Genomic DNA, 144,179 nt, shown 5'->3' on the forward strand with positions numbered 1-144,179 from the left:
TATTATGGAAATAAATACTTGAAATAAGCTTAAAAGCACCATTGTTGTCTTTGAGATAATGAACTTAAGGATATCCATCCCTATTAGGACCAAATTTTCTAACCTTAAATGTCCATCAATTGCATAATACTCTGAAATTAAATTAAAGCATTTTATAGTAGAAAAGAATTGCTCATGAGAAAGTTTTAAAAAAATCACTGAGCATTAATTAATTAACAAAGATTGCGTTGAAGTCTATGGGGAAAAGCATTTTTTGAAAATCAAAATTCAAGTAATAAGAATATCTTGAAATACTGCGGTGGAAAGATGCATTGAAAAATTAGAAAAAGAATGACAATTCAAAATAATTTTCTGCCGGGATAAGTTTATTTTAATTGATTTTTTTTTATTAATTAAAACAGAAGAAGGAGATAACTTACCAAAATTTAATGCTATTAGTATTCTAAAATGTGATTTATGTCAAAATAGACGGAGGAGTATTCCACACCTATACATCTGTTATGTACTGTAAATCACTTTTTATTCGCGAGAACTTTATTTTCGCGTAATTACGCGAGACAGTGTGCACGCGAAAATTTAATTCTCGTGTATAATAGTATTCCTTAAGATTATATAGAGCAATAACCACAATTCGTGAAAATTTTGTCTCGCTAATCAAGAGTCGATGACTATCTCGCGAAAATAAGGTGTCGCGAAAATTAAGTGATCTACAGTATTCAATTTCATTGAATCTGTTGCTATTAGGGATTGAATACCTTGAATCATACTCCTTTACTATGAGCAGCAAATAGAGTCTATAATCGAATGAATAACACAGCTAGGTTAATAGAGGTGGTATTTTTAAGTTTGCCGTGCATCTTGGTAGGGTAACAGATTTTGTTTTCATATTTTATCACACATGTATGAATATGTGCTCCAGGCTTAAATACATTCAGAGCAAGACATTTTAAACTGCTGTTTCAATTAAGTCCCCCACCCCCAATATTTGAAAAAGAAATGCAATACTTCCTGCTCGATTCTTTCAGCATTGTGTGATGCTGCTTAGAACATTCAATCGTGCAGTTTTGAGATTATCCAGCTGATATACCACAGTGTCTTCATTGTTAGCACCCCCTTTTTTCTAGAATTAATCTTGGAGTACCAATTTAGAATTCTGCCCCACTGCACTATCGTTTCTTTTCCTCTCAGGTCTGAATTAATCTTGTCTTGGAAATAAATAGTGGTGTGTTTCAGGGTTTTACATATATATATAATTGTGTGACCTGCTGTTAATTGGGGGATTGGGGTTAGCGGTCATTGGGTCCTTTGTAAAGATGGGGGAGGGGGGGTTAGAGAGGAAAGAAAATTGGTAGGTATATTTGCTCCTATAAGTAGTTGTGTAACATTGTGGTTAGCATATTGTTAGCCTCGAAGGGAAATAATACTCACCCAGGATATTTTATTGCTAGGGGTTCGAATTCAACCCAAGAATTTCACATATATTTTTTTAATATTAAATACAAAAGTTTTTTGCTAGGAGAATTTTACGCAGAAATGTCTGATTTGTCACCATTTCGTAAAATCCAGTAGGAACTTTAAATATTAAATTTCCAAGAGACTGGGACTTCCATTATTTTTGAAGCTATAGGCATTCAGCATGCCTTGTACAACAATCTTTTTTCTCTGTGGACAGTGTATTTGAGCTATGAATTGGGATTATTGGTTTAAAAGTAAATTGTCAGAATTGGAACACCTCTGCATCTGAGGGAGGTATCGCTTGAAAACTGTACAAGTCAAAACTCTGAAAATTCTCTCATCAGTCATTCACAAATATAATGTAAATCTCTAATCAAACACTACTTTATTCCATGAAAAATAAGATATCATAAAATAAGAGTGATGTTTAATACTTAAAAAAAAACAACATAATAATACAGGGATTACCAGTATCGCAAATGTTAAAAGATTTAGAAAAAAGTAAATATACCAGTTATTCAATATGTAATCAGGCATATACATAATCTTTATCAATGAATGTTTTAAAATTATCAGTGAAATACTGTAGGAATCAAGATGCTCAGTGTGTGTGCCACAAATTGCACTAATAATAAATAAATTACTAAGTACAACCATCAAATAGACGTGAAATACCTTAAAAGGGAAAAAAATAAACATGTTGACAGATAACAATTTCAGACGAAACAACCTCCAAAGTTTCACATACACATGGGTTGTTACATAAAAAATACTTTAATATGACATTTATAACTACATATATACATGATGTAACGGTTCATATTGCACAATACACAACCTGTTGCAGCAGTCCTCTCAATGAACATCAAATATCATATGTTATAGAAAATAAAATGTTTATGTAATAAAAGTAGGCAGTGTACAATGGTTATACATGTAGTACATGTATTGCTCTGAATTCTCTCTCTCTCTCTCTCTACATATATGTAATATGTTATAAAGAAAGTAAACAAAATCATAATTAAATGATCAAGTGGAAATTACACAATGCAGTATGCTACTCTTATGCATGTTTTACAATTTACGCACTGATGTATAATATTGTATCCATGTGACAGTGTTTTTTTCTGTTTGCTGCATTCTGTACAGCTTTGAAATCTTTCTGTTTTCCTGAATTATATTTCTCACCACTGATCCAAGAAGTCAAACCCAGTCATTGGTATAGAGGAGTCATTTAATGCCTGGAAAATAAAGTCACACAGTAAAGATATAATGCAGCATTAAATGTACCTAATATGTAATAGAATGCAGCATTAACTGAACCTTATACGTAATAGAATGCAGCATTAACTGAACCTTATATGTAATAGAATGCAGTATTAACTGAACCTTATATGTAATAGAATGCAGCATTAACTGAACCTTATATGTAATAGAATGCAGCATTAACTGAACCTTATATGTAATAGAATGCAGCATTAACTGAACCTTATATGTAATAGAATGCAGTATTAACTGAACCTTATATGTAATAGAATGCAGCATTAACTGAACCTTATATGTAATAGAATGCAGCATTAACTGAACCTTATACGTAACAGAATGCAGTATTAAATGTATGTAATATGTAAAAGAATGTAGCATGAATGTACCCAATATAAGACCGAATGCAGCATTAAATGTATCACTTTATATCCTTTATATATGAATAGTAGGGTAAACTAACTAACATTAGACTGAGATGCATATAAATATTTGTAGATTGAGTCGATGATACAACTCAGCACAAACAAAAAAATGTACCAATTCTTTTCCTTATTAATTAAAATGATATAAAACACCAAAACCCTCTTAAATTTTTAAGGTAAAAAAGTTGACCATCATACCAATTACCGGTAATACCTTTAAACCAAAATAAAAGTATGTTTACCTCTTCTTTTAAACCTCTGTCTGTAGAATCCAAAATGTTTATCAAAGGGATAGAGGGAAAAATAATGACTTAAATTGGAGAATTTTTTTAAAATATCCACTAAACTGATTGAATAACCAGCAAAATCGGCCTTACCTCTGAGGGTGTGTTGTCTACTGGTTTGAGTTCAGCAGTCCTATACCCATCCTCCTCAGTAAAAGAGGGCTGTGGTAAAGTCATTTCCTCTCTCTCCATAATTTGTCTGATTGGTTCCTTTAGCAGGGGTTTGTGGGCAGGGGAGGAGTTGGAGCTGCTGGAACTGTCCTCTTCCTGGTTAATTAGTGCCACACCCACTGCCATGGCAGGGTTGTCAAAGGCATTCAGTTCCACATCATTGAATTCCCTTGAGTTGGACATAGATTTAGGCAAAGATTCTTTTCTCTTATTTACTAGGAATTCACAGTCCTGCTGATTTTTTCTGGAGAATGAGGAAGACAGATGTAACTTTGAATTTTTACTTTCTGACTTTGCTGGTGATGTTTTCTTAGGTGAGTCTTGAAGGGTACCATTAGGTTGCTTTTCAGGAGGAGGGCCAGAGAGGTCCCCATTGCTGCCTTTGAAGGCATAGTTAATGGCCTCAGGGCTCTGACTTCTTCTCTCAGAGTCTTTCATGCCCTCTAGTGTGTTGATATCTGTACGTCTTATTGAATTCCTTTCTTTCAGCTTTTCTGGGAATGTACTATTCCACAAGCTTTCATTCGTATATTTGAATTGCCTCTCAGTTGGTTTTACAGATGAATTTGACTCTTGCTTTTTTGATTTGGCTGTTTTTGAAGGTTTTGCCAACTCTTCAGGTTCCAAGTCTGCTAAAGTTAAATCCTCTTGACTCTGAAACACATTAAAGTATATATAATTTTAAAAAAGCCATTATTTAGTTTTATTTAGGATTACCTATTAGTTTTAAAGGGTTTCATAATAATACTATATTGATTAATATTGGTTAATTACAATTAAATACCCACATCATCAAGGTCAAGATCAACTTCCAGCTTGACAAATTAACAATAAAAATACGGAGGGAAAACATAACCTCATGACTGTTTGCTAATGCAGCACATTCAGAAATTTGTCTGTACTTATCATTGCAGGAGCCAGTACAGATAAATTGATAATATTTGACACTTAACAAAAATTTTTGCCTCATTATCAATACTAATTTTCTACCCGCGGATTAAACAGAAATTGGGATTCCGCAGAATTATGACCCCGTGGAAAAATTACGTCTACAGTAATTTTTTGATGCAAGAATTTTTAGTTTTTTACTAATAGAAATTTCAAGTAATTTAAATCTTGAAGTAAGGGATTGTGTCAAAACCAGAAGTGCTATTGATTAAGTACCCATCTGTGGATAAAGCATAGTTTTATCTCATGGGTATTATTATCCACATATATGAGAAATAAAATTGATTTGGTTATTGCCTAGATCATGAATGGACAACTAATTAAAGCTGATCAGGTGCAGAACAAATTACACAAAAATACTACCTTAGATCGCCATGAAAAAGGTGCAGAATGCTCATCTTGCCATGTCCAAAACTGAGGAGAAGATAAATAAGAATACAATTAAGAATGTAGATAAATAGTTTAATGTGCACTTAAGTTTTTTAAAAGCTTTATTTCTGTGTTCTTTTAAAATACAAATACATTTTAATAGATTTATCAAATATTTGCACAGAAAGATTTTACACCCACGCTGCAATAATGTAGCCCTTTCCATTTTTTGGGGGGTGGGGTGGGTGGGGGAAGGGCTACTTCTCCTTAAGATCTCTGTAATGGTGCAAATGTGAGAGTGATTCATTCCCGCACAGATTTTGGCTTAAATTATCAGTAAATGGCTATTTAATTAGCATTTCTTACCTGAACTCCAAAAATGAAGTTATGCAAAACATAAATCAATCCAAACATACACAGAACAATCCATATATCGGCTATTTTTCGTGTATGCCAACATCACAACTTGAATTTGTCCCCCATGTTTACCGACCTTGATTGATTTTATTTTGGGACTGCCAATGAGACTAGGGATCAGTAGGGAGCAGATGTCTGTAGGAATTACCTTATTTTAGGCATAAATATCGCCGTTTACAAAAGAATGTCACATGGAATAGTTTCATTTATCAATGTTTAGTGATGCCATACAGCACAATCATTTAGTTATTCTGTATATCTACTTCACAAAGCAATTTTAATTTTTGAGAACTGTCATGGCTTTTGATGAGAGTGACTGGTAAACATTAGCAGAATTATTTATCTGGTTTTCATGTTTAACGGTATATTCTATTGACAGTGAATAAAAATTTTGCCTTCTTAGAAGTAAGTTGACAGTAAAAACTATTTATTTTGATTGCAGTCGCTCATTTAAAAAAAAAAAATATTCTCACAATTACGGAGATGCTGTGGAATTTTAGCCCTCTCCAGAAAATGTCCGATTAAAAAATCAGGAGGCCTACATTATTGCAGCTAAAACCCACTCACTTTCCCATCTCACTTGTACTAACATAAACAGTCATGAACACTAAAGTTATCACAAAAATGATGTGATCCTCATCTTTTAAAAGCTAAAATACCAAATCATTCGGTTAGACTTGACTTTACCAGTCTCCAGATCAGCAAGTTCCTCATTGGACTATGGCGTAACATTTACATCACTCAACTGATAAGGGTTAAATTTCCACACTATTCCACTGATTAGGGTTACCTGGTAGTCTTGCACCCACCTGAGATATTAGGGTTACTGTAGATTCCTTATTTTTCGCGAGTACTTTTTATTGCGAATGGACTATTCAACGTCAAATCGTGATAATAATATTTCGCAAATGGTCGATTGATTAAGAGATTTAACACTGATTTCAGCACAATAAAAATAAATGGGAATAATTTTATTTCGCATGTGGTGCTTCTCGCAAAATTACGCGATGATTAATTCCACAAGTATATTTAAGATTTTAAAGTAGTCCTTGCATTAGTATTCGACTGATTAGGGTTAGTCTCCCATCCATCCGACAGATTAAGGTTAGTCCTCGCACATTATTTGACTGATTAGGGTTAGTCTAGCATCTTCCCAAGAGATTTCGTCTAAATGTCTTAGTTCTTGCATACCATCTGCTAGATTAGGGTTAGTGACTCGTTCTGTTAGATAATTTGAGAAATTCTGTTGTTTTTGTTATTTTTCCAAGATCATAATTCAGCTTCAATGGTATTTCGTTCATTTGTTTGCATGGAAGAAGTACTAATAAACATATAAACAATATTCATTAATTTTTTCGGAGAGCGAGGTTAAAAACTTCGTTTAAAAACGAAGTTTTGAACTAAACTTTTAACTGTAGAATTCAAATTTGGGATCAAAAGGCTCAAAAACCTCGTATTAGTTATTTTTGATCACTCACGCTATCTCATATATATACTGAAGTTGCCTTCGGCGAAACTACATTTTAGTGCGTTTTTCTGAGGACCGTTAAAGTAAAGTCATTCGAATCATTTGGTATGCTAAACTAAGATAAATGATAAAACCTTGGATTATTGATACTTAATCCTAGAACACTAATATTATATTTATACAACTATTGAACTAAAACACATCAGGATATAGCAAGCTGCAGTTTTCAGAAAGATCATTTAGTTTAATATAGAGTTAAGACATACATCATTGTTCTCATCAACTATTATTTTCTCTCCAGACGATATTGCCAATCGTGGAAAACTCTGTGGGTAATCTTCTGTCTTGTCAACATCTTGGTACACTCTCCTGACGTCTGGTTTGACAAAGTAATCGTCTAGTGTGGTTTCTTTTTCCATCAGGTTCATTGCTCTCCATCTATCCCCAAGCAGTTCCTCCACCAGCAAAACATCACTCACGACCCGCTTTGTCAGGGGATTAATAGAGGAAAAATAATCCACTGTTGCCGAGTCCATTTTTCTCTTTTTAAAACTTTATTAAAGCAGTTTGACAGACAATGGGAAAAGACCCCGGAAATAAAAAACGATGATAGTTCGTACGAGAACTAGTTCGATTTAGGTAAATGATTTTTTTTTTTTTAAATTTCGGAAAGTTTCCAATAAAAGTTTATTTGTTAAGTTTAAAAGTTTATGTTCTTTATATTCTCTGCATGAAAAAATTTAAAGGAATGTGATTGAGCTTAAAAAGATTAAATACATTAAAGTTAAGAAACTTCTGTGGTCGATTTAACAAAAAGTTAAGTTTCACTTTCCTATTTACTGATTTGGATGGGAAATGAATCCCCTTTTCCCAGTTTCATCAAAAAACACACTTTTTCCATTAAATACAGATGAGAATGATACAACAACTACTAAGAATTTGGATGGTCAGTGTTTCAATTTTTTTTAGTGCTAAACATGTAGAAGTTTTCATTTGTTTACCAGTTTACATGTCATTTCAAATTGTTTACATCTTCTCAACTTAGAATATGATATGATAATCAATCCTACCAATATAATGCATTTAATATGAGAAAATTAATATGTTTTTCATTGTACATGTAGCCTGAGTTAGACTCTAATGTGAATTACCGGTACCTTTTTTTAAAAAAAATTTCAGTGAACTTGGACTGGTTGCAGAACAAGAGTTTTCCAAGCAGACAGTTTGATGTCACGATATTACAAGGACCAAAGGAAAAGGAGAGTGTGTCAAACCAGTAAGAAAACGATTTAGACCCGTTTCTTTGATTTATATTGCCTATGTTTTATATCAAGACTTATAAATACTTAAGCAACTTTTTCATTTAGGGTGCATTTACTCCAGCATGCTAGAGGATTGAGGTTCACGGCAAGATACTTTTGACTTGGCGCCTCTAGCATCCATTATAGAAATTCTCTTTGTAGCTGCAGAACTGATGTGTTGTGATTTTTTTATTTTTGTCGTTGACCATAAAGCTACAGATACCATAAGCAAATAATGTGCAAGTTTATGGCACAAGAGTTTCTGTGCATGATTTGGGAGAATATTTCTCCACTTTCCAGCATTGGTCCAACAACTGTCTTTTGCTCCCTAATTCTACACACACTTTTTACTAAACTATATATTTTATCCACCTCCCAAAGCTTTTATATTTGTCAAGAGAGTTTATAAGTCTGTTGACAAATTAAGCACGTAGACAGTTATATCATAACAAAAATTAATTTACATGATTGTATAACTTCTTATATTAAAGAAAACTTTGATATTACATTCTTCATAATCATGATATTGGACTTAGACATTCTGTGACAAATATGTTGATTCATTTTATTACAGAGACATCCTTGAATCCTCTGAGGAGACACCAGATGAGTCAAACACTAAAGGTTCACAATTTTCTCTTTTTTCTCCTGTATTTATACAACTCCTACAGTTACATATAGATTACCAATCAGTCTCTATTTATTAGCAGGATTTTAAAAAATTAAACCGGAAAGGAATAATGTGATTTCAGTATTTCGTATTACCTAGCTGCAGAACTGTAGCTCTCAGAAAAAATATATATTGATAGACCAGCTGTAGACCGGAGAGCTACAGTGCCACCCATTGAAAAAACTGTATATTTATTGTGCGCTCGGTTCTGGATTAATTCTTCCAAATTCTTACCTCAGTTGCAAAAAAGCTAGATTTCAATATAGTCCTTACTCCTTTATCAATTACTTTCGTAGTTTACATCTGTATACGAAGCGCGTCGGACCGAATTATCTTGCAAACCAAAATGGCAGTATAAATAGACGAAATTTTCGATGATCACAATTTCAGGGCCAGGAGGGCTATTAACCAGAAGTCTCTGTCGAGACTGTAGCTCTACTGGTTTGTACTGATCAAAAACCGATGCACAGAATTATGTATCTTAGTGTAGTCTACTTGACGTGTGATAAGTTATATTGAAATCAGACCAAAACTGTAGAAGGAGTAGCATTTTAAAGGAATTCCACAGAAAATTCTACTCTTAGTAACCATGGCAACACCGTTCATTGAAATCAAAAACCGATGCACTATTATATGTAAATTAGTGTAGTTTACTTGTGTGCCAAGTGATAATGAAATCAGACCAAAACTGTAGAAGGAGTAGCGTTTTAAAGGAATTTCACAGAAAATTCTATTTTTAGTAACCATGGCAACATCGTTCATCGAAATCAAAAACCGATGCACTATTTTATGTATCTTAGTGTAGTCTACTTGTGTGCCAAGTGATATTGAAATGAGACTAAAACTGTAGAAGGAGTAGCATCTTAAAGGAATTTCTCAGAAAATTCTATTTTTAGTAACCATGGCAACATCGTTCATCGAAACCAAAAACCGATGCATTATTTTATGTATCTTAGTGTAGTCTACTTGTGTGCCTAGTAATATTGAAATCAGACCAAAACTTTAGAAGGAGTAGCATTTTAAAGGAATTTCTCAGGAAATTCTATTTTTAGTAACCATGGCAACACCGTTCATCGAAATCAAAAACCGATGCACTATTTTATATATCTTAGTGTAGTCTACTTGTGTGCCAAGTTATATTGAAATCAGACTAAAATTGTAGGAGGAGTAGCGTTTTGAAAAATTGTTTACAGACAGACGGACAGACAGACAGACAGACAGACAGACAGACGGACGGATGCCGGACGCATTACTATTGCATAAGCTCTTCTGGTCTCTGACCAGTAAAGCTAAAAACAAATATAAGGAATGTTTTGTTGTGGAAACAGTGAAAGAATATGTTAGAAACACACGGTTAGTAATATTTTGAGATGACAGTTTTAAAAACACGGAGAAATAAATCGAGAAACAGCACACTTTTCTGTGCGCAATAAATTTACAGTTTTTTCAATAGGTGGCACTGTAGCTCTCCGGTCTATCAATATATATTTTTTTGGAGAGCTACAGTTCCACAGCTACTAATTACCATGATTCAAATTCTTATGTGAAAGGAATAGATTATTTTTTGAAGATGGAGTAATGCTCATATTCTTTAGAAACCTAAAACAATTAATTTCAAATGGTTTGGTACAAAGAATTAAGACTCTAAAAGTTAAAAACACATTACAGTAAAATGCATTTAATCATTTTAATATAGTATATAAATACACTTATGAGGAATCCTTGCAAGCATGTGATGAAGTGATTATCCTTCCCTATATAGCTGTAAATCGTATTATGAACTTTTCAATTATATAGAAATAATGATTAAATTTCATAATGTTTATCCCTGGCATTATATATTATGTATATTGGTACTATAAGTGTGTTTACTGTATATACATCACATTAACATGTTTAATGTGAACTGAACTGTGTAGCTTATAATTTTATATTTTTTCCATACAGTGTCAAAAAAGAGAAAGAAGAAAAAACATAAACATAAAAACAAAAAGAAAAAATATCACAAAGGGGACATTTCAAGATCACCTAGTCCTCGTGCAGAAGTCAAGACAAAGTAAGATATTTTTCTCTCTAAATTTTGCACCACAGTCTTATCCATGACATCATTAACTATTGAGTATGGCATTAATTTTACATTTTGCGTTAAGTAGAATTTTTTATTTAAAGGGTTCCAGAGATTCAGGGAAACAAAGTATTTATTGAAGAGCTGCCTTATCTTGAACCAGAGGATGCCTTCAGGATTGATCGTAAATCTAATGTCCATAACTGGAAGTATGAATCTCTGTACAAAGGACATATTGCTGCTTTTCCCCAGCGTTTCCAAGCAAGTCTAGGAGGAGACTCCCAGTCTAGAGATACACAAAACAAAAATAAGCACAAAACAATGAGGTATTACAGCAGAGAAAATCGGAAACTCTTGGCACAAGCTCCACTGTGTCATCTTGTACCGTCCAGAAATACTGGGAGTTTCCAATCTGATGTCATACCCATCCCTCTGGAGGATGTATCAGAGAGAGCTGAGGAGAATCGGAGTGAGGATATAAGAGAGAGACTGATGGACACAGCCACCTCACATTACATACAGGGGGTGGGGGTAGAAGCAGTGGACAGTAATGTCAGTGTAACAGAGGTAGAGGAGAGACTGAACAAGAGGACAGCTGAGTTTAATCGTAGAACACGGGAGGAACCTCACAACACAGACTTATGGCTGGAATTTGTGGAGTACCAGGACTCCTTACTAAGGCTGCCAGAATTGGAGGGCTCTTTCAAAATGTCTAAGTCTGCTGTCCTGGAAAAGAAGATTGCCATCTTGAAAAAAGCCATGGAATTGAATCAGAGTAACATTGTTTTGAAACTAAAGTATTTACAGTTGTGCCAGGAAATTTTGGAACCCAATGAAATAAACAAAGAAATGGAGGACCTGCTGTTTCACAACCCAACAAATATTTCCTTGTGGAAGCAGTACCTTATGTTCAACCAAAGCAGGCTGTCTAATTTTTCTGTGTCTAGAATGTGCAAGCTATATCAGAAGTGCATCACAACACTTGTTAAATACCAGGAGGGAAAATTAAAGACCCATACTTTACCTGTAAACCTGTCAGAAGAGATACTTGGTATGCTTTCTCTTGATTATCTGTACATTATACAATATATATATTTTTAGGTCACCTGAGTAAACTCAGGTGACCTATTGCTATCTGTTTTCGTCCGTCGTCGTGCGTCGTGTGTTAACATTTGAACATTTTCAGCTTCTTCTCTGCAACCACTGAACCAATTTCAACCAAATTTGGCACAAAGCATCTATGGATGAAGGGGAACAAAAATTGTGAATTTATCCCTGCCCCCCCTGGGCCTATGGGGCCAAAACCACTAAAATTAATGCAATCTTTAAAAATCTTCTTCTTTTTGGACATCAAGCAGTCAAACTGTTTGCATGATTGTAATCAGCATTGAGTCCTCTACCAAAATTGTGAAATTCATGGCCCTTTTATAATTGTAGTGAAAATGCATTATTTCTTTGAAAATCTCTCTGCTCCTGGGTATTAAATAAACCAACTAAGTGCATAGTTATGATGAGCAAGAGTGCCTCTACCAAAATTGTGAAAAAAGTCGGGGCTCTATTGATTATATAGTGAAATGCATGAATTCTTTGAACATCTTATCCTTTGCTCCTGGTTAATATGCTAATGATCTAATTACATATTTAAGGCCAGGATTTATTTTATTTTCAGTTTTACAAACCCTCCGCTCAAGGTTTTGAATTTTCAGAAAATTTTTTTTCAAATTTACGAACTCGCACTTCCGGTTTTACGATGAAACGGGGGGTAAATAAAGCTAGATCTGAGAAGATAGCTTGGTTTAGTGTAAAATTCATCGATAAGAGTGCCATTCAAAATGTTTCACCCGTTCAAAGGACAAATAAAATGCTGACGACTTTGTTGCACAATGACATGCTGGTGAGATAATTATGTATTCGTTTCAAAAGTGACTGTAAATTATTTTCCTCCCCCACTGGCCCCAGGTTTTAAACTGCCCGTGGTAGCTATTGCATATTGCCAGGGACATTGTTTAGGTCTCTGTTATAGCTTACTATGGGAGAAATGGGACAAATTGTTAAGTCCATTTGAGGAAGAAATAAACAATAACATGAAGAAGTAAAAAAATTCAACTATTAAAAGGCAAGAATATACAAATATATACACGCATGTAGTATCATTTGTATCAGACAGAAAATTATTTTACACTTAATTGAAAAAAATGTTGACCCTACTCCCCAATACTTCCTGTCTGTTTTATGATAGGAATTATAATTTTAGGCATCAAGTAAATTTTAGAACAATGTCTACACATTCACCTAACACATATTTAAAAAATGAAGATATATTGAAAGACTTTTAAAGAATTGATTTTTAAAAATATATTTTGATCAACATCACAAAATTTATATAACTGGCCCAAACTGGCAGATGATGGAATAAGCAATTAAATGTTCTACTTTCCTATTTGTAAGCATTATGTGTCCAGTGGTAAGGAGCCTATTAGGATAGCATAAAAAAAGAATGTACAAATGTTAATAATTGATTTATCAAAAAAAAAATTTTAGGTATCCTCATGTTCATAACTAAACCTAAACATAAAAAAAAAATGCTGGCCTTTTGAAGAAAGGGGCCTCTTGCAAAATAGATAATTTCACAGGGGTACCAGGGGGGTACTTTGACTAAAAATAAATTAATGCTTTGAAATCTGCCCTTTGATAAGCAATGGTGCCTCTTTCAAAATTTGTGAATTTCATGGCTTTTGGATTAAAACATGAACCAAATACAATTGCTGGAAAGTTGTTACATGATACTCAGGTGACCTATAAGGCCCGTGGGCCTCTTGTTTTATAAACTAATCTGTCAACATTTCTATAGCATATACTATAAAGATTAAACTTTTTGTTGTATGATTCTTAAGTAACTTTTATAATTGCATGTGCATAAGCTAATTAAGATGTAAAAAAGACATATTTTTCTTTCACAGGTATCTTTGTTCAGTTATGTACATTTTTGAAGCAAGCAGGACACAAGGAGAAAGCTGTAGCCTCATTTCAAGCTCTGATCGAACTTAATTTATGCTGCCCAGAGCGCCTAAGATCAGCTGACCTGAGTGAGAAAGCCATTATTTTGGAGAGCTTCTGGGACATTGGGGTGCCCCGATTTGGGGAGGAGGGGGCCAAAGGTTGGAATTACTGGATGGTTAACAAAGACTTACTGCCAACTGAAAGTGAAAGTAATGAGAAAGGTATTGATTTTTAGGTTTGCGAACGTAAAAGGGCGAATATAGCATAAGGCGAAAATAACCCTGTGTACAGTATTCAAGGATCTCACTAAATAAAACATCAACCTTTGTTGTCTAGGTGTCAATTTAATATATACAATTCAATTATACTTTTTAAATATACAGAAGGTAAAGTATGCTTAGCTTTGTCAATGAATAAATATTGAAAAACAAAATGTATTAACATATTGACATACATATATCATAATCTGGCCAGCCCAAGATCAACTGTTTTATTCTCCTCATGACAAGAGAATTTGTAACTTTGACCAAGACTTTCCCTGAAAAATTGACATGGTAATGTGTTTAAAACTGAGAAAATTCAGATGAATTATTGACATAAAAGGGTTTCATAGAATATATCTCTCAATTTTGCTATTCTAAGAATCAAAGTACATTTTAAAGTACATTCAGTTCTTTTTTTTGGCTTTCCTTAGATCCTTCATTAGCTGATGAAGAGGAGGCTATTTTACAGAGCAAAAAAGAAAAATGGGAGACCTGGTTACACTTAGAAACCCTCAGAGAATCAGCTCATTGGTTGCCATGGAAACCAGACCTTTCTGCAGGGGAGACTATGGATGATTGTGAGGATATAGACAGACTTGTCCTCTTTGAGGATATTTCACCATTTGTCTTCTGTTTGCCAGAAAATCTGAAGTTTAATATTCTGATTCAATTTCTTATTTTCCTTGGATTTGAAAATAGTCAATTCATAGAAAATGTCCAGGATGCTGAGAGACTATCTGTAATATTTAACATATTTGGAATGAAAGACTTCCAAAACTCCAGAACACTAACAGAGCAGAGATTTTTACATAAATTTATTGGCAATATTATACAACAAGGACTGTTTAGATGTAATGGAGTACCTCATAGAGAACTTACACTTCTCTGGTTAAGATATCACACACAAAATGAAAATTGGGAAAAGGTTGATTGTAAGAAATTTAAGAAAATGGCAAGAAATGTGTTAAAGGATCCCTTAAACAGAAATAGTAAAGCAGTCTGGATGGAGTATAGCCTTTCACTCTCTAGTCTTGGAGGTAAAAAAGATGCCGAGGAGGTGCTGGAGATGGCTATTCCAATGTTGTGTGTGAATACAGATGATGACAAGGAATACATTCCAGCATTCTACAGAAGTCTTGTTGAACTTTTCCTAAATTTTCCAACAGATACTGATTTGTTTCAGTTTAGCAAGAATACAATCAGGATGGTTCCAGAGTCAGTAAACAGAAGTGTTCACACATTGATTTGTTTATGTGAAAATCGACATAGTGATTTAAAAAATGTTGACAGCACTTGTGCAGTAAAGAAACTAAAAAGCAGAAGAAAAATGGAGGAGTTATTAGAAATGCTCTTACAGGACTACAAGATGGACCCCAAACGAAGCAAAGAGGAATGGTTTTATCTTCTGGAATTCACTCATTGTTGTGCATTGTTTGAATATGTTGTCTCTGATCTTAACCTGGACAGTGCATTGTGTGTTTTAAACAAAGTGCTATCTCTAGTGTTCAGCTTATCGAATTCTCAAACAGAGAATGACAGCAGTGTGAATAAGAACTTTGAATTGTGTTTTGAGCAGATTTTTAGATGCAAGGTCAAGGTTATTCATCATCACATTTCTGTCCACCATTCCTCATTAAGTCCACTTCGAGCTACAGTGGAGGCTGCACTTGAGATCTTCCCGGACCATGTGTACTTTCTGAATGTGTTTACAGAGTTGGAGAAGGGATGTATGGTATTTGGGAGGCTAGATAGATTCTATGGACATCACCTTGGGAGAGTTAAGTCCCCTGACTTGACAGTGTTTGCTGTGGCCTCTTTGATACAGAGGAAAGTTCTCAGGAAAGACCATGTCAATGAAGGTAAAAATAATACCGTTGGTAGGAATCATGCATGAGGCTCAATTTTATCTGTCTACAGGTATTTATTGTGCAATGTGTATCATGACACAGGGACTAAAATACCAGTATTTGGTACAAAATTATTAATTCCAGATATTACTCATCTATTATGTTTATTTGATCAAACTTTTAAACAAAAATCACAAATTCCATATATTAATTTTTGCATTATTATCATGTTAAAATTTTGTGAAAATAAACTGACAGTGTGTTTAATAATAATAAGCAAAAAATTTTAAGGACAGGCTAAAATTTCCACTTATAGGGTATAAAAAAATGTTGAAAAAAGTTAAACTACTGCAAACATCCTTTATATTACAATACATATAATATACTTAACAATGTAAAAAGTAAAATTTTATTTTCGTAGTTTATTTATAATAAAAATTATGGAATTTCTTTTGAAATTGTAGTGAAAATTCCATGTAAAGTTATCCCAATTTTATCAGGATATTTTTGGGAAAAATATATGTGATTGATATATGACAATAAGAAATTTTAGGCAATTTTAAACCATCTCCATAAAATAAGGCCTTGCAAATCATGAATTTGTACTATTTGTTAAAATTTTTTGAAAATTATTCTCCCTTTATTTTTATTTTGTTAAAAATAAAATTTAAATCTTATTTTATTATCTGAAGAATTTATATTTATAAAATGAATTTGAAGAGGTATTTCTGAACATTTCAGATTCTGGTACATCTATTTCACATGCTGGCAGTGGTGTGATGAACAAGATAAGGAGTTATTTGGAGAGATCCCTAGATCTTCCAGAATTACAGCATTGTTCAGTTCTATGGAGTCTCTATTTATATTGTGAGGTCAGCAACTATAACTATCATTTCATCAATTCTAGAACACACTGTTATACTCTGACTGTATTCTTTATTAACAAATATCTTGCACTTGTAAGATATATTACTGTTCTCATGTGATTACTTATATAAATAGTTACACATCAGAGATGTGCAAGAAATAAGTAAACATCCAGTAGACATGGTAGTATGTAAAAATTATTATTTTGTAAATCATTATGATTAAACTCTGGTAAAAGCTAAAGATAATTCATAAAAATAGATATTGTTGTCTGCCATATTAGAGTTCTCAAGACTGTCATTCTCCAGCCCCTATATAAACCCTAGCTTTGACCAGAGTTATCTTATTTCATTGACTCTACTTGAAAGCATGAACATGTAACTTCCCTATGAGATGGGAAGAATAATTTGGCATATGTCTATTTCTGAGTCATTTTCAGCTTTTTACACTTTTTAGCTCAAGTGAGCTTTTCTGATCACATTTTGTCCGTCGTCCGTCCGTCCGTCTGTCTGTCTGTAAACTTTTCACATTTTCGACTTCTTCTTAAGAACCACTGGGCCAATTTTGACCAAACTTGATACAAAGCATCCTTGGGTGAAGGGAAATGTAAATTGTGAAAATGAAGGGCCAAGTCCCCTCACAAGGGGAGATAATCAAGAAAAGACAAAAATAGGGTGGGGTCATTAAAAAAATCTTCTTCTCAAGAACCACTGGGCCAGAGAAGCTGAAACGTATGTGGAAGCATCCTTAGGTAGTGCAGATTCTAAATTGTTAAAATCATGACCCCCGGGGATAGGGCGGGGCCACAATGGGGAATCAAAGTTTTACATAGAAATATATAGGAAAAATCTTTAAAAATCTTCTTCTCAAGAACCACTGGGCCAGAAAAGCTGAAACTGATATGGAAGCATTCTTGGTTAGTGTAATGCAAAATTGTTCAATATATACCCCCGGTTGATTGGGCGGGGCCACAATTTAATCAAAGTTTTACATAGAAATATGTAGGAAAAATCTTTAAAAATCTTCTTCTCAAGAATCACTGGGCCAGAAAAGCTGAAATTTACATGGAAGCATCCTGGGGTAGTGCAGATTCTAAATTGTTCAAATCATGACCCCCGGGGATAGGGTGGGGCCACAATGGGGAATCAAAGTTTTACATAGAAATATATGGGAAAAATCTTTGAAAATCTTCTACTTAAGAACCACTGGGCCAGAAAAGCTGAAACTTATGTGGAAAACCCAGGGTAGTGTAGATTCTAAATTGTTAAAGTCATGAAAATGTGCGGGGCCATAATGGGGAATCAAATTTTTACATAGAAATATATAGGAAAAATCTTTGAAAATCTTCTTCTCAAGAACCACTGAGCCAGAAAAGCTGAAACTTATGTGTAAGCATCCCGGGGTAGTGTAGATTCTAAATTGTTCTAATCATGACCCCCAGGGGTAGGACGGGGCCACAATGGGGAATCAAAGTTTTACAATGTTGAATCAAAGCATCCTGTGGTAGTATAGATTTCAAATCGTTTAAATTATGATCAGTGGGGTAAGGTGGGGTCACAATATGTGTTACAAGGGGGAAATCTGGTGAAGAACAGAATGGTCAAAACTTGACTTCTCAGGTGAGCAGTGTGGCCCATGGGCCTCTTGTTATTCTCTTTACATGACAGGCAAGATTTGGTGAGGGTGACAGGGCCAGTGGAATATATTATAGATCTCTACAGCAATGTCCTTGGGTCAAGGTATGATGAAGTATCTGAATAATATTTTCATATTTAAAAGACAAAACTTTTTTCTCTTTTTAGGTCACCTGAGTAAACTCAGGTGACCTATTGCTGTCTGTTTTTGTCCGTCGTCATGCATCGTTCATCGTGTGTTAACATTTGACCATTTTCAGCTTCTTCTCTGCAACCACTCAACCAATTTCCACCAAATTTTACACAAAGCATCTATGGGTGTATGGGAACAAAAATAATGAATATCATGGTCCCTGCCCCCCTGGGGCCTGGGGGTTGGGGCCAAAACCACTAAAATTAGTGCAATATTTAAAAATCTTCTTCTTTACTCCTGGACATCAAGCAGTTAAACTGTTAGCCTGAATATAATGACCATTGAGTCCTCTACCAAAATTGTGAAATTGATTATTTAATGAAAATGCATTATTTCTTTAAAAATCTTCTTCTCTACTGCTGGGTAATAAATAAAGAAACTAAGGACATAGTTATGATGAGGAAGAATGCCTTTTGCAAAATTGTGAATTTTATGGCCCCAGGGTCAGGGGTTCTAGTGCTAGGGCGGGGCTCTATTGATTATAATATATTGAAAATGCATTATTTCTTTAAAAATCTTCTTCTCCGCTGCTGGATATTCAACAAATTAAGTATATAGTAATGATGAGCAAGAATGCCTCTTTCAAAATTGTGAAGTTTATGGCCCCAGGGTCAGGGGTTCTGGTGTTAGGATGGGGCTCTATTGATTATATAGAGAAAATGCAGAATTTGTTTGAAAATCATCTCTGCTTCTGGGTATTCAACAAACTAACTAAGTATATAGTTATAATGAGCAAGAATGCCTCTTCCAAAATTGTGAATTTTATGGCCCCAGGGTCAGGGTTCTGGTGTTAGGATGGGGCTCTATTGATTATATAGTGAAAATACATTAATTATTTGAAAATCTTCTTCTCTGCTCCTGAGTATTAAATAAACTAGGTACACCTGTATATTGTTATGATGAACAAGAATGCCTCTTCCAAAATTGTGAATTTTTTTGGCCCCAGGGTCAGGGGTTCTGGTCCTAGGGTGGGGCTCAATTGATTAATCATTATATAGTGAAAATACATTATTTCTTTAAAAATCTTCTTCTCGGTTCCTGGGTATTAAATAAACTAAGTACATAGTCATGATGAGGAAGAATGCCTTTGTGAATTTATGTCCCCAGGGTCAGGGGTTCTGTTGTTAGAGCGGGGTTCTATTGGTTATATAGAGAAAATGCAGAAATTGTTTGAAAATCTTCTTCTCTGCTTCTGGGTATTAAGCAGATAAACTACCTATATAGCTATGATGAGCAAGGGCCATTCTTCCTGAATTGTGAATTTCAACACCCCTGGGTCAGTGGTACTTATATACTGAAAATGAATTAATTGATTGAAATCTTCTCCTTTGTATTAATCAAATATTTTTGATGAGCAAGGGTGCCTTTTCCAAAATTGTGAAATGTGTGGACCAAAGGTCAGGGGTTCATGTGTGGTAGTGGCACTATACTAATTATTGCTTAATATTACTGATTAGTCGAAATACATATTTTTTTTCCCTACTCTGTCTATGGGTATTAAGTTACCAAAACTTAACTTGCTAAGTGTATAGTTACGATTGTCAATGGGGGGTCTTTCAAAATTGTGAATGCCATGATGTCCAGTTTAAAACATGAACCAAACTCAATCGTTGTAAAGTTGTTGCATGATGCTCAGGTGACCTATAAGGCCCATGGGCCTCTTGTCTTTTATATACTATCAAAATAAAATGAAGAAAAAAACTGAATTTCATTATCTTCAATAAAAATGTGTTATAAATGGTTAAAATAAATTATTGATTGATTGTATATTGTTCAACGTCCCTCTCAAGAATTTTTCACTCATATGGAGATGCCACCACTTGCCGGTGGAGAACTGCAAATTTTTGTCCTATGCTCGGCACTTAGGGCCATTGAGCAGGGAGGGATCTTTTTCATGCCAGCACCTACTGCCACACATGACCTCGGTTTATACTGTCTGATCCAAAGGACCTGGTTAAAATAAATAAGGGCCTAAATACATTCAAGTAGCATATTTCAATGATGGTATTTTACCATTTAGCTCATTATTCATTTAGTATGGGTGGATGGTGTGCTTTTCTGACTTATCTGTGACAATAACTGCTCAAGCATGAACCCTACCCAACAGTATGTTTAGAAACACTGTAAAGGTGATTCTTAATATTGTTCAGCTTATTGAAAAAATTATATGAAACTGTAATTTTAAGGTTAGGGATATTTAAAGTTATTTTCAGCAATATAATTTCACTACTTTGGCAAGAAAAATATGGTTCTATTTCATTTCCATTAATAAATTGTACTGACCGGTTAATTAGATTAAGGCTAAACTTACAATTCCCAAGTCAATGTTTATTTATCTTGTTTATATCAATGTACTTTTTGTAGGGTCTATATTTGGATGGTGTAAGAATTTTCCAAAACTCTAAACTAGAGGAAATTACAGATTTGATGCTGGAGAAAGAAATTCGTCTACAGATCCCACTTGAAGAAATTGATATTTTACAGAGCTGAATCTTTATATTACTAACATATGAATTGAAACAAACGGTTGTTATTCTAAACCAGTAAAAACAACTACAATGCTCACAAACAGCAACATTTTTTTAATAAAGTTTATTCCAATTATAACTATTCCCACTTTAAGAAATTCAAGAGGAGGTAAATTTTTATGTGGGAATACTAGATGGAATACTTGTGCTTATAATGAAAAGAAAAATAAATATAGGATCACCCATGATTTGTGGTTGGGTGTTGTCATTATCGCAATTCATGGTCAAAATGTATCTTCTCCTAGTGAACTCCAGACTGTGGCTTAAGACAATGTCTTTTATGTGGGGTTGTAACAAAGTTTCTGTTACATAGGATGCATTGACTGATTTTGACCCCAAGTTTGATGATTCTATCTGGTCCAATAATTTTTCCATAATGAGCCAGATGAGTTTTGCCATAGCATCTTTAATTAGGTCACAGTACACGCAGTAACCCGTTTTCAATGTGTCACAATTATAATCTATCCAAGGTGTATCAGCTGAAATAGTTTAATTAGGGCCCCAATGAGCCTGACGCACAAAACAAGTTGACAGAAACACATGAACATGCACCTTACCATAAAACATGGGGCAAACTTAATATAAAGGTGGAAGGGGCTAGAGCTAAGAATTTTGGTCCAGGGTGTGTGACTTTCCTTCCATAACATAATTTCAATTTCTATTTGACATTATTTCAATTTCTATTTGTTTTCTCTGTGATAGCTCTTTGAAAGGTAGGTGATTAAAAAGGGAATCCAAATTATAATTAAAATAGTTACAGACAAAATCTTTAAAAGACTGAGCCAGTAAAGCCAAAACTGCCACAAAGTTTATTATACTACATCTATAAGTACACTGTTTTTAAGGAGGCCACCCCACCTCCCAGTCCTCTTAAATTGTTAAGTGCACTTGATTATAACATTTTACGCTGTTCCACATATGTTCACCAAATTAAGCTTTATCAACCACCTTAAAGATCGGGCTCTGAACACTTATGTCAAATGAGAAATGTTTTTTTTTGGACTTGGAGAAAATTTTGTCCCATAAAGATGTGCATACCAAATTATTTTTAAACATTACATGTATATAGGTTCTGCAGAAAAATGTGCTGAAAGACGATAAGTAGTGAAGAGAAAACAAAGTTGTGCATGTTCAATTACCCTGGAAATTTTCATTGAAAATGTCATTTAATTTTTTTAAACTGTGCGATTCAATGTATATAAATATATTATTTATTGTGTAATTTAGTTAATGTACCTTCCATTGAAGGGAAGATTACGTATACTCCATCTGCTTATTAGGAAAAAAACACAAAACTTGTTTTCTCCCAAAATTCAAATATCAATGCTAAAATGTGTGCCTCTCTAAGTTATATATGGTATTTGTTAAGTTCAACAGCCACATAAGTTGGTGAAAATTGCAACCAGAAGTCTCTGTCAAGACTGAAGCTCTACTGGTTTGAACTTATAGCAAAGGAAGAGAAAAGTACTTAAGCAGCTGGGATTTGAAACTTTACAACAGCAATAAATAGAATAATGATTGTTGATAAAGTCTCTTTATGTTCTTAGTGTAGTCTACTTGTGTGCCAAGTTATATTGAAATCAGACCAAAACTGTAGGAGGCGTAGCATTTTGAAACAATTTTACAGATATTTCTATTTTTAGTAACCACGGCAACACCGTTCATCGAAATCAAAAACCGATACACAGATTTATGTATCTTAGTGTAGTCTACTTGTGTGCCAAGTTATACTGAAATCAGACCAAAACTGTAAGAGGAGTAGCATTTTGAACCATGGCAACACCGTTCATCGAAATCAAAAACCGATACACAGATTTATGTATCTTAGTGTATTCTACTTGTGTGCCAAGTTATACTGAAATCAGACCAAAACTGTAAGAGGAGTAGCATTTTGAAAGAATTTCACAGAAATTTCTATTTTTAGTAACCACGGCAACACCGTTCATCAAAATCAAAAACCGATACACAGAATTATGTATCTTAGTGTATTCTACTTGTGTGCCAAGTTATACTGAAATCAGACCAAAACTGTAGGAGGAGTAGCATTTTGAAAGAATTTCACAGAAATTTCTATTTTTAGAAACCACGGCAACACCGTTCAACGAAATCAAAAACCGATACACAGAATTATGTATCTTAGTGTAGTCTACTTGTGTGCCAAGTTATATTGAAATTAGACCAAAACTGTAGGAGGAGTAGCATTTTGAAAAATTGTTTACAGACAGACGGACAGCTAGACAGACAGACAGACAGACGGACAGATGGACGGACGCCGGACGCATTACTATCGCATAAGCTCTTCTGGTCTCTGACCAGTAGAGCTAAAAATGCCACTTAATTGCTCAAAACATTTTTAACAAGAGGCCCATGGTCCATATAGCTCACCTGAGCACATGGACTAGGTAAAACACACATTGGCAGAGTATTGAAAGGTTTATCAACTGGATTGGTTTCAGCTCAAGGTCCTGTTCCGCCATAAGGTTACTAGTATATACCACAATTTTTTTCTCCTATACAGAAGGGTAAATTACACCTCTATTTATTACAGTGTATTTCTTTCCACAGAAATTAATAGAATTTAGAAATTTTAATTGTAATATATAAAACTCTTGAAAATGTTTCCAGAGACTTTGCAGTAAGAAAACGTACTACATTTTCAAAACATTTTAGCTCACCTGAGCCCAAAGGTTCAATAGCTGTTCAAGCAATTTTTTCTGATCAAAACTTGTCTGTTATCATCATTGTTGTCCTCGTAAACTGTTCACATATTCATCTTATTCTTAAGAATCATTTGGGAATTTCAACTAAACTTGCCACAAAGCATCCTTAGGTGAAGGGGACTCAGGTTTAATCAAATGTAGGACCACACCTCTTCCAAGGGGAGGTGATTATGAAATAGTGAAAAATTAATGACAAATTTTTAAAATCTTCTCAAGAACCACTGGACCAGGAAAAATGAAACACATGAAATAATCTGCAGGTAGTGTAGATTCAAGTAACTTGGGTGGGAGGCGAGGGACCACAGTGAGAGATCAATTTTTTTTTTTTAACAAAGTAATATAAAAGAAAACCTTATTTTCAAGACCGGCAAAATTATACATGTATGCTATATTGATATGGTGGCATTCTCAAGTAATATAAGGCATGATATTAATTATAATGAAATAAAATTTTAACATCAGAGATAAAAATTAAGGATAGGATGACTTTATTAAATATTTTATTTAAAATGAATACAGCACAATCATAACATTTTTTAAAGTAGATATACGGTAAAAGCACAAATATCATAAATTTCCTTTATTTCGCTTTAACAATATTACGAAATTAAATCCCACACGAAATTTTATATGACTATATATTGAATAATACTTTCAAAACACAAGTAAATGCACTGTTTTTGATAACATTTTTGAAAATTACATATTACACAAGCATTTATCAAATAACTTTCATGTATATGCTTTCAATTAATTTTATGTACATAACAAGTTAATAAGTGAAAATAATCTTATTCTATACATTTAATGAACATTTTGAGAAAGTTGAACAAAATTCGAAACCCAGCAAACACAATAAATTATGCTTTGTAACAAAGCATTTTTCATTAAATCACAATCATTTTAAAACATGTGAAAAGCAAACTCAACCCATTTAACATCAAATGCAACATGTATGAATTTGGTTAATTGCATCAATGTTATTATAGCATTAAATTCACAAAAACACAAAAACAACTCTACATGTGTATATGGAAAATCTAATTACATTTCATACAATAAAAGAAGACATTTAAAAATAGTCTGACAAAATAATGTAACAACTATATTTCTCTTATGATTTGTTAATTCAAACATCACACATAAATGATATCTTTAAAATAGCTACTAGGCCTATAAATGTCAATCAAATAGAATTACAAAACGTCATAGATATAAGGGTGCATGGTGCTTCTTTAAAAATCACACCCATTATACATGTATGAACTCAAAATAAGACTGAAAAATCAACTACAATCTTCTACTGAATACTGAATTTCAACTTTATATAGAGCATTAGCTCAATATGTACAACAAATTTGATACACTTCTTATAAACCTAATACAATACTTAAATCAACGAATGTTGTGTGTTTAATTAAATGGTTTCATCAACTTTGTCAATCATTGCAGTGGCCAGCTCAATTGCCTTTTCTGCATTTTCTCTTGTATACGAACTCCATGGTTTATGTCTATTGTCAGGATATCTCATCCTGCGAACACTGCCGGTAAGGTCTTGTAATTCTCTAGCTAAACGTCTGAGCTCTCCTGGACAGTCATGATGCAAAATGTTCAAGTTTTCAGAGTTTGAAACCTTAGTTGAATCATCAAAATACTGCCATGCTGTGAGGCTTTTTTCTGCTGCCTAAATAAAAGGTGGACTGAAATATTATTCAAGTATACCCTTCTACATTTTATAGTAAATACTTATAATGTGGAAAATTTCAGGAATGTATATTTATTTTATTAAATTAAACACTTAATAATTCCATTTTTCAAAAGAACCAATTACAAGATTTGTAACACCTTGAGGCTGAAATAACAGTGCATGATTCTTAAAAAAAGTGGCAAAACAAACTTTTGTCAACAAATATAAAAAAAACAACTTGAGTCATGTTCTAATGAGTAAAATGAATAACTTTCACCACACAGTTTTTAATTGTTTATTCAAATTTTCACAAAAATGGGATTTGAAGTGAAAAATATTTGTATAGATAAATAAGGATGGTTTCAGAGAGACAGAATTTAAACACCACACAAGGTTTACAAATTCTTTATATTCTAGAAATTTACTATTTGCATCATTTTTAATTAAATTAATCCAAAAAATATATACCTATCCAGGCATCCATTTTTTTTGTTTGTATCATCTGTCCTTAAGTTGTAAACTAAAGACATACAAAAGTTCACCAACAATTCATGAGAATTAATGCAGCAATAGATTTATTTTGCTGACGGATTTCTGCCAGAAACAGCTGTCATCAGATTCTCAGGATGACCATCTCTGGTCAAAACTGGTCATAAAACAAATTTACTGCTGAATTTTCACGAAATATTGATCTTCTGTCTAAGGTCTTTAATTAAAGAAATATTTAACAATAAATTATAAAAGATATCTATTAATATAACATGTACCATTTATCATTTTTTAAAGTTAAACAAAGATCCCCTAATAAACTGAATACTATATGCTATTTAAAAAAAAGAAACACTCACCTGATGGCATATATAACAAATCCAATTGTAGTGACTATCAGTTGTTAATGACTCAATAGCAAATCTCATGTCATGCTTTGCCTGCTCCAACCATCGATTTGCTTCAGAGGGATTTGACTCCTTTTGAGGTGGTTTATTTTTTATATCTTGATCTCTGTTTATGCATTTGTCAAAATCATTAAAAATGTCTGGCTGTGGTGGTTTTGGAACATTGACTTCGATTGAATTTCTGTGTTCCTCTTCTTCTTCCAGATTCTGAATATGTGTACGAATAAACTGAAATACCCGAGTTGCTCTCTCAACATCATCTGGATTTTTATCTGGATGCCACTGGAACATCAATCTTCTGCAAATTTTTATCCTCTCCTCCATTGGAAAACTTGTACTGTATGCTATTCTTAGAGTACTCTCAATTTCTCTGAAAATGTCATCAAGTGCTCTGTTATCCATCTGAAGTCTAGGTGTACTCTGCTTGCATGTATCTGAAAAAATCGACCTATTAAACCTAAAAAGTTCATATGCTCTGAACATCTCTGTCTTGTTTGGAGCAATTTCTACCATGTATTCTGAATATATATCCTCTGTAGAATGGTCTTGGTCATCAGTGGACTGCATTTTCTCCTTTACTATAGCATACTTGAACTCTCTGTTTCCCCTGGAGTCTACTCCAACTAACACTGCCACATAGTCTCCTTGGTGGAATGTTAGCCCTTTGTTATCAAGAATAGTAATCCACTTTTCTGGAACAAATGTCCCCGTTACTGGCAATTGGTTGTTTGGTGCTGCATATCTTTCTTCTAGGGCTGGAATATCACTTCTAGTTAAAATTGGTTTGATTGTATTCCGATCTTTTATACATAGACACATAGTTACAATCAACGAGGATGTATTAAAAAAATGTGTATTTGCGCACAATCGAATGATTCTTGCAATTTCATAACAATTCCATTGCAGCCACTTTAAAATGTCGTCATGCTTGCTATATCGTGCATACAGAATACAGTGAAATGGTTTACTGTCTTGGTTGTAATCCAGGTGAGTAAACTTTGGCCTTTTACAAATTACTTCACTTTTATGGATGTACAATGTCTCTAAGTTTTCCACAAACAGGACACGAACTCTCTGAAGCTTTTGTCGCATAACATTTATTTCTTCATCTGTTGGTATTTCTTTTTTTTCTAATCTCCTCTCTTTGCAGATCAGCCTGACAATACCATTAGTAAATTCTGGGCTATTCAAAAACGAAATTACTTCTCCGGAAATATCAGGTTCAATTTCAATTAAATTAGTTAAATCTGCTTCTCTCTTTACTATCTTTGATAGAAACAATGGACGAAACTTCTCTGGTAACAATTTCAAACATCTTGATGTTTTTTCTCTGTCAATGCCTTTCAGAGAGACCAAAAAATCAAAATGCACAGTTGTCTTTTTAAGTGCTTTTTCAATATCCTCTGAATCAGAAAAGATAAGTCTATTTGATTCAACAAGTTTCTTCTCTGAAGAGAGTAAGTAAAGTCTTTTTAAATCTAGATGTGCAATTCTTTTACCTTTAGCATCAGATGATATATACAAGAAAAAATTTTCCATTGCAATAAATGCTATGCGAAGTTCATTGACATGAAGATCATTGTTTCCTTCAACAAATATGCGTTCCAAAACATCAGCATATGTCTTGTATGAAATTTCAACTGAGGATCCCAGTTTTTTAAACAAAGCATGATATCCATGTAAATCTTCAGGCAATGACATAGTGTAAGGTGCCAAAGTATCATTTCTGGTGAGTGAGAGTGTAAATATTTCACATTTGAAAAGCTTGGGATATCTGGAGACAAAAACTAAAGGTATGTTTCTAAGATCCTGCAAACTTGTAGATGCTTTAATTTGTTATTCAAGTACTTGTAAAACTTCTTCATCAAACACAACACATTACCAACACCCATGCTTTTTAGCTGTGGTTCTGACTGTTTTGATAAATTCAGACAAACTTTTTTAATGTGCTCTATAACAGTTTCTACTCTGGGCTCTTGAATCCCCAAGTGTACAAGAATATGCCGTTTATCTCCAAACAAGATACTTTTAGGAGCTGCATACTCTGGAATAATGAAACATTCAGTCCAAACTAAAGCCTCTAAATCAGGAGTGACTGATCCATGAAAGGAAATTAAAGCATCTTTTTTGTCATTTGCAGGTAAAGCAATATCACTGTAGAAATTGTGAACTTTGTATGGATACACAAATTTTACCTTGCCAACATTCTGCAAAAATGTGTTTTGATGAAGATTTTCATTGATCAAAAGATGTTTCACAAGAACTTCAGACCTTATTTTTATTTTGTTTTGATCTAAAAGATTTAGGTTGCTTTCATCTTCTAACTTTCTTGCAAATCTCATAAAAAGAGGGGGTGTCATCTCTGAAATCATCCCAGCTAAAACCATGAATTGTTTCCATTCAGTGTTGCAAAATGGCAATGGTGGAAATTTTTCTTCCTCTCCTTCTAACATTATTTGCATGACACTGTTAAAAGGACTGTAAAAGCTGGAAGCTGTCTCTGACTGTCCATTTTGCAAGGGAACAAATTTCAATTCTTTCAAAGCTCTGATTAATTTTTCCTGATCTTCTGTATATTTGCCAGATGATTTCAATATCTCATCTCTGATAAAAGCAAGATGAACGACTCTGTCATCTCTTGGAATGTTGTCAAAATTTGGAAGTATATGAACTCTGTAAGACTCACAAATTGAATGTTCTGTAACATTAAATAGCTTATACATCTCTTCAAGTCTCTCATTGTGCCGCAAAAGAATTATGCTTGTCCTTTCTGCCCACTCATTCATTCCTTCCGAGGGAAGTTTACTTGGAAGAACCAGGATATGCCTAATTTGAAGAAGGTTTATCTTCATGTCATGTATTGTCCTGAATAAAGGAAGAGCTCGAAGCATATCCACACATCTCTGTCTATCTATGGAGGTTAACAAAGTCTTAAGACCACCAGCAAAATACTCCATTATTTTGTCACAATCACTTGCTTGCAATGTATCTGTCTCAGAAATGGATTGCTTGTGAAAGTGTAGGCATTCCAAAACATCAGTTATCCGTTCCCTGGAAGCTATAAGTTTTCTTACTGGACACGATCCTTTTATATAGAGACTTTCAAGCAATGGCAAATTCAGCTTCTTGAGTGCTGCCTGTAAATCTGGCTGGAAGGAATCCAACTCAATTATACGTTTTGCATTTTCAAGTGGATAAAGGGTTTGCACAGTTTCTATAAATGTTCCTTGTACTCTCGAAATAGATGTTTGTGTTGTAGGAATTAGAGACCATGGCAAAACTTGATGCAGTAATCGAACTATGTCTATTTGATCATGATCAGTTTGTAAAGATTCGTGAAGAAAATTCCACACACTTTTTATCCATTTTCCATTTGGTATGGTGGGTTGCATTGGATTCCACTTAACATCTTTATGCCTGTATTTATCGTAATTTAAATCATCTGGAAGAAGGTCAACAAATGACTTGATATCCAGAGCAATGACGCATCCACTGTTTCCACCCGAAAACAGTCCGTGTAATTCATGATGCAACATTTTGCTGAAAGAACTAGGTAACAGTTCAAAAAAAGATGTCCTTATCACAGGTGATTGTCTTTTAAATTTATTCAGAACCCCTGATTCCAATAAACAAAGTGGAAGTCCCTCTACTCTGCTCTCAAAATCCTCACTTTTTTGACAAAATTCTATACAAATATAAAGTCTCTTGAGCTCTTTGAAGGGAGTTTTATGTAACTGCAACTGAGACTCACATTCAAGAAGGTTATTTACATTACAATGTTTCGATTTCAAGAATGTGGTCAAAAAATTAGGGGAAAGTTGATCACATTTTACATCAGCTTTCTCAATGCATTTGCAGATCCACACTGGAGTATCCGCCAAATGCATGCCTAAATCTTTTGCTATTTCCGTTATGATCTTATCCTCTTCTTCACTTTTCTGATGTTCAACATTAAAAACAACATCACAAATGTCGTTGCTATCTTTTTGAAGTGAATAAGTGCTTAATTGGAATTGATCTTTTCCATCAGTATGACAGGATATGAATACTTCCAAACCTTGACCTGAAATGTTCCTATATACATGGGCAGTTAGGTGTTTCCAATAGTGATCAGATGTATCTTCAAAATTTGGAAAGAAACTGTGAAAATTTTTCAGCTGTTGTCTTATTTTCCAGTCTTGGCTTTTTGCATTCATAATCTCCTCTTTAAATGCTTTACATTGCACTTCAATAGCTTTGGCATAAATTGGAGCGATGATATCACATAATATCAAGTAATTCCATTGTGTCCTATACTCCTTTTTCTTATCATCATTCCATAGACCTCTTCTTGATTCATCAAGAGAAAAATGTCCATTTATGTGTACTGATAAACCTGTTGTGCAAGGCAACGGTAAAAAACAGAATGCTTTTGCATGTGACAAAGCACCTTCTTGGAGAGGCATTGCAATGCCTCCTTGGGGTAAAAGTCCTAAAGTTTTATCTTCAATCGCATCTTCTACAGATTTTGGCACAGAAATGTCTTTACTGAATCCGTATCGCTGAATTAATAGCCATTTTCTTTCATGATCTGAAGCATCCTTTAATGTCACATTGTATGCAACTTCCTTCAACTTGGTTGAAAAAAGTTCTCTTTTTTCCTGAAAAGAGATCGCTTTCTCCCTTACATATTTGTCAAACTCTAATTTTTTTTCTTGATCTTCTTTAGATATTGATAATTCAGAGCTACAGAAAACTTCAATTTTTTTTTCCTTGATGGTTGCAATTGATATTTTTTTTACACTCTTTAGGAATAATAAGCATTGGGTCATTTCACTTTTCAAGGTTTCCAGCATATCTTTGATTGTATCGGTTGTAACAATCTTGTCAGAAAGATCAGAAACAACTTGTCGAAGTGGCAGTCGAAAAACAGTTCCACAACCACCAGGAAGCAAATTTTCATGATAGCATTTGAAAACATCCGAAAATGGTTGTCGCAATTCATCCAAATCAGTAAATCTGGTTCCGGGGGAGTATTCAGAAGCATTAGGAGCATATCTGCAGTGGGGATCCATTACACAAAATGTCTCTTCTTTGTTTGGAGCTTTCGAAATGAATGAAGGTACATCTGTTATATGATAAACAGCATTAAAGCCAATACCGTACTGTCCTGTTTTAGTTGGGTCGTCCTCTTTTGATCCCTGACCTAAATGCTGAATACCTTTAATGTCGTCCTCTGTGAAATAACTGTTGTTATAAACCAGTAATGCTGGTCCCTGCAGTGGATGCCACTCCTCTCCAAAAGTCTTTTCTGTTTCATATTGGTTGAAATCCGATATAAACATCACCTCTGTTGCCTTTGCATCATCAGCATTTTGCAACATTTCTTTCAAAATTCCTTCGCTCTGTGGATATTGTTTGAGAATTTTCTTAATTCTATTTGTAAGTTCTTCTTTTTGACCAAAGGGAAGTAGGTTTTTGGTGTAATCTTTCAAAGATCCCTTTATTTTTGACTGCACACCAAGAACTTTTGCATCTGCATCTGTAATATTTTCATTTAGATATTTCAAATTCTGCCCCTTTTTTAGCAAAGTGCTGTCATTCAGGCACAATTCTGAAATTGGTGAGAAGCAACCATGTTCATCTGGTATTCTTAACTTTGACAGATCTTTGCTCTGTGAATTTGTCCTCATCTTTTTTGCAAGAAATTTGACAAGTTTACATGCAAGTTCTAAAGATGTTTGTTCCAATTTTCCTGTGTGCTGCTCTGACATTTCAGTTAAAGCTAATATAATGTCTTCAGTATCAAATTCTTTCTTCACACCAATTTGTTCAAGGAAGTGTGTGTTACGGCTCCAAGAAATTCTTCCCAAGCCATATAGAGCAGGGGAACAATCTAATGGTATGAAATTGGCAACCTTCTTTGGTCTGACAAAAGCATCATCAATTAGCAAACAAGGTTCATTTTGCAAGGTCTCAAAGTTCTGAAATTCATCTGCCTTACAAACCTTATCAAAGAAATTGTACATATCTGTACACACTTTTCTAAGATGTTCCTTCTCATTCTCTTCCAGTGAAGACAGATCAACTGAATTTGATATCTGTAAAAGCTGTTGAATGACTACATCTTTTTGCACATTTTCTCTCCCTCTGACGCCAATTTTTGTCAGTATGTGTCTCTGATAAGATAGTATATTTAGTAACGATGTATTTAAAAGCAACTCTTGACATCCAACAAGATTTACATTATCATCTTGAAAAAGGTCGGATGGTTTTGCTAAAGCAAATGAAGTAGATTCAGATTCATGCTTTTTACATTTCTTGTCATAAACCACCGCAGTCTGATTGTCTAACAACCAAGGCAATTTCCAATCAGAAGGTTTAGGTAAAACTGGCAGGAAAGGAATATTTTTGCCTTCTTTTTGACAGGAACTAGTTTCCTTAATGTTGTTGAGCATGTACTGTAGAATTGATTTGCATCTTTGAAGACAACAAGATACACAGGTACTGGCAATCTTTTGAACCGAATGGATCTGCTCTAGTAACACATCATCTCTGATTCTATACACCATCATCCCCATAGATTTAAGCACGTCAAGTCTATATGAAGCTTGGAATTCAGCTGATACAAATCTTTCATCATCTTCACCAAAAAGATCTGATAGAGTTCCATTGCTTTTGACCAAATCACATGGCTTTCTTAAAGTGCCATTAGGTCTTGTTGGAATGCAAGCAGTTTCTTGCATGATGGATTTCATTCCCTCTTCTTGATTATCTAGTGCAAATAAAACAATGGAATCTACATGGTTGGTCCAATAGGGATCAGAAATATTCTTCAGAAATATATTCTGAAAGAAAATTTTTATTGAAATGATTTTTTCCTCTATTTCTTCAGGAAGACGTTTGTATACATGTTTGAAATTTTCCAATGTCTGTTTTTCCAGTTTTATCAATAGTTTTCCGTCCCTTTCCATATATTTAATAATGGCATCTGCTACAATTGTTTCAATGGTTGACTTTGAAAACCTGACATCAAGAAATATCACATTGCTGATGGAAATCCATTTGCGTTCTCTGCTGAAGACTTTGTGGTCATTATCTATTACATTTCTATAGAAGGAGCTGTAAACTGCAGCAACTGATGAATTTTGCCTTTTATTTGATACATTGGGCCAAAGATTGAAGTAATTTTCACAATAAATATCAAATTGCTCTAAGCTTTCAACCATATGAATATAAGCATTGGTAACAGCATCAGCAAAGAGAGCTTCATTCCACTGGCTTTCCCAATCAGTTTTGTCATCAGCAGTTTTTGATGATAGTTGTCTTCGGTTTGATGAAATGGCAAAAGATCCATTTATATGAACGGGTAACTCTGTTGTTACTGGTAACGGTAAGTAACAGAAAAGATGGCTTTCTTTGTAGAATCCCTCAGGAACTGACTTCAGAGATTTACATTCTAAACTGCCTGCTTCTTTACCCAAATATAAGGCTGTGCCAGCCAACGGAAGAGCACCTGACAAATTTGACTCTAATGCCATCTCAAAACTTCTGTTTGTTCCTGAGGCCCAAGAAACCAACCACTTTGCGTGTAGTTTTCCTTCTTTTGATTTGCAAAATGCCTGACAAGCCTTTGTTAACTCCTGTGAAACTGTCACTAAAGATGTGTTTAACACTTTTGGAATGTCCCGAGTCAAACCATTCTTGAAATTCATGAAACTTATTCCAAAGGATGACAATATATTGGTGTTGCTGGGACCTACGGTTGAATCTTCAATACAAACACGATGCAAAAGTACCTTGCTATCGGCAGAGGAACTTTTCTTCAAGTGATAAAATTCTATTTCTTTGACATGTTGAGTAAACAGGAGAAGATTCCCAGCATTTTCTACAAACAATTGAATCATACCCTTCATTTCTCTTTCATCGTAGTGTTTGTCACTAATCTCACTGTGGCATGACTGTTCTTTTGTTCTCAATGGAAATCGAAAAAGAGTGCCTGGAAATGATGGATTTTCTACATCTAGCCTGCACTCAAAAACATTATTGAATGGCTGAAACTGGTTCCTCATTCTTCGGAGCAATGTTTTATTTTTTGTTGCTGTTAAATCTATTTTGATTCCTGGGTTACTTGTTTTCACAGCTTTTCCTAGGTATTTAGCATGTGGATCAAAAATAACCATATTTGATCCTGAAATGAAGCTTGGAACATCTGTCAGGTTATATACTGAGCAAAACCCTAATCCAAATTTTCCAACCTTAGACAGGTCTTCAGCTTTTGTTGCTCCACTTAGTTTTGTTATATTTTCCAAATCTTTTTTGGTAAATAAAGCATCATTGTAAGCCCAAAGAGCAGGACCCTGACAAGTTGCCATGTGTTCATCAATTAATCTTGTTCTACAATTCATATTGTCTCTTTCATCATACAAGAAGCAGACTTTTGAGGCTTTCGCATCATCAGCATTTTGCACAATTTCTTTTGGAACTGCAAAACCATCTTTATAATCCATCAGCAAAGTTTTTATACGTCGAGTGAGTGGTTCAGATTGGCCCCATTCTTGGATGCCTTCTGTCTCTGAAAGTAAATTCTCTGTGAGAGAAGGTACACCTAGCTTTGCTGCAGTGTCAGATGTTACATCCTCATGAACAAAACACATCAATTCCCCCTCTTCTTCTGCTAAATCTTTTAGCCATTCTGCATTACAATAGCTGCATTCATTAGCTGGACGAAATTCCAATTTCATTTTGTCGGAAGAATGAATTGGTATTGGCACATTCCTATCCTGCACATCAGATACTAGTTTTAGTTCATTCAGAATTCTGACAATTATGTCAAGATCCAACCTAATTCTGTCACTACTGAATTTTCTCTCACTGTACTTTGCTTTTAGGAAATCGAGTACCTCGATGAGTGTTTCTGTTGTCTGTTTTTGTTTGCATCCAAGATATTTTCCGAAACTTTTTATTTCACCAGTTTGAAATTCTTTTGGGAGAGGAACAAGATATGGCTGCAGCTGAATGTCATCTGTGCCTTTGTCAATAAAAATGCGCTCTGGAGAAACAAATCCATCACCCATCCACATCATCTTTAGATGAATTTTCACATCTTTGTTATTTTTATGACAATCAGCAAGAAATTCATACAGACGTTTAATTGGAAGAAAGTATTCTGATTTGTCATATTCAGTGTAATGCTCCACAATTTTCGAATGCTGCTGTAAAACAAGATTTACATCAGGTGACCTACTCCATCCGAATTGTTGAACAAGTATGGGAGCTGTACCAGCTGGAACAAGTGGAGCAACATATCCAACCAAGAATTCATGCTTTTCAAGGTAAACATCAGATGGCTTGCAAAAGAAATGTTTTGATTTGAACCAGTGTAAATTGGGTATTGGTGAAGAAGGGTTTTCCAAAGGATAAATTATTTCCAAATCTTTCAACAAGCTTCCTAGGGTGTTTCCTTCAGATGAAATAAACTCATTAAACAATGAACTTTGCTTTTCTAAAACTTTGAGAATTGCTTCCTGTCTTTCTCTATCCGTTTGAGAAACACAATTTTCAACACTTTTTTGATGTACTTCCATCGCAGCTCTATATATTTCGGAACCTGAAATGTCTTTGTAAGATTTTAGTCCAAATTTTCGGAGCACATGAATATCTTGTGCCTGCAGTCTCTTTGCTGGAAATTGTGTTTCATCCAAAACAATTCTGTATGCAATATCATCATCAGGATCAAATAAGTCAGAGGCTTTTTTGTATTCATTTTTCTCTGTAGGAACAAATGGCACATTTTTAACAAGCTGGAGAAGATTGGCATCTTTGTAAATTTTCTTCTCAATGATAAATTCCATCACACTGTTCACCTCTTCTTGGCTGTAAATTTTTTTCTTTATAATACTTAGCAATATTTCTTGAAATATTTCCTTTTCATCCAGTTTTCGTCCTCCAAGCTGCTTTGCAAAATGAATTTCATCTGCATTAGAAGTGACAATGACGTCAGAAGGAAATGAAACAGGTAAGTTCATGGTTAGAATTCTCTGATTCTGATGAATGCTGACAAATCCCTCTTGACTTTTAAAAAGTTTCAATTTCTTCAATGCCCGTCTTGAAAATTCAGTAATGGTTTGGCGTTCCCTACTGAAAAATTCTAAAAATTCAGTTTTCTGTTCTTGAGTGACTTTCCGATTGAACTCTTCAATCCTTGTTGACAAGTCACTTCTTTGACCAACTTTTTCAATAGCACTAAACACACCTAGAGCTGATGAATCTTTTACAAATTTTTGTATCTGAAAGTCCTGAAGAATATATTCTGGTAATGATTCTAAAACGATGACAGATAAACATCCTAAACATATGGTCATGTTTTCTGACAACCCTCCTTGAATTAAATTATCAGTTAATGCAAACATTTGGATTTCTGTGTGGCTGACCTTCTTTGGAATAATAGGAAGCTGTGAGACATGATCTAAAGTATTTGGAAATTTTGTGAAAATTGATTTCCATACTTTCTGCAACCAGTTGTTATCCAACGATGATGTTGGAATTATCCATTTTCTGGGATTAGGCCCATCTCCAATATTTTTCTTTATGGTTTGGCCTAGGAGATTTACAAATTCACTTCTATCTAGGTCTCGGACCTGGTATATTTCTGAAAATATATTTCTATGAAGTATTAAAAAATGCTCTATAAAAGTTTACAGTTTGCATGCATGTTTAATTTGATTTTTAAAATCACAATTCCTCTAATTTAGAGAAGTAACAGCTTTTTTCTTCAGAGTTAAAATCTAAATGATATGATAAAGTTTATATTATATAATGAATTTCAGTTACCTATAAATTGAAATGAGGGCCAGAGGTGATTTGTGGCCATATGGTTAGAACGTATGATCTAGAGTCGCACAGTAAGGACTTAATCCTTACATTTTGGGTTTGAATCCCACTGTGGTATTTGAATACTGGTCCTCCTGATAGACTGTATAAACAGAGGTCACATGTCACAGTGTCTGGTGACACAAATAAGATCCCTCCCTGCTCAATGGCCCTCAGACTGGCAAGCATAGGACAAAATTTGCAGCTCTCTACTGGCAAGTGGTGGCATCTCCATATGAGTGAAAAATTTAACAAGAGGGACATTAAACACGATATAATCAATTACTAGTAATCAATCTTAAATAATATTTCATTCCCACCCTAGCCTCAATAGAATATGATATATATTATAAACTTAATTAACATAAACATGGATGTGCCTTGATTGCAAACTATTAAGGCCTAGCATTGTGTTTTGTAGAATATTTTCAAAGATGTATTCCCAACATAAACATACCCACAGAAGCTATGATTGATTGCATAATTAAATTTTGGCAAGATTATTTCACTTACACAAGACATCTTCAAATGCCAGAAAATTCTCAAATGGGAAGATTTTGAAAGATTTTTCCTATGGTGTTGTTGTTGTATTTTCACTTATAAGGAGGTGCCACCACTTGCCACTGGAGAGCTACAAATCTGTTCTTATATACTCCCCGTCAATGAAAACGCAACACTCTACTTTTAGGGTGAAAAATTACATTCGGGATATAATATGTACCAAACAAGTTAGGACATCTTTTACTTTGCCAAATCAGTTATTTAATGGTTGAATGGTTTCCATTCCATTACCGAAAGTTGATTTTTTAGCCCTCTTATCAGATGACATTTAAATAAAACATCCCCCCTTCCGATCATTTAATCAAAACATGCTAGTCCGCCATGTACAACATACATGTACGCAGTCCGATTTCTACCATGCATTAGGTTTATCAATGTCTTTATCTGAACGAAATAAATATTCTTGGGCATTTTTAATTGCCTGTTGCTCAGATACTGCAGTCGAATTTTCTCTAACTTGGCGTAGTGTAGTAACTCTTGGACTTCCGGTCAAGAAACTGTTATTTATGCTATTGAAACACATGAGCCTGATGAGTCGTTAAATAATGTACATTTGCATCTGTAGCTCTTTTTTTCTTTATTTTGAGAATCTCCAGCATTAGCAATGAAAATCAGTCATTTTGAGGTAAAATAGGCATCACATCCGGTGAAGAAAGAAGGATTTTTTTCCCGGCATTTTAGTACAAAACTTATGGTAGACAGCTACAAAACCTTGAACACCCAAAATTTTGTTAAAAATTTCATTAAAAATGCAAAAATTTGATTTCTGTTAAGAGGGCTAAAAAGCAACTTCCGGTAGAGGAAAGAAATTCATTCAACCGTTAAATAATTAATTTGGCAAAGTAAAAGATGTCCTAACTTTTTTGGTACATAGTTATAACCCATATATACTTTTCACCCTAAAATTAGAGTGTTGCGTTTTCATTGACGGTGAGTATACTTGGCATTCAGGGCCATTAAGCAGTTTCAGAATTTTTCATGCCAACACCACAGAAACACTGGATCCTCAGTTTATATGGTCTCAAGTTTATTTCTTATGAATTATTCTTTTGTAAAATCATAATGCCCTGATTTGCCCCCCCCCCCCCTTCCCCCAAATTTACCCGGTATGTAAATCTTAGCTAAACATAAATTTAAGGAAAGTGAATCGAGGTGAATGGTAATGTCAAAGTCATGTGACGTCTTATTTTAAAATATGCATCATAAACATTAAGAAGTTTGATAAAAATATCTTGAATACTTTACATGCATGTATTTCTTGCTGAATGGAACTAATACAAATTTAACAAAACTGAAGTTTATGTCAGAGGGAAGGTCAAGGGGAAAATGTAATGCCTCTCAACAAGTATCAATCAGCATGTTGTAAAAATTTGATCAACTTTGATGAAATATCTTGAAAAATCTCTCATCTGAAACTGAACTAAATGCATAGTGTAAAGAATGAATAGAGGGAAGAAGGACAAGACAAGCACTATATGCCACAGCCATATTCGTGGTGGCCTTGGCTGCGCATGAAAATGCTTACCATCTGCAATGAGATCTGAAAATATTTTATGGAGATCTTCTGGTAATGTTCGTAACATTACGTCTTCCATGCCAATCAGTATCTCTGAATCTTCAGCTGACACCATGTACACAGTTTCTGAGGAGCTACTAGTAAGGAATTCAGTAAATGAGCCATTCTGCAATGGTAAGAGACTTAAGCCATCCAGATTCCCTTTGTTGCCAGAACTCAGAAGAAATTGAATGAGATGAAACTTTTCCTGGTCAGTACAATTTTTGTATTTTCCTGATTTTTTTAACAATCTAGAATAAAAAAATCAGAAAATAATTTTACTGTTATTTTGAATACTTTAAGAAACTCAAAAACCAAAATAGGAAAAGAGGCTCCTGGGCCTTGATAGTCAGCTTTCTAAAGATATGAATTTCATCTTTTTAAAATTTATGAGGACATGAGGTCTGATGCTTCATGCTGCCCTATAAAATGAAGCACTAATGTGCTTCATGATGAAAATGCAGGCATGAAGCATTGTAGATCATGTAGTTAATGTACCTCATAAATTCTCAAAATCTTAATTCATATTTTATATTTATATGTACATAATTTTTCTGATGTCCTAATTTCTGTTTGTCATGCAATCATCTTTTCTGAAAAAAAAAGTCTGCACACCCCTTTCAATGATTTCACAATGGCAACGTTCTTACTCATCCCTCAGTAGTTTATGGGAATGTGAACTTTTTCTAAGTTGCAAAGAATCTTGATGATAAGATATTTGGAAATGTAAATATTAGAAAATAAGAGGTAAAGCCTTAAACTTGAAAAAGAACAATATAAGGGTTGTCCGGTAAAATCGTGGACAAAGCGTTTTTCTCAAAAAGTAATGAGCGCACTAAGCTGAAATTTTCAGTAAATGTTTTTTGATCATATTGAAGTGCATCATATTTTTTTTGATGATATATAGACAAAAATCAAGATTTTATTATACGTACTTAAATGTGTACATGGTACTGTCCTACAGTGCATGGTCAAAAAAGCAAGGTTATATTAAAGAATACACAAGTATTAATTCCAAATAAAAATTTCAAATACACAAGATTGAAATAACCAGAAGTCTCTGTCGAGACTGTAGTTCTACTGGTTTGTAGTTTAAACAAAGAAAAGAGGCAGTTGGGGCTTGAAACTTCGCAACAGCAATAAACAGAACAATGATCATGTATCTCAGTGTACAATACTTGCATGCCACATTATATATCTACTATAATCAGACTAAAACTGTATTTGGAATTGCATTATTTAAGTATTTCATAGAACTTTCTTATTTTTAGTAACCATGGCAACATTGTTCATCGAAATCAAAAACCGTTAGACAGAATTATGTATCTTAATATAGTTTACTTCTGTGCCAAGTTATATTGAAATCAGACTAAAAGTATAGGAGGAGTCGCATTTTGAATGTTTTTCACAGAAATTTCTATTTTTAGTAACCACTCATTACCACGGTAACATTGTTCATCAAAACAAAAAACCGATATATAGAATTATGTATCTTATTGTAGTCTACTTGTGCGCCAAGTTATATTGAAATCACACCAAAACTGTAGGAGACGTAGCATTTTGAATGTTTTTTTTACAGAAATTTCTATTTTTAGTAACCACGGCAACATCATTCATTGAAATCAAAATCCGATATATAGAATTATGTATCTTAGTGTAGTCTACTTGTGTGCCATGTTACATTGAAATCACTGATCAAAACTGTAGGAGGAGTTGCATTTTGAATGTTTTTTCACGGAATTTTCTATTTTTAGTAACCACGGCAACACCGTTCATTGAAATCAAAAACCGATATATAGAATTATGTATCTTAGTGTAGTCTACTTGTGTGATAAGTTATATTGAAATCAGACAAAAACTGTAGGAGGAGTAGCATTTTAACTTATTTCACAGAAATTTCTATTTTTAGTAACCATGGCAACATCGTTGATCGAAATCAAAAACTGATATACAGAATTATGTTTCTTAATGTAGTCTACTTGTGTGCCGAGTTATTATGAAATCAATCCAAAACTGTAGGAGGAGTAGCATTTTGAAAAATTGTTTACAGACAGACGGACAGCTAGACAGACAGACGGATGGACGGCGGACGCATTACTATTGCATATGCACTTCTGGTCTCTGACCAGTAGAGCTAAAAATTATCTTAATTCGATTCCAAAATCAATGTTGTCATCTTTTTAAAATATTAAAGGCATTTGGTTAATTTTTGGCAGTTTCCCGAACATTCTAAATGGGAAAGTTGTGAACACAACACACAAACAAGAGGCCCATGGGCCACATCGCTCACCTGAGAAGCTTTGACCATTCTGTTCTTTACCAGATTTCCCCCTTTTATACATAATGCATCCCCACCCTACCCCACTGATCATAATTTAGACATTTTGAAATCTACACTAACCCATGATCCTTCCATGGGCACATATGTTTCAGCTTTTTTGGCCCAGTGGTTCCTGAGAAGAAGATTTTCAAAGATTTTTCCTATATATTTCTATGTAAAACTTTGATTCCCTATAATGGCACCGCCCTTCCCCCGGGGGTCATGATTCCTATAATTTAGAATTAACACTACCCTAGAATGCTTCTATATATAAAAGCTTCACTTTTTCTGGCCCAGTGGTTCTTGAGAAGAAGATTTTCAAAGATTTTTCCTATATATTTCTATATAAAACTTTGATTCCAAATTGTGGCCCCGCCCTTCGCCCGGGGGTCATTATTTGAACAATTTAGAATCTACATTATACCAGGATGCTGCCACATAAGTTTCAGCTTTTCTGGCCCAGTGGTTCTTAAGAAGATTTTCAAAGATTTTTCCTATATATTTCTATGTAAAACTTTGATACCCCATTGTGGCCCCGCCCTTCCCCCGGGGGTCATGATTTGAACAATTTAGAATCTACACTACCCCAGGGTGCTTCCACATAAGTTTCAGCTTTACTGGCCCAGTGGTTCTTGAGAAGAAGATTTTAAAAGATTTTTCCTATATATTTCTATAAAAAACTTTGATTCCCCATTGTAGCCCCACCCTTCCCCCAGGGGTCATTATTTTAACAATTTAGAATCTACATTATACCAGGATGCTTCCACATAAGTTTCAGCTTTTCTGGCCCAGTGGTTCTTGAGAAGAAGATTTTCAACGATTTTTCCAATATATATTTCTATGTAAAACTTTGATACCCCATTGTGGCCCCGCCCTTCTCCCGGGGGTCATGATGTAAACAATTTAGAATCTGCATTATACCAAGATGCTTCCACATAAGTTTCAGCTTTTCTGGCCCAGTGGTTCTTGAGAAGAAGATTTTCAAAGATTTTTCCTATATATTTCTCTGTAAAACTTTGATACCCCATTGTGGCCCCGCCCTTCCCCCGGGGGTCATGATTTGAACAATTTAGAATCTACATTATACCAGGATGCTTCCACATAAGTTTCAGCTTTTCTGGCCCAGTGGTTCTTGAGAAGAAGATTTTCAAAGATTTTTCCTATATATTTCTATGTAAAACTTTGATACCCCATTGTGGCCCCGCCCTTCCCCCGGGGGTCATGATTTGTACAATTTAGAATTTACACTACCCCAGGGTGCTTCCACATAAGTTTCAGCTTTTCTGGCCCAGTGGTTCTTGAGAAGAAGATTTTCAAAGATTTTTCCAATATATATTTCTATGTAAAACTTTGATTCCCCATTGTGGCCCCGCCCTTCCCCCGGGGGTCATGATGTGAACAATTTAGAATCTACATTATACCAAGATGCTTCCACATAAGTTTCAGCTTTTCTGGCCAAGTGGTTCTTGAGAAGAAGATTTTCAAAGATTTTTCCTATATATTTCTATGTAAAACTTTGATACCCCATTGTGGCCCCGCCCTTCCCCCGGGGGTCATGATTTGAACAATTTAGTATCTACACTACCCCAGGGTGCTTCCACATAAGTTTCAGCTTTTCTGGCCCAGTGGTTCTTAAGAAGAAGATTTTCAAAGATTTTTCCTATATATTTCTATATAAAACTTTGATTCCCCATTGTGGCCCCGCCCTTCCCCCGGGGGTCATGATTTGAACAATTTAGAATCTACACTACCCCAGGATGCTTCCACATAAGTTTCAGCTTTACTGGCCCAGTGGTTCTTGAGAAGAAGATTTTTTAATGACCCCACCTTATTTTTGTCTTTTCTTGATTATCTCCCCTTGCGAGGGGATATATCCCTTCATTTTAACAATTTAAATTCCCCTTCACCCAAGGATGCTTTGTACCAAGTTTGGTCAAAATTGGCCCAGTGGTTCTTGAGAAGAAGTCGAAAATGTGAAAAGTTTACAGACGGACAGACAGACAGACGGACAGACGGACGGACGACGGACAAAATGTGATCAGAAAAGCTCACTTGAGCCTTCGGCTCAGGTGAGCTAAAAATGGTGATGTACGTTTGATGACATTTAACGGAGCACCGAAGAGCAGTTCAGTTTCATTTAGATGTTGTAATGACACCTTAAGAGACTTTAAATGAATACAGAAGAAAAAAAATATAAAAATATCACCAGATCTTTAGTTTACAAATGAAATGGGAGTTTTCTGAGCCAAGTCTTTTTTGATAGAGTACCCGGGTAGTACAAAACACACGGACAAACTGCTATTGAAATAGCAAAAGATGTTGTCACTGTCCATCGTCGATATAAGATGGTCTGTTAGATGAATGATGGTGAAAATACTGTCCGTAACTTACTAATAAATCTTCAGAAGATCACATGTGTGTGCCAGATTGGTTCCTCTACTGTTTACAGAGACTCAAGTATCACACTGCTCAACGCGTTATCGGCAACTCGGTTGTTATCGGACACTCGGTTCAAGAAAAGCAATGTTGAAAATGTGGGTAATTTTAAATTTCATATTTCAACGATAAATATGTAGTTCAGGAAACAAAGTTTGTGATCTATGACAGATAATCCATTATACTTTCAGCAGCAGAAAGCACAAACCAAATCACTATTTTTCAAAAGATCTACAACTCTTTCAAATTTTATTTTACAAAAATTTCGGAATATGTCATCACATTTTAACTTCTGTAGAATTCAAAATTAGTTTATTCTATCAAACAAACTAGTTTATTTATTCTATGTACAATCAGATATATTTAGATCAGCAGACTGAGATTAAAAATCCAAATTAAGGGTTAGTAATCAGTCTTTTAAAATGTCTCGTCAGTTGAAAACATGTTATCGTCAACTCGGTTGATGTTGTCAGATACTTCGGTTTTAGACGGGTGTATGTTATCGGAAACTCAGGTTAAAAAGTTTCCCTTATCGTCATAAATAGATTGGAAAAAGTCCATTATAATCTGCGAATCCTTGAAAATAGCAAACGTAAAAGTTTGTATTGATGTAAATGTATATAAATAAGACTAATAATTATAAATTATAATAGACCTATACTCATCTGTTCAATCATTTTTCTTGTTTTCCATTCAAGATAACCTCTTGGAAACAGCTTCAGGCGGTTTCAGATGTAAATATATTATATTTAATTATAATCATAACAATTTTGCTTTAGACTTCCGATATACTGTATTACGTTATCTTTTTTTTTCAAAAAACAAAACAAAACAAAAAAAAACAAGTTCAATTTCTCCCATGATTCCCGGGGAACTAATTTTTTGTCCAGTAATGTCAATTTATTATCACGTCACAGTTACACATATAGCAGGTGTGGCTTCAAGGTATCACACCGGTAATTGTTTTCAATATATAATTCTATATTGAATAAAAAATCGTTAAAAATCAGGAATTTGTTTACATGAAAAAATATTTAGCAGGAGGTGTTAAACATTATCTGTCACATTAGCTGACACCAAAAAACAGGGTACCCACACGGCATTTTCGGACTTTTTCCATCTGCAAACAGGGCTACCCTCAAATCCACGTGTTTTCACTGTGTTTATAAACACCTAGAGTGCACTACAGGAAGTAGCCTCCTATGCCATGAAAAAAATAGTTCCTGTCAAAAACCTTTATTTATTCACAAAGTACATAAATTTTACTTAAGGCACAGGTACCAAAGTTGTAAAAATGGCATGAAAGAAAATAGAAAAACGTCTCAAAAGAAAAGAAAATCAATTTTATATATATGGACCTACATTTGACTAAGTTCATTTTGATTGGTCAATTACCGGTGTGATACCTTTAAGTAGGGGTGCCCTGCATATGAAACACGTGCCTGTGATTGAAACTTCAGGACTTGCTCCACAGAAGAATGTTAACATATTTTTTAGAAGCTTAAAATAGAATCATCCAGTTTATATGACTTTTTTAAATACTTGATCATGTGATCTTGTGTCAATTAGACAGCTGTCAACATTAAAGAAAAATGATAATTCTTAATTCTTTTTTAATACAATGTAATTTGGATCTGTATAGATTAAAGAGACTAATATTCTTTAACAAAAAGCATGGTCCAGAAAAAATATTTAAAAAATAATATAATTAAGGGAGCTGACTGGAATTTTATTGTGTTAGAAACACTTTAATTTTAAAAAATATATATATAACTCACTTTCCAACCGTTAAAATACCTACTAGTATTTAGGTGGAAGGGGTGCTGGTTGATTCACTTCTGATCAGTTCCTGGTATGTTTAACTTTTTCAATAAATATTTATTTGCGTTTTCAATTACAATGGGGGGGGGGGGGTACCAGAGATTTTTTGCTTCAGTATAAACATCCATAGCAATGCAAAATCCATGTCAGCCCCCCCCCTCCCCTCCTATCCGAGCATTAGCTCTATCTACACATCGCATTTGGTCAATAATAACAAATAGCACACTGCGGGATGTGATGACCGGTCATCAGGGGGTTCTTATTCCTTTTTGGTACGTTAAACAACCTCCGATGTTTGAGAGATCCGTGTTGTAATTTTTTAAAGTCAACCTCTTTTCTCCTCAAAATTTAGAATTCTAAGTCATATATTTTGGTCTAACTACCTATTTAGAAATTCATTTAACCACCATTGAGTTTAAATTCTTTAATAATAATAATAATAATAATACTTTATTTAGAGAAGGTAACCCGATTAGTGCAAACACTAGTCTTCCTCGGGGCCTTCTTTAAAAACACATATACAATGCATATATACAATAAATAAAATTACAATTATGAGACAATAAAAAATCAATCAGTATGTTACAAACAAATAAAAACACCAGCATTTCAGTATAGAGAGAAAGAAAAAAAAAAAATCACACAGAATCATTGCGTTTTATAAGTAGAAAATTTTCAACACTTCTTTTAAATATTGCAGGGGATTTAATTTACACTATTTAATTGCTTGACATGTATACTGAGTATACGAAACTTAAAAATGCATTCGTGATCGAAAGGTTGCGAGTTTGAATCTCGGCGACGACTGGTCTAAGTCGATAAAAAATGGGTAGCAACTGTTCCTTCGCCATTAGTTCAGCACCTTGATTAACTGTATGCTGTTTAACGCCCTCTTGAGAATTTTCCAGTCATATGGAGACACCATCACTTGCCAGCGGAGAGCTACAAAATTTGTTATTTACTCGGCACTCAGGGCCATTGAGCAGTGAGGGATCTTTTTTGTGCTAGCACCTACTGCGACGTCCCACTGTGGGATACGAACACGCGACATAAGGATCGACGAACCACTGCGTCACGCGGGCGACCTCGGTACCTTGAAATGAAATTTAAAACATACCATATTTTCGAACAGGTCAACATCATGCAGATTTCAGTGAAAATGCCAAAAACACTAATTTTTAAAAGAGAAATATTCTTAAAAGAGGCAAATTATAGCCAAAAATTAAAATTGCGTGCCAGCCATTTTAAATATTTAGATTTCATACGGATTTCTGTTGTTTCTCTGCGTTTTTCTCTAATCTATGACAACCGTTGTTTCCGATAACCAAAACCGTGTTATCCGATAACAAAGTGCATTATTCAACCGTATTTCCGATAACACCTGGAAAGTTAGAATTGGGCAATTTTTGCCCTTTAATTACAAATTCTCAAGATTTTGATGAAGTCATCTTGTGGACAATCATTAACGCTAGGTAAAAATAAGGATTTTGAAGAAAAAAGCTATTTACAGCAATTCCAATCGGAGAAAAACTTGCAAAATATAACAAATTTGATTTAAAAGCCTTCTAAAGGCTAACAAATGCTATACTAATACGTACCAAGGCTTTATTTTGTATCCGTATTCATTTTAGTTTACAAGAAGCACAAGGAACATTGTCTGTTTCTTTTTTAACAGAGTTTATTTAAAATAATTTACTTACATGTCAAAAATTGTTATCAACCGAGTATCCGATAACAACCGAGTAGCCGATAACGCGTTGAGCAGTGTGAGTATGTGCATCAATTAAATTCCTAAAGTTAAGTGAGACTTGTCCAACTATATTTTTAGCACAGATGAAACGTGACGCTGTTTTAGACACTTTGACGTTATCATCCGTGCATAGTAAGGCAATACAATACATAACATAAAATTTCATTATTATTTTTGTTATGTATAATCATATCTATTTGGAATTTGCTATGTTATGATATTCATAATATGTCTACTAATGAGCAGTGAAAATTTCAGAACGCAGTGATGATTATTTTTCGAACTAGACAACTTGTCCACGACTTTACCGGACAACCCTCTTACATTTGTTAAATTATGGATTTGAAGAGGTTTGGGAATCAATTAATCCTCATCCAAGGGTCTTGGTTCCAGGGACAAATTGCTAGATTGTCTAACAAAGAATAAGTGAAAAACCAAGTTTCTTTTCGTTGTCCTTGATTCTCATATCTAGCCAATCATATTCTGTAAACCATTAACATTTTATTTTTTCCTGTCGTGTAAATTAATTATCGTGGATTGATTTCAAACTGACAAATTGTAAGTCTCATAAAAGATGATGCAAATAATAACTGATTTAAGTAATAAGATGAGAATTTGTCAGATATGCATCAAACCCTGGCTACCATTTACATGCACACCAAAACTTTTGCACTATTTTGCATACGATCAATATTCTTATGCTATAAATAATCCACTTAATATGTACATTTACCATGAAACAGTTTGGATATAGAAAACAAAATTACAGAAAGTATTATAAAGTAAATAGTAAAGTGTTCTTAGAGGGGCATGAGTTTCCGATATATAAATTTCTAAATTTATTTTTCCATTCTCTCAAATATTTAACGAAAGTCTTTCTAATAATCATCAATAATTTGAATGCCAGTTGTCTATGATACAAGACAGATTTCGAGCTCCAAACCATTGTTATGTTAACAAGGCTTGTGTCATGCTTTTGTTTACAGAGGTTAATATATGTTCGTTAAAAGTAGCTAGATAATTTCAAATAAGTTATTTTAAATATGATTCAACAGTTACTATTGATTTGCTGAACTTCATTATGTTATAAATACGATATTTTCTATATGTAAACGAAAACAAGGCATGAGCCTTGTATACATTATGAAGAACTTAAAGTTCTGTATCTTGTTTGTTAATCAACAAATGATGTTCAAATTTTTGCTAATCAATAGATGATACGCCTTAGGTAGGAATTGTAAACATTAAAATTGGTATTAAAAAATCAGTTGAAACTGTGTCCAAGCCCTTTTAAATCATGTAAACACATTGCCAGCTAGTATCATTGAGGAAATTGTTTTTTTCAAAGATGTATTTTAAATAAACACCAATATAAGCACCATCATGGAGACTGCACCACTTTAAATGTACAATACATTGTACAGGGCTATATAGTGCAAGTGCCAAAAGTTTGACTGATTAATGTTAAGGATTAACAAAAGTAAGATGATTTTTAAACTGCTCTAACCCCACTGATACAGATACCCCAAAATGTCCAATATTTGTTCTTTTGAAACCCAGTTACCTAAAATTGTCAAAAAAACCAAACTTACATAGCAATTCCAAAGACGAAGCTAAATATTATGTTCAAAAGTGTACGAATGGTAGATGATGCTTGATGGGGATATGAAAAGAGATAGCTGTGGGTAAACAAGTGACTCCTTTGAGCATTAAATCAAGTTTTTAAGCCAATGCAGTCTTACTTGTATAAAAACTCAGTAGTGACAACTTCACAGTTCTTTTCCAGCTGCATTGTCCTCCACACATGCTCTTCCACCTCCACTGTATTTTGTTTGTACATGGCAAGGACTCTCCGAACAGTGAATGCTACATCCTCATCTGAGTAAAAATTAATAAATTAACATTATTTCTGACCAACATTTCTTTTTAAATGCTGGCAGAGTATACCTTATGAATAAAATAACAAGAGGTTTACTGGCCATATAAATCACCTGCCAGTGGACACATTGGCTACTTATGTTAGAGAAAAGTAAAAAAAAAAAAAAACAGTTCAAAACTGAAAAGTTTATATTTTATGGTCAGAACAATAATTTATCCTTATTTTTGTCCACAGAAGCTACAGGTATGTGTAACATTTAGTGAAATTGGTCAAGATATTTCAGAGAAAATGTTTAAAGTTTATGAATTACGTACAATGTACAACTGCACAAAGAATAAGAACAGATAGCAACAGGTCACATGAGTGACAGCTGTTTTACCAAAAAAATATTTAATTAAGGCATGAAGCTTATTTCAATTTATGTTATACGATATAACATAACTTGGGGCAGTTTATGATTTATAAACCGTGAAGCTGTTAATAAAAAAGCGTAAACTGCCCCAAGTTATGTTATATCGTATAACATAAGTTGAAATAAGCTTCATTCCTTATAATTTAATTTCAATGTAGACAATGAGACAATTTATCCATTTTTTCCTTCGGAAAAAGGCTTCAAATATAGCATATTTCAAAAGTTTACGTCAAGCGGAGTAATATATTTTTGATGTAACTCATTGTGACGTAGGCAAGTTAAGTTATACAAAATGGATATAACCGTTTAACCAATCAAATGACGTGTTACAACTGAAATTAAATTATTCATAAATATCTGAGAATAACATGCCATACCCATGCCTGGCCTAAAAAATACTGCTTCTTTCTGTTCAATCCATTTTCCTCCTGCATTGGGGGTAAAATATATAGGAACATCTTTCAACTTTGATACTAGAGGAGAAATCAAAACATTCCAATGTTCTTCGACACGGCTTATGTCTGGAATGCAGTGGGACACAAGTGTGACATACTTTTCCTCATTATCTTGCTTCTTACTCTCTTCTATCAACTCTTTTATAAATTTGCAATAGAGATCTGAGAGAACTTCAGACACAAGTGCTTGATTCCACTGGATTGCTTTATCTGTGTGTGCTTTGTGATGAATTTGATCAGCTGTTGGCCATTTCACCACTCTTCTATTTTGACTAAGTGCAAAAAAACCATTCACATGAACTGGAAGCCCACTTAAGCTTTTTTCAGACAGTGGAAGTGGCAAGAAGCAAAAGACATGACCCTTCAAACCTAAAGGATGATCCATGTCCATAGCAACCCCAACATGTGGACTATAGGAAAGTGACTCATCACGGGAAAGAGATTTCAAGGCAGGTGACATGTTTTCTTCTCCTTCAAACAAATTCATTACTTTCCATCTCTTCGTTGTATCAAGTTCATCTCCTGTTACACAAATTGTTATGTCTAAAGTGTTTAAAATGGAGTCAGATGGTAGGCTTTTCTCCAAGTTTTGAACCTTCTCTCTCATTTCAGCTCTTTTGGACCGAACATTTTCTACAGTGGAATCATGAATCTTCACAGAAAATTTGAATTTCCCTATATTTGCTGTACTATTCAAAGTCAATTCTTCTTCCTGAAGTAAAGTGATACTTTCTAAGCTTTTGAGGAAAAGTAAGGAAACTGGAGCTTCATCTTCAAAAGACCTGAATAAATCATTAACCTTTAATTTGTCATAGAGGTTGTCAGAAAGATTTGTTTTAATTTGTCGCAAAGGAAACCTGAATATTGTTCCCTCAAAATGACCACTGTCAAGTGTTGTTTCCCCAAATCCAAAAACCCCTTTGAATGCCTCTAAGCAGTCCTCTACTTTCATTTTCTTGTACTTGTGAAGTTTGCGGAGCTGCATTGTCTGGCACACCTTTGCTGAATCTTGATGAGGATCTATCACCAGAAGCTGCTTCCCGCTGATGATCAATGGATGATCTGATAAATGTACCATATTCATGACAATGGTTAATTTACACTAAAAATGCATCTAAGTCATTAAAAAACTTTTTGCATACATATTAAAGAAAAAAAATTATCCATTAAAAGTGCATTATTTTTCAATTTTATAACTGCATAATAAAAAAGAGGCACAGGGGCCATATCGCTCATCTGAGCAACTAGCTAGGTAAAGCAAAAATCAGTTCAATATTGAAAAGTTTAAATATATTACACTGGGTTCAAGGGAGGACCCCAGGGATTTGAACAAACTTAAATCTACACTCCCTAAAAATGCTTTTCAACATATGACACATAATGGCTTTGTTTTAAATGTTATATTGTGTTTTTTAACTGGTGATCAATCATGGCTTTGTGGAGACGCTTCAAATATTCTATGAAAAAAATTGACTAGGAACCAAAAAAGACAAAAGTTTTGATTTTTCACCAATTTCAAAGGGGTTTCCTAAAACTGTATTTTATAAAATATGGATTTCAAGGGGGGGGGGGGGATTTGAACAAACTTAAATCTATACACTCCCTAAAAATGCTTTTAAATTAATATGACACTTAATGGCTTTGTTGTTTATTGCTATGATTCACTTTAATGTTATTAAAATTATTTATCAATTAATGATCATTCAAAAAAGATTTTGTGGAGATTGTCATTAATATTCCCCATGTATTCCTATGTAAAAACATATGTTTACTGACCAAAAAATGACAAAAGTTTTGATTTTTCACCAATTTCAAAGGGGTTTACAACTAAAACATAGTATTTTATTAATGAATTATGTTTAATTTCATATGCTTAAAACATAATCACATTCAAAAATATTTTTAAATACTGTGATGGTGTAAAGCCTGGTTTCAACGGAAAATATTGTCATTTTGGGAAAAGTTGGATAACACAAATTTCTTAAAAAAAAGAGCTAGAATTTTGGGATAATTTAACTATTTTACACTGTTATTAAAATTATTTATCAATTATAATTGAACAGATCTTTTCATTCAAAAAAGATTTTATGGCCAAATTGTCATCAATATTGAATTAAAGCGCGGGTATGTTTCTAGGTGCAGCTTACTAATGTTTAAATGAAATGTCTATTTTTGAAACCAAAATGCTGGTTTTTGTCAAAACTACATAACAAGATTCTGCACTGATTTCAAATTTTTGTAAAAACAAATCGCGAATAAAAGATGACGAGTATAATTGTTGGCTAACAGTATTTATAAATTAACAAAGAAATCTGCAATTAAATAATGCATTATTTTGAAATCACATTGTACTGTAGAATAAAAGTGTACTATATTTCGAAGCTCATATGTTCTTTGCTTGAAGCATATTCATTATTTTGATTAAATACCATTAATAAACAAACTAATTCAGAAAATTTGTGTCTGGTTGGAATACACATTGACTGGTTCGAGTTTGTTTAAGATTAATCTTCATTTAAGCCAATTTACTTATTTTGAACTTCTTAATTACCCAGGAAAATAACTTAAGTGTTGGTCCCATGGATTTCTTGAAATGAGATTACCTGTTATATGAAAAACTGATTTGAATCCAAGACCAAATCTTCCTACTTTGGTCCTGTCAAATTCCTTGATGCTGCTATACAACATTTTTATTCCAGTCCAGTCCTCATCTGAAAACACAGCATTGTTGTACACTAGCAGTGCTGGACCCTGAATCAAACAGAAATTTTAGATATAATATACCAAGTACCTGCATGTATATAATTACTGTTAAAAATTAGCTTACACTTAAGTTTCAGTATCTCAGGTATAATGAGAAATGGGAGAGGAGAAAATGCAGCAGACCAGATCGGGATTCGAACCCTCACTCCCTGAAATGGCAATCAAACCCAATTGATCGCCACATTCCTTCCTCCTTAAAGGCCTTTGGCCCTCCAGTATATTTTTTAACCTCGAAAAAACTGCTTAAAAATCCCTGGCAGGCCTCTTTATTAATCTTGAAACTTTAGCCTCACAAAATCTGTCAGTTCGAGGGCATGGCACAGCACCAAATGTAATGAAGATATATTAAAGAAGGATAAAATTTACACCAGGAAAACCATTTTGACAACATTTCCAAATTAACATCAACCCAACTTTTTCCTCATTATTTTAAACTCTGGTCAGGTCAAGTGCTCTACAAACTGAGCTATCTGGCCACTGGGGATCGAACCCAGCCGACCACCACAAATGCTTATGTCATTACATGTATTTGATAATTGAACATTAGATCATGATGTGTAATTTTCTTTGCTCTGTATGTGGTTTAATTGTATTAAATTGCCCAATTTCCTTCGATTTTTCATAGCATGTACTTATCCAAAATATAAAAATTGATATACAAATTTGAAGTATTTTTTGGAATGGCTCATTGGCAGGCCTCTTTGTTGAGGGCATGGCATGTCACCAAATGTAATCGACCTGCCGGGATTCAAACCCGGGCCCCCTGAAACTCTGGTCAGGTCAAGTGCTCTACAAACTGAGCTATCTGGCCACTGGGAATCGAACCCGGCTGACCGCCACAAATGCTTATGCCATTATATGTATTTGATAATTGAACATTGATTTCCTGGTGGTTTAATATAATTATTTTAAAAGTCATATTTGAATAGCAGAAATTCAACTTTCATACAAATTGATGCAAGTCAGAGATAATATGACCTAATGATATGATATATTTGATAATAAATAACAACCATATATGTAGAATTTATGAAATCCATTTAAGAAATTTCTAAGTATAAACTAACACATTGTATATTCCTTTTGTACTTGTGTACATGGCATTTATATATTTAAATGTTTTTGGGCTTTTAACTAAAGTCACCTGTTTCTCAGGCTATGACCACATAGTCACCTTACCTAAAACCTGTATGGACTTGAAACAACAGGTAACAAAAATTTATAAACTGTTAAAAATCTTTAATATGTGTTTTCTAAAATATAAAGTTATAAACAACAATGCATTGTACAATTGATAACATAAGTTTGGACTGGTCCATGCAAGATCTCTTAAGGCTAAGAGAAATTTATAATAACTATGCAGGTAACAATGTGTTTAATATTTGGCAAACTAAACCCAGCCTGGGGCCTGATCCCTGGTTCTAGGGGACATAAATCTGACATTTTTTCTTGAAGGCTTAAGCTGCTCATTAGCATGATAATCATGCATTGCCAAAAAGCTGCCTCTATTATGCTTATCTATCATGTCTATTTAAGGAATCACTGTCTATTTTGTAGAGTATGCCAGGGTATCAACAATAGGTAGATAATTTGCATAATGAGCAAAGCCAGTTATGCATAAATTTCCCATGTTTTCAATAATTATTCTTGATGTCCCTGGCATATTCTACTAGCTAAAAAATGATTCCTTATATTTCCATTCCATAATGTGAAATAAAATTGTAAAATTAGATATTAAAAATGTAGGCCTCCCATGTCAATTTCCATGCAATTTCAATAGTCCTCATCAATTGATATCAAACACAAAGACAGTCGCACAAGATTTACATGCATATTAGGCCTCTTTAGCTCCTGACCTATCAATCTGCCTAATTTACATTCCAGCAGAATAATAAAAAAATCAACTCCACTAACTCTCAAAGAATTATCACATATAAAAACAAGCAGAAATGAAAATATATTGAAAGTAGATGATAACCTAATTTCTTTATTTAATCATTACATGTATGATAGAAAATATATATAAGAATACATGTATTTCCATTTCTAATTTTTTTCTCTTTTTAACTTTTTGAAAGTTAGCAAAGTTGATTTCTTGATAATTCTACTGGTATGTAAATTAGGCAGGTTTATATGTCAGGAGCTAAGGAGGCCTAATGTGCATGTAAATCTCGAGCGCATCTGTCTCTGTGTCTGATGCTAAGGAGGCCAAATATGCATGTAAATCTCGTGTGGCTGCCTCTGTGTTTGATGTCAGTGGGCGAGGACTATTGAAATTGGTATGAGGGTCCTCATGTAATTTAAATCTTTGTCTACATTTTTAAAGTCTAAATCTACAATTTTATTTCACTATGAAATGGAAATATAAGGAATCACTGTCTAGTTTGTATAGACTATGCCAGGGACATCAATAAAAGTGGGAAACATGGGATAATTTATGCATTTTGCCTATTATGCAAATTATCCCATGTTTCCCACTATTGTTGATGCCCTGGCATACAATACTAACTAGACAGTGATTCCTAAAATATCACAACAAATACCTGATAATAACGAACCATGTGTCAGGTGCTTTATAGTCATATATGGAATATGGCCCATAGTCGACCGACGTACGAACGATGTTCCCAATGTATGAGCGATGTAATAAATATCAGCCGATTACCCTGGAACATCATTTTATGATTAACAATCCATCGCTGGGCTTTTGTAAGTCCGGCCATCAACCACACCATTTTTATCAAAAAACGCATCAGTTTCTCATCATATACCTCATCGCTGGATAATTTGACTGATACTTTAAGGACTACTAGGCCAATGTGGACCGATGTTGGGGCATTGCTCACACCACAGATTATTTACCACCGATTACCACCAGTCAATGGCCACCGGATGGGAAATGTGACAAAGGCATAAGGGGTATTAATCTAATTAGAACAGTCATGAGCTTGACATTATAGGAATTCTTGAACTGTATCGATGCTTATAAGAATACCTTAAGTATTTGTCCATCGTCTGGGTATTCACTGAGAATGGTCTTCAGCTGCTTAATGAGCGGGGGCTGTATCATCCCCGAGTACTCAATTTCATCATCAGAATCCGAGTCCACGTCGTCAGCCATCTTAGATCAGTGATTCTGTTACAATAAAAATAGCTGAACAACTACATGTAAAGTAAAAATAGAAAAAATTTCATACAGACTTTGATCATATTTACAGGGGATGAGAAAACACATTTCAATAAGTTGCAGTGTTTCCCTAAGAACCGACTACCGGCAAAATTGACTGCTTCAATTGACAAAAATGCCACTTTGAAATAAAAATTTGTTTCAAGGTCCACAGAGATTCTGTTCATAAACCTCAGCCCCTAGCCTGTTACAACTGATCTCTAACCCTTTACTTTGAAATAAAGGGAAAACACTGAGTAGGTACAAGTGTATAAACTAAAAGATAATTAAATTATTATTGCATCAAATTTATACTTCAAACATTAATTTTATCGAAGCACGATTCCATAACAAATTTTATACACTTAATTACTGTAGATTCCTATACGTGTGTAATATATATAATATAAGCATGGAATTAATTATCGCTTAATTTCTCAAGAGGCATCACAGGCGAAATAAAATTACTCGGATTTATTTTTTATGGTGCTGAAATTTATGTAAAATCTCAAGACTAGCTGTCCATGCGCGTATTATACATATTATTCTCGCAATTTGACGTTGAAGAGCCAAGTCGTGATAACAAGTACTCACGAAAAATAAGGAATCTACAGTACTCTCATTTGGATATATTTAATGTTTTGTACTTATATGGATATGGAGAAAAGTTTATAGTGATGACAACAACGATAGGCAATGGGCATTTTTTTTTAGCAGAAAAACTCACTTTTCAGCTAAAAAAAGTGAAAAGTTTACAGAGAGACTGAAGTCAGATAACAGGTGAGCTAAAAATATTTGTAGGAGCCCAGAAATTTTTTCCTGTATTTATTATAGTTTTAAAGACAGATTTGAGATACTCTATGTGTACATAAATTGGTACGTGTATTTAAATTTAAGCAGAATCACTGGGCATTAAAATATTGGCTTAGTCATGAATTAATGCTACACACTAACACGTTTTATTCTTATCATACTCTTGTAACGCCTATATATGCAGATTAAAAAAAAATGTGAACAATTTTTTTGAAACCATTTAAAAACAAACCATTTTTATTGAAAGCAATTTTTTATAAAACATAATCGTAGCTACCCAGGCACACCCCTATAACTAAATATCCTATCCATTTTAATATACCAGGGTAGTCTAAAATATTTAGTAACTTTATCCAGGCATGTAGCAACAGGGGGGTGGGGGTTGGGGGGCTGTCCCCCACCTTTAATTTTTTCCCAACATTACTTATACTATAGGAAATGTTTATTGAAAGGCTGGTTGCCCCCCTTCCAACTTTTTGTGATGAAAGAAAAATGTAGTATAAAAAATTTGAACTAAAAGAAGTCGGCATTGAAAAAAGTTTACCTCCCCCCCCCCCCCCCAACACCGACTTTGGGCAACTTTTCTTTTCTCCCTGTTTTTTGGTTGCTTGTCAACTTTTTAAGGTAAGTAAAAAAAATTCTCTGGCTGCCCCCCCCCTTTCAAAAACGATGCTACCTGGGTGATATCATCCCCCAAACTTAATTGCGGCTTAACAAAATATTTAAGTTTTCCTTTTCCATAAAAATCACAAAACACAATCCAATAAATTATTAAATCCATCTCTCACAATCAATCTATCAAATACTAATTAATACTTGAAAGTAAACTCAAAAACCTAAAATGTACACTTTTCCACTTGATTGTGGAAAAGTGTACACTGGGTGTAAGGTGTAAATATAATTCATATCATCATCATTAATACATTACTTACTTACTCAATGATAGTTTCAACCTAAGTGAAGCCTTCTCTTCTAATCTCATCCATGCAATGTCATCACATCAAGTATTTTACCGCCTTTTATAACGAGGCTGAAAATGAAAGTAGAATTTTAGAATGTGAAAAGAAATCATTTCAGAAATTACATGTATAGCTGTTCCAAAAAATAAATCTATTTTTAAAATCGGGAGTTCCAGTTTTAAAGATAACTTATTTTACGAACAGTAATTAAGTCCGAACAAAGAGTAACTTTGATAACAAATATAGCATGTATAGGTATAGGACGTGATATAGATAAAACATGTTTGTCATAGACTCATTCTCAGACAGCCCTCAGACACAGTTAGGGGACGACCATTTGATTCTGAGCTGGGGGCCTGGCAATACCTTTCGGGTAAGGTTATTGTTACGCTTGCCAAGGACACAAGTGCTTTGCCAGAGACGAGACCCCCCCCCCCCCCCCCGTTCCGTAACCCAAAGGTTCCTCGACTTAAAAAAAAACAGAATTCTAAGACAATGACATATTCACAACGTATTACAACTGAAAAATTCATAATTTAAGCTAAACTAGCCTTTTATATATATATATATATATATATATATAAAAATCATACCCCTGACACTTAAAACAGAATTTCAGGATGATTATTATTTATTTTCTTCTTCGTTGAAATATATTTGACGTTTGACAAGCCACAAAAAAGGAAAAACGCCCAAATTCTGTTTCGTTGGGATTTAGTAGCGCTATAGTTAATTTTATTAAGGAAATATTATTTATTTCCTTGCTGGTCAACGATAGATTATTTTTTACTTTTTTCAGGACAGATTATTTCCGAAATCTACCAGCTAGCTAGACCCCCACCTCTGATTCAAGGTCGTCCCCGGATGTTTAAAACTTCTGGGTCTCACTATGGACGTTGATGCAATTTAAAAAAAACAGCTATATTTGATTTCTTAAAACATTATATTTGTAACAAATTCAAAGAATGATAAACACAATAGAATGTCTAGGCTTCTTTCTTTTAAGCTCTTGATCATGTTCATCTCACCCTCCCTCATTGAAATCATGCTTCGACTTCGCCTGCACTGAAAAAATGACCTTACCTTTCTCTGGCTACCTGTATTCTCTTTCTGTACTTTGAACAATGTGATTTTCTGAAAGTGTCCTTGTATTTGGCTTTGAAATCAATACTACGAATCTAAATCGAAACTAAATATGCAATTCAGCGCATACATAGTTATCTACTCTAGCGTGACAATATTATGTGATTATTATCATTATATGGATACGTCAGGCTTTGTTATGTCTTCAGATGTTATCTCTAGATACAATTGACAATTTTAATTTTAAAAGGTCTATTCAATATTTACGAATATCTATCTATCTATAATTAAGAAATTTACCCCCTTTGAAAAACGACTCTTTTAATTCCAACAGAGGGATCCAAAGTTTAAAAGTGGTGATTGATGGCAAGGTTAACTAATTCTCTCACTTTTTACTCACAGGGACTTCTAGACAATCTTAGCTAAATTTTGGTTGGTTTAAGTGATGTAATATCGTTTTTGAAAGGGGGGCAGCCATACTACATGTATATTCACTTGTTTCCAACATGATTCGATACACTATACAATTATTGCTGTGTTTTGAGGTCAATACAATGATTTAGCCATCTGAGGAGTACAATATTCACCGAGCCCGGAGGGCGAGGTGAATATTGTACTTCGAAGATGGCTAAATCATTGTGTTGACCGAAAAAAACAGCAATAAATGTTTTATTATATGATTCACTAATAAAATGATAAAACCCATTACTTGTTTGCATTTAATTAAGTCCTTTCCAAAATACCAGAGAGAAGCAGAATTAAAATGTTAATCAACCTTACAGGGAATATTTATTTATTTATTTTTTTTTTGAAGTTTTTTTTTAATCAATTTTAGTTGCCATGAAAACAAAATTATGTCAGTCTTTTTTCTAGGATAGATTTTTGAAGTAAGGAGCATTATCAGGGAAAACTGACTGCCATAAACTAAAAATTGTTGTTCAGTAAAAGTATTGGAGGAGTGTCCCTGCATCCTCTCTTACCAACCTCACCCGAAAATATATATTCGTTTATGTTTTCTTCAGATGAAAAAAAAGTTATAGTAGTTTAAATAGCTTTCCAAATCAATTTGTATCAATTTGGAATATCCTGATCTATTTTTAGATCAACGTAAAGGAAATAAATCCTTGTATTGACCTGGAACGTCACGTGCAGGTCAATACAACGTAGTATTTTTCTAACATAGTTGGATCTCAGCCAATCAGAGAGATTCAAATTATTCAATCATAAAATAATATACAATTATTGCTGTTTTCTGAGGTCAATACAATGATTTAGCCATCTGAGGAGTACAATATTCACCGAGCCCGAAGGGCGAGGTGAATATTGTACTTCGAAGATGGATAAATCATTGTATTGACCGAAAAAACAGCAATAATTGTTTTATTATATGATTCACTGATAAAATGATACAGCTCATTACTTGTTTGCATTTTATTAAGTCCTAGCCAAATACAAGAGAGTAGCAAAATTAAAATGTTAACAAACCTTACCAGTCGTATCAATTTGAAATGTTTTTATAAATTAATTTTAATTGCCATGAAAGAAATATATAATGTCAGTCTTTTTTATAGGATAGATTTTGAAAGGAAGGGGTATTATCAGGGAAAACTGACTGCCAAAAAGTAAAAAAAAAAAATTGTTGTTCAGTAAAAGTGTTGGAGGGGGCGGGGGGTCCCTGCATCCCCTCTTACCACCCTCACCCTAAAATATATATTCGTTTATGTTTTGTTCACATGAAAATAAAAATCATAGTCGTTTAAATAGCTTTTTAAAACAATTTGTATCAATTTGGAATTTCCGAATCTATTCTTAGATCAATGTAGAGGAAATAAATCCTTGTATTGACCTGGAACGTCACATGCAGGTCAATACAACGTAATATTTTTCTAACATAGTTGGATCTCAGCCAATCAGAGAGATGGAAATTTTTCAATCATATAATAAAAAATGATATTGAACATTGTTAATGTGTTTGAGTTCAGAAAATAAATATTTTCAAAGAAATTTTTAGGTTTAGGACTAAACATTATATAAAATCTGTGTCAAAGTAAAAGTTTAATATCTGTATTGTTTTTATACAATTCGCCAAGCGACTATCTCACTAGTTAGCAAACCCTAGTAAAACATTGCAATTATCATTTGATTTTGTTAATTTTTCCAATCGATCTGGAATGATATCTAGAATCAAGCTGGTAGATTTTGGCATGTACAGGGAAAAGACCTAATTTAATTTTTGTTGCTAAGTTTGATGCTTTATAATGCACACCTTGTTTTTTAAGATGAGATTTTGATTTTTTTCTTGTTTTTTTTACTGAATGTTTTTGTTGTTGTTGTTGTTTTTCAACTTCATTACTTTAGGGTTTCAATGGGTTTTATGGAAGTTTTAATTAAAAGCCAACTTGCATCTCCACTTTTTGTGCCTTTAGCATGTTTAGTTAACTCTTAATCCTTTGCTTTTAAAGAAAATGTACAAAAAGTATCATCACACTATTCCTATTCAAATTGTAAGATACTTTTGATCAAATCTATATATATATATATCTAGTATTTAAAATCCTTAACAAAGAACACATGAACTCAAAGGCAACTTGATTATCTGCGGTATATATAGCATTATAATCAACTCTCTCTTACCCCTCTCTCTCTTTGATATATGTAAGGGACTTTACAAAAAAAGAATTATATATTTGTCAAATCAAAATGGAATCATTTTAATTTGAGATGATTATACCCTCACTCTTTGAGCAAAGTTCGAGTATATTGTCGTTACCCTGTAAGTGTCTTGAATATATGCAATAGGCAGAATTTTTTTCACCCTGAGTGTCATGGTGTTAATTATACAAAAGTACCCTGATTCCCCAAACTCCTCTGCACTTTACACAATCAAGTTGGAAGAGGCTTGTTGACATTCTGCACATGTGCAATAAGATGTTAATTTTTTCAGTTTCTTCCTGGGGATCTAATGGGGTTCAAAAATGATATCTTTAAATACAAAAACACTCTAGTTCCCAGAATACTAGTACATCGATAATTTGCACAATTCATTCTTTCGGTTTGATTAATTTACAATTGATCAACGCAAAGTCGGCAATATTTTAGCCATGTTTCGGCGGTTTTCATCTTTAGGAAGATGATGGGTGGTCTCCTGTACATTAACCATCAGTTTTCGGGTTTTTTTTAACTTTAAGGTCGAAAAATCATGTTTTTATGAAAAAACCTTGGTTTCCAGAACTCCTCTTACATTTTATATAGTACCCTAGTCAACTTTCAAAAGATGATTGATAATGCCTTGTAGATAGGCTATAAGGTTGAACCGTTCTGTAATTCTCAATTTCATCCATAGGGTCTAATGCCGTTAGTAATGGTAAAAAAATAATAATTAAACAAAATATACCCTTCTTGCCAGAACTCCTCTTATATTTTACGCAGTATAGATTGATCAGCTTTTGAAAGAATTGGTGGTGTCTCGTATATGTGCAATCATGTTTCGGAATTATCATTTTCACCCCAGGGTCAAAAAGGGGTAGCAAAATCACACTGGTTTCCTGAAATTCGGATTTGTTATTTTCACTATTGGGGTCAAATGGATGATTTTAAACACCTCCTGGTTCCCAAAATAGCCGTTGTAATAATCATAGTAGTCTAATTTTTTTTTTTTTGAAAATGATTGGTGGTGTCCTGGAATGTACAATGTACTTTTGGAATTTTCATTTTCACCAAGGGATGAATTTCCTAAGACGTTCTTAGGACACTCCTTAGTCCTAAGAAAGCTTCATGAACATGCCTGAAGGTTGCCACCCCCTTTAACCATTTCTTGGATTGTTGAAGCAGTAGATCGAGTTTGACGAGAGATGTTTAATACTTGAAAGTGTGATGCAGCCTTCCGGTTGCACTGTCCGTAACTTTAAACCTCGAAAAACTGACCTCAGAAAGAATATAGTTGCAGGGAAATTATTTCACGGAGTTTCAGATGAAATTTAAAAGTTGATGTCACCGACCCAGAAAAATTCAAGATGGCGCCGATGTGTATCTTGTTTATTATTAGGTAGGGAGTATACATATATATTTATGCCCCCGTAAACGACGTTCCGGGGGTATATAGATTTTGTCGTGTCCGTCCGTCTGTTTGTCTGTTTGTCTCTCTGTCTAACTGTCTTTCTGTTTGTCCGCAAAAACTTTAACCTTGCCCATAACTTTTGATTTAGTGGAGCTATGACTTTTATATTTAATATGTGTATTCCATGTGACAAGACCTTTCTTTGAGTACCACCAAATTTGACCTTTTGACCTTGACTTTGGAGTTTGACCCACTTTTACACAAAAATTCCAAACTTTTACTTTGGCCATATCTTTTGAACATGAGATGCCATGACACTTATGCTTCACATGTGCATTCTTTGTGGTAAGTCCTTTCATTGTATACCACGACCTTGACCTTTTGACCTTGGCCTCGGAGATTTACGTATCTATGAAAAAACATTAACCTTGGCAATACCTTTTGAACGGTAATGACTAGAGCTTTAATACTTCACATATTTATTCCTTGTAAGAAGACCCTTCATTGGAGTTTGACCTACTTTTAAAAAACAAACATTGACCATATCTTTCATATGGTTAGAGCTAGTGCTTTCAAACTTTATTTATTTAATTTTTGTGACAAGACTTTTCATTTGATATCAAAACCTTTGACCTTTTGACCTTGGAGTTTGACCTACTTTTAAAAATTTTTAACCTTGGCCATAACTTTTGAAAAGTTAAGACTAGGGCTTCTATACGTCACATACATGTATGCATTCTTTGTGGCAAAACCGTATAGTGGATACCAATTACCTTAACCTTTTGACCTTGACCTTAGAGATTTCCGGACTTATGGCAAAACATTAATTTTGGCAATAACATTTGAACAAAAAGGGCTAGGGTTCCCATACTTAATATATGTAATAATTGTGGCAAGACCTATTATTTTTGATACCAATAACCTTGACCTTTTGACTTTACCTTAGCGATTTCCTGATTTATGAAGAAACATTAACCTTGGCAATAACTTTTCAAGGGCTATGGCTTTCAAACATCACATATGTATCCTTTTATTGGATACCAATAACTTTAACCTTTTGACCCTGACCCTAGAGATTTCCAGACTTATGGAAAACATTAACTTTTGAACGGTAAGGGCTAGGGCTTCCATACTTCACAAATGTATTCTTTGTGACTAGACCTTTCATTGGATACCGATAACCTTGACCTACCATAATGACCTTGATCTTGAAGAGTTCTGTACGTATGAAAAAAACTTTAACCTGGTTATAACTTGGGAACAGATGGTGATAGGATAGAGCTTTCATATCTCACAATTGTATTTCCAGTTAGGAGACCCTACTTTGGGTACCAAGATATTAAATTTGCATTTAAGAAAAGTTTAATCTTCAGTATGTTGCCATACGGGGGCATCAATGTTTCACAAACACATCTTGTTTTTAGAAGAAAAATAAGTACCGTCAGGTGCCTGTGGTTTTGGTCTAATTTCAATAGATATATACAAAATGATCCATTAACTGAGAGGGAGTATAACAATGAGCCATCAACTTTTCTATATATTTACCACACACCATGAGGATACTCGATCAGTATGACTGACCTAGCCTTGGAATGATGAAGAATTTTTTTTCCTTTTTTACATGTACATGCATTATGTAAATTATGGACTAGATACTACCTTCCCATGAATCTTTTAATTTTTGAAAGAAAATTTGCAGAAGTAGCGATATTACTCAATTGCTTATAAATGAAGCATATGGACTGACAGGGACAAAAGTATCAAGTGATGCAATAGAAATATTTTATTGATCTATACTACATGCCAAGTTTGAATATTTAATCCCATTTAAAATCAAATGAACATTAAACATATCAACTTAGCTAGCATAAATGTGCACAGCATTTTTCAATAATGACTGCGGACTTTTACACTAGCTAAGTTCACTTAGTATTTAGGTCCCTGACGAATGTTACTATAATACAAATTTAGATGGCCCAGTCATCAATGGTATTAAATAATTATTAATGTATCTCAAAAAGATGCCATTCTACCAAGGAATTTTCAAAATATTAATATACTTATAATGAATTAATAAACACATTATACAAGAAAAATCAGCCATCTTCAAACAATTCCTAAATTAATTCAGGGGCCTATATACTATTTAACTTTAGGTCTCTAATTATTTCAGAGATAATAAAAAATTAACAAAGGACTCACAAATACAACAAAGCTGTCAAAAAAACTCCAATTCAGAATTCATAATAAATCTTAATTAGAATTTATATAGGAAATGACTTTTGACTCACTTCGACATAAGAATATAAAATAAAGTAATTGTCATGAGGATGTCTCAAGATACTTAAAGACGTACAACACACTGGGGGAGATAACTCTTGCGATTTCAATTGAACGTTTGACGTGACGTTAAATTTAACGTCAAAAATAAAGCGTCAAAACGACGAGTAAAACGATCCCGATGTATATCAATCATGAAAGAAAATTGGGATATGGGGCTTGGCTGTGATTGTGCGTACCATACTCAATCAATAAGTATTTTTTGATTAACCCGATTAAACTCCGTAAAAAGCAAGAATAAAATACCATCCCTTAATGTTTATTTCATTTCATTTCATATACAATAAATTGTATTTTTGATCAAAGCGCAGCATTTTTTTTTATTCTGAAAATTTTATTTTACATTGCCGAAATTCTCATTATGTACAATTGGCTATATAACATTCCGATTAATGGTCTTCATTATAATTTGTGCATTTACGATATAAATATTGTTTTTCTTCTTTGATTAAATAAGACAACAATAAATAAACAAAAAACTTTTTACAACGTAAAATCGATGTTGTTCTCAGACCCTTACTGATCAAAGAGGAACAACTCTGAAAATGTAGGAGATGTTTATTTTCCTCCCTTTATTCACGGTTTTCCACAGAATCAGATACATTTACAGCAAGACCTGATAAATCCGAGAATTGAATACTATAGACCTCATATGCACAATGTAAGTATAGAATTGAAAAGAATCGTTCATTTGTACTGAAATTATCTGCATTTATGAATATCCTATTGCAGCAAATCGTTTGACTTTCTGTCAACAATGTCGGTTCGCATTTCCTCGAATCAAAACAAAACGTAGCCTATAAGATTTTGAAAAATATCAAAGTGAGATTTGATATAAATTGAATTAGATGAAGAGTTTAATTAATGTTTGATATTTTGAAGTTAATGTGGACGAATACGGAATTTTTATTTTAACTTTAGAAGCGACGACATTGAAAGAAATGCGTACGATATCATGAGGGGTGTACATCTATGCAAATGTCGATGTATCCTAGTGATGGGGAATCGGAAAAAAATCAGAATCGATTATCGGTAATAATCGGCTGGGCATAATCGATTAATAATCGATTATAACCGAAATTTAGAACTTTAATGAAATTTATATAGAAAATTTAAAACTTATTCAGATTTCTGTCAGACTTTTACAAAAAAATCTTTTATTTACATAAAATATTCAAAAATATGAATTGAAATTTCTCTTTTAAAAAGTGGAAAATAATATTTTGTTCACTTTAAACAATATAGGACTATTAAAAACAGAATGGGAATTAATTTTCTCATAAAGTCCATGCAATGGGTATTTTACTGATATTAGTCCCGCCTTTCTTAATACATGTATTTATTTCTTAAAATTAGCTTTAATTAGTTAAAATTGCAAGTTTTAAAAGTAGTTATCCAGAAGTAAGACTTGTATTTCTGATTATAATTACGTTTAAAGATTGACTAGACTAATTATATTTTCCTTTGTATTGTAAAACCTTGCAATATCACCGTTTCCTGGTTTTAGTCTGACCCCATATTTAATCATGGCGGTAAAAGTATCAACAAGACACGGAATCCTTCCATGTTTTCAACATTCATCACTACTTTTATGCTCTTTGCACTTGGATTTGGTAATAAAATTAAAGTATGACACTTTTATTTTTTGTTAGCGATGTCGGCGACATTTATTTCATAATCGATTAGTAGCATCGAAGAGCTTCTAACGACCGACAATCGATTGTCGGCGACAATCGTTCCATCACTAATGTATCCCCACGGCCACATACTGTCTCGTTTGAAATAATGACATGAAAGAAACTACAATTATTCCATTTACATCACAGGAGATTTGACTATACACCATTTTTTTAATGAATAAAATTAAAGAAATAAAATTAAAAATCGACATATTCAAGTTCAACAAAACTTGAATTCGTATCCAGGTTTCATGTGATATGAAATGCATAACGCATACATATATGGACTAAACACTAAAATCCTTCAGTAATTTTTTCCTGATACATATGAAAAGAGTAGTCAGTATTTATTTATTCTGCATTCATGAATTTAAAAACTAATGCATACCTCCGGGATTCAAATGACGAAATACCAGTATATTTGCACTGTAAACGACGTGTCGTCAAACGCTAATGGTCTGCGACGCAAAAAAGGAAGGGGTGGGGGTGATAGGGGTACTCAAAAATTGCCTAAAATCTACATTTAAATAAGCTTTACATATGAGAACTTTTAAATTTGTAAGTTAATATATTTTTGAAGCAAAAGCAGTATTCCAATTTAATTTTTTTAATGTGTATTTGTAGATTCATGTAACAAAGTGATCGACCCCGGTCTGAAAGACGCGCGGGAATGTGATTTATTGCGAAAGGGGGAGGGGTAATTTTCCGCTATTAAATCAAAACTGGTCGTTCAAAAATTATACAAAAAATTATGAAGATTATTTTTACCACCAGCTACCTAAAGAAAGTTTTTTACCAAAATTAAAGGACAGGTTTTTTCACAAAAAAATTTTGAATTTGAAAAATACGCAATTTTCAAGGCTTAGATAATTCACAGTTTTTCAGTTTAAGGTCTTTAAAAATTATTTTGATGATATTTATATCAAAAAGATGACTATGTTTTTGTGTTAAATGGTTAAAGGAATAAGCCAATGAAATTTGACATTTATATCTAACCTGGCTTTTTTGAAAATAAAGGTTTAAGTAGTTCATTGATTAAAATTTTCTCTCTTTGTAAACAACTTAAGGGGGGTAACTTTTGGAAGTTCCTGTCCAAAAACCACTCGAACGATTTTGTCCAAAATGTGCATACCTGCAGTAGATATAGTCATGTACTAAATATACAAAAATAACGAAAATTAAACGACAGGAATTTTTTGGGGTAGGTGTGTTGTACATCCTTAAGCAATGCAGAAAAATCCTAAGTAATACATAAGAATAGATTATACTGCATTAAAATGAGAACAAAATCCGTTTTTCTGATTAGAAGTAAAGAAGCCATTTGTCACATTTCATATAGGGGTGCATTATATAAACTCAAACAATAATATAGAGATATTTGAATCATTTTAAGGACACATACATTCATGCAAAAAAAAAAAACTTTTTAAAAATCAACTACAAATACATATATTTTTATCTACAAATATACTTACAACTGTGAATTGTCAATTTTAAAAGTGATAAAGCAAAGTTGAAATACATTTAAAAAAACTCTAAATGAAATTGGAACTGTTACACATACATTTGTTGCATAGAGAAAAATATTCTTTACAAAATAAAACAAAACTAAAAAAACGATCACTTTCTTCAGTTTATATTTCACATTAAGAGGTCATCAACCTTTTCTACTATAAATTCAGCCAGCTCCAATGCTCGATTTGCTTGGACAGTGTTGTATGCCGTGGAAGGTTTATGATTCCCGTCTGGATACCTCATTCTTTTAGTTTCTTGTGTTAAGTTTTGTAAGTCTTGTGCTGAACGTTGGATATCTACAGGGCATGTTCGAGCAAGATCTGATAAATTTTCATAACGCACAACACGGTTGGCATCCTCGCTGTACTGCCAGGCTATCAATGCTTTTTCTGCAGCCTTCAAATGAAGAAATTTAAAAAATATGTAAAAGACATGACCAGACTGATGACCAGGCATTTACAGATGCAGCAGACTTTATGTTTTACATTTAACTTTTAAAGTTTTGATGCACAATTTTGGTCTAAATGATCACTTTTAAGGCCTAATTGAAATTTTCACTATGCTTGGCTACACATTGAGGCTTGAACAAGAGGAATCAAATTTATAATCTTTAAATTGGTAAAAGGTTATATACTCATAATTTTGAATACAGTTTGACTGATAAAAGAATTTGTGCTCTTTAGAAAGATTTCGAAGTTGTAATGTATTTTTCATATTATATGACCAAATAAGCACCCTTAAGTTTAAATAAATGTAATCAAGGGTAATGTATAATGTAACAATTTGGTGTTGTTTTAAATAATACAAAAAGTTTACAGATGAAATTCCATTAGTAAAAAATAATGTTTTCAAACGGCTTTTTTAATACATGACCAAGCCTGAACCACCTTCGGACCCGAATGCTGAGATAAGGGGAAGTTTATGCTAATGTCTTTGGAAGTTTAGGGCATATAATTTTCTTCTAAGTGATTTGACATCCAATCCAGAATTTTATTAAAAATAAATTTGAGTGTTTCCGTTTTCTTTTTTCATGATTCAGTTAAAGTTTACCTACTCTTCATTTATAATTTTTTCTACAACACCTGACCCTGGAGCTATAAATTTCACAATTTTGGTAGAGAGTTTACTACTTATTACAATCTAGCCAACAGTTTGTCTGGTCCAGATGAAGACTTAAAGATTAAACTAATTTTGATGGTTCTGAAAGTCTCGCCCCTCAGGTCCCGGGGGTGGGTTGGGGGTGGGGCAGGGTCCATGAGTTTAATAATTTTTGTTCCCGTATACTCGTAAATGTTTTACTTTGAAACCAGTAATTTTTGTGGGGGTTTAAATTTCGTTGTTTTTGAGGCATGGAGAAATTGACGATTTATGACTACCACGAAATTTCAAATTTCATATGCATTACTATACTACTATACTACGTAAATATTCCCCAATCACGAAATCAATGCCCAATAAACTAAAATCTTTCTCCAAACCTCGAAAATTTGACCCCATGAAAATACTTGTGTGCCAAAATCGATTGAAGTAAGTTCATAAGGTCCAAAGAAGAAACTGATAACATATGGACGACGATGGACGAAAACAGGCAGAAGTAGGCCACGAGTAACTCAGATGACCCTAAACTTTCGTTTTATTTATGTAAGTTTGAAATTTATTTCACTGGATATTGCATCCAATTCATGTACAGAATAAGAAACAAGTGCATGGAAAAAAAAATCACTATAACTTTTTTGGTGTACAGAAAACAACTAATAGTTTAATTCAAATGACATAATCATAGATGTTTTTGTACTTCCATATAAAATAATTCTTTTAAAGACAAGGTTCAGACAAATTTATTTTGAGTATAGGGATAAATTTATTATATATCAGATTTGAATTAAATTATTTAGCGCTAAAAGTATTAATTACATACTTGATGACTGGAAAGACAAATCCAGTTGAAGAAATCTTCCCCTGAGCATGCGATATTTCTCGCAAAGCGCAGGTCATACTTTGATTCTTCAAGCCATTTGGATGCTTCAAATGGTTGTGGGTTTGGACAGTAGGTTTCCTCAGGCCGTTGATGTGGTCTTCTCGATGACGTCGAAGGTCGATGAAAATGATGGAAGTGATGTTGGTACTCTTGTTCTCTTCGGAAAAAGGTTTCAAATTCTCTAAAAAATTCATCACTCCAAGGATGAGGTTTATTTGTTTGTTCTGTTTTATCTGTTTCTTCAACATTTTCTCCATTTTCAAGTTTTTGAATGATATTTCTTATATACTGAAATACTTTAGTTGCTCTTTCAACATCATCTGGATTTTTATCTGGATGCCATTGGAACATTACTCTGCGACATATATTCCCTCTTTGTTCTTTTGGCAATGTGAATGCATGTTTCAAACATTCTCTGATTTCTTTGAATATTTCCTCCAGTGTTCTATTATCTCTAGATGGTAAATTGTTCTTGGAACTTGTTTCTTCTGATGGTTCCCTTTGATATAACACTTGAATCTGAAAAGCTTCGAAAGTGTTACTATCGTCCGGTACCTTGGATCGATTAAATTTGTATAGTTCATAGGCTTTCATTTCTATGACTTTTTGTGGCCCAATTTGAACAAGGTATGCTTGCAGAAATATTTTATCATTTGTATTGACAGATGTTGAAAGCTTTTCTTTCACTATTGCGTATTTGTATTCCATATCTCCCTTGCTATTCGTTCCAGTAAGATGTGCAACATATTCATTAGGCTCAAAGGAAATGAAGGCGTTGTCTAAAATGCCATGCCATCGGATTTCTACAACATCACCAGGATTGGGCAGCTGATGGGAGAAATCTTTGTGTTTTCTGTTTAGAGACTGAACATAACGTTCATCCAATAAGGATTCGATTTCATCACGACTTCTTACTTTGTTGCATATCATATGGAGGTAATCTGACAGTGCTTTCTCGAAATTACAACCAGTGCTTTTTCTAATGGCAGTAGAAATGACATCAAGACATTTTTTTACAACCTTCTCTGGGTCATTTTCATCAGAAAAATTGATATAAATTGTACATTTCAAATGACCATTTTCTTCAAGGTACTTAACACAACACGAACGGGGTCTGCTTTGAATATGTTTGTTTTGGTAAGTGAACTTTTCCTGTAGATTGCTTGCACATTTCATACAAATTCCACGCAAATTTTCCTTTAGATGAGAAATCTCAGCATCTGATGGAAGTTTTTCCCTTTTGTCAAGCTTTTCTTGGTAAACCAATCTAAGGATTCCATTGATAAATTCACTGCTTGTTAGAAAGTCATTTATTTCTCTTGATACTTGGTTGTCTTTGACATCGGCGTTTGATACATCAACTTCAGATGTTATAACATCAGATATAAACATTGGTCTTATTCTCTTTGGCAGACATTTTATTTTTGTTCGAAAGCTTTCTACATCCATTCCCTCTACAGATGATAGTATATTAAAGTGTTCTTCCGCTTTTATAACTTTACCCATGAAGGGAAAATCTATGTGCATTAATGATTCAGCTGTTAATAACTTGCCTTCTTTAGTCAAGAGGTAAAGTACCTGGTTGTCCAACGCTTGTGAAACATCATCATCGGATGAGAGAAATTCGAATAGAAATGCCATGGCTTTTTGTGCAGTTTTCAGTTCATTGACATTTAGTGTATCATCACTGGAATGAATTTGCTCTAAAACCTTCGCAAATGTTTTTGCCGAAATTTTTCTGGAAGCTCCAAGTTTTTCAAAAATGGGAAAGAAAGCAAAATATTCATCTGGTAAAGTCAACAAATATGGTATCATTTTGTATTTTTCCTCCAGCTGAAGAATGAATCTTTCGCAAGGTAATAAGCATGGGAGATCTGACATGAAGACAAATGGAATTCTCTTGAAAGTTGGAATGTCCATCTTTTGTAAGACTTTTGAATCATTTGCATATTCATAAAATGTCTTCATCAGACTTGAAATTTTAGAGATATTTAGAGAATTCAGATCCTTTTCCGACATACTTCCAATTTTGTTGCACACGGATTGAATGTGAGTGAGAACTGTCTCTGCTGTTGGTTTCTGAACTCCAAGTTCACACAATTCAAGTCCTCCAGCACTTTTTACACTGCTAATCCAAAAAGGCAAAACACGACATTGTGTCCAAATGATTGGTTCATATTTGTTTATCACAGATCCCTTGAATTGTATCAGATGATTTGATTCATCTCGTGGACAAGGATATATCTGACAATATGTTGAATTTATAGGATGCGGAGGAACAAATTTGATTCGACTTACTCGTTTCAGAAAACCTGAGGAGTGAAGCTGAGTTGCATATAATAGGTGATGAACAAGGCATCTCGACTTGTTTTCAATATTTTCAGACAATCCATGGCGTCCTTGTGTTTCTATCTGCAACGCAAACTCTAAAAACAAGTCTTCCGTAATTTCGGTTTTCATGCCAACTAAAGTCATAAACTTTTTCCAAGGAAGAGTTGAAAATGGATGAGGCGGGTAACATTTTGGATCCGGGCACATTTTCTTCATGACGTCATTGAAAGGACTAAAGAAATCTGAAGCTACTTTTTGAGTTCCATCAACATGGGGTATAAATGGTATTTCCTTTAGTGCCTTAACAAGTCTTTTTTGTTCCTCACTATAGCTAGTTGAATGTTTTAACAAATGATCTTTGATATATTCAAGATGAACCAATCTATGCTCTTGGGGTATATTGAAAAAGGATGGAAGAATGTGTACCCTATATACTTCACTTATGCTATGCTCTGTAACGTTGAAACGCTCAAAAATGCATTGCAGTCTTTCATTTCTGCATAGCAAAATTTTTCTTGTCTTTTCAGCCCACATGTTCATTCCATTTGCTGGAAGTCCACCAGGAAGAACTAATATATCACGATTTTCTTCAAGACTAATTTTTTGTCCATGCACAGTCGTGAATAATGGGAGTTTTCTTAACTTGTCAAGTAAAACTCCTGCATTTTCAGAGCTCAGTAATTCTGTTAGTCCCCCTGCAAAGTACTCTAAAATTCTGCTACAATCATCAACTTTTATTTGTTCATTTTCACAAATTAATTGTCTATGGGCATACAGACATTCTAAAACATCCGTTATACGATCTTGCGAAGCAACGAGATGGGGCAGTGGATGAGATGGCGGCAGGCAATCTTCATTTAAAAGAGGTAAATTTAGTTTCCCTAGAGATATTTCCATGGCAGGTTGAAAAGATGACAAATTGATGATATGCCAGGCGAATTCAACTGGAATGAGTGAATGTTTAACATCGTCTAAAAGTCCCATGAATCGTTTCCCACTCACTTGTGTGGTAGGAATAAGGCACCATGGAAGAATTGGATGAATCAGGCGTTTTATTTCTACTTGATTTCGTGTCTCACCCAACTCTCTCTTAATGAATTTCCAAAGTTTCTTCATCCACTCTTTGTTTGGAATGTTTGACTGATTAGGGTTCCATTGACAAACCTTATGACGATATCTGTCATAATCCAATTCAAAGTTCAGGTGTTCTTCAAACTTTTGAACAGTCATCCGTTCAATACAATTAATTTCCACTTTCGAGAGTAGTTCATGCAATAATTTATGAAGTTTCTTTTCAGCCGAACTTGGTATCAAGTCTGAAAAAGGCGTAATTAAGACCGGATTATTGCTTCGAAATTCTACAAGATTTCTCGTTTCCAACAAACAGATTGGAAGGCCTTCTACTTCAACGTTGAAGTTTTCAGTTTTCATGCAAAACTCTAAACATGCATGTAAACGTTCGGTTGTTTTGAAAGGTGATTTTGCCAATTCTAAAAATCCATCACTTCCGATAATTTTTCTAATTTCACAGTTTTCGGACTTCAGAAAATCAATAACATTTTCTGGATTTAACTTGTCAATTGATATACCGGCATCTTCAATGCATGTGCAGATCATTATTGGTGTATCTACAAGTTTAATGTTTAAGTCCTTTGCAATTTCAATTATCTTTTCATCGTCTCTGTAATCTTTGTTGAAAAGAACTTTTCCGTTTTCTTCATACAGGGAATAGCCAAAGACTCTGGAAACGTTTTGCTTGATTAAACGGCGTGAAAAAAACAAGTTCATTTTTCCCTCTGCAATACATTCATAAACTGCTTTCCCAAGACGTTTCCAATAATGGTTACTGGCTAATTCAAGGTTTGGAAAGAAACTATGAAAGACATCAAGCTTTCTCTGAAGATTTCTGCTTTCGCATTCTTCTGAGGAAGATAACCCCAGAATACTCTGCAACAAATTCAATGCTTTAGCGTAGATTGGAGCGATAACATGAGATAGTAACATGTAGTTCCACTCTGTTCTGTATTCTCTTTTATCATCTTTCCACAGATCTCTTCTAGATTCATTGTCCAGGGAAAAATGACCATTGATGTGCAAAGTCAAACCTGTTTGACAAGGTAGAGGCAAGAAACAAAATGCAGTTGCATTTGATAGAGATCTATCCAAAGGCATTGCAATGCCTCCCTGAGGCAGAAGGCCCAAGTTCTCATCATCGAAAGCATCTTGAACTGAGTTTGGAATATGAATTCCTTCACTGAATCCAAACTTTTGAATGATACACCATTTGCTTTCTTTTTCAGACGTACTTTTGATTTTCACAAAATAAGTTACATCATTTTCCTTCATCATGACAATTTCTCCTCTCTGCCGAAACATAGAAGACATGTTCACGACATATTTGTCAAATTCTGATTTTTTGAATTTGTCTTCATCTGAAAGCAATAATTCAGTTGTATTTTTCACAACTAATTTTCCATTTTCGATGCTTGCTATTGATATTTTTGTCACATTTCGCAAAAATAATAAAGATTTTGTCATCTCCGATTCAAATGTCTTCAACATATTCAAGATAATTTGTTGTGAAACTTCTTTATTTGAAAGTTCAGACTCCCTTGCAAATTGAGAAGTGCGAAGAGGCAATCGAAATACTGTGCCTGATGATTGTAGTAGAATATCCTCATGATAACATTTGAATACATCTGCGAATGGAATTCTTAAATCACTTAGCTGCGTAAATTGTGCCCCGGGAGAATATTCATTTGCACCCGGTGCATACTTACAATGCGGATCCATAACACACAATGTATCTTTGTCACCTTGTGGCGATTTAGAAAGGAATGATGGAACATCTGTTATGTGATATACAGCATTGAAACCAACTCCATATTGTCCAGTTTTTGTAGGATCATCCCCTTTTGAACCTTTTCCTAAATGTTGAATTCCTAAAATGTCATTTTCGGTAAAGTGACTATTGTTGTAGACTAAAAGAGCAGGTCCGTGAAGAGGATGCCAGGAAGAACTAAATATTTGTTCCGCCTTATATGTATTAAAATCTGTTATGAACATTACTTCTGTGGCCTTGGCATCATCAGCATTTTGCAACATTTCTTTTAAAACCCCTTCACTGAAAGGATACTCCTGAAGTATTCTCTTGATTCGATCTGAAAGCTCCTCTCTTTGTCCGAACGGCTTCAATTGTTTTACATAATTTTGCATAAGTGAACCACTGATCTTTGACTGCACACCTAGGATTCTAGCATCTGCCTCTCTAATCTTTGGATGTGGGTATTTTAAAGACTCTCCCTTTTGTAACATTGTACTGTCATCCAAACACAAATGACGAATCGGAGAAAAGATTCCATTTTCATCAGGAATACAAATATCAAGAAATTCCTCAGGATACTTAGTTCTTTTGTACACTTTCGCTAGTAATTCGACAAGATTACACGCAAGATCTAAAGATTGTTCATCTAATTTACCTTTGTGTTTCTTAGCCATATTTTCAAGGACTGGAATTACATCTTCTTCTTGAAATTCCTGTTTAACACCAATTCTTTGCAAAAATATAGTGTTGCTTTTCCATGTGATGCGATCTAAGCCGTATAATTCTGGAGAGCAATTGACTGGAATAGAGAGTGCAGTTTGTTTTGGCTTTACAAATCTATCATCAATGAGAAGACAGGGTTCTTCTCGCAACATTTCAATTTCTGACGAAGATTCATTTCGGCAAACACTGTCTAGGTATTCATATATATCAGCACAAATATTTCTCAACAACATTTTGGAGACGTCCGAAAATGAAGCGGGGTCAATTGTTTGACATATATCGGTAAGCTGATCAACTACTTTGGCTGTCTGTACTTCCTTTTTGAAATTTACACCAATTTCCAGAAGCACATTTTTTGGATACATTGATACCTGCAACACTGACATATCTATAATGAGTTCTCGACACCCGACCAAATTTTTGCAAGAGTCTGAATAAAGATCCGATGGTTTAGCCAGGGCACATGTGAAGTTTTCTTCAAAGTGCAGAGAACACCTTGATGTAAATCTTTCGCAGTTACTGTCATCTAAGAACCAAGACAATGTCCAGTTTGTTGGCTTTGGTAAAGTTGGTAGAAATGCCATGTTTTTTACCTGATAGGCTAAATTTTTCGATAAAAATTTGCTATCTTGAAGATATTTTAAAATGTTATTACATCTTTGAATGCTACATTTTGCACATTTCTCAGCAGTACTTTGAACTGAAGAAATTCGTTCAATCAAGATGTCTTCATTGATCTCATCTATCATCATTCCCATTGACTTCAATACTACTTGACGAGAATATGATTCAAACTCTCTTGCAACAAAACATTCGTCTTCCTCGTAAAACAAGGACGCTGCTCGCCCTTCTCGCTTCACCAACTCACATGGCTTCTTCAGTGTACTGTTGGGGGTTGTAGGAATACATCTGATTGTTTCAATCTTTGACTTCACCGATTTGTTTGCCTCGTCTAATGCAAATAAGACAAGATTTGTAATCATTTCACATGACCAATATTTATCACTGATATTTTTCAAAAATATCTCCAAATAAAAACTTTCTAAAGAGATAATTTTCGACTGTATCTTCTCAGGTAATCTCCCAAATAATGTCTCAAAACTCATTGAAATCTGTTTTTCCAGTGGAATCAGGTAAACCTGTTCATTTCTCTTGTAATGGTTTGTTGCATCTGTGGCTATTTTCCCTATTTTTGACGTTTGCAGTACTGGGTCCAAGAATATTGCTTTACTCAAAGGTAACCACATTCGATCTCTACAAAAAACTTTGCAGTCTCGCTGAAGAACTGTTTCATAAAATGTTCTAAAGAAGATATCAAATTCAGTATTTTCAGTATTTTTTGAGACTGTTGGCCACAAATCCTGGTACTTTTCACACATTATGTTATTTGCTTCCATTGTTTCAATTAAATGGATATATGCTTGAACTACTGCGTCAGACAACAATGCTTGATTCCACTCATGCCCAAAATCGTTTTTGTCGTCGGTTGTTTTTGAAGAAAGTTGTCTTCGATTTGAAGATACAGCAAATGATCCATTGATATGTACTGGAAGAGGTGAGGTAACCGGTAAAGGTAGATAACAAAAAATATGACTTTCTTTGTAAAATCCATTTGGTATTGTTTGTAAGGTTTTATGTTTTAAAAAGCCATCTTCCTCCTCAACATAAACTGCTATGCTTGCAAGTGGCAGAGCACCTTGGACTACAGAATCTTTCCCTATTTTTAAGCTTGCAGACGTACCTGATGCCCATGATATGAACCATTTTGTTACAGATCCTTCTATGTTTGACTTGAAAATCTGCTTGCAATAATCATTAACTTCAGTTGTTATATTCACTAATGCTGTTTGAAGAACTTGTTGAGGGCTTTTGCGAAAATCCTTTTGACATTCTTTCATACTTGATCCAAAAGAAGACAATATATCAGAATTGTGCATAGTATCTTCTCGGCATACTCGATGTAGAAGAACCATTTCATTTGCACTGCCTTTCCTGGAAAGATGATAGAATTCAATTTCTTTTACATGTTGCGTGAAAAGAAGCAAGTTTCCTGCGTTTTCCGTAAACAATCGTATCATACTTTCCATTTCATGTTGATCATATATTTTTTCACTGATTTCACTTTGAAAGGCCTGTTCTTTTGTTCGCAGTGGAAATCGGAAGAGGGTTCCTTCAAACCACGGGGTTTCAGTTTCTAGATTGCAACCAAAGATTTTATGAAACGGCAGAAATTGGTTTTTCATCCTTCTTAGCAAAATCTTGTTTTTTGTTGCTCTTAGGTCTATTTTAAGTCCAGGGTTACTTTTTTTCACAGCTTTACCAAGGTATTTTGCATGTGGATCAAAAATAACCAAATTTGATCCGGTAATGAAACAAGGGACGTCTGTTAGATTGTATACTGAGCAAAATCCCAATCCAAATTTACCAACTTTAGTTAAATCGTCTGCTTTGGTCGCCCCACTCAGTTTTGTGATATTTTCTAAATCCTTTTGAGAAAATAAAGCATCATTAAAAGCCCATAGGGCTGGTCCTTGGCACGATTCCATATTTTCGTCAATTAGCCTTGTTCTACAGTCCATATTTTCTCTTTCATCATACAGAAAGCACACTTTCTTGGCTTTAGCATCATCTGCATTTTGTACTATTTCTTTTGGAACTGCAAATCCATCCTTGTAATCTTTTAGAAGATTCTTTATCCGCCTTGTTAATGGTTCGGATTGCCCCCACTCTTGGATACCTTCAGTCTCTGAAAGCAAATTTTCTGTGAGAGATGGAACACCTAATTTTGCTGCCGTGTCAGATGTCACATCCTCGTGAACAAAATACATTGATTCCCCTTCCTCCTCAGCTAAATCTTTCAACCATTCTGCATTGCAATAATTACAATCTCTGGAAAGTTTAAATTCTAATTTTGTTTTGGAGCTGGAGTGAATTGGGACTGGAACATTCATGCTTCTGATTTCTGAGACGTACTTCAGTTTATTCAATATCCTTACAACGATGTCAAGATCTCGGTCAACACAGTCCATCCTGAGTTGTCCCTTTTCATGTTTGTTTTTCAATGAATTCAAAATGTTGATGAGTGTTTCCGTTGATTGCTGGGACATGCAGCCAAGATGCCTTGCTAACTGTTTTATTTCTTGTGTTTGAAACTCCTTTGGTAAAGACACAAGATATGGGTGAAGATCAATGTCACTGGGACTTTTGTTGATGTATATTTGATCAGGTGGAGTAAATCCGTCACCCATCCACATATTTTCAAGTGGTATGATGATGTTCCTTTTTAATGAATGGAGTTCAGCTAGGTGTTTATAAAGAAGCTTCACTGGGAGGAGATATTCTGATTTGTAGTCCTCATCGTAATTTTCTACATATTTGGAATGTTGTTTCAAAACAAGTTCTAAATCTGGTGTTCTATGCCATCCAAATTCCTCAACAAGTATCGAAGATGTATCAGAGGAAATAATTGGGGCGACAGATCCGACAAGTGCCTTGTACTCACTATGATATACATCAGATGGTTTGCTGTAAAAATGATTCGATTCGAACAAAGACAAATTTGGTATCCAAGAACCTGAGCTTTTGTGTGGTCGTATTATTTCTAAATGCATCAGGAACTCTCTGAGAGTTTTTCCTGTGTCTTGCACAATCTTCTGAAACAATTGTCGTCTACTGATTAACACTTCCATAAGTGCTGATTGTCTTTCTCTTTCAGTAGAAGTTACGCGATTTTCAATGCTGCTCCTATGGATTTCGAAAGCAGCATGATAAATATCTGTTGCTGTTAACATTTCCCTAGACTTAAGTCCAAGTTTTCGGAGAACTTTCAGACCTTTAGCCTGAATACTTTTGGCTGGAAACATTGACTGGTCTACAATTATCATACATACTATTTCATCATCTGGATCGTATAACTCAGAGGCTTTTTTGTACACGTGTGTGTTGGTCTGAACAAACGGCACGCTTCTTATAAGATGCATGAGCTCTTCATTTCTGTTGTAAACCTTTTTTTCTATGACAAATTTCATTACTTGAAGTTGTTCTTCAGGACTATAAAATATATTGTCCAGAACACACTGCAAGATTTCTTTATAAACTTGTAAGTCTCCTAGCTCTCTTGCCCCAAGTTCCTTTGCAAAGGAAATGATTTCTGCATCACTTGTGAGAATGACATCTGAAGGATAGCGCACAGGTAAATTTTGTGAAAGGATTCTTTGATTTTGAACAATGCTTACATAGCCCTTCTCAGTTTTAAAAAGTTTTACGTTCTGAAATACTCGTTTTGCACATTCGCTCAGGGGTTGGTATCCTGTGCTAAAATATCGTAAGAATTCTTTTTTCTGATCTTCTGTAGTGTTTTCGTTGAACTGCTCAACCTTTTCTGTCCAATTATACATGCGGCCAACAGTATCAATAGCATTGATAAGAATTGCTATAGAGGAACCAGGTAGGAATTTGTATAATTGCGGATGCTGAAGAACAAACTCGGGCAATGAATCCAAAACTTTGATTGATAGCAATTCTAAACACATGGTAATATTTTTAGACAACTGACCTTGTATCAAATGTTCACTCAGTGAATGCAATCTATATTCAGTGCCCTGTATTTCTTCTGGAATTAGCGGGAGGTGCGACACTATTCCAAGATTATTAGGGAATACTCTGACAACGTAGTTCCACACATTTTCAAGCCATTCATAATTAAGATTTGACTTTGAAATCGTCCATTTGATTGGATATGGACTGTCACCTATATTTTTTTGAATTGTTTGTTTAAGGAGATCAATGAAATTCCTTTCATGCATGCGCTGGATCTGGTATACGCCTGAAAAAAAGTTGATAAGAGGAAATATACATGGATATCATTAAAATAACAATGGAATCCTGCTTAATAAATTTTTTTGTAAAATTTTATTTTGTTTAAAATTACTAAAAAGTATACATGTATTAAGCATGATACGCAATGACAATATGTGTTACATTACCTTTTTTGATAAGACCAGAAAACATTTCTTGGAGATCAGGTGGTAAAGTACGCAACAATACATCATCCATTCCAACCAATATGTCCATGACCTCATGAGGCACCATGTGTATTATGTTAGTGTTGATCTTGTCGCGACTGAATTTGGTGTATCTTCCATTTTGCAGTGGAACAAGATAAAGGCCTTCCAGTTTGTTCACATTACAAAATCTCAAAAATCGAAGCAGATTCAGTTTGTCATGATTACTGCAACTTGTATATTCCTCCGACTTTCTCAAAATCCTAAAAGTACAACTGCTGTTACCAATATGTAGACATTTAGGTCTAAAGCAAAATGAAACACCATGTCTGAATATATGTCCCAAAATGGGTTTCGCAGCTTTCACATATGAAATCAAATAACTGATAATCAAACAGAATGTGTTTGTACACTTACTTATCTAGAAAGTCAGGTGTGACCTCACAATTTCCCTCCAGTTTCAATGTCTTCCACACATGGTCCTCCACATCCACGGTATTTTGATGATATTTTTCAAGAATTTTTCGAACTGTTGTTTCGACTCCCTCCACTTATTAATACAAAGTTTAAGAAATAAATAAGAGGAAAAATATTAATAGAAAGTTTCAGAAATACATAAGAGGAAAAATATAAGGTATTCTAAGATTTCAATAAAATTTAGAAAATAGCAGACCAAATCAGAAGGCGTTTTGATTTACAATAAGGGTGGTCTTGTCACCAATGTTTTTGTTTAAATTCAATTTTGTATAATTTCTGTAAATACCTGCATGACTAAAATTGTTAGCTCTGAGGAAAACAGCTTCAGTCTTATTGATCCACTTTCCACCGTCATTTAATGTAAAATACAATGGCATGTCTTTCAGTTTTGTGATCATGGGAGAAATCAAAATTTTCCAGTGTTCGTCAATGTTGTCTACATCTGGAATGCACTGGGACACGGCTGCCACAAACTTTTTCTGGTTTTCTTGCCTTTGACTTTCTTTAGCTAACTCATGAATAAATAGAGAATAGAGCTCCGACAAGACTTCTGTAACAAGAGCTTGGTTCCATTGGATGGCTTTATCTGTATGTGCGTTGTGTCGAATCTGATCTGCCGTAGGCCATTTTACAACCCTTCTATTTTGGCTTAGAGCAAAAAATCCATTTACATGAACTGGCAAACCACTCAAGCTTTTCTCCGTCAACGGGAGTGGCAAAAAGCAAAAAACGTGACCTTGGAAATTCAAAGGAAAATCCATGTTCATAGCAACCCCAACATATGGACTGTAAGAGAGAGATTCATCAAAGGATAGTTTTTGAAGGTGTGATGTCATATGGCTCTTTCCCTTGAACAGGTTCATTACTTTCCATGTTTTTGTTGTAGTGTTAAGCTCTTCATCTGTAACACAGACTGTCATATCATAGCTGTTCAAGAAAGATTTTGAAGGCAAGGTATTTTGCAGGTCCTGAATTTTTGACCTCATATCTTCTCTTGCGGACCGTACATTTTCCGCCGAAAATTCGTTAATGTTCACTGAGAAATGAAATTTTCCTACGTCTATAGTGTATAAACATTCTTCTTCTTCTTCTTCCCACAATAATGTAATACTTTCTAGACATTTCAAAAAGAGGAGTGAAACTGGAGCTTCGTCCTTAAAAGACTCGAAAAGATCTCTCACTTTTGATTTGTTATATTTGTTGTCTGACAACTCAGTCTCCTCTTCCCTTAAAGGAAATCTGAATATTGTTCCCTCAAAATGACCACTGTCAAGTGTTGTTTCCTCAAACCCCAAAACCCCTTTGAATGCCTCTAAGCAGTCCTCCACTTTCATCTTCTTGTACTTGTGAAGTTTGCGGAGCTGCATCGTCTGGCACACCTTTGAGGAATCTTGATGAGGATCTATCACCAGAAGCTGCTTCCCGCTGATGATCAATGGATGATCTGATAAATGTACCATATCCATGACACTTATAATTGTGTAAATAATTATAAATTGTTTACTTTGCACATAAGCATTTAAAGTATTTTACAATGTGCATTTAACTTTGAATTATTATTTTTAGGAATTATATTTTCAAATATGCTTAACAACATATGACTGCTTTTGAAATGAATGATGTTGTGTACTGAAAAACGTATGTTTCTTTAAATTTGCTTAGGTTAAACTAAATGGAAAACACATATACTAATAATACATATACTAATAATTAACATAATTAAAATTATTATTATCAAAAAATATGCTATTTTAGAAACATAAAGATGAGTTTTGTGTATGCATTTAATGTCTTATTTTGTATATTTCAGTATGTACTTAAATACTGCCTTTTGAACTTTTACCTGTTATGTGAAAAACTGACTTGAACCCAAGTCCAAATCTTCCAACTTTTGTCCTGTCAAATTCCTTGATGCTGCTATACAACATTTTTATTCCTCTCCAATCCTCTTCTGAAAACACGGCATTGTTGTAAACTAGCAGTGCTGGGCCCTTCAACAAGAATAATAAAATATTTTGAGCAAAATTCGAAAAAATTCTTAAGCGTAAGTTAAGGTTTGATTATTTAAAATGTGGGTTTGAATTCCGTTACTATGAGGTTTCTTTATGATAGTTGTGATAACTTAATCATAAACAACTACTTTGAAGTATTTTCTGAATGGCGCTTTCTTTGTTGATTCATGCTGAACCGTTCGCCTGCCATCATACAAAATCTTCATTTCTGTAGCCCCGGCATCCTCTGCATTTTGAATGATTTCCTGTTTGTACAAATAATTAGTTTAAAAAGCAATTCACATAATTTATGTGGTTGTTTGCATAGATACACGCCCATGACTTGAATGTTGTTGGATAAAAATGTTTTAACTGTGGATGCCCATTCTAAATTACGGTTGTTTTCGATTAAAAAGAGTTACAATTTTCATATTATAAATTTAAACAAGAACGAGAACATGAAAATTTGTAGTCTTTTTGGCTTAAAATAATATTAAAAAAACAATTCAGTTCATAATATGATACTCAAGTTGCCCCACGGAAGAAGGAGAGACAGTTATTTTGTTTCTGAATTATTTTTTTTAGACTTTATGAGGCATATGGACTGATAATGGTAAATATGCCTTAAGTATTTGTCCATCGTCTGGGTATTCACTCAGAATGGTCCTTAGCTGCTTAATGAGTGGGGGCTGTATCATCCCCGAGTACTCAATTTCATCATCAGAATCCGAGTTCACGTCGTCAGCCATCTTAGATGAGTGTTTACATCAAAAGAAACACCAATTGCTAAAATATTGAAAAAAAAAAATCTCTTGTAGGTTTATTAACTTATTAGTTAACTTATTAGATTAGATTTATAATATTTAAATTCTATACTGACTTGATAAATTTTGCAATGTTTTTTGGATATGTTGACCTATATGTGCATAAGTTTCCTCCGATATTTCACAACTAACATTGCTCAACCCTGATCTTTTTATGTACAGACATAATCTGTTTCATTACCTGTCCTCCCTTCCTTATTCAACAAAACACAGTTAAAACCTCGTCAGTAGCAAAAATAAACTGAGAAATGAAATATCACAAATTTTATAAATATTTTGAATTACTTTCCCATTTTATTTCTTTTCGAAAATGAGGAAAAATTGTGGATTGAACTTCTTTAGCACATTAAAAAAGTTTTTTAATGGATATCTGCTGCGATATGATAAAAATTAAAACTGTATTCGTCCCACCAGAAAAGGCTTAAGTGTAAATCAATAATATATTCAATCCAACGATTGAAAAGCGTTTAAAAGAAAGTCAATAATTGTGTTTTAGCTAAGAGAGATGAGTGTTTGTTATTTTAAAAAAAATGAAAAAAAATCTAAAGAGACACAAGGAAGAACAATAAAATGACGTTTAATAGCTATATTCACTTTCTTTAGATCGTGTATGTAAAAAGACAAATGTTCTTAATCTATGCCTCACATCTAGGCAGAAAAAAGATAAAATATTACACAATAACGAAAAAACACGCTAATTCAGAGAATCTGTGTCCCCCGCTTAAGGAAACAAGAGGCCCAGGGGCCACATCGCTCACCTGAGCAATTGGCTAGGAAAAATTACACATCAGATCAGAACTGAAAGTTTTGCTGAGGGGGGGGGGCTTGAATTTTAACCCCCCAGGGGGTCATGATTTGAACAAAATTGAATCTACACTACCTGAGGATGAATCCCTATAAATATCACTAAGCATGGCTTTAAAGTACTTGAAAACAAGATTTTAAAAGGTTACTTAGATATTCCTATGTAAAACTTTTATCGGCCACTTTGGCCCCAGCCTATCCCAAGGGGTCATGATTTGAACAAAGTTGAATCTACACTACCTGGGGATGATTCCACATGAGTTTTATCTTTCCTGTCTCAATGGTTCTTGAGAAGAAGATTTTTCCTATATATTCCTATGTAAAACTTTGATTGGCCATTTTATTTGAACAAAATTGAATCTACACTACCTGAGGAAGAATCAGAATGAGTTTCGTCTTTCCTAGTCCAGTGGTTCTTGAGAAGAAGATTTTTTAATGATTTTTCCTGCATATTCCTATGTTAAACTTTGATCAGCCATTTTGGCCCCACCCTACCCCAGGGGGTCATGATTTGAACAAACTTGAATCTACACTACCTGAAGATGATTCCACATGAGTTTCATCTTTCCTGGTCCAGTGGTTCTTGAGAAGAAGATTTTTAAAGATTTTTCCTATATATTCATATGTAAAACTTTGATCGGCCATTTTGGCCCCACCCTATCCCTGGGGGTCATGATTTGAACAAACTTGAATCTACACTATCTGAGGATGATTCCACATGAGTTTCATCTTTCCTAGCCCAGTGGTACTTGAGAAGAAGATTTTTAAAAATGCCATGAATTTTTTTCTAATTCATAATTATCTCCCCTTGGAAGAGGGCGTGGCCCTTCATTTGAACAAACTTGAATCCCCTTTGCCCAAGGATACTTTGTAGCAAGTTTGGTTGAAATTGGCCCAGTGGTTCTTGAGAAGAAGATGAAAATGTGAAAAGTTTACAACAACGACAACGCCAACGACGACAACGACGCCAACGCCAACGACAACGACAGACAACGGACAAATTTTGATCAGAAAAGCTCACTTGGGCCTTTGGCTCAGGTGAGCTAAAAAGGAGAGCATGCGGGGATCTAGACAGTGATTCCTTAAACATATTACCATAGTCATTAACTGACATTTTTTTTCACTAAGTTTCTTACTTTATATAAACTGTACTTTGAGTTCGTTGCCATAATGCTTTCATTTGTAAATATGCCCATATAGTTTTGTAAATTTATTAGCATAACTAACATATACTCTCAATATCAAGATACATTCATAACTCATACTCTCATCATGATTTATCATGTTTTAAACCAGAGGCCATGACATTCCCAATTTTGAAAGAGGCACCATTGTTCATCATAATTAGAATGCTTAGTTTGGTTACATAATATCCATACTAGTAGGCAGCGTTGGCAAGGGGAACAAAAAAATCATTTCAATTAATCTGAAAAATGTGTCAGCAATAATCAAAAGGGTGTCCCCAACTCACTGGAACCCCTGACCTTGCGACCACACATTTCACGATTTTGGAAAAGGCACCCTTGCTCATCATAAAAAATAAATGTTTGATCAATTAAGAAGTAAATTTCAAAGCATTTATTCATTTTCAGTACTTTTAAAATAATCATTAGAGCCCCAACCCCCCTACGATACCTCTGACCAAGGAGCCTCGAAATTCACTATTCTGGAAGGACCCTTGCTCAGCATAAGTATGTATGAAGTTAGTATGATAAAAACCCAGGATGGTCTGTAGAAGATTCTCAAAGAATTACGCATTTTCACCATACATATATAATCAATAGAACCCCGCCCTATCAACAGAACTCCTGATCCTCGGGCCATTAAATTCACAATTTTGGGAGGGGCACCCTTGCTCATCATAACTATATGTATGTATGTTGTTAGTTTGTTTGATACCCAGACGCAAAGGAGAAGATTTTCAAAGAGTTAATGCATTTTCAATTTATAATCAATAGAATCTTATCCCTACCACCAGAACCCCTGACCTTGGGGCCATGGAATTCACAATTTTGGAAGGGACACCCTTGCTCACTATAACTGTGTACATTCAGTTTGTTTGTTTAATACACAGGAGCAGAGAAGAATCTTAAAGATCAATTTCAACTCTAAAACTTAAAATAGACGCATAGTTTCATTTTAAATTTCTTTCAGTGGTATAGGAGGACTTGCGGATGAGAAAGGTACCCTAAAGCGTAACAGACAGACAGACACCCTGATCACTATATACCCTTCCCCTTTCAAGCGGGGTAAATAAATTACAAATTGAGTTAGACAATCACTGACAGAATGGGAGAAAAAATAAAGAAAATACTTACACAAGTTGAGCTTGTGTCAGCCCAAACAAAGCTTTCTATTCGAACCTCAAGCAAGAATGGATATATCAAACAATCTAACGTCCTTTTATAAAGTAGCCAAATGAAAAGTAGAGTTTCATTCTAAGAATTAGAAAACCAACAGAAAGTTATTTCCTTATAATTCAAACAGAAAGTAATCGCGATATGTTGTACGTGGCATAATTACATTAGCTGATATAGATTCTAAGGTTAAAATGGGTAGTTCCGGTGTTATAATCATGATAAAAATAAACCTGAGTATACATATGCATACGCATGTGCACATTACTCAAGTTTCTTGTCGATCTTTATGAAAGCAACAACAGACACTGTATTAAGGTACAGCATTCGATATACAACGACCATCTTTTGTACCTAAGAAATGAGTACAGCATTTTGAATCTGTTATACTGAATTAAATAAAATTGTCTATACTAAAGGAATCTTACGAAAGCCGGATAGGCTCATTTCTGAAAAGATAAAAAAATATTTAACTCGTTATAACGAGTTAATTATCTCGTTATAACGAGTTAGTATCTCGTTATAACGAATTACTTATCTCGTTATAACGAGTTAGTTATCTCGTTATAACGAGTTAATATCTCGTTATAACGATTTAATTAACTCGTTATAACGATTTAGTTATCTCGTTATAACGATTTAGTTATCTCGTTATAACGATTTAGTTATCTCGTTATAACGAGATAATTATCTCGTTATAACGAATTAATTATCTCATTATAACGAGTTAATTATCTCGTTATAACGAGTTAGTTATCTCGTTATAACGAGTTAATTATCTCGTTATAACGAGTTAATTATCTCGTTATAACGACTTAGTTATCTCGTTATAACGAATTAGTTATCTTGTTATAACGAGTTAGTTATCTCGTTATAACGAATTAATTATCTCGTTATAACGAGTTAATTATCTCGTTATAACGAGTTAATTAACTCGTAATAACGAGATAATTAACTCGTTATAACGAGATAATTAACTCGTTATAACGAGTTAGTTATGAATTAAAAATGACTGTAGTTTTAATGTCATTGATGTTTAGTTGATAATTATCAGTCATACTTCACTTCAATATTGATAAAAAGTTGCAATTTTTTATTTGCGATATGGTTTAAATAATATTAATCCTGAACTATCTTGCTGTCAATAATCACAATTTGATAAGTATAGCAATCTTTATTTACACATTTATACGTGAACGTCTCCAAGGACACAATATAAAAAGAATCTATTACCAAATGTACTTGCTTCAAAGTTTGGCAATTTATTTATGACAACTTTCTCCAATAAAAGACACTAATTTTTCTGATATGTTTGGATGACTTATTAGCTTTCATAACCAATGTTTTAGTACCGAAATTAATACAGTATAATAGGAAGCTAACGCAGGCGTTATTGCAACATATATCATATACACTTACAGTGTGATATATATATTATTTTGAGAGTCAGAAATATTTTGAAGAAGGGGGATATGGAGACATCAGTAATGAGGCCATGGGCGTAAAATTCGGGGGCTACTGCTCACTCATAACACAACATCAAGAGGCAGTCATAAGTTTCCGTATACATGTACATGTATTTGTCTTCGGTCTTTTAAGTATACAATATCAACTGCATCGTTTATACATAAACAGAATACAATCACAGGCACAACCCCTCGAAAAACAAAAAAAAAGAAACTAGTTTGCTGTTTTTCAATAAAAATCTTTATCATACACACTATAAACAAAGTTGATCAACTCGGTTTTATATGTTATACTACTATACTTCCTATCACTTAGATATATCAACTTTAGATCAGTTTTTAACTCGTCATAACGAGAAAATTAATTCGTTATAACGAGAAAAATTAACTCGTTATAACGAGTTAATTTTCTCGTTATAACGAGATAATTAACTCGTTATAACGAGATAACTAACTCGTTATAACGAGATAACTAAGTCGTTATAACGAGATAACTAAGTCGTTATAACGAGATACTAATTCGTTATAACGAGATAGCTAAGTCGTTATAACGAGATAACTAACTCGTTATAACGAGATAACTAAGTCGTTATAACGAGATAATTAACTCGTTATAACGAGATACTAACTCGTTATAACGAGATAATTAACTCGTTATAACGAGATACTAACTCGTTATAACGAGATAATTAACTCGTTATAACGAGTTAAATTTTTTTTTATCTTCTCAAAAATGAGCCTATCCGGCTTTCGTAGAATCTAACAAAATAATTGGTTATTGTCCAATAAATTGCAACGTGAATTTTACATTGAAGTCGCTTCTATTTGTTATTTGGGATATTAATTTCGGTCTTTCTGTCCATCTGTCTGATTCTGTCTGTCTGTAACACTTTCGTTTCTGCGCGATATCTCGAGAAGTCTGTGACCGCTTGCAATAATATACAATTGTATGGGCGATATCTCGAGATATCGCGCAGAAAACAAAGTGTTACATACAGATAGAAAGACAGACAGATGGACAGAAAGACCGAAATTAACATCCCACACTCTCAGTGAAAGCGGGGGACAAAAATGGTGACAACAAATTGTGACAATGTTATTCCTTGTACAACCAGAAGTCTCTGTTGAGACTGTAGCTCTACTGGTTTGTACTTACCGGTATAATAAAGAAAAGAAAAGTAGCAGTTGGGACTTAAAACTTTACAAAAGCAATAAATAGAATTATGATCCTTGATTAAGTCTCTTTTTAAGGCAAGATTGCAATAAGACTACAGCTGTAGGAGTAGCTTTTAATAAAATTTTACTGAATTTTCAATTTAAATTGTAATACTATGGAAACATAAATCACCAAAATCAAAAACAAAAAACTGTTAATTATGTATCTCAGTGTAGTCTGCTTGCATGCCAAATTATATTATAATCAGACTCAAACTGTATTTGAAGTAGCATTTTAAAAGTATTTCACAGATATTTCTATTTTTAGTGTAGTCTACTTGTGTGCCAAGTTATATTGAAATCAGATCAAAACTGTAGGAGGAGTAGCATTTTGAAAGTTTTTCATGGAAATTTCTACTTTTAGTAACCACTGCAACGCCGTTCATCGAAACCAGAAACCGATATACAGAATTATGTATCTTAGTGTAGTCTACTTGTGTGCCAAGTTATATTGAAATCAGACCAAAACTGTATGAGGAGTAGCATTTTGAATGATTTTCACAGAAATTTCTATTTTAAGTAGCCACGGCAACACCGTTCGTTGAAATCAAAAACGGATACACAGAATTATGCATCTTAGTGTAGTCTACTTGTATGCCAAGTTATATTGAAATCAAACCAAAACTGTAGGAGGAGTAGCATTTTGAATATATTTTAAAAAAAATTCTATTTTTAGTAACCACAGCAACACCGTTCATCGAAATCAAAAACCGATAGACAGAATTATGTATCTTAGTGTAGTCTACTTGTGTGCTAAGTTATATTGAATTCAAGTCAAAAATGTAGGAATAGTAGCATTTTGAATGATTTTCACAGAAATTTCTATTTTTAGTAACCACGGCAACACCGTTCATCGAAATCAAAAACCGATACACAGAATTATGTATCTTAGTGTAGTCTACTTGTGTGCCAAGTTATATTGATTTCAAGTCAAAACTGAAGGAAGAGTAGCATTTTGAATGATTTTCAGAGAAATTTCTACTTTTAGTAACCATGGCAACACCGTTCATCGAAATCAAAAACCGATACACAGAAATATGTATCTTAGTGTAGTCTACTTGTGTGCCAAGTTATATTGAAATCAGACCAAAACTGTAGGAGGAGTAGCATTTTGAAAAATTGTTTACAGACAGACGGACGGACGGACGCCGGACGCATTACTATCGCATAAGCTCTTCTGGTCTCTGACCAGTAGAGCTAAAAATGGTCTAGTGTTTGATTATGTTCGTGAAAATATTGTACAAAGTCAGAGACTTTGTAGATGTCGTGACCCTATGTAGACGGTACATATACATTTAAATTGTATTTCATATTTGACAAATACAGCAATTCATTGAAGTTAGAATGCAACACAATATTGGTGCATTTTCTTACATTTTATTGACTCATAAGTGTTGGTAGTCGCTCACAGTAGGTGATATAAATTCCCGGCAAAGGAAACGCTTTTAGATCTGGCATTGCTTGAACGACTTTCAAAAATACACTCTGTTGTAAAGAACAAATACTTTCAAAAGATAAAAAAAAATACAAGCTGGAAAAACCAATAAAGTAAAACTTGTTTGAATTCATCCAATCAATAACAAAACCTGGACAGAAGTTCAATCATCTGCATAACAATAACGTGTCTTTAATAAATGATAAAAGGGGGGAAATAAAAGAGTCTCAAAAAAGGTCATATCTGTTGCATATAACACTAAACAAGTGTATTTTTGATAAGCTAGTTGCATTTAGATGGTCGATAAATTTACAATTAATACAGTTACAGCATAATTTTTTTAAACTAGCTAAAAAAGCTTTTTAATCAATTCTGGTCAGACTTAATCTTGATCAAATGGACCTAGTATTGCAATGAACCTATAGCAGCTTTTCCACAAAATGTTTGTTGTCTAACGTCCTTCTCGAAAATGTTTTAATCATATGGAGACACAACCACTTGCCGGTGGAGGGATACAATTCTTTACGTACATTCAGCATTGAGGGATCTTTTTCATGCCATCACGTAAGGATCAGCTTCTTACTCCGCGAGCAGACTATCTAACCACTGTGCCACGCGGGGCGGGTGTTAATTTTATTCATCACATTAAATTCAATTTAATTTTTTAAAATGATATTTCTCTTGAAATTTTGATAAATTAAATTATAATTTATTTTTCATTTTATGTTTGCATTGTGTTGAATTTATGAGGATGGGCTGTAGAATTTATGAGGATTGAAACTTTCAAATGCATTATCTAACTATACATGCCTTAAAAGGAATGTCATGTATTGAGAGGAAAAAATACATTGTTTACTCATTTATCACAGTTTTCATTATATTTTATTAACTAATTGACTAAATATAGGAAATTTAAATTTAAACTTAATATCGATTATAATCTATTAAAATAAGAGAAAATTGCCCTTAGTAATACCATGAGGATACGTGCACATGTATTTGTTTCCTTGAGGAACTTATTTTGGTGAATAGTGCATGTACATGAATTTTATTCGAATTCAAACTTTCAGAAAACATTCACTTTTCTTGAGCTATGCAGAGCGCCTCTGGGTATATGCATTCATTCGTTTTCTTCATCTTTAATACGTTTACAATGTTTGGTTGGGTAGAAAAGAATAAAAACAGAAAAATAATTTTCAATATTTGACCGTACAGTTACCAACTGGACTTGCCAACCTTGAGTAAAAAAAAAAATGCTATCAAAAAGCTTTGTTAGTTTGCTAGATAAATGTAACAACATCGAAGGTTTACTTCAATCATTCGGTTACTGTCACGTCAAAAAAAAAGGATGTTTTTGAGACACGTGTTAGGGATAGAATGTTCTTACACTATCCACTCCTTAGTTATAAAATAATTATCACAGCTAAGATTTCAATCCAAACTGCATTTAACCTTAATCTGTTAATTTTTTGTTTTAAAAATCAGTGTGCAAACCTATTATCGATCTTGCACACATGTACAAAGACCCACTTGGTTTCAGAAAAGATATATTGCATTTCTCTTTGATAACATTACCACGAATCAAAATCGAATGTAAAACACAGGTCAGCTAATATACGTTTAATCAAGCGTAAGTTGGCATGCTCTGCTCAATGGTTTTGAATGCAAAGTTGTTGGACAGTGTTTAAATTTTAACAAGCTTTTATCTATGAGAATGTCAGACATAGAATAAAGAATATACTAGAATGTATATAAGCTTCTTTCATAACTTAGAACTTAGACCCATTTTAGCCAGTCATATTTCAAATTACATAATATTGGGGGAGATGAATTACTATTCATAAATTAAATTAGAGTATTGATCTACGTATGAACAATTCCTAAAACGAGGAAAGTTATTAACAAGTTAATAAAAAAATATCAACAGACTTGCTTAAAGTCATCATTTCGTAAGTTCTATAGTTAATACAATGACCTTGTCAGCAAATACAATCTATCATTTAAGTCATATGCTCACATTACGTTTTTCAAACTAACATAATTGTTGGGTCATTATTTAAACACTGAAGTGTCGACAGATTTTCCGTAATATACTGATCATGACAAGGAGCACACGGGGTTTGTAACTGGTCGGCAGGATATGCTCACTGTTGATAATGTTAGCAAATAGATGTACAATTTATCATTAAGTCAAATGCTGACTGAAGTTTTTCATACTTATTGTTAGGCCATTATACAAACACTTAATTGTCGACAATTTTTTCCTCAGCGCACGCGGCGGGTGTGACTGGTCGGCAGAGGATGTTCACCCCTTCATGACACCTATTCCCACCTCTGATGTTTTGGAGTTCCGTGTCTGCTCTGTTCCTATTTTGTATTGTTTAATGGACTTTTGAGGTTGAATACTGTTCGTTATCTATGTAACATAACATGACATTTGAGGCGGGGGTGGTTGAAGGGGGAGGGTGCAGGGACCTCCAAGCAATTTTTCACTGAACGAATTTTTTTTCTTTTAATCAAAACTAAAAATATTATTTAAAAGGCCGGTTTCCCATCAACTGACCTGAATTTCATAACTCCAATTCATTCCACCTTACCAAATCAGCAACAAAATTGCAAATTTAGAGAATTCTCCTCTTTTCAGGAGGGGGAAAAAGACTTTTTCATCTCTTTTTCAATACATAATATTGAAGGGTACCCATCTTTTATCTCCAACTTCTCCTATACCACCGAATAAAATGTAATGATACTTTCGAGAATTCTTTATATCTATTGCAATTGTGCAATTCCGATTTCATTTTTTTTAACCTGACACTTATTTCAAGTCTTTCCCATTATTATTTGTCATTATTATGACTTTGCCATAATAATCACATGGGAGGCGGGGTATATCATTTAGTGAACTTAGTGCTCACAGTACCCCTGGTTTTTGAATTATGTTAAACGCTCTTACCAGCTAGAAAAAAAAAACTATTTCATGAACTCACAAAAAGTTTTTCAAAACACTTGCATCATGTGTGAATTTCTTCGAATATACATACCTTCTTGGATGGAATAAATGCAGAATATTTTTATAGCATCAATCGTTTTCAAGTAAAGTTATCACAAATAAAATATCTAGCCTATCTCTAAATCCTTTGTTTGTTTGTTTGACACTTATCAAACCCCATGTCGTACCCTTCGCTGCAAAAAAAAGTTACTTACCTCTTACTTTACTTTATGTCAGCAGAGCTTTATGTATTCTCTATCGAATACTTTGACCAGTTTTATTTTCTGAAAATGTCCTTTGTGCTTTGCTTTGATAGCGATACCACGAATCTAAATCGAAACTAAATATGCAAGTCGGCGAATATTTCAACGCGTATGAATTGAAATTGACTCATTCATGGTGATAGTTCTCAGTGACACGTGATTCTGGAGTTGTCAGACGTAATGTCTGATAATGGTATACAATGAGCGAATTACATAATCTCGAAATATGATTTAATATGTAAAACCTTTTTTAAAATCTATTTTTGTTTAACAATTTAACAAGTTCAAACAATTGCATGCACAAAAAAAAAACTTGTTTTGATTGTTTCATTAAAAAAAAAATCATATTGATTGACGTGTTTATCTTTCAGTTTCAAGTTAAAAAGGAAATAACAATGTGATATTGGGTATTTGGACGAACCCATCTGTTCATAACTTACTGGTGTATCTTGTCAAAATATTTATTTTTAAATAATGTTAGCCGCTCTCATGATCAGTAGCGAGAAAAAGACACTATTGGATGAACTCACTAATTACATATGATATCAATTTTATTCGGACAGCTAAGTCAAATAATCGGAGGCCATAATCGAAAGATAGTCGAATATTCATTGAAATTTAAATTATTTTTTTTAAATGTAATTTTAATTATATATTTCTTAGAGACTACTTGAACAATATTTAATCTGAGCTATCACCATCATACAACAAATTTCTTAATCGTAAGCATTAAATTCGTATAATTAATACACTTATTATATAATTGAATAATTCTTATAGCTAATTTGCCTAGATCCAACACCTAAAAAAAAAATTAACGTTATATTCACCTGCACATGACCTTCAAGGCGTATGTAAGAGTTTATTCCTCTACATTGATCTGGAAAAATAGAGAAAATAGATTGGAAAATTCCAAATTTATACAAATGGTTTTTGAAAGTATTTGACTTGCTTCTGACTTCCATTTAGGTGAACATAACATTAGGAATTGAAAAGGTGATTTCGGATGGGGACTGGGGGAGGGGGACTTAAGAAAGTTATGTGAAATTGAAAATGTGCTTTATATGTTTTTCATTAGTTTGAATTCAATATCATGCCTTATTTCAGTGAAAACAGTTATTCCTTAATCTTAATGATCGTAGGAACCTGGGAAGGGTAATGGTGGCACAGGGGCAGCCCCCAAGTATTATATACTATAGAAAGCAAATATTGTGTACTATAGAAAACATAACTTTCTTTGACTTAATGCTTTGTTCTCCCAATTTGTGACTTTATGCTTGCTCAATCACTTCTTCTTATACTTATTTTGTTTTAGATTTTTTTTATTACGATACAAATCTTTCCAGTTTTTACGTACATGTATGATGACACGAGTTTTATCATTAAAAATATAGTGTATGGTCTAACATCTTTTATAGATTAGTTTGCAAAATGGAATCCTAAATGGTCCATCGTTGAAGTCATTTTGCTAGAAATATTTTATGCTGATATGTTTGATTAAAATATTTAATTCAGTATTATTTAGAGAGAGTTTTTTATAGAACCCCTGTATTTCACCCCTAAAGTATACTTTGGATACATTGTCTTTCTGACATTTTCTCTTTATCAGTGTAAAAAAACTACATTATGACAACTTGTAGTTTTTCACCGATAAAACGATAATCTGCATGATAGGTAACAAAAGTACGATGGCCGATATGAGCCGTCAAAATACAAGTAAGAGTAGCTCTATTATGTACGCAGAATCAATGACAAAACGCATGAAGTAGTCATATAAATTTGTACATGTACAGATCTTGAGACAAAATACACTCGAGACTACGTAACATTCCTTAGATTTATTGGGAAGATTATCTGTAAACTTAGAAGGGACAAAATCAAATACACATGTTTCTGATTTTCCCTCTATTTTCTCCTGTTCCCCTCATTTTTAGTTGTTTAATAAATGTTGTGCACCTTACTTCAATTGATCACAAAATGCAGGAAGATTGTTTTTATTTTCGCCTTTGATCCCTCAGTGTTGTTGTTGTCTTTTTTATTTTAACTTTCATGACAACAAAATCTTAACCTTCATTAAATTCGTATGCCCCAAAATACCGGTAAAAGATTCCAGAAACAATGGAGCTGCATCTTTATTTTTTCTTTTCTAGCCAGATAAAAATATATTGCTTGATGATATGTGTAAGAAATGTGTTTATTTTTCATTCTATGCTTTGCAGTTTCCATATTAATTTTTTCTTCATTATTTTTTCCCATGCATTGGAACGAGGAAGAATATACAATGAGGAAATACATAACGTTTTACATAAAAGCAGCTCATTTACTATGGAATCTGAATAATGACTCTCATGAAAATGCCTCAGTGATGGAAAATCCCGACAGATTAGATCGCTGACAATATATGTAAAAGTAAAATCAGTGTTGTTGTTTTGAATATCATTAAAAGCATTGGCATACATCATTTACATGTATTTATCCATTCTCAATAAAAAAAATTAAGAACGAAAACGCGTGGTTCTCCGTCTCCGTCTCAGTTTACAGAAATCTAAGGAATGTTTCTTCGTTCCAATGAGAGAAAAAAAATAATGTAGAAAAAAGTAATATTGAAAGAGGGCAAAGTATAGTATGAAAAATAAACACATTTCTTACACATATCAAGCAACAGATTTTCTGGAGGGAAACAAAATAAAGATGCAGCTCCATTGTTTCTGGAATCATTTATCGGTATTTTGGGGAATACGAATGAAGGTTAAGATTTTGTTGCCGTGAACGTTAAAAATTCAAAAATAATAATTAAAAAAGACAACAACAACTTAAAACACCGAGGGATCAAAGGCGAAAATTAAAACAATCTTGCTGCATTATGTGATCAATTGAAGTAAGGTGCACAACATTTATTAAACAACAAAAATGAGGGGAACAGGAGAAAATAGAGTGAAAATCAGAAACATGTGTATTTGATTTTGTCCCTTCTAAGTTTACAGATAATCTTCCCAATAAATCTAAGGAATGTTAAGTAGTGTCGAGTGTATTTTGTCTCAAGATTTGTACATGTACAAATTTATACTACTACTTCATGCGTTTTGTCATTGATTCTGCGTACATAATAGAGCTACTCTTACTTGTATTTTGACGGCTCATATCGGCCATCGTACAAAAGCCATGGTTAGCGACAACAAAAGTTCATTGTTGATAGAGGGTTCCACATATGTTGAGTCAGCACAGATATGCTAGTCTCGGCCGCGATCCTATCAGTTTAATCTAATTATGTGTTGTGCATTATATATCCTTTCGATCGATTAATCATATTCAGCGGTGTCCCCATAACCAATTAAAAATATATAATTTTTTTCATTTGTCACATTGTGTATTTAAACAAGAGGCCCATGGGCCACATCGCTCACCTGAGTAACTTGGGTGAGGCAGATCTTTACCAGATTCCCCCTCTTGCTATACCTATCATGCCCAACAACCCCCTTCCCTTTTTTTTAAACTTTAGAATCTACACTACCCAAGGATGCTTCCACATTAGTTTCAGCTTTCCTGGCCCAGTGGTTCTTGAGAAGAAGATTTTTTAAAGATTTGTTCTACATATTTCTATGTAAAACTTGGATTCCCTATTGTGGCCCCGCCCCACCCCCAGGGGTCATGATTTAAAAATTTAATATCTACACTACCCAAGGATGCTTCCACATAAGTTTCAGTTTTCCTGGCCCAGTGGTTCTTGAGAAGAAGACTTTTTAGTGACCCCACCCTATTTTTGTCTTTTCTTGATTATCTCCCCTTGTAAGGGGACTTGGCCCTTCATTTTAACAATTTAAACTCCACTTTACCCAAGGATGCTTTGTACCAAGTTTGGTTAAAATTGGCCCATTGGTTCTTGAGAAGAAGTCGAAAATGTGAAAAGTTTACAGACGGACGGACAGACGGACGGACGGACAGTCGGACAGACAGACGGACGGACGACGGACAAAATGTGATCAGAAAAGCTCACTTGAGCCTTCGGCTCAGGTGAGCTAAAAAAAAGGAAACATGCAGCCATTACTCATCGACGTAATTTACCCGATACTTAAGTTTATAGATTTGATAGAATAACAGAAGGACTGACGGTGCTCTAAAAAATCAGAGAATCCTCGTGTTCATTATCAAACAAAAAACAACAAATGATCCTTCCTTTGTTTAGTTTTCTATTGATTAATAAGGCACATGCAAAGTAAACGGGAGCTGAAACAAATTTGGAGAGTGGATCAAGTTTTGTATCTTTTACTGTCTACTGTACAGGAAGTTGCTTGAAGTTTACTGCCAAATCAAACTGTAAATCATATATTGCATTTATACATTATGCTTGCATGTATATTAACATGTTTCCATTTATTGTAAATAAATATGAACGTTAAAGTATCACACAATTGCCGATAATGCAGAAGTATTTTGTAAAAGAGGAAGACAAATTCACTGAATACCATAAATGTATTTAAAGTAAAACGATGTAGAATTCGGTTTAATCAATTAGAACACTCTAGTCTGTCTTTTAAAATATTGTAAAATCACATATTTTCGAGGGGTCAAATTTTCGTGGTTTGAGGAAAATAAATTGGTTCATGCATGGAGATTTGATTTCGTGGTTGAAGAATTGTTCAGTGGTAATATATGTGAAAAATTGCATTTCGTGGACTTAAATTCGTGGGTCTCGTCATACCTTGAAAACAACGAAAATTAACCCCACGAAAATTAGTGATTACACAATAGGCAATGAGTGTGTAATATTCATAGTATGTACCAACTTGCGTCGTATGGAGAGATGTCCAAAAGTTTAAGATGAAACCCTTTTACAGTCATAAATTAGCTTATCTGACCATAACCGAAAAGAATGCGGAAAAATTAAAGTTCGGTCAGGCAATCTTCTACTCTTTAAGATTTATGGGGATGGCTAAACACGATGTAAATCCCCTTTCTCTTTTTGTTATCTACAATGAAAATATATGTTATATTGAAATAGTATCATAATGACTTACCCTTTCTTATACCTTTCTAAAATAAGTTTATTTTTAATTGTAGTCGGGTCCTCATTTCAAGTAATTCATCCGCAAATATCAAACATATCGAATCAATAAAATTCTTTGAAAGCAAGGTTATAAAATCATTGTTATAATCAACAATTTAGCCTTGCAAAATGCCATGAATGCCAAGATTCCAAAGTTCTATGTTTTAAAATAGCGTAAACTACCCACGCCCAGATTTTGCCAGTATAACTTGAGTACTAGTAGCTAATATTTAATTTATTCAATAAAAATATTTTGATAAATTTTTTTTATCATAAAGAACTTTATCAAAGCATTAGGGCTTCTCATTCTTATACGCTATAAATTTAACTCATTCTGACATGTGCAACAAATATATTAAATACAACACTGTAACTTGGAATTTAACAATGGATATATTCCTTGAAGGTATTTTTTTTTTAAAATCTTCTTTTAGAAATATGTTATCCTTATGATAAGTGCATGTTCAAATCTATTTAAGTAATTCTAAAACTCCGACGATCAAGAATAAGTATTATCATGTGGACTTAATTCATGCAATAAATATATCAATTTGATCAAACAAGTATACCTGTAACAACTTCCTCGGTGTTTACTTTATCCTGATTGGATGGACTTCCAAAGTCTTCTTTATATACCAGTATTTCCACTCTTTCAGCACTTTTGTACAGGCTCGGAATGATGGTAAAGCGTTTAATTTTTGGATTATTGACTTAATGCATTTTATATCTAACGTAGAGTAACAACTAAAAACATTAAATATCTGTTAAAGTAAATTAAGAGGTAATTATTATTCACGTGTACAAATTCCTACAATATATGTGAATATATTTGTTAGAATCTTTTATAAGGATTTATTTCACTTTTTAGGGATGCAGAATTTCTACGCTGGGTTTTATTTTGCTCACATATAATATTATATGTTGTCTGTGTCTGGGGATAAAACCACCTTGGGAAATTTCAGGTTAATCCTTATTGACAACTTTCATAATAAAGATTTGTGGACAAATTTGAGAAAATGTAATGATTTTAAAATTAATTAAATTAATAATTGTAATATGCAAAAATATCTAATTCATTTCAGGCAATGAGACTACAGTGTTTATTTCTCTATATGTGTCACAGTTCAGAAGCCTTATACTTGTAAGCATGGTTTCGGTTTCTTTAATAACATTTTAATCTTATCCTAGAATAAAAAATAGGGAAAAAAATAAATGTTTTATCAATGATTTTGCATATTCATACAAAATTGAAATTGTTAAACCTTCTTAATATGTCCTATTGTAACTTTTTTTAATTGTATTTAACTTTAAAATTAGCATAACTCTATTATCTTAAGATCTAAGATAACATTTTAAGATTTACGTACGTTTTTCTTCCATACGAGGGACGTTCAATAAATAATGTCACTGGGGCTCGGAAAGAAACAAAAAACGCTTTTCTATGACTTAGTCTTAATAATTTAACTAAAATATTCTCTTTCAATTAAAAGGCATATCCGTAACATTTTCATTCAATTTCTAATTGTTTTTCGAACACATTTTTGAGTATGACCCTTCGTATACTGGAATATGGCAGATCCTATGATTTGCTGTACTTGTTTTTTTCTTTCTGATAGATGTTTTTCTAAGCTTAGGAAATGAAACAAGTTAAAGGTTGAGAGATCTGGCATATTTTGTTGGTGTGACATAACATTAACTTTCTGTTTATCCCCAAAACTCCTTTACTCTTCATGTCCTGTGGGTTTGGCCGCCGTCTTGAAGACATTTAATGTAGTGTATTCCTTATTCTGTTTCCTTCCTCTCATAAACCTTTCCAGAAATCCAGAAATCTGAACTTCCTCCCCGAATATGAATTTGAAGAACAAGCCCGCTAATATTTAAGAAAATAGCATATAAAACTGTTTTATGCTCCTGCAATTCTTTGCTCTTCTTAGGCCTTTGCAGTTTTGTCAAGTGCATATTATTGTAAATTTGTTTTGAGGGCTTAAAGCAAAATGGATTCAAGTTTTATTATCTGTTAGAATTTCATACAAATGTGAATAAGTACAATTTTTGATTTTTTAAAATAATTGTTTGGATATTCCTACATGCTGTCGTTTTCACTCATTTTTCAAAATATAGGGTGACCTTTGAGTATTAAACTTTTTTACTATAAAATGTTTATTTAAAACAGTATGAACTATCTCCAAAATGATTTTTATCATTTTTGATATGTGTCTTAAAGTGAATAAAACATAATCAGTGATAATTTGTTGAAATTTCGCAAATTTACATCGGTTGTTGTAAGTCATTGTTGCCAAGGACGGTACCCATTTTTGATGCCCATTATATAATTTTTGTTTATTGAAATCTACATGTTCACCCGTCTATAAAACAGGCATTGGTTGCTATAACTTTCACATATTTCAGTTGATATATTTTTGTGATATTAACAAGTTTTACAGCTGCTTTAATGAAGCGTTTAATTTTACTCTAGTTTACTGATTCTTGACCATTCATTTTTCATGCAGTGTCTCGAATAGCCCTTGTTTTCCAGCTTCCCACGATGAAATAATGCGATGGAAAGTGGTCACACAAACTGTTATCAATTCATTAAAGATTCAATAATGAGATAAAGTCAAGCTTTATGTCATATGACTACTATGTTGTATACCAACAAGCTAATGACATTATTTATTGAACGTCCCTCGTATGTGTAAGTGTTCTTACTTTCACATAAACCAAAACATTTTTTTCTGTAACATATCTAATGGCTAGGACGCTGATATGACCTTTGACATTCGCCAGTCGTGGAGGGATCAGCGATTTGTAAATTATTCCCGGAATCCCAATGATTATACCTTGTATAAAGCTGAGGAATTCGAAAAGTTGTGGATACCAGACACTTACATCGCCAATGAAATGCCCAATGGTCTATTGGAGACTGCAGCAACTGATAACATATATGCATATCCAAATGGAAGTCTTTACTTAACAACAAGGTAATACTCCAACTAAATTTACAAATGCATATTGTATTACTATTTCGATTCATATAATTATTATTTTTAAATAATTTAAGATTTTAATTATAGAAGATTAAACTTTGCAATTTTTAAAACTTTAATTAAAAAGTTCCTTCTCTTCAACTCGTCAGCAAATAAACGCAATGTCATGATGTATATACATTGTATTTAAAATACTGTCTTCCCACAGATATTTTTTTTTATCAAAATAGAAAAAATAGAAAATTTTGTGCTATGACTATTAAATAGTCAGAACACCAAATTTTCTATTTTGATAAAAAAAAAACCCGCATCCTCCGCTGAAAGTAAAGTAGTCGTGCTTTTTCTTATCGTAAATTAAGCTAGATAAGACTTTCAAAATTAGTGCTAGATTTACATGTTTATTTTAAGAGGTATCTGTATATAAACCTGCAGTTCTCAAAGGTATTTTTCCAAATAGGATTCTAAATCTCTGATGAATAAGAATAATAATAGTTTTATGCTTTTTGTTTTGCGTCATGAGCTTGGTTTGTAAATATTACATAATGCAAGGCGAATTATTTATGATCTACCATTTCATGATCAAGATTTAAAGAAGTGAAATATATGGTTCGATTGTAACACACTGTCAAACTCGTAAAATTGAGTTGATAACCTTTGATGATAAGCCATATATTTGCTGTATATCTAATCATCAATTTTCTTGACTGCTTATAAATTATGTGCAAAAATTCAATTCTTACAATGTAGAATAGTACAACTGAACGTTTACATATATTTATTTTGCTTTCCAAAATTCTATTGATATTTTACAGGCACTCCATAGTATTTCACTGTGACGTGAAGTTGTTTGCCCTTCCAATCAAAGACGAAACATGCTCATTGTACCTCAAGAGTGGTATAGATAACTTTGTAACAATTTAGAAAAGTGCTTGGAAATTTAAAAAAAAGAAAGAAATTAAACAAATCAAAAAAAAGAAACTTGCCGATTATACATTCCGTTAGTACAAATCTTTTTAACGTCATTTATAGATCAATAATTGTTTAATAAATAGTTTGATGATTTTTTAATGTACTTCTTTGTCGTCCCGCACATACATGTATACGATGACAATATTGAAATGCAATATGTAAAGGGCGACAAAATATGTATAGTTATCGTTATATGTGCAAATCTGCGTTTATTTTTAGCTTCGTATTCGTCCGAAAATCTGAAGTTGCTCTGGAAGCTGTTTTCCCCTGTTACGTATTCCAAAACCATGAAAACGTATGCAGTCACGATAAAGAAAACGGAGACCAAGGTTTGTTCACAAGGTATGATTTCTTCATTTAAATGTACTAAACTTGAAGTGAGTGCACGTGTCCTATCGTTAATAACACTTCGTAAGTTCACAACAATAATCAAGTTCTCTATTTTTCATATCACAAAAATATAACCCCTCTCAAACTGGCTAGGAATAATATATTTTTGTGTGAGAAAAATATGTTAAATGTTTTATTGAAATGAGCACAAATCAATTTATTTATTTTACGATTATATCAGATTACGTAGTAGCAAATTTAAGATATAAAATTAAAGGTATTTTATTTTGCAGGAGAATCAATGCCATGTCTCAATTTGATATTACATGTACAAAGGAAATATCAGACCATGTTTATTCAGGTATATTTACCTAGTACCTGCATTGTCTTCATCACGTGGTTAGGGTTTTGGATTCATCATACCGAAGTATCAGGAAGAACCCGCATCTCTACGATCTCTTTGACGGCCATTATAGCAGAAAGTGTGGGAACTCTGATCTTGAATCCGGACCAGGTTCATATGGCTGCAGTAGAGGCATGGAATGCAGGATGCTTTATCATTATTACTCTGGCATTTTTAGAATTTGTAGTTGTTCACAATTATCATAGACGGCGAATGCATAAAAAGAATTCGACAAAAGACCAAGAAATTCAGGTGTGTAAAAGCAAAACAAATATCATGCGAAATTTTATAACAATTTACAAGCACAGTACATGTATTCACATGCATGTTCATATTTTCAGGGTAAATTAGAGGCACAATGTAGTAGCCACAACAACACAAAAGTCACAGATATCAGCAAAAGAAAGAATCTCCCAAAGTCCAAAGTAGCACCAGAAGTGATCCATGTGATTGATATGTCTACTAATGCAAAAGATACAGAGGAAAAGTCTGGCATAGCTCCAGAAACGATAGACAGAATATCATCACTGCTCTACGTTCTGTTATTTATATTGTTCAATATCTATTACTGGGCTTTCTTTTTAACGGAAGCAGACAAGAAATAAAATGACACTTTAACTAATATAATTATTCAATCCATCTAGCACAAACTCAAATTTCATGTCAGATTATATGTATGAATAATACAATTGTCAAATTTATTGTTTTTATTGGTTAAGATATGTGCGTTTGTAATTTTCTTCTAAGACAGCTATCACTGAGTTTTTTAAGGCGGTTATGTGCAAAATAAAACAATTTGACAACAACAGTACAATTGTTTTGAGTAGCATCAAGTATATGTATATATATAAGCATAACTAATTACTTATAAACATCCAATTTCTTACTACAAGTTCTAAATGTCAATACCCTTTGTACATTAAATTTATGAATAATAGGTGAGCACGTTTTCTTGATTTCCTCTTAAAAAGAGCATTGGCGGCAGTCCCTGTGATAACATTTCTAACCAACCCATGTATAGCGTGGCTGGACACGCCTCTCGTTTAGGAACAGGAAGCGTCCTAACGGGGAAAAATAAAACATTATGATGCAGGAATTTTTTCTTTATTATTACTTATTTATTTTCGGAATGAAGATAATATCTGTTAATGAGAAAATCATAGTTATACTCACATGACTATTAGTGATGCCTCTGGAGAATGAATTAGTAGCTGTTCCTTTAATTTGATATTTCGGTAGATCTACAAAATGAAATACTAAATATGTTTACAAATCTGTTGTAAAAAAAAAATCTCAAATTGACGTCTGGGCATTATGTTTAAAGACTCCATAGAAATCAAATCAATGTGCTGACAAATGCATCTCATAAGAATGTGTATGTTAACTACTACAATTTGAAATCGAAATGCAATCAACAGAATTAACAGGTTTCGGAACTCTATTTTGTAACATATCTGCCTTGAAATAAAATAATTGTACAGTATAATGTAATGATTTCTACTGACAATTTAAAGTACGTTTTACTACTGGAAAAAACATACTGCTCGTATTGGGCTCAAAGAAAAAATCAAAAATCACGTAAAATATTTATAAATCTTTGACTTTATTTTTTAAAAATAAGTAATACCTTTTGTTTATTTGCCAGGAGGTCACCATCAGAAATCTTCCAAGGATAATCATCTGGAGATTCGTGAGGCCTGATTCGCTGCTGGTGAATTATACTTTCAAAGTCCTTGTACCTGAAAAAGCAAAAAGCATTTTCTGTAAATGAACTGCACACAAATGAAAGAAAAGACAACCAATATAATCTACAAAATTGGTACCAGTATATATAGTAATAATAATTAATGAATTATCCCTGTTTTCTGTGGATATATCTCACGCGTGCTATTTTATTAGCAGGAATTAACAATGTTAACAAAATTGTGTAACTTTAATGAAGATACTTTCTGCAAGTCAAAAGTGAATAAGTTTAACTTACATTGTAAGAGAAGGCTTTTTCCATAAATCTGGTATTACAGTTAGCTGAGAATATTCAATTCTAAACTTTGCCAGCAAAGATGACATTCTGAAAAACATTAAAAATTTCTATAAACAGGTTAGTTATGAGTATTCAGAAAAAAATAACATTTTCAATTAGAAAACCGATTTCATCCTGATTTTTTTTTTCACATTTGTATGTAATATTATTACATGACGCCCTAGAAATGTTTGTCTTATCCCGGTAAATTTTTTTTGAATTAAAGTGTAAAGTAATTTAATGATGCCATAGAAATACCTGACTTCATCCTGGTATTGATTCCCCTTCTTTGTTCCGGCACAGAAAATTCTCAGTTTGCAATTTTTCCAAACTTTTCTTTTGGATAAAATGTATGGTATGAGTAATGTTAATCCTACAATCAAAACAACCAAATGGCATCAGTAGCATCACTATATTTCTTCTTTCTTTTCTTTTTTTTTTAACAAAAAAGGTGTCTCCTCTTCTCTGATCATTCCAGCCCTTTATGTCACTTTATATTCCCTTTTTAGCTCACCTGAGCCGAAGGCTCAAGTGATCTTTTCTGATCAAAATTTGTCCGTTGTCTGTCGTTGTAGTCGTTGTAAACTTTTCACATTTTCATTTTTTCTCAAGAACCACCGGGCCAATTTCAACCAAACTTGGCTCAAAGTATCCTTAGGTGAGGGGCATTCAAGTTTGGTCAAATGTAGATCGCGCCCTTTTCCAAGGGGAGATAATTATGAATTAGAGAAAAATTAATGGCATTTTAAAAAATCTTCTTCTCAAGAAAAACTGGGCCAGGAAAGATGAAACTCATGTGGAATCATTCTCAGGTATTGTAGATTCAATTTGTTCAAATCATGACCCCCAGGGGTAGGGTGGGGCCAAAATGGCCGATCAAAGTTTTACATAGGAATATATAGGAAAAATCTTTAAAAATCTTATTCTAGTAATCAAATTTGTTTAGACAGGAAAAATACAAAGGAATATATACTCATGTGACATTATCCTCAGGTAGTGTAGATTCAAATTTGTTTAAATCATGACCCCCGGGGCTAGGGTGGGGCCAAAATGGCCGTTAAAAGTTTTGCATAGGAATATATAGGAAAAATCTTTTAAAAATCTTCTTCTCAAGAACTACTGGGCCAGGAAAGATGAAACTAATGTGGAATCATCCTCAGGTAATGTAAATTCAAGTTTGTTCAAATCATGATCCCTGGGGCTAGGTTGGGGCCATAATGGCCGTTAAAAGTTTTACAAAGGAATATATAGCAAAAAATCTTTAAAAATCTTCTTCTCAAGAACCATTGAGACAGAAAAGATAAAACTTATGTGAAATCATCTTCAGGTAGTTTAGATTCAAATTTGTTCAAATCATGACCCCCGGGGTAGGGTGGGGCCAAAATGGTCGATCAAAGTTTTTCATAAGAAGATATAGGGAAATCTTTTAAAATCTCGTTTTCAGGTACTTCAAAGCCATGATTAGTGATATTTATATGGAATCATCCTCAGGTAGTGTAGATTCTAGTTTGTTCAAATCATGACCCCCTAGGGGTTAAAACTTAAGCCCCCCTCTCCAACCTCAGTAAACTTTCATTTCTGATCTGATATTTGCTTTTTCCTAGCCGGTGTGTTCAGGTGAGTGCTGTGGCCCCTGGGCCTCTTGTGTAGAAAGTCCATCAATAAATATTAAAACCTCGTAAATATTTTATTGTTCCTTTTAATTCACTCCATAATGTTCCATTAAACAGCAGAGATGATTAACCAAAATAACCACTAGTAAAACATCTGGTATGTTACAGAGTGTAGCATTGTTGTGGATAGCGATATCTGAGAAAGTATTTGACTTTACCTCAAGTTTACATCTTAACTCAATAAGCGACACTGTGGATAAAGCTTATATATAAACTAATTCTTATACAATAATCCATCTGAAATGTACGATTTTGTGTTTATCAAGATAATGATTTCCTTTTTAAAACAATTATATTAAAAATATATGCATATATTTTTTTTTCAAAGGCATTTGAGGGTTTAAACTGGATAAATTTTGAAAATATAAAAACAGTATTTTCCTTGGAGACTCAGTAACGCGAAAGAACACCACTGAGGCAACATTTTCTCCCCAAACTTATATAGAAGAATAAAACTCTGGATTTAGCTTTTATTTAAACATTCAGAAATAACGATGAACTTTTATCAATTAACAAAAGTAAATTTCATGCATTTTTCGACTAGAAATATAGCAGAAAACTCAACCAAAGTAAAAATACGAACAAAATTTTCAAATTCCTTTATTTATTACACTGTGGTGTTTATATATCTCAACAGTTCGATACAGAAAGCAATGTGTAGATGTCAACCAATTTTTAAACTTAAGCAAGCTTCAAATAAGTTAACACTTCAAGGATTTTAAGAACCCTGTATTAAGTCAGCTTTGCACTATTGTTATAATTACCTTGCCACTTTTTCTTTGTGATAACTGTACTCAAATTGAGAAATAACCATATTTAAACACATAAATTCTTACCTCCATCATCAAAGAGCCACCAGACATCAATGCTGCCATGCTGAACCTCTTGAAATCTGGAGGTCAATGGGGCTGTAGATTCAGTTGATAAGAGGGTACTAAGTTTGGGTCGGTCCTCCTTCATGTTACCATTTGGAGCGTCAGGTATGTATCCTAGGTTTTCAGATCCTTCCTCCACAGTGTTCAAACGTTTCAGTTTTATTCCACCAACATTTTTTGAACTATCTTTGAAGCTATTAAAGTATTCGTTATTAGTAAACGCATTTTCAAAGCTTGTGCAGGTATAATATAATCGTTTTTTGATTGAGTGGGGTTTAGTAATCGTAGTAAAGACTATCATACCCTAATTTTCTTGCTACAAGAAAGCTTTTATCTTATTTTCTTTATCCATGTTATAATCTTTGAAACGTTCAATATTGACTAAAAAGCAGAACAATAAATTATCAGGTTCTTCATAATAAAGACTATCTCATAAGATTCACTAGAAACATTACTTCAGCACTTTGCATTGTACTGTACGTTTTAGGACTGCTAATTAGGACCCAGTAAGCGTTAAAACAAGTCACTTACTTGTAAGAACCACCAGATGATTTCCTTTCATCGGGGTGTGAAGAAGGAGACCTCTGGCCTGTTGACTCATCAAATTCATCTTAAATGAAAAAGAAACTATGGCAGAGATCAAGACGTGACACAAGTCAAAGCAATCCTCATAACTTGGCATTTTATCAAAAATCATTATTCAACACATACATGTATTAACATTGCGTTCACTTTTCAAAACATAACTTGTATTATATATTTTTTTAAAAATATATATTTTAAGAAATATTAAATGAGGAACCTTCAATCACAAAGTTTTAAATTAACCCTCAAGTAGATTTAGATTTCTTTGTAATTTAAGAAATTTTAACCTTCAAGTAGATTGAGATTTCTTTGTAATTTAAGAAATTTCTTTCTCTGCTTTAATATAGTTATGGAATATACGTGTCCTTTTAAAAAAAAGTTTACTTCTTCATATTAACTCTGATGAATGATTGATAAAAGAGGCCAAATTGGTGAGTTTATGTGTTTCAATAAAATCAAATTTATGGAACTATAAAGTCAAATGCTCTAGCTGTCATGTTCACTTTTATAATTGCAAAAGGGCACGGACAGACAGGCATCACTTTTGAGGGAAGGAAATCAATGTAATACATAAATGTTATTTAAGGTGGGACAAAACACCCGTGGATTCTATTTTAACCCATTTCTTAAAAAGTACTGGAGAACAAAAGAATAATATTACTATATTTACAACAATGAATGATCCCTGTAAGAAAAATAATAAGTTTTGGCATGTTTGCATCATGTTTTGTGAAAAAATCAGAGAATCCTATATATTGGTCACTTGAGAGCTTACATTTTGGAATGTGTTTACGCAATCTAAGTGCAATAAACAAGCATGTAACAGTCTGATATAAAATGCAGTGTAACTTTTGTTCCATATATAGTTGAGGGCTGACATTTGGACACATATATAAGGAGTCTACAAAGGTCAAGGTCATATCAAGAGGTCAAAGGTCAAATATTGGGACATCATCTACTGTATCTTTTAGTTTTTTTGCTATTGAAATTTCTTTAATCGCCAAAGTATCTTAAATCACTGGTTCAATTTCCTTTGTTTTTACACATTTTATTCTAGGACCCATTTGAATCATTCTGTTGATTTTTTGTAAAAATTGAATTATACATTTTTTTCTCAAGAAAACTTTAACTGTCGGATATTTACATACAAATTTTCAATTCCGACGCTATGTATGTTCTATTTTTACTTCATATTTTATTCAAACTTTCCATTATCAATATGACGTACTGATTTAAAGTAACAGAAAGGTTATCTTTATTAAAAGTATTACTCAAATTTGCAATAGATCAATTGATAATTCTAAAATAAGGCGCATTCTCAAGTCGAATGTCTGATTTCACAATCTTCTTACAGGGGTCTGATAGGCCATATTTCAGATAATGTGGGCAAAAAATGTGTGGTTGAATTTCTTTCATATCATATATAAAGAGAAATTTTGTATCCTAGAACAAAATATCAAAATTTCAGAAAAATTAAATTTGAGGAAAAATTTGGCCTATCTATTGTGTCCTACCTTAATTTCGAACAGTTGGACATGTAAAACTGTGTTTTTAAGAAATATGGTCTACAAAAGAGATCTCTCAAAGTCCCCCAATTCCAATTTAGTAAAAGGTTTGCTTACATATTGAGAAGGACGAAAAATTTAAAAAAAAACAATATAAAATTTCTACTTTTTGAGGTAAATGAGCACATGATGATTCCATTATGAGCATCTTTATCAGGGTTTTCATATGAACGGTTGCTTGTTTCAGTCGTCTTATCCCCAGTGACAACCCCAAATTAACACAGAAACCATTCAGTATCTACCTTCGTCGTCATCAGAATTATCGACGTTCTCTGTAAGATCAGGGTCATCATCTACTTCACTTTCATCAGGAATTTTATGGATGTCAAAGCCTCCGGGAATTCTCAATATACCCACCCCATATTTCAGATCAAATGCATCCCTGAAAATGTTAAAAATGAGTTTTGCATTATAAAAACACGTTTAGGTACTAATATTTTGAAGACTGATGCATGTAGACTTTGGCTTTAAATTGATTCTAGGAAAAGTTTTAATATTCACTCGTAAGTAAAATTGTGGCAAATTTTTCAGAGTTTTTGGATATATCTAGTGAAAGCTGATTTTGAACATTTAAAAAAAAATAATAAGTTAGACACACTGTATAATATTAAAGTAATCCTCTAATTCCTCAGGTTCGGCCTTCTGCCAGTCAGACTTGTACCCAAGGAATAATGTGTTTGGTCGGAGCTTGCCGATGCCCAAGGCCTAGGAATAAAAAGACCAAATATTTCGTAGATTATGATGTTTTTTGCAAAGGAACTAAAATATTTACAAGTAAAAACTGTTATAACTAAAAGCATCAAGAATGTAAAAAGTTTATTGACATTTCGATTCTTTGGAGAATATGAGGTTTCCTAATACCTGTAGGAGAACTTGAGTTCCGATTCGCAGCGTCGGTGTTACTACAGCGTTATAAAATGCTTTAATTTTCCTACTTTCAAACCATTTATAGGCACCATGTGATCGTACATTCTTCACGTGATCTGACATGTCTCCCTATATAATAAAAACAACGAATGTAATATCTTTTGAACACATATAATTCAGTGAAAGACTCAATTTTACCAAACCAAGACTCCAAAATCGCTATCATTTTGTGTACTCACAGTGAACACGTGGCCAGTGATTAATAGACTTTGCTTCTTTGTAATGTTTGCAGCAAAATCCACTAAAGCGGGTCTGTTCCTTGGATAGCCCGATAAAACCAGAATCTGTGGTCTGAGAAAACATTACATATATATTCAAATCTGTTCAATTCAGATCTAGCTATTAGGTATATCTCTCTAATCCATAGATTGATTAAAGAAGGAAATAATTATAACATGCCAAATTAACATATATTCAAATAATTGAATCTGCAATTCACTGTACGTAATTTATCTATCTTCAAATCAATTGCACCTATCTTCAAATAAATTATTCCAATCTTTAAATAAGTTAAAGATGTGTTTAATTTAATTACCTGGTATACCTAGTTTTAATTCATTCGAAGATATATATACAGTGGATTTGTAGGTAGGTATAATCACATCAAAGATAGGACGTACACTGGTGTCATTTCTTTGAACCTATAGGTTTAGTTAGATGTATCTTTAATTCATTTGGAGATATGTTGAAATATATAAAGATGGGTACAATTAATTGAGGATCTTCAAATCAGTTGAATATATCTTAAAATCTATAATACCGATCTTACAATCAATTATACCAATTTTCAAATGAATTGAAGATAGGTATAAATTGAATCTTTAATTGATTTTGAAGATAGGCACAATTTCATCAAAATAGATGTAATTTTGAACTTAGGTTTAATTGTGTAGAGAAAAGTATAATTATAATCGCAAAAATGGGAAGACATTAAATCTCATTCGTCCGTGTGTCAGTCAGTCAGATCGTCAGACAAAAAATTTAACTTTCGTCATAACTTTCGAAAGAGAAGAGATGAGACTTTTACTTTTCGCACGTACATTACCTGGGACAAGACCTTTTGAACCCGTCACTTTGACCTTGAAATTTGACCTACTTTTTAAAAATTTTCACATTCCTTAACATTGTTTATAACTGTTGAAAGAGAAGAGGTAGGACTTTCATATTAAATATGTATATTACCTGTGACAATACCTTTCTTAATAGACTATCTTATTTTATCCTGTGACTTAGACCTTGAAGTCTGACCTACTTTTAAAAATGTTATCTTTCCTTATAACTTTGGATTAAGACGAGAAAGGACCTTCATATTTAACATGTGCATTACCTATAACAGGGTGTTTTTGAGTAATATTCTTCAAAGCTATCCTTTTAAATAATCACATTAAATAAAATATCAAAGAAATAAAAAAGTTTGTAAAAATAATAAAACATAGAATAAATTCTATAGAGGAGAATGAATGAATGAACATTATATATGTGCATTGCAATGATTGCACTTCATTTTTAGTAAATGTAAACAGAAACTGTTAATATGCAAGACCAATATCACAACACAAAAATAATAGGTTTGTAACGAATCTATATTATTTAATTCATATGTTTCTGAACAACTGATAAAATTCAGCTTTTCTATCAGATTAATAACTACGTGTAGAGGGAACGGGTTATTCGTGTCCAACTTCACTTTATTTGAAAAGGTATTAAAACTGAGCTTCGTCAACACATCTGTGAAAATCCTCCATGTCCAATTTACCTTATCTTCTTCCTTTTTAATTAGATTATACCTGAAATTCTTGACGTGTTCTTCTACTTTCACAAGACGAAGCGTTCCTTGGAGTGCGTCTCGATACACATGGGCCTGTGTTGAGGATCCCCAGTTCACATCTAAGATGTTAAAAAATCAGTCAGCTAAGGAATAACTGTCTAATCTCTTTTTTATTTCATGATGTGTTTAATCGAGTTGCTTGCGTCATAAATTATCACGCAAGCCAATCGATTGATCATAGTCAAAAGTTATTCATGGCAAGCCTTTTTACTATTTATTCGTGAAATAAAAAAAAAATTCGTTCTATAAGAGAGATATCTCTCTAGCATAGAGAGAGATCTCTTTAGCTTATAGAGATATCTTTTGACTAATAGAGATATCTTTATACCTTAAAGAGATATCTCTTTAAACAAAAGAGATATCTCTTTTTGTAAGAGAGATATCTCTTTTACTTAGAGAAATCTCTTTATAAGCTAAATAGATATTTCTTTATAAGCTAAAGAGATATCTCTTAAAGTTAGAGAGATATCTCTTTATCAAGGTTAAAAGTTGTTTGGAGCTATGATTTTTTTGTTAAGTGTATAAAATAGTTTATTGTGACTAGATAGAGAAAACAAATTGAATTCATAATCGAAACTATAATTGCACTTTGTACAGTTACCTGGCTTTTTAGTTCGGACGTAGAGGTAAAGAGCTCCGACAACCAGAAAGGTAATCAGGGCAGCCCACCAGTTTATTAAGAACATTACTGCTAAACAAAGCAGGGAACCAACAAAGCTTATCCATTTGTTATAATATTTAAAGCTGGGTCTGAATCCAGGTGAATCGGCTAACGAAGCATCAAAACACGAGTAGTTAATCAGAACATAAGCCATCAGGAAGAAGTTTGAAATAATAGGCGCAATCAAATCCAGTTCCCCTGCAATCAAAAGAAATGTATGTGATTTATTACATATATGTTTTATAAGAATTAAACTACATATGAAAAGACCCTTAACTAGCGAAAATTGAAAAAAATATTTTTATTGAAGAAACTTGTAACAAATATTAAATGAACCTCAGGTTTATTAAAGAAAAACAGGTGATGTTCCTCATATGATCATTGATAACCGCTATAACCATAGCAGAGCTGACAAGTTCCAAATAGTTAACCTACCTATACACACCATGGCTACACAAATAAAGAAAGTCAAGATATAACCCCGGCGCGGTTCATCACCCGGACCGTAACCTTTAGCAAAGAAATGCAGAAGAGGAAAAAGTCTGTCCTTTCCTAATGCCTGAAGAAAAAAAATGTACAAGTAAATCAGTTTTAATATCCAATGGATATAAATATGCACAAATTAAACAAAGAACTTCAATTAAATGAAACATGCCTGGAAAACCTTCGGTGCTCCCACCATACTAGCAAGTGCCGAGGACAATGTTGCAGAAAATATTCCTGCCAAAATGAGCGGTTCAAAGGCAGAGGCTATGCCTATTGCCTGAAAAAATATTAAATGAATACAATATTAATCCTTTTTGTAATTATATTACTTCTTCATACTACTAATATATTTCTTGATAAGAGAATCTTCAAATGATGTTTTTCTGCTTACCCCTTTGTCAGGTAATAATCCTCCTTCGCAAGTCATATTAAATTTCTTACAATCCTGTACCAGTTCCAGGGTAGGGGCCAGGGAAGTGTTTGTAGAGGGATCAAAAAGAGCATCCAAAACCTGACCTCCAACAGCCTCACGGACAATGACAGCTCCACTGGTCCACGCGATGCCCAGGTACACAAAGGTCGTGATAAGGATGGCTAGAATTGTCCCTTTTGGGATGGCGACCTGGGGATCCTAGATTTATTTGTAATGTTAATTTAATTAATTCTTTTTTTATAATCATAAAAACTGAACATGTTAAAAGAACAGGCAATGCAAAAATAAAACTAGATAAACTTGTCTATTATATCATGTTACACTAATTTCATTAAGGTCAGATTAAAAAAAAGGACATTTACTTTCAAGTCCCCGGATATATTGGCCCCAGCCAAAATACCGGTAGCTGCCGGGAAAAATATGGCAAAAACGGAGAAGAATGTCTCGCCATCCTTAAAGTCTGGACCAAAGTTTGTAGAGAAAATTTCAGCTACAAAAGAATATCTACATTATGTTGTTGTGCAAAAATATTTTAAGTATTAGATTTACATTTATAGTAACGACGACCATTAGAAAATCTTAAAACAATGACCCTACTTAACCTTTTACCTTTTGGCACTTTATGTTTGACCTTAAACCTTAAAATTCAACTTCATTCCTGAATATTTTTTTTCAGATTAAATGAGGCAAAACTTGATCAGTTACATAAATAAAATGCCGGAAAACGCAATTTTTTGCGGTCCATTTCGTGATATGGAATGTATTAAGCTCTAAACTTGAAAAAATCGATAGATTAACCTTTCTGTAGCCAATTTTATTACATATTGAGCGTCTGGAATTCATTTTTTCTTAGAATTCTTTTTTATCTGAATACCGTCGAACAACCACAAAACCGTTGGAGGAAGGGTGCGTTGGGTGCGGTCACAACCCCATTCCCTATTTAGAACAAAATTTAATGACCGAAATATCGTTTTTGACATGAAATGAATCCATATACGAGGGCCGTTCAAAAATTACGCGGACTTGTTGCACAGAAAAAATATTTGACGTCATAATCGGGCAAAATTTCACACATAATATAAGAGAATCTTTACTTATATGGTCCTCAAAATTTCATATCAAAATGTTGTAAATTGGTATCGATTTTGAGTGATTTATCGGGACATATCATTAAGTCACGGAGCAGCAATATCATTGACGTCACAGGCATTATTAAAAAGTATGTGTTGGAGCTTTCATTTTCTCATTATTTTCCCATGAGTACCTGTACAGTTTGAGTTACCTTATCTATTCAACATCAAAACACCATTTCTTATCAAGCTTCAAATCTATTAAATAAGTAAAGAATATGCTTTTTTGTTTTGAAACCAAAAAAAACTGCAGGTATTTATTAGATATAGTGTGATATTGGTGACTCTCAATCACGTTCTTTATACGGATGAAGTTTTCGTCGATATTCTTCTTCCCGTAGCCTTTTTACAGAGGTGTAACGGTCTAAAATTTCAATTTGCTATTTGTGGACGAATGTCACGAATACCCTAGTTTACTACATCTTTTATTATGCATATTTTGGATCTATATTCACGATATCTCGAGCATTACACATAATTTAACAAAGATGTGGTGCGCCGTCAATTCAGGAGACGTCATTTTCACAGTCGTTTTCACGGGAATCCCATCAGAGAAAAATCACTATATTTCTGTTAGTACTTAAAGTATCACGTCAGAAATCTAAATACATAATAATAGAGCAATTTTAAGATACATTTGAGAAAATTGTCGAAAAATATCGAGAATTATAGAAAAATAATGAGTTCAATTTTGGATTCTGCATGCTTTTGCGTCAATTTTTTTGTCGTGCTCCGTACCTCTCCATCAGCGATTTCAACATAACGATTATTTTCGTACAATCTTTTTAAAATACAGAAATTTTGTCCAAAATTTATTGGAATCTTTAAGATACATATTTCTGTGAAATTTCATAACTATATGACGTCTGTAAGAGTAATTAATAGCACAGTCCGCGTAATTTTTGAACGGCCCTCGTAATACTCTGAAAATAACATATGAAAGAATTACTAAAATAATGCATTATGATTCTTCGAAACAATGCCCATCTTAAATCCTTTAAAAAATTCAGGTTCAGAGCCTTTTGGACCCTCCAAGAAACCTGGTTAGGTTATATTCCTGTAATTAACATATGGACACAGAGGAAACGACGAACAAAATTAAAACAATGTCTCTCTTGAATAAGTTGTTCATTGTTGTAAACTTTATTTCGCATGAATATATTTCAACTTATACCTTTATATCCCATGATTCCTTTCCACTGATTTTCTTCTTTTGGTGGAATGAATGTTCCCACAAAATAATTAATGATGGAAATAGTCAGGATTACCAACAGACCAACCTGAGCCTGAGAAAAGAAAACATTTTCCCTTTTAATATCCAAATTTCACTTTTTCAAAAAAAGAAATATAAATTTACAATTTTCGTACAAGCATTTTAAGTTTAGAAATCATTCAGCCATGCCTTGTTCCTATATAAATTTTCTAGTCATAAGTGGCTAACAATTGATATTAATGGTTGTCGTCTTTCAGTGTGCCTTTATTTCAAATAATAATTGAAAAATCAATATTAATGAAAATAATGATCCCGGATGAACATGGATAAAAAATTGTGATTTTTAAAATGCATGACTGTACACATTAGCATCAGAAACATCTTCATTCAGAATTTATATATATATATATATATATATATATATATATATATATATATATATATATATATATATATATATATATATATATATATATATATATATCTCTCTTAGGGTTCTACCTTTGCCTCCCAGTCCATGCCAATAATAACAATTGCTATCAATAGGACGCTGGTGGCGGATCCAATGATACGTACATCATTCAATGCATGACCAGTTATCTGTGCACCGTGATCCTTCAAGTAATGTTCACGAAAATAGCTCAATATACCGACTACATTGAAGGGGACTTTCATACATAAACAATTAGATGAAGTCAAAACAAACATGTATATGATGATGAAATTAAAAAAAAAGTTTACTAAAATGACTCAAAAACAACAAAAGAATTTTCCTCTTTGCTTCTTACAAACATAAGTCCTTGAACCGTTTCTGCGAATCCGACTATGTACATAGCAGCTCCTATTGCGTTTGCCAACGAAAATACGACTCCTATTGAACCACCAAACTCTGGTCCAAGACTTCTTGAAATCATGTAATAGGCTCCACCTACAAAGAACAAAAAAGTCATAGTTTTTAACTCAGCGAGTAATTTTAATTATTCTGTAGTTTACACTTTTGAATGACTGGTTCATATCTTAAGCGATTCTGCCAAAAGCCGTTATGTGTATATCGGCCTTAGCTTACCTCCCTTGACTTCTCCGTTGGTACATATGGCAGACATGGACAGAGTTGTGATGGTGGTTAACAGGGAAGATAGACAAATGATGACAGTGGTCAGTCCTATCCCAGCCTGACCCGTTATCCAGGTCAAACGGAGGAAAAGCATCACTCCGAAAATGTTCAGAAGACATCGCACCTAGAGGGAATCAAGCACAGCGATTGTGAGTACTAATCAAACAAACTTATCGTAGCTAAAGAAAATTAAACAAATCTATCATACCCAAAGAAAGTAAAACACACTGATCGTACTAAAAGAAAATTAAACAAACTTACCGTATCAAAAGAAAATTAAACAAACTGATCGTACCTAAAGAAAATCAAACACACTGATCGTACCCAAAAAAAAAAAAAAATCAAACACACTGATCGTACCCAAAGAAAATTAAACACACTGATCGTACTTAAAGAAAATCAAACAACTGATCGTACCTAAAGAAAATAATACACTGATTATACCTAGGGTTGGACACCGGTACACGGTACCAGTACCGTACCGAATAGTTACTTCAAAAATACCGGTAAAATACCGTTTCATTTAATACCGGTACTGATAACGGTATTTCTTAATCTTTAAAACATTGTTATAAATTTAAAATTATTTTTTGAAAAAGATTCCAGACTCGCTAAAACAGAATTTTCTGTGGATTGAAAGGGTAGGCTAATTAACAAAATCAGTACTACGTAAGAAACTTCCTTTCTACAGCCGATATTCGAGGAAAACCAATACGTATTAAAAAATATTTACATTAATCTTGTTTCAGTTTTATTAGTAGAAACTGATAGAATTTGTCAATTTATAAAAAGGCAAAACGTTGCGAATTTGTGATGTCATCTCTCTTTATTTCTCATTTTTCGTCGTTTAGTGATACCAAGCAAAATGGCGACCGGATGAAGCGATCAGCTGTCATTTAGCAGAGAATAAGACGGCGGTGTTTGTTATATTATTTTTTATTCTATAAAGATTCAGATTAATTTGTTTTGTTCATCATTTAATAAAAGGTTGAATTATAGAAATAGAATATATTTAACACAATTTAGATTATAACATTGAAAGTTTGGTTATAAGCGGTGATAATTGAAAGCACATTTGTCATTAAAATAAACCCGGATTCTCATTCATCAAGGTATGGTATCATACCGTTTCATCCTTAACGGTATCCAACCCTAATTATACCTAAGAAAATCAAACACACTGATTGTATCTTTATTTATTTATTGAGACTAAAACACTGTAAGTGCCTAACATCATACTTAGATGTGCTGTTAACCGTATTTTCATGCAAAGTACTATTTTAAAAAAATATATACTTTTTACTTGCCAAGATAATGTGAATATTTGATTTAGACTATTAAATCAAGATAACACAGGGAACACAGGTAAACTCTACCTGTGCCCCTCAGAGGGCCTCTTAATTGAGTGTGATAATTATACTGTTTATATATAGGTAGTAGACGTTCGGGGAATAAACCGAGGAATCCCTAATGTTAAGTTGAATGAAACAAAAAATCATAATCACAAAGAAAAAAAAAACTCATGAGATTTCATAAGTGTGATTTAGGTAAATCTCTGGTGTCAGCGTTAGTTTAAGTCGCTTTTTTGCAGTTTCATTATATTGATATAGATGAGATTGACTTGATACTTCACACTCTATTATTAAGCTAAGATTACTTAAAAGTAATGTAAAATCTTAATTCCGTGTTATGTATAAACTGTATATGTCTTGCCTGAATTAGAGAAGTGTATAATTGCTCGCCATAAGATGACAATCTTCGTAGTAAAGCTATTTTCTGTGTCACTACATTAAAAATTAGCCTTGACTTACAAGCACTCCCTGAATCCATCCGAACTTATTGGCGTCGGAGGCTTCCTTTTTCTGGACGGGTGGAGGGGAGGAATCTTCTAGCTCGTCTTCAAACAGCTTTTTGGGAGTGAGAGGAGTGCGAGGCTCTGATTTCTATAAGAAGAACAACAATGTAAATATTTGCTTAAGAGGAAAATTGTAAACTACTCTTTTTTTATACCAAAACTAGAGGAAACCAAAGATTAACAATTTTTTCCACTGCAGGTCTTTCTTTCGTAATTTTATGCACTGCAGATCTTTATTTCTTAATTTTATCCACTAAAGATTTTGAAAGAAAGAAAAGTATTAGAGGGTCACTGTAAGTACACTGTACATGTACGTATAAAGAGATGCTGTAGTACTTAGCAAGTCACCCTAAAAGTATGAATTTCATAAAAAAAAATTCTGAGAAAATGAGTTAAGGGAAGAAGTTTGTTGACTTTTTCCCCTCGGATTCTAAGGTATATTTAATTCCCTTAGAATTCTACATCCTTTACTGTTCTGATGTTTTCAAAACATAATTTATCAACTATGCATAATTTATCAACTATGCATCTTGTAAAAAATTCTGTATAATTATGCAAAATAAATTTATTTTCTTACAACTGGCAACTGTTCGACAGTCACTACGTTTTTGCCCCTGTTTACAAAGATACAATGTATAACATGCACCTAATAATGTCGCTTTATACTTTGAAACTGAAACATTAAAATGCAAATTTATCCTGATGAAATGAAGTTAGACAATACACATTGAACTTTCGTAACTTGCAACACCTTTTTATAGGAATAAATCAACTCTTTCTTTTAATGTTATTGTTGAATGCATAAAGCACAGACTGAAACTTTTAAACATTCAAAAAATTCCTAATTCTATTTTCGCCAATTCATTTATGCTTGACAAGTTCTTGGAGCAACAGGTAAATGACTAACAGCAAGGTGTATACAATACCTCTAGGACAACATTTAAAAAAAATGCCCTTAAGAAATGATGCGTTTTCTTCTAGTTCACCAATTGTTTTGGTTACTATAACATTTAACATTCAGAACATTTGTTTGTAAAATACATACACATAACTGCATGTAGAATAGGAGTGAATTATTCCTGTATTAGAGGGATGAATCATTAAAGGTTAGTGGTACTAGTAGGTCTGAAAAAAGTTTCAATATTTTTGAAAATAATAACTCTGAGAAAAGAATTCCATTTAACTCTCTGCAGAAGCATTGAAAATGGACGAGACCATAAAATGCACACAGGAAAAACTGATTTTTGCATTGACTTCATTAGTTTTGTTTGGAAATCTAGAAATACATCGTTTGTCAATAGCATTATTCTAATCTTCACAGGAAGAAGACTAAATCTCGGCCGATCCAATCAGGAAATTAACTTACACAGGCTCACAGCGGACCACCACCTTAATCAAGACAATAAAAATTGATTAAATTTCGATTTGGTGTAGGGATTATAATTATAGTCCTAGATATCATCCCCTGTGAGAGAACACACAAACAAAAGGTAAGAGAGAAAAAAATAAGCATGTGTCAGAAAAGCTACAGACCTGTAAATCATAGGCCTATATATCATTAAATAATATTAAAGGAGTATTAGGTTTTTTTTTCTTTTTTCTTTTCGTATTAGTTTTATTTTTTTTTTAAAGTTAACAATAAAGTATCCTTACTAATACAATGAATAAAATATAAAAAAAAAGATTAATTGCCAACTCTTTGCATGTGCTTCTGATAGTTGAAGGTTACAGCTTTATCAAGAATGACAATATTGAAATTATGAAGCAATAAAATGGGCTGAATTTTTTTTTTCTATTTTGGCAAAACATATTTTGTTGACAATAAAAACAATTTTCCACCTACCCAGAGGAAAGATTTGGAATAATAAGATGGTCAGATCAAGAGGGGGTCGAAGGGAGATCCGGCCCCCTGGAATTCACTAATTCACTAAGAGTTGAGTCATTAAATGTACATACTAAATTAACAACCATTGATCCTTGTTGATAGGAAAAGTTCGAAAAACCATATATCATGAAGCTTTAGGAGTAAAGTGGGGTGAAGTAGAACTTAGTTTTTTTTTTTAATTTCATTTCGTATAATATTTTTTTTTTAAATTTCATTTTATATAATATTTTTTCAGGGCAAGAAAGCCATGGACAAGAAACTCAGTCAGTTATTAACGATGAAATATCGCCTCTCTGACAATGTACAATAATAATTCAAATCTTCTGAGGGGAACATCTCGCATATTCTTCATCTCCGTGGGGAAAATAGACAGAATATACTCGTCTTGACGTCCAGATGTGTAAATAAATCATTTGCTCTAACACTTCTATAGTAAATAACAACATAAATACTCATAACAATGTCAAAACATCATAAAGAATAAAAATAATCATAAGTTAAAAGAAACTATTAAGAATATGTCGCCATTTCATTGTCTGTTTGATAAATCCATTTCGCATGGGAGTTCAAGTATTGTAGTTAGGATCTGAGAGGCACATTGTCAACAGACCTCACACAAAATTATACAAATAAATCTTTAGTAAGATTCTGACTCCGGGGACAAAAACTAAGATAAACTCACTTTGGATCTCAGTCTCACTTTCAACAAAGGAATTAAAAGCGGAAAACTGAGATCACAAGTGAGCCCGTTCAAGTTTTATGGCTCAATGGCCTGAGCCCTTTGTCAATTGACCAAATTAAAAGATACGATATACTTAAACCTGGCATGTTTATTTTAACGCGACAATGTGTTACAATGTGCTCGAAGATAATGTAGTAAACTTTAAAAAAATTAGAAAAATGTTTAATAGTTATTGACGTAATAAGAATTAAATAATTCTACACTTCTGGATTTTACCGATTGAATTAGGCATTTCATTAAAAAGAAAAAAAGCACCTGTTTACCAACATGACGCGCGACAACCCACACCGGTCATAGGTCAGACAATCGGCACCCGCGGTGTGGAAATGCACATGAACATACCGTAATCCATCATTTACAATTCTCAGCTCTACGTAGCCTCGGCAATTTATCAAATGCAATTGCATTTAATAGACGAAATACGGAGCAAATTTGCAAAATTACAATTTGTTGGAAAATGGAACAAAAGCTAAAACAGGCCTTACTTAAGGACAGACGAGACGTTCCTTAATAATAGATAAATTTTTCTAAGAGTTTGTCATTGAAGTATTGCTACTTAAACATGTTTACTCACAAAAAAAGAGGCATTTCTGCAAGAAAGGGGTAGTTTTTCTTATATAATCCTTTGGGGAAGAAAAATAATTTTCCAATTTCAAATCTTTGTGTTTTGATTTTTTAAAAATGTTTAGAAACTGGTTTAGAAATCAGAATGTTATTAAAATTTTGAATAATTTTCGTACATTACGAAGATATACAAAACAAATTTTGAGGAACGTCTCGTCTGACCTTAATATATTCATCGTACATTTCCTCTAAACTGTTCAATAAATAATTAAGCATATTATTCTGAATTATTACCACAGTAGACAATCTTTATATCACATTTACCTTTTCGATTACATTTTTATAAAACATAAATTGATATTAAGAGAGCGATTGACCTTTATCTTCATGGATTTTTAAAGGTGCATGCGGAAAGGTGTAATTTTTAATATTAATCACTTTTTAATACAAATATAAGCTTAAAGCAGTCTGCTCAATAGAAGTTACTTTTTTCCATCAAATGTTGATTATTTCTTACATTAAAAAAAAGGTCCAAAATTTATCTAGAATTTGTGCTTTTAAAATGAAAAACATCCTTTGTCAGCCCAAATGATCCCAACGCTGCATAATAATGGAACTAAAAGCAGAGTTAGCAATAATGAGGACATCCGTAGGGATGTTCAGGACTAATGGCCCTCTGCTCTTAAATTGGCCACTTTTTTATATTTCCTTCGTTTTCTTTCTCTTTGCTATCGTCGAAGTCGGTACAAGGAGAACATGCACGTGTAATTTTGGATCCTTGGAACAATTATTCTACAGAATCGATTTACCTTTCTCATCGGTATTAAAAGCTCTCTTAAATCCCCCATACAGTAATTTCATTAAAAAAGAGTTTAAAAATCGAAAACTGTGGAATTTTAAGGTACCATAAACTCGTAAAGGGACAACCAAATTATAGACAGACAGTAATAAATAGTTTATACGCAGTTCTTTTTTCCAGCAAAACTTTGCAGCGTACTCTTATTTTAATTTGAAATTTGACCTAAAAAGAAATTAGTTATTCAGTACAGGAAAGTTATTCAGATATGCAATGTGAGATGAGTCTCATGAGATGCAAACTGTCTAAGCCCAATATTTTATGTTTATAATGCCTTTTTAGAGACCAATAAAGGTTTCCAAATGTGGTGACCCGAAATTATTGTCAACGTTTTTTTCATTATATATAACTTGCGTGCACCACAATTTATTCGAAAACAATCATTTTTTATGAATGACAAAAATGAAATCTGAGACTCTTTGGCAATAAAGAAAATGTAAAAAAACAATTATTCCATGGAAAAAACTTATAAGTATACGCTTGAGGCCTTCACACCAAATAAGATTTTCGTAAAACTTTACGATTTTCCGTAGAAATTTTCTCCCATGTCCCCTCAGCATGTCTTAGAAATCAGCCGGCGACAGCAATAACAATAAAGGGCCATTTAAATCTCTGGAATGTCTTAGATCTAACGCTTACCCGTTCGTCATCGCGAAGTTCGTCCAATGTGGGCCGCTGTCGAAGTTCCCCTACAACATCATAGAGATCATGGCGGTAGTGGTCCGCGTGAGGAAGAGTTTCAAACGTTTCCTGAGAGTCGAAGTCCGAGCCAATTGAAATCACTGAATATTTCTTGGCAACTCCAGGAAGATTTAAAGGTTCAATAGAAACTTTGCGGCTAGGTAAAACAAGAGGAGGTGGAATGTTAATACCTGAAAATTTTCTGCTTGGTGCTAAGATGTCCGAGTACTTTCTTTGATTGACAATCAAGAAGGGATCACAAGAAAGCTTTCGATGTTGCTGTTGGGTCAGCTGACTGGAAAACAAGGATACCTTCCGACTTCGGTCATGTCGCGATGACGTAGTTGATCCATCTTCTGAAATTTCATCCAGTGCGGGTATGCCAGCGTAAGAAACCCTCTTCTCCTTTACTGGTACCACTACCAGTTTACGCGTGGGTCTGTCTTCCTCCTCTGGGGGTGTTATTTCTATTTTCACTTGATCTGAGTCCTCGGTTTGGTCCCTAGGCCGATGATCCAGCGCTTCTGAATTCCTATCTTCTACGTTTTCGCTCATAATGTTCAAAAGCAGATAAAACTTTCCAACAATTTCTTCAAAACATCCTTGAAAAACCCAGTGCAGAAGAAAGGTCCGAGTTCTTCAGCAACAGATTGTATACAGAACCCACAGATGACAAACAAACGCATTAATAATGTCAATTATACAGTGTCATCAGTTTCGTCAAGACAGTCCGATCGTCCGTCATGCGTAACAAAATTCTAAAATTAATTCTAAACAAAATTAGGGCAGTTGGGGCATTAATTATTTCCCAGATAATTCACGAGGAGTACCGATATTGGCATGACGTCCACATTTTTAAAATTTATAAATTTTTCTATTGATGTTCAAACAAGGTAGGCAATTGTCGTCCTGGAGATATTTCAAAGTTTTATTATTTGTGAACTGTCTGTCACACGAACGTCAGCCAGGTACATCACTTGCGCAATATGGACATGCGGTGTCAAATGAAAATCAGCTAAGGTGAAACGAACGACGCTAATAATTGCATTTTGCATTGATAGCAACGTACTAGTTCGGATTTACATCTCTGTGGCTAATTAAGGATGTCATCTTGTCATCTGAAATGTGTCCCTTCATGTAAATGCTTGTACATAAACAACAACAATTTTTAATTTTTTTTTTATATTTCACCAAACATTTTGAACTATCAGCCATACTCTAAAAGTGATTTTAAAAGACTTTGAGATAATCTTTACATTATATCTGAGGATATTGGTAGTTTCATTAAGATTTAACGACAATCTAAGACAAAATCACTACATTACGGAAACGTATAACCGCCTCGTGTTGTTGTTTTAGAACGCGATATCATGATATAAAAATGTTGCCAAATATAGTTACTATAAGGTTCGGTGATATAATTATGACAACAATCTCTGATGTTTATTTCATACTTATATATATATATATATATATATATATATATATATGAAAGTATCCAAGAAATTCACTTTTACATAAAATAATAAGTAAACATTATGTCGCTAAAACTAGATATCGCAGACATTAGTGCAATATAACATAAATGAAGACTTTGCTTAGACGAGTTGATTTGATCAAAGAGAAAAATTCAACAAAATTCGAACGACTTATAACATCAGATTTATACAAGATACAAGATTTTATGAGTCTAATTTGGGCTCTTGGAGGAGCAAAGAGAAAAAATTGCAACCAAAAGAAGGAGGAGGATCCAATTGATAGAACAAACATGATCTTACATATAACGAGAACAGTTGATAAAAATGTACTAGTATATAAGAGATATACTGAATATACATGCATGAATTGTAGATATGTTATAATAGCATTATAAAGTGAAACATGTTGGAAAAAAAATTGCATATTATTCAATTTAGATTAAAGGAATCTAGCAATTGATATAAGGATGTCAGCGTCTTAATTAGTCATGAGCCAATAAAATTGATTATCATAAGATAGAGACTGAACTTTTAACATTTAATTTTACAAATATTTAAAAGTTCAAGTCTTTTTACATTAAGATGAGGACATTGGAAAAACTTTATCCTGAATATAACGTATTGCACTGAATTGATGTCTGATTTAAATAAAATAATTCAAATAGTTATAGGATATCTTGCAGGCTCTTCCTTAAATAATAAATCTCATGAATTTTGCTTCAAAGGACAGTCACTATATTTGTTAATACTTTTCCACTATTCAAACTATGATAACGATATCTTTAATCTTGTTCTTAGGTTGTAGAAAATATGCAAACATAAAGCATTTAATATTTTCGATGCTGATGTAATATCATGCATTAAATATGCCTTCACATCTGCACTTACTCTATACATGTATTTTAAAATTATGTGTAGATTGATAAAATGAATGAAATAATTTGCACTTTGTTTTTTAAAGATAACACACAAGCTCATTAGTTAGTTTCACAGACACAATTTTACCAATCATGTTATGAATCAATAAATTCAGATTATAATTTTAAAAAATCATATACATTTTATGAAGTTGATCTTTGAGAACATTTAAAAAAGCATATACATAAAGAATATTAACACTGTAAAAACTGCAAATGTCCTTTTGTTTAAGAAAAAAACATTGCAATATACTGACAGCATGAAATTTTAATTTTTATTTCTAAAAATCATGTATTTTTTTAATCATGGATATAAAAATCAGGCACGTAGCTACGGTTTTCAAAGAGTGTCCCGAGACCTTGAGAAAAGCACACACTTAGAAAAAAGAGGAAAGCGCGCTAGACATGCACTACGGGCTTGCAATTACTTTAGTGCTATAACAATTTGAATTATAAATAATCAATTCAATTTCATATTAATAAATCTGATGTTACAAGTCGTTCGCATTTTGCTGAATTTCCTCTTTGATTAAATCCTTGTTAAGTCGTCATATTTGTAAATAATGTCCATTTTAATTTTAGCGGCTTAATTTTTACACATAATTTTTCTATTCTCAACTTGGTTATATCAAAGTGTAGTCGTCTAAAACATATCAGAATAGTATTATTCATCATAGATTATTTTCATAATTATATCGACAAACCTTGAAGTAATTGTATTTGACAACATTTTTATATCATAATATCGCGTTCTAAAACAACAACACGAGGCGGTTATACGTTTCCGTCTATTGCCCTGTTCACACGGAGAGTTCAATTCGAATTAAACGTAAGTTTACTGCGAATTAGCTTCGCTTAGCGTTCACACGGAGAATTTAATGCGAATTAGTTTAATTCAAATTAGTTTATTGCGCATTAAATTAGTGAATTTCTTGTGAACGCTGCGAAGCTATATTCGAATTAAATTTTGGGGCATGCGTAATGGCAAAATTAAGTCAAATGTCATGTCGCTGGTTGCTTGTAAACTTGTGCTATTTTTTAATGGAAAAACTAAGAAAAAATGTGTTAATCACTAAAGTATGTGTATAGACACTGTGACATTATGTCAAACGCTTCTGCTTCTGCATAAGGTGACGTGATTTGTTAATGACATCATAATAGCCTACTGACGCCACAGGGGCCTGTAACATACTGTATTTGATTTTACGTAATCACTATATGTATACAAAAAGAGAAAGGGAAACAACGTCAGCCCGAATTTACACAGGGTCGATCTCGGAAATATATCGTATTTCATAGAAAAAAGAATATAGCCAATTAAATTATAACTAGATCATACTACAATAAATATTCTTTGATAAAACAGAAACCTCGTTACTTTTTATAGCGTTTAAGTTGGGTAAGCGCGATATCCCGTTGTGCGAGTCGATGTACTTTAAGTCGTCCACTAAAACGAGGCAAAATTCGCACATTTTCTCCAGTTCTGAAGTCTTTCCAGAGATGGAAAACACAAAGTAAAGATCCATGTAAAAATCATCTTTTTCTTTTGTTAATTGTAATTTTCTATGAATATATATATTTCTTCACAGAGAGGCAGTTATGTTAGTTTGGAAAGAGTTGTTGTAAAATGTGCTTTATAAATAATAATTAATTTCATTACAACATGTATTGGTAACAATTTCTGTTAAAACTAATGTCCAAATAACTGTATCTCGACTTCTATTCTAAATGACCGTGTATTTTTAGGGCAGCGTGATTATTACCATCGGCATCGAAAGCAAGTTTTTTGACTTGCCCATTTCCGAGCTGGTCTAGCGCGCTGTTCCTGCACTTTTTTGTATATATATAGTGATTACGTAAAATCAAAAACAGTATGTTACCGGCCCCTGTGACTGACGCCTGACTGTCGAAGTAAAATTTTAATTCGCATAAGTTTATCCATGTAAAAGTGAATTTCTTTGTGCTTTCTATAATTAATATTTCTTCACTGAGGGCAGTTAAAAATGTTAGTTTAAGAGTTGTTGTAAAATGTGCTTTATATATATATATATATATATATATATATATATATATATATATAGAAATGTTTGTAAAAATGCAATTTGATTTTTATATAATTTGAATGCCTTGTTGAAATTCATTTTTTAGCACATGAAAATTTAGTATAGAATGAATGTTTTGCACAGGTTGAAGACTAAAAATAAACTTTTTTGTCAAGTATATTTTTAGTTTTTTACACATCAGCTTAATAAAAAATCAAAACCAACAAAAAAAATCTAAACCACAGATCAACTCACAAAGCGTCATAAAAACAAAAATTATACGTTCTTTCCTATATCATCTAGTAATGTATGGTATGCACATTTTATAAGCACTGAAAGATTTTTCCAAAAAGCATTCATTTATTTTTATATAATTTCAGGAATGCATTGTCTTAGCAAATTGCCACTTTAAACCAGTTTATAGCACACTGTCTCTCCTTCTATTTTCAGCAGTATTTTAAGAATCACATTTCCTGACCTCTTAACGAGGTTGGATCCTGAAATTTAAAGCCTTAAACTTTTTTGTCAAAGTATATTTTTAATTTTTCTACACACCCAGCTTAATCAACACTCAAAACCAAAAAAACGGGGATCAATATGCTTCTTTTAGCGCTACAGTACATTTAATATGACCTTTTCGTACTGAAATTTGTATCTTAATCAAAATTCACGTCTTCGATGTTTTCCCTCCAATATTTTTATCCAAATAAATTATGGAACAAAATAAACAATTCGTCTATTTAAAAAAGACACTTTAAAATTGTGTCTAAGAAAAAGTGTCAAATTGCTTCGCATAATCAATTATTGGACCTTTCGGCACGCACAAAATGTGATTTTCCTGGCATTGAAAATTTAACAAGCAAGAAATTTATTTTAAAGTCTTAAAGTGATGCTGAATTTAAGCAGGTTGATCAAATTTTCTTAATATATTCAGATAAAAAAAAACAAAAGTAGGGGTTTATCACATAAATTTTTAGATATTACTAATTTTATGCTAAAATTGGCCTAATTTTTTTCTGGATTTTCTGTAAATATTTTACTATATTTGTGACAATATAATGAAAGAATTCATAAGAAATAATTAAATAGTGTTTCAGAACCAGCATTTAACATTTCACTGCAAAAATCAGCTCTGTGCAACCAGCATGGAGAAATAGAAATCCAAACTTAACAATACTGTCTATAATTCAAAAGGTAAAAAATGATCATTTTCTTCTATATAAAAAAAACCTTTCGCCACAAAATATAGTTCCTGACTTAATCCTATTTGAATGGAATTTAATCACAATGTTTTCATTGGTATATATAGTTTAATATAGTTTAATTTGCATTGTAGTATCCAGATTTAATGTTAGAACTTAAAAATGATGCAGAATTTTAGAAATAAAGATCCAAGAGTGTGTAAGATTCAAAGTTTTAGTGAAAGGTTGAATGTTCATAACAGTCAGGCGCGGATCCAGGAATTTTTTTGAAATATTGGGGGATGTGTGTCTCATAAACCTAAACTCGCCCAAAAACATCAAAAACCCATTTCTTTGTGTGTGTGGGGGGGGGGGTCATTAAAATTAAATTTGAGTTAATTTCATCACAAAAAAATTAATAAAAGAAATGTCGGGAAATAGAGTTTTTTTAAAAGGCTATTAAAACCTACTGTACTTTTCATACCAATTCAACACAAATCGCATTTCCCAGGGAGTCTGCGTTTTCCAAGGGGGGGGGGGTCCTTAGTCACTTTTTACTTGCTTTTTAGTATATTAATTTTTTAATAACCTTGCAAATTCCAGGGGGGGGCATGACTGTTCTGTTTGCCTTTCCGTCACTAAGATATGAGAAATTTTTATGATATGACCATTGAATTAAAGACCATTTAGAGATGTTTTGATTCTCTCTTAATGTACAACAAGATACTGAAAGCTCAACATGACATTACGCTACAGCACTATATCATTCAAGATGAATTATTCTAAAGGAAAATACTAGTAGTACAGGAGATACTTGACAATGTATAAAGGATGAACACACAATTGTCAATACAGGCAAACATCAGCCCCTGGATAAAAGCCAACCTTAAACTTTTGTTGTATTCGCATGTACTTACTAATAAGATAGTGAGGCTTTAGGAATAATAGTATGAAAATTATTTATATTGGACATATTAATGGTAGACCTGATTTGTCTTAGAAACTCCTTGAACAGCGAATTTTTTTTAAATTCATCTCTTTCAAAACTGTGAATTCAGCACATACTTAAACTGTGAATTTCATGGGTTCTGGTCTAAACACAAACCAAATTCATTTGTTGGAAAGTTGTAACATGATACTCAGGCCTCTTATACTTCTCTAGCTTTGGTAAATTAGAGATTATTTTACGATTGTTTAGTAAGGATATTCAGCGATTGAAAATAAGTAACATACTAACACGTCCAAATTCTGTATTTTCTTTCCTTTGAAAAAAATATCGTCAATTTTATTCAAAAATCTTATGTAGCAACGTTGTATTCAAACATAGCTTGTAATTTCCCGAAATAAAAATTGAATGCGACTTTTTTCGAATCACTACTTAATAAATCATTTTTTTTTACAATTGAATTTACTTAATAAATATATAGTGTCTTTACACATAAAATTAAAAAGAATTCCATTCGGACCAAATCAAATTAAAGATATTATGAAATACCCTTTAGAATATGATAATTGAATAGGAGTGTAAAATAGATGAACAGAACTGAGCCTATGTCAAGGACAAGTAGAAATGTTACTCTAATGTCCATGTATCACACTAACTCTCTGAACAACCTAATTATTTTTTTAAAAAATGACGCAGAAGTTAGAGCATGCACTTTAAATTTCCATTCTTAAAGATAGGCCAACTGCTGTTATCTAAAGTGTTCTGTGATCAACTAAGGTATCTAGCAAATATATGTGTATGTTACTAGGGGGACTTCGTGTGTGTGTGAGGGTGTGTGTGTGTTTTTAACATCATTTTTCTAAATCATAAAAAAAAACCCAAAAGGAGTCTCAATGCATTTTTGTCGAGCTTACAATTCACAAAAAGCACTGCAACGTTTTGAATTGACCGGGATTCTTGTATAATACATTTTACATTCATTTGACAATATTTATACATTTATGTTTTTCTTTGATGATGTATATATTATATTAAAAAAATATCTTGCTTCAGAAAAAAAATGTCCTAGCTTATAATATTTCAGCTGCGCAATATACTATCGTTCGGTAATCTGGGTCATAAATACATAAATATCACTCTAGTTATATGAATTCTTATATGCGAAAAGAAAACACTTGCTGTTGTCTTTAACTCGGTTTAGATTTACATGTACATGTATCGACGACGTTTTGTCAATTAAAAATAGTTATTTCGATTCTTCTGTAAATACGATATACCCTGGTGAGCTTGAAATAAAAGGTACAACAGAGTCTATTACATCTCTTTCGTTTTTTGGATATTTTACTAAAAAGAAAGACTCTGATAGTAATCTAACATAAGCACTTTAATAAATATGATGCCTAACTTTTCAATCGTCTACTTCCCTAATTAATATACCGCAATATACCTTTATCACTTGCATACGGGGGTTTTATCTCTCATGCAGTCGATTCGAAACACAGGAGCATGCTCTACGCATAAACCATTTCTAACACAGTTACGTTATTGACAAACAAGTTGATGAAACCAGAATATCAACTGTCTCATTTATAGTCATCATTTCGTAGGTTCTAAAGTTGAATACGAAACAAGAATATCAGCTGTCTCATTTAGAGTCATTATTTCGTAAGTTCGTAAGTTGATACAATGGCCTAGTCAGCAAATACAATCCATCATTAAGTCAAATGCTTTCATATAAATTGCAAGGCCATCATTACACTCTGAATTGTCGACGGTATTTCCCGTATTTTCCGATCATAACAAAAAGCACACGGCAGATTTGACTGGTCTGCAGGGGATATTCACTTCGCTATAGCACTTGATCTCACGTCTGATTCTTTAGAGGTCCGTGTTTGCTCTGCTTAATGGACTTTTTTTAAAGCTTAAATATTGTTCGTTATCTCCATAAAGTTTTCTCTTAATGTATATCGACAAGAAAAAGATTATATACATCGATGAATAAAGGCAACCGCTCAGGGGAACAAAGTTGTGAATTTAATGTCCCCCCCCCCGTCAGGCCTGAAGGTTGGGGCCAAAACACTAAAATTAATGCAATCTTCTTTACTCCTGGACATCAAGGAATCATGTTTTCTGACCTTTTAACGAGGTTGGATCCTTAAAAAACTTTTTGTCAAGTACTTTTTTTTAGTTTTTCTTCACACTTAGCTTAATTAAAAATCAAAACAAAAACGGGGGTCAATATGCTTCCTTTGGCGCTACAGTACATTTAATATGACCTTTTAGCACTGGTATGTTTGTCTTAATCAAAAAATCACATCATCGACGTTTTCCCTCCAACGTTTTATTTGAATAAATCATTGGACAAAATAAACTATTAGCCTTTTAAATGACTCTTTAAGATTAAGACAAAGAAAAATTTCGAATTGCTTCGCATAATAAATTATTTGATCTTTCTGCACTCACAAAATTTTCTGGCATTGACAATTTTCAAAGAAAGAACATTATTTTAAAGTTTTAAACTTTTGCTGAATTTAAGCAGATTGATCAAAGTTGTCTTTTATATTCAGAACAGAAAAATCAAAGTGGTGGTCTATGTAAGTTTTTAGAAATTACTAAAAAGGTGTTAATTTTATTCTAAAATTGGCTCAATTTTTATCCTGGACTTTCAGAATATATTTACTGTTTTTGTCACAATATAAAAAAAGAATTCATAAGAAATAATTAAATAGTTTTCAGAACCAGCATAAAACATTTCACTGCAAAACACAACTCTGTGTGCAACCAGCATGGAAAAATTGGAATCTAAACTAAACAGTACTGAATATATTTCAAAAGGGGAAAAATTGATCATAATCCCATTTGAATGGAATTTAATGGCGGATTTTTCATAGGATAGTTTAATTTGCCTTGTAGAATCCAGATTAAATGTTAGAACTTAAAAGTAATGCAGTTTTTAGTAATAAAGGTCCAAACCAAAATCTACTCGAAAGCTTAGGATCAAACCTCCTTAAACAAACTAACTGCATACATAGTTATGATAAAGAAGGGTGCCTCTTCTAAAATGTTGAATTTCATGGCCTCGGGGTTCTGGTGTTGGGGCAGGCTATATAAAGTATATAGTGAAAATATAATAATTCTTTGAAAATGCATTTCTATGCTCCTGGGTATTAAAAAACTATCTACATACATAGTTATGATGAACAAGGGTGCCTCTTCTAAAATTTTGAATTTCATGGCCTCGGGGTCAGGGATTCTGGTGTTAGAGTGGGGCTATATTGATTATATAATGAAAATGCATTAATTCTTTGAAAATCTTCTCTTCTGAGTATTAAGCAGATGAGCTATCTAAATAGCTATGATGAACAAGGGTCCTTCTTCCTGAATTTTATATGTATTATGAATTTCAAGGCCCCTGGGCCAGGGGTCCCGTAAAGGGATGGGGCTTTAATTATATACTGAAAATGAATATAATGAAAGCTGCTCCTTACTCCTCAAATTACTATGATGAGCAAGGGTGCCTTTTCCAAAATTGTGAAATGTGTGGACCCAGGGTCAGGGCTTCCTGTGTGGTGGAGGCATTAGGGATTATTGCTGAATATTACTGATTAGTTGAAATGAATTTTTTTGTCCCCCTACTCTGCCTATAGGTATGAACTCACCAAACTAAGCATGGTTAGTATGTAGTTATGATCAGCAATGTTGTCTCTTTCAAAATTAATGATGTCATGGCCTCTGGTTTAGAACGTGAACCAAATTCAATGGTTGAAAAATTGTTGCATAAAGCCCAGAAGACCTATATGGCCTCTTGTTTTACACTATTGTTGACGGCGTTTTACAAGTTTATCTTTTCTAGAACCCAAGAGTCATATTTCAATCCAAAGAAGAAGTGATGAAAAGGATTGGAATTCATAATTCCTCTTTACAGTAAATCTAATAAAGAAACGCAAAATAGTATTTTCAAGAACAGTTGAATCAAAAAAGAAGGAACTGATTCAATTTTTTCAGATTGTGTGATTCAAAACAAATCCTCGGCGAGGTTAGAGGTTGGGAAGGGTAAGCCTCAATTAGGGTTTACAGTTTTACGATGGGATGTATAGGATTATAAAAAAAAAGAAGTTGGAATTCTTTTCTAGAAAAGTTTCACCGAATTTAATAATATTTATGCATATATTAATAAGCTAAAATTTCCAACTTCTTTATTCATTGAACCAAGGCTTTGAATAATTGAATTCATATTTCAATAGCGAATGTAATTATCTATAAAAGTTTATCACAACATTTTGCGTTAACGTTATATAACATTTAACATGTATTTATCTCGCTTCAAAATTTAATAAAATTTAAAAAAATAATTGTCAAATTTGTTGGCAGCATAAAATATTCACACTATCATTTGATCTGTTTTCACCGAGTTAACCATTAGTTGAAAACAATACTTTGAAAATTATGTGCAAAGGGAGGTTTCAATTATTGAACAGTCCAACAGTTTTAAAAAGTTGGCTGGCAGCATAAAATATTCGGTGACCATCATTTGATTTCTTTTCACCGAGTTAACCATTAGTTGAATAAGATATTTTGAAAATTATGTGCAAAACGAGGTTTTAGTCATTTTACAGTCCAATAGTTTGCAGATTTGACAAAGTTTTCCGACTTCATTAATAATGGGCTTGAAAATATATTTGTTTGTAATGCCATAATTTATTATTCTTACAATAATCTAGAAGGTATGACGCTGCTAGCTGACCATTCAAAATGAACTTACTAAATTGTAGATTCATCCATAAAAAAACTCATGTTCAATCTTAAAGAAAATGAAGCATTAGTCAGCTTATGGACAAATACATAGGATATATTAGCGTGGTCAACTTCACTAGAAAATATAGGAATGTTCTACAATATTTTATATGCTTATGCGTTGAATTCTCCCTTATTTGCATGGCAAAAATTAACCTAATGGTCATTTGTCTGTCAATTCACCATCAGTCCGTCAACTGTATTCTCATAGACTTAGATAGTAATAATGGATTTTTACATTGAAATGTGAAGTTAAAGTACAATTATCATTCTCAAAATTCCATTAAGTCAGTTAAAAGTTTTACATGTAGCAGAGTCAAAACCACACCCTTTTACCGGCAACTGAGACTGCAAATGCAACTGGGGCAACAGACGACAAAGTTGTTTTTTGCTGTGACATACACCTAATTGATGTCATATTTTTGACTATTCATAACATCATTTACTTTCGTTTGATGGTTTTCCGTTTTGATCTTACCTTTTACTATTTTTCTGTTGAATGTAAAATTATTAGTTTCGGTTAACCGGTTAAAAACAGTATCGGTTAGTGAAACTGCTATTCGGTTACTCGGATAAAATAAATTCTACATAGTAAAGGCATAGAAAATGAATGTTTAATAATTTATAAATGTATACTAACGTACACATTTCCCTAATTTTACGTACCGTTAGACTTGATCTAGTGCATAATGGAATTGAATGAAATTGTTTTCAATTTGATTAGTTTTCACAGTTTATATAATTGATAGCTTTGATTGCTTGGGGTATACATATTTTGAAGGCCTGAGTTATAATTACCTCATTTGATAATTTAAAAACGAGTTGCCGCCGCAGACATAATAAGCTTGGAGTTGTAACAAAAGAACAGCTGATTCAAAATCTGTTAAATGACCTAAGCCTAAATTATTCGGAAACCAGCTATTTACTGGACACTCCACATATTAACTATTAATTATGGAGTATGTAAATAATTATTCTCCTTGATTGCGACATATTTCGGGGGCTGAAAAAGAAAGCGTAAAAATGGTGATTGACGATGACGTATTTATTTGTCTTCTTTGTGTGCGGAATTCCCTATTAATTTTCTTTATTTTAAAGCCGTAAATCTTTGACAATATCGTATGTGTGTATTGTAAGTATAATGTCCCTATACAGTATATTTGTGCATTACTACTACCGATAAGTATAGAATAAGATAAATAATAGATATTGAAACTTTTACGAAAAATCATCCGAGAAACCGGGTACTCGATCGGAAGATGAAGCGAGTAACCGGTTACTAAAAATAGTCCGATTTGCCAACACTAAAAATTATGATTTCTTATAAAAACATAATAAGAACTGAATAAAGTTAAATTTCAATACTTGTTAAAGAAAATTGGTAACCACTGGACCAGTTTGGTTTGTTTATATTGTATCATTTCACATAACTATCATAACCTGGTCAACCTTATTCTGGACTCCAGCCTTAGTTGATGTTATATCCCGAATGACATTGGGCCGATCATGCGTATGTTTGATATACACCAGGATCTTATTAAATTCAGCAGTGAGAGGATAACCAACTGAATCACTCTTTTACTCCTCTGTTGACCAGTGACCAATTATTTCCCAAAGCTTTTATTTCTCCCCTCTTGGAAACTGGTTTGCCCTCAAGTTCTGAGTAATGGCCTGTATAAATACATCAGAGAAGACACAACTGGTCGGGATCTTTTTTTATTGTTACAATCCATTTTATATTTTAAACAACATCATTCCACACAATAAATATTACAAGAAATATATAACATTATAAATTATATTTTCCAGTCAAGAAAATGAGCCAACTGAAACTTAACAATCAGGGGCCCGTTTTACAAAAGGACTTACGACTTAAGACCAAATTTAATTCTTCATATAACTTTTAAATTAACATTATATCAAAAATTATTTTTAACTTTTTAAAAGGAATGTGGTAATATATTTTTACAAAAACAATTTCAAAAAAAATTATTAATTTTGTAAATTTTACAATAATCTGAAGTTTTTGGTCTTAGTCGTAAGTTCTTTTGTAAAATGGGCCCCTGGAACTTAGCTTTTATTAAAATTGATTAATTATTGTAAAAATAGATATAAAATTGAGGAAACTAAACTTGTATATGTTAAAGTTTATAAAAGGTTAGCAATTATATTTTATTATTATTGCACCATGAAAATAAAAGTGTGTTTTTAAACTGATAGGTATTAGCTATTGTCTCAGTGCAGCCAACAAACATTAAAGCCGCTTGGTCCGATTCTAAACCTTAAAAATGTATTCGTTTTTCTTCTTGAAAAATAATTGTCCATAAATTTTTTCACTTTTTGTCAAATTATACCCCCAAAGTATTTTTCTTTCAAAAGATATCAAAATTCAAAAGTTAAAAAAAACAATTTTTGTTAGGTCACACAAAAAATAATTCTATTTTGATATCGCGTGAAATCACCTTCGAAAATTAAATTTATCGCTTATATGTAAATCTCATGAAGAACGAACCCGAGCATTTTTTTTTCACAACAAAGTACTTATACCTGTACACGGACAATAATTTAGTCTTCGTTACTAAATTTCCTTTAAAATAAATATCTGATTTTCCTTTATTTTTTAATTATGCATATTAATATAAGAATTACTATGGATTATATTTAATGACTTAGGCTTCTACTAATTATCTTCATAATTAGATAAAACCGATAAATTTATTTTTTTCGAAGGTGACTTCACAACAGATCTAAACTTCCTGTCAGGAACTTCTGTTTGTCAATAAGGTTTTTGATCTATGTTTTCCACGTAAGGATTGTTGTAATAAACTATTAAATCAATCTTATAATTTATTTTTATATATTATCTATGTAATGACGTACTTTTATTGTGTAAGATAATATGTGCCCGTTTCGGATTAAGCGGCTTTAAACATGCAGTCACCTTACCAGTAATGAAGAAGTGAAGGAAATGTTTATTGGACTGATGGGTATGAAGTGCAGCCCTTGGATATTAAATGAATTTTGAGAAATGAAGGAATGCAGGTAGAAAAAAGACCAAAACTATAAGCTGTTCTTCATACAATGATTTAAGGACGTTCGATCCTGAGATTTTGAGTGTATTTTGGTCAGGTCCTTTATTTATAAAATTCTGCATCGTTTTTAAGGTCTAACATTAAATCTGAATTCTACAGTACAAATTTAACTATATCCAATGAAAAAACCGCGATTAAATTCCATTCAAGTAGAATTAAGCTAGGGACTATATTTTGTGGCAGAAGAAAATGATCAGCTTTTCCATTTTGAATTATAACAGTACTGTTAATTTTGGATTCCTATTTTTTCCATCCTGGTTGCACACAAAGCTGTTTTTTGCAGTGAAATGTGTTATGCTGGTTCTGAAATATCTATTAAATTATTTTTTATGAATTCTGTCAACAAAGTGTGACAAATATAGTCAATATATTCTGAAAATCCGGGAAAAAATTGAGCCAATTTTAACGTAAAATTGACACCTTTTTAGTATTATCTGAAAATTTACATCATATACCCCCACTTTTGATGTCCTTTTCTAAATATTCAAGATAAATTTGACCTACTGGCTTAAAATCAGAAAAAGGTCAAGACTTTAAAATAATTTTCTTGCTTATTAGATTTTCAATGTCAGAAAAATCACCTTTTATTAGTGCAGAAAGGTCAAATAATTGATTATGCGAAGCAATTTGAAACTTTTTCTTAGTCACAATTTTTAAGTGTCTTTTTTAAAACAAACTAAGAGTTCATTTTGTTTCATGCTTTAATTGGATAAAAATATTGGAGGGAAAACGTCAAAAATTTAATTTATAATTAAGACACAACAAATTTCAGTGCAAAAAGGTCATATTAAATGTACTGTAGCGCCAAAAGAAGCGTATTGACCCTCATTTTTTAATTTGAATTTTAATTAAGCTATGTATGTAGAAACTAAAAATATACTTGGCAAAAAAAGTTTATCAGGATCGAACATCGTTAAAACTGCAGCTGGTATTTATTAATGTAATTACTAAATAAATTAAGATCGCGAAAAGAGTCTACTCACTGTACATGTTAGTAAATATTCATATAACTGTGTTCAAATACTTAATAATGTATTTTATGCCACCACTTGAATAAATTACTTTTATATTTATTATGTTAAAATGCCTCATTATTATTTTTTTCATGATTAATTTGTGGCTGAATAGTTTAAACTTTTTCCATATGCTGTTCTCTTTCAATGCATTGGTCATGAAGATACAATGTAATGTGTACATCTTTTCCTTCAGTTAATTTTTTTGCATCTTATAATGTAATAAATTGCATATAACTTTACACATTGATAATGCATGGTGTTTTAAATTTTATAACTATGCATGTATGCATTATGTAGCAGTACTTTAAGCCATTTGGATATCCATATGATATTGATTAAAATTTTTTATAAAATTACAAAGCTGTTTCTTTGCATAATTAAGTAATTCTTGCAGCGTTTCTAGTAAATAATGTGGATTTTAGTAAATATGATAAGTATTTCATTTGTTTAGTTGTCTTTTAAGTTATAATTTTCTAGATTTTAATAAATTTCAAGTATTACATTTACTAAGTAATAATTCATAAAATTTAGTAAATAGAAAGCATATTATCTCTAAATTAAGTAATAATAATTTACAAAAAATGGGTAGTTCATTTACTAAGTAATATAATTCCTATTGTTTAAGTAATTCTATTGATACTTAGTTAATCATTTTATAAGTAAATGAATTCATCCTTATTACTAATTATGTTTACAATTACAAACCATGATTGTCATTTACTTGCTATTCTGACTAAATGGATTACTAATAATTACTAGTTTTTCTTAATCTAATATCTTATTATAAAAACAACAACTTTTTTAGAGTGAAGTTCGCACTAAAAGTATTGTTATATTTTGAAAAAAGTTATTTTAGTTTTGAAATAATTGTAAATATTTCTGGTGATGTCACATGGGACACTTCGTTGCATGCTGGTCATTTCTTGTGCTTTCCTAGTGCTTTCCTAGCCATCGTTGACAGAAAATTATCAAGAGTGAATGTACGTAGAATATTTTGTGAAATTTTTTCATTCATAATTGCAACTAGCATTGTGTATGTAACAAATAAGTATGCAAATGTTATAAGCATGCATGTAGCAATATTTTGAACTTATTTTAAAGATATTTCTAATTTTAAACAGTCTCTCCATTGAAGTCAATGTTCATTGTTTATATGAGAGATTACAGTTCTCATGAGGTTAAAATAATTGTTTTTCATAATGATGTAAGTATATATATTTATATATATATTTGTATTATCATTCTCGAATAGATGCATTAATGAACAAGATGCCGAAATCAAATGCTGCAAATGCAACATATGCCCCTTGCTTAGGTAATGCATTAGTTTATTATATATGAAAGCTGTGTGAATAATTTTTTATGACTTTATTTATTATGGAATTAATAATATAAAGCTTAAGAGTAATGAAATTAGAGAAAATAACTATTGACAATTATATGATGTATTTCAAAGATTTATAACATAATTTTTTAATACTTAGAGTTGTACAGAATTTTTTATTTTTATTTTAGTATAACAAGAACATTGTCAATTTTTTTTTCATATATGTAATGGGATAAAGAACCTTGAACACAATCACCGTGTTACAATTAATTAAAGCAATATGAGCTGCATTTTTGAAAAATTGATTTTGATTGCAAAATGTGTTATTATAATTAATTTGTATGTTATTTCAATCCTTATGATCAACAGACCAAATTAAAGTTTATAAATGTTTCAGAAGAAATATTTCTGTACAATCAAATTTATAGCGTTATATAAGAAATAAATATTGTACAGTAATTTTGACTTATAAAAAATCGCAAATATAAAGAAAAGGTTATAAAGTCTATTTTTCTTTCATTGAAATGGTTTATTTCAAATTTGCAACAAAATTTTCCCATGTCAAACATGCAGCTCATATTGCTTTAAATGCATATAGCAAATCTTAAAAAAAGAAAAAATCGAAATTTTTGATTTTTACTTTAGAAAACGTATTACCAAACCCAAGCAAAGGAAAGTCTTTGCGATGAATCTCGCACGACGTACTTAGACTAATAGCGTTTTCAGTCGAAGAAACTATCATCAGAAGCTTCGTTAAACGAGACTCACTGCGAAAATAAATGTCCCCAATCTAATTTTCATCGAAATTCAGTTAAGGTTACTGACCTTAAAAACTGTAAGAGGTATTTATTTCATCTCTCTCTCTCCCTCTCTCTCTCCATGTATAGGTGCCCGATAATTATATGAGCACACTAAGCTAAAATTGTCAGCAAATGTTAATTTATTATATCTAAGTGCATCTTAATTTTTTGAGAAAATATAAACAAAAATAAAG

At 33.1% G+C, this 144,179-nt stretch overlaps 6 protein-coding genes and 2 long non-coding RNA genes across 10 annotated transcripts; 3 read left to right on the forward strand and 5 right to left on the reverse strand.

Annotated features, from left to right (window-relative positions):
• Positions 1 to 1,823: 1,823 nt before the first annotated feature.
• Positions 1,824 to 7,417, reverse strand: LOC134276193 (uncharacterized protein C1orf198 homolog). Of its 2 annotated transcripts, XR_009993990.1 has the most exons (5): positions 7,067 to 7,417; positions 4,910 to 4,960; positions 3,521 to 4,252; positions 2,082 to 2,696; positions 1,824 to 2,038 (listed from the first exon to the last, which is right to left on the reverse strand). XR_009993990.1 is itself a non-coding variant. In XM_062758471.1 (4 exons), exons 1-4 carry the CDS (start codon positions 7,334 to 7,336, stop codon positions 2,640 to 2,642), a joined length of 1,110 nt encoding a protein of 369 aa, XP_062614455.1. In that variant the 5' UTR covers positions 7,337 to 7,417; the 3' UTR covers positions 1,824 to 2,639. The 2 variants fall into 2 exon arrangements, 1 of the variants encoding a protein (XP_062614455.1); XM_062758471.1 differs by having other exon boundaries at positions 1,824 to 2,696.
• On the forward strand, positions 6,316 to 6,566 carry LOC134276181 (uncharacterized). Its single transcript, XR_009993989.1, has 2 exons — positions 6,316 to 6,406; positions 6,437 to 6,566. It is a non-coding gene; the product is annotated as an uncharacterized LOC134276181 (long non-coding RNA).
• Positions 7,418 to 7,525: 108 nt separating the features above from the next.
• LOC134276192 (nuclear exosome regulator NRDE2-like) lies at positions 7,526 to 21,356 on the forward strand. Its single transcript, XM_062758470.1, has 10 exons — positions 7,526 to 7,746; positions 7,980 to 8,076; positions 8,676 to 8,725; positions 10,719 to 10,827; positions 10,941 to 11,887; positions 13,797 to 14,057; positions 14,531 to 15,958; positions 16,688 to 16,818; positions 18,481 to 18,552; positions 21,005 to 21,356. The coding sequence occupies exons 1-10, from the start codon at positions 7,656 to 7,658 to the stop codon at positions 21,128 to 21,130; spliced, it is 3,312 nt and encodes a 1,103-aa protein (XP_062614454.1). The 5' UTR covers positions 7,526 to 7,655; the 3' UTR covers positions 21,131 to 21,356.
• Positions 21,357 to 25,185: 3,829 nt separating this feature from the next.
• Positions 25,186 to 28,285, reverse strand: LOC134276195 (sacsin-like). The gene is made up of 2 exons (XM_062758475.1): positions 26,424 to 28,285; positions 25,186 to 25,572 (listed from the first exon to the last, which is right to left on the reverse strand). Exons 1-2 carry the CDS (start codon positions 28,170 to 28,172, stop codon positions 25,306 to 25,308), a joined length of 2,016 nt encoding a protein of 671 aa, XP_062614459.1. The 5' UTR covers positions 28,173 to 28,285; the 3' UTR covers positions 25,186 to 25,305.
• Positions 28,259 to 84,968, reverse strand: LOC134276194 (sacsin-like). 2 transcript variants are annotated; one of them, XM_062758472.1, is made up of 8 exons: positions 84,837 to 84,968; positions 84,363 to 84,479; positions 84,066 to 84,213; positions 82,509 to 83,666; positions 82,163 to 82,295; positions 81,728 to 82,008; positions 70,805 to 81,567; positions 68,588 to 69,282 (listed from the first exon to the last, which is right to left on the reverse strand). In XM_062758472.1, exons 1-8 carry the CDS (start codon positions 84,960 to 84,962, stop codon positions 69,013 to 69,015), a joined length of 12,996 nt encoding a protein of 4,331 aa, XP_062614456.1. In that variant the 5' UTR covers positions 84,963 to 84,968; the 3' UTR covers positions 68,588 to 69,012. The 2 variants fall into 2 exon arrangements, with proteins under 2 accessions (XP_062614458.1, XP_062614456.1); XM_062758474.1 differs by lacking the exons at positions 68,588 to 69,282; positions 70,805 to 81,567; positions 81,728 to 82,008; ... (1 more) ...; positions 82,509 to 83,666; positions 84,066 to 84,213 and adding exons at positions 28,259 to 37,101; positions 39,409 to 39,689; positions 49,508 to 49,643; positions 50,434 to 51,573; positions 53,115 to 53,262.
• LOC134276196 (uncharacterized) lies at positions 55,941 to 59,401 on the reverse strand. The gene is made up of 3 exons (XR_009993991.1): positions 59,296 to 59,401; positions 58,190 to 58,283; positions 55,941 to 56,410 (listed from the first exon to the last, which is right to left on the reverse strand). It is a non-coding gene; the product is annotated as an uncharacterized LOC134276196 (long non-coding RNA).
• A 16,230-nt stretch (positions 84,969 to 101,198) lies between the features above and the next one.
• LOC134276198 (gamma-aminobutyric acid receptor subunit pi-like) lies at positions 101,199 to 105,954 on the forward strand. Its single transcript, XM_062758477.1, has 8 exons — positions 101,199 to 101,292; positions 101,479 to 101,572; positions 101,693 to 101,751; positions 103,368 to 103,591; positions 104,410 to 104,492; positions 104,786 to 104,908; positions 105,190 to 105,551; positions 105,641 to 105,954. The coding sequence occupies exons 1-8, from the start codon at positions 101,287 to 101,289 to the stop codon at positions 105,902 to 105,904; spliced, it is 1,215 nt and encodes a 404-aa protein (XP_062614461.1). The 5' UTR covers positions 101,199 to 101,286; the 3' UTR covers positions 105,905 to 105,954.
• Positions 105,955 to 105,988: 34 nt separating this feature from the next.
• Positions 105,989 to 127,089, reverse strand: LOC134276197 (solute carrier family 12 member 3-like). Its single transcript, XM_062758476.1, has 23 exons — positions 126,351 to 127,089; positions 121,621 to 121,752; positions 119,762 to 119,933; positions 119,484 to 119,623; positions 119,197 to 119,310; positions 118,657 to 118,768; positions 116,715 to 116,842; positions 116,311 to 116,550; positions 116,089 to 116,196; positions 115,869 to 115,992; positions 115,374 to 115,631; positions 114,732 to 114,831; positions 113,124 to 113,235; positions 112,879 to 113,013; positions 112,616 to 112,722; positions 112,260 to 112,399; positions 110,399 to 110,477; positions 109,829 to 110,061; positions 107,578 to 107,692; positions 107,281 to 107,367; positions 106,927 to 107,038; positions 106,473 to 106,540; positions 105,989 to 106,360 (listed from the first exon to the last, which is right to left on the reverse strand). Exons 1-23 carry the CDS (start codon positions 126,945 to 126,947, stop codon positions 106,225 to 106,227), a joined length of 3,549 nt encoding a protein of 1,182 aa, XP_062614460.1. The 5' UTR covers positions 126,948 to 127,089; the 3' UTR covers positions 105,989 to 106,224.
• Positions 127,090 to 144,179: the final 17,090 nt, after the last annotated feature.

Source organism: Saccostrea cucullata, unplaced genomic scaffold (assembly GCF_032062105.1).
Source record: "Saccostrea cucullata isolate Sc308-1 unplaced genomic scaffold, CSIRO_AGI_Scuc_v1 ctg151, whole genome shotgun sequence".
Taxonomy (NCBI): domain Eukaryota; kingdom Metazoa; phylum Mollusca; class Bivalvia; order Ostreida; family Ostreidae; genus Saccostrea; species Saccostrea cuccullata.

Coding starts and splice junctions, on each gene's coding strand:
- LOC134276198 (XM_062758477.1), top strand. Junction 103,592..104,409: donor AGTCTTTACTTAACAACAAG/GTAATACTCCAA, acceptor GATATTTTACAG/GCACTCCATAGTATTTCACT. Junction 104,909..105,189: donor GACCAAGGTTTGTTCACAAG/GTATGATTTCTT, acceptor TTTATTTTGCAG/GAGAATCAATGCCATGTCTC.
- LOC134276195 (XM_062758475.1), bottom strand. CDS start 28,172: ATGTCATTGCCTGAAGATTTACATGGATATCATGCTTTGTTTAAAAAA. Junction 25,573..26,423: donor TTTGTTATATATGCCATCAG/GTGAGTGTTTCT, acceptor CCTTTTATTTAG/GCAGCAGAAAAAAGCCTCAC.
- LOC134276193 (XM_062758471.1), bottom strand. CDS start 7,336: ATGGACTCGGCAACAGTGGATTATTTTTCCTCTATTAATCCCCTGACA. Junction 4,961..7,066: donor TAGTTGATGAGAACAATGAT/GTATGTCTTAAC, acceptor TCTTCTCCTCAG/TTTTGGACATGGCAAGATGA. Junction 2,697..3,520: donor TAGACAACACACCCTCAGAG/GTAAGGCCGATT, acceptor TTTATTTTCCAG/GCATTAAATGACTCCTCTAT.
- LOC134276192 (XM_062758470.1), top strand. CDS start 7,656: ATGAATCCCCTTTTCCCAGTTTCATCAAAAAACACACTTTTTCCATTA. Junction 14,058..14,530: donor AAGTGAAAGTAATGAGAAAG/GTATTGATTTTT, acceptor GGCTTTCCTTAG/ATCCTTCATTAGCTGATGAA. Junction 16,819..18,480: donor GTCTCTATTTATATTGTGAG/GTCAGCAACTAT, acceptor TTTACATGACAG/GCAAGATTTGGTGAGGGTGA.
- LOC134276194 (XM_062758472.1), bottom strand. CDS start 84,962: ATGGCTGACGACGTGAACTCGGATTCTGATGATGAAATTGAGTACTCG. Junction 83,667..84,065: donor GTCAGTTTTTCACATAACAG/GTAAAAGTTCAA, acceptor TACATTTATCAG/ATCATCCATTGATCATCAGC. Junction 81,568..81,727: donor TTCTGGTCTTATCAAAAAAG/GTAATGTAACAC, acceptor ACTTTTTTTCAG/GCGTATACCAGATCCAGCGC.
- LOC134276197 (XM_062758476.1), bottom strand. CDS start 126,947: ATGAGCGAAAACGTAGAAGATAGGAATTCAGAAGCGCTGGATCATCGG. Junction 113,014..113,123: donor TCACTGGCCACGTGTTCACT/GTGAGTACACAA, acceptor TTTATTATATAG/GGAGACATGTCAGATCACGT. Junction 106,361..106,472: donor GAGGCATCACTAATAGTCAT/GTGAGTATAACT, acceptor TTTCCCCGTTAG/GACGCTTCCTGTTCCTAAAC.